Source organism: Dipodomys spectabilis, unplaced genomic scaffold (genome assembly GCF_019054845.1).
Source record: "Dipodomys spectabilis isolate Male_0828 unplaced genomic scaffold, ASM1905484v1 ptg000132l, whole genome shotgun sequence".
NCBI classification, from domain to species: Eukaryota; Metazoa; Chordata; class Mammalia; order Rodentia; family Heteromyidae; genus Dipodomys; species Dipodomys spectabilis.
Genome location: NW_024870809.1, coordinates 48,390 through 192,568, shown reverse-complemented (window position 1 = coordinate 192,568; position 144,179 = coordinate 48,390).

The following is a 144,179-nucleotide window of genomic DNA, read 5'->3' as shown; positions in this document are numbered from 1 at the left end:
AGTGGCTATAATCAAGAAATCTAGTAACAGATGCTGGAGAAGATATGGCCAAATGGAAACGCTACTGAACTATTGATGGGAGTGTAAACTTGTTCAATCACTCTGGAAACAGTATGGAGGTTTCTCAAAAGACTCCACATAGAGCTCCCCTATGACCCAGCAATCCGACTTTTCAGCATTTACCCAAATGGCCATAAGCCAGGCCATACTAAAGGTTTCAGCACAACTATGCTTTTCACAGATGATTTACCATAGCTAAGATATGGAACCAACCCAGATACCTCTCAGTAAATAAATGGATCATGAAAATTTCATATATATATATATATATATATATATATATATATATAATTCTTATATATACACATACACACATATACATATATATATATATATATATATATGAATTCTATACTTCCATCAGAAAGAATGACACCACCCCCATTTGTAAGGAAATGTAAAGTCTTCGAAAAAAAACATATTAAGTGAAGTAAGCCAGACCCGAAGAAACAGGTCCCACGGTTTCCCTCATTTTCAATAATGGTATACATATTTTTAGGATAGTCTTAGCAGATGAACAGAATAGGTCAATAGCTGTGTACATATGACCATATAAGGTGATGCAAAGCAGAATGACCTCCAAGACATGGAAACAGAGGTTTTTCTTTGTTGTTGTTGTTTCTAATGTACTTTAATTTATTATGTGATTTCTTATTTCTTTTGTATGTTCTTCTTCCTACAGTAAATCCCATATTATCACTATATTTAATTTTGATACCCTAGTATTGTATATATATATATATATATATATATATATATGTATATATAAAAATTTATCAGGGAAGGAAGGGGAACAACAGAATGGTGAGATAAAGGACAAGGTGGAACCAATGCAACAGTGACATAGACAAAACAATACGTTGGAAATAATCTGTACAACTCGGGGTGGGGATGGATTTGGGAATAGAGACAGTGAGAAAAATGAGGGAAGGTGTAATATGTTTGACAAGAAATGTACTTATTATCTTACTTATGCAACTGTAACCCCTCTGTACATCACCTTGACAATAAAACAAAGACAAAACATAGTTCTATATTGTAAGGTTGAGGCTTTCTAGAATGACATCCATTACTAATAGGTATTCTGCTTATTTGTCAAAAGATTTGTGAACTATTTTTAAATGATCTTCTCAATTTCACTTGTATTATTTGTGATAGCTCCATTTCCCCATTTTATCCCTAATTTTTATGTATTTGGGTGATTTCTCATTTGATTAGATTAGCTAAGTGCTTTTTATTATCTTTTCAAGCCGGGCGCCGGTGGGTCATGCTTGTTATCCTAGCTACTCAGGAGGCTGAGATCTGAGGATCACTATTCAAAGCCAGCCAGGGCAGGAAGTCTGTGAAACTCTTATCTCCAATAAAACTGGAAGTGGTGCTGTGGTTCAAGCAGTAGAGCGCTCGCCTTGAGCTGAAAAACGCAAGGACAGCGCCCAAGCCCAGAGTTCAAGCCCCATGTCTGACAAAAATAAATAAATAAGTAAATAATGATCTTTTCAGAAAATCACCTTTTGCTTTATGGTTCTTTTCTACATGTTTAGCCTGTACTTCACTGATTTCTGCTGAAATCTTTCTTTCTATCTAGTGCTATTGAATTTGGATGCTGTTGTTTTTCTTAGAGTTTAAGTTGCATTTCTAGGGTAATAATTTAAGATCTCTATATTATTGATTTAAGTACTCATAGAAACAAACATTCCTCTTTGAATACCTCTGTTGTGTTCTGAAGTTTATGGTAGGTTGTATCTTTATTTTCATTGGATTCTAGGAACTTTAGGATTTCCCCTCTTATATCTTCGATATCATTGTTATCATTCAGGAATGAGTCTTCATTTTCCATAATGTCGAACTTTTTTTCTTTGTGGTTAATCTCTGATTTTATTGTTATTTTTTAAAAAATTCTTATTTTGACTGAAATTTGTTTCATGTCCAAAATGCAATATATTTTAGAGAATGTTCCATGTGCTATTAAAACAATATTTGTAAATTTTCTTGACAAAATATTCTTTAAATATCTGTTAGCTATGGTTGATTAATGCTGTCTAAGTCTAAAGGTTCTTTGTTGAGTTTTTCCTGGATGGCCTAGGTTTTTGTCAGAGTTGGGAATTGAAATCTATCATTGTGTTGAGGTTGAGTATTAATTCCAGTAGTGTTTGTTTAGTAAAGTGGGATGCTCTGATATTTGGTGCATATGGGTTAAGAATTATATCTTCTAGGATGAAAATCCTTCAACAATACACAGCAAAATTTTTGTTCATTTGCAATTTTTTATTTGAAATCTACTTTGTCATTTATAAAAATATCTACTTTTGTATTATTTTCCAGTCAATTGATATTTCCTAATCTTTCACTCCACACCAGTGTTACTTTTGTCAAATAGATGAATTTCTTTTAAATAACAGGTCATTGATTCTTGCTTTTTGATCCAATTCATCATTTTATATCCTTTCATTGAAGAGTTAAGTACAATGCTATTGAATAATAAAATTGTTAGTAGCTCCTATCAATTTCCCTTATGAATTTTAATTTTATACTTCTTCTTTTTCCTCCTATGTGTACCTTCTCATCAGACAGGATATGTTTTCTCCAAGTATTATAACATTTATATTGATCTTTTGTGTGCAGGATGTGTTTGGGTATCATCTAGATTGTAGGTTTACTTGTTGCACATTTTTTGGGTTTGTTCTACAGTGTTTTTATTTACCCTTCAATTATACATGAGCTTTACATTTATGGTTTCTTTAAGGAAATGATGTTTTTCTGATGGGTTTTTCCATATAAGTAAACTTTTTTGGCTCTTAGAGTTTTTAGTCAAACATTTCCTTATTTTCTGTGGGTTTTAACTACATGTGATGGAAAGTTTCTTTTCTATTCTGGTCTGTTGGGAGTTCTAAAAATCTTTTCCACCTGGATAGGCTTTTCTTTTTCAAGATTTGGAAGGTTTCTGCTATTACTTTATAAATGTAGGTCCTGAGCCTTTAGCTATTTTTTCTTCTTCTTCCTCATACTGATCAGACATAAATTTGGTTTTTAATTGAATTCTCAAAATCTTGCAAATTTCTATCACTTTTTTTTTATCTGTTTAGTGTTCATTTTCTCCCATTTCTACTATACTTATTCTGTTTTCAAATTCAGAAATTCTCCAACAAATCATCTACTCAGCCAGAAAGGCTATACACTTTAGTTTAATCTCTAAGCCTCTAGTTTGAATATTCTCCTGGACCTCTATCTGTTTATTGAGATACTTTGTTTTGTTTTGATAGCCTTACTTCATTAATTTGTCTGTCTTAATTGATCTCTTTTAGCTGTTTAATTCTTAAGCTTATTTAGATATTAATTTTTATTCACTTTGGATTCATTTAGTCTTGAATCTGTGTTCTTGTTGAATTTCTTTATCTCTCTCCTTGTTTATTTGTTTACATCTGTATAAGCAACTACTTGCAGAGGTCCTCTTTCATTGAACAATGTTATAAATAGTCGTTTGACCTCAATATGTGGAGTTAATTCTACTTTGCTGTCATTGTGGTCCTTTGTTGTTCCATTATTGTTTGGAGGTTTGTATTTCCTTCCTTTCTTCTATTTCTTTTTATTTCTGTGTTGTTGCTTTTTCACTTGACTTTTTGAGCTTTAGGCCTTTAACTGCCTGAAGTGTTTCTGTTGTATTACATTCTCTCATTAGATTTGGTGTATTGGATAAGTTTATAAGCCATTTTTTGTTTCTGTTGCAAATATGTATCTCAGCTGTAGCAATTTGGATGCACATTTCCAATCTTGAACCCCACTCTGAGATCTTGTTTGAATGGGAGTAACCTTCTGGTAAGATTCAGAGGGATTTCTCTTATGGCAGAGAGCACAGTATATATTGAGGTTGTATTGTCTGTTATTGGAGAACCCTAGTAACCCAGGTTATGAGAGACCTAATAAGCTACCACCTATCAGAGAAATGTACATGTGTGTTACCACTGAAATTCTATTCTGGTCTCACTCAATCAGATTCACAGGGCTAATGCAGCCAAGCATCCTTGTTGTGAGGTAGATGGTAAAAAATTTCAATACAGTTTAGTACTTTGATCTCCTGGGTCATTTTGAGTGACCTGGTGTCCTTCAGATTGGGTGGATTGTGGGAAACTTTAGAAGCTCTTGCTTTATGTTGTTTGTCACTAACTGCTATGAAATCAATCACCTACTTCAGAGATTGGCCCTAGCAACTTATCTGGTTTCCTCTCCCTCAGTTGTGAGTTTCCATGATCTTCCTTTTCCATTGCCCCCAGCAATGACTATTTCACTGTTTCACAATCAGCTAAAAGGTATACTTGCAGGTGGGAATAGTCACAGGCCTGTACTATCTCTTCCCCAAGTTGAATTTTCAATTTTCTATGTAGTTAAGCTGTTTCACTTTTATTTCAGGTGCATATGTTATGCCAGGAGAAAAAAGAGCAAAGAAAAAAGGAAAAAAACAGAAAGGGTCTGAGTTGCCTCTGATTGCGATGGCTGCATCTGCTATTTTGGAGAGAGTTGCCCACTCTGGATTCTATTTGAGTAAGGTGTTTCTTTTCTTTGTTTATTTCCCCTTTACCGGTTTAAGATTCAATAAGAACTGTCACTATATTTTCAAATTATGTACAGGAAATGAAGTTTCTTAGTTTATCTGTTTATTCTAGAATTTGGTTGACTTGTCATCTGCAGCAACATGACAAAAACCCTACCTTGCTGGTAGAAAAACAGATTTTGAAATTATTTTCTGTATCTCTTGCTAATTTAGTATTTCATTAAGCATCTCCAATAGAACTTTGTTCATTAAAGAGAACCAAGAATGAGAATAATGTTTAGTACAGATATTCCACCTCAAATTACAGTAAGATTACTCTAAACACTATATTTGAATGTAAAATTCACAGTGTCAAAGATACACTGTAGGATGCACAGTATCAAAGATACAGTCCAGGATTTCATGGAAGTTACTTAACACCCTATTGACTCTCTTGGCTACATAAAAGTTGTGATTAGAAAATCTCAAGTTACAAGTTATTTAGGAAGGCCTTACTTGAGGGGGGAGGGATCAGCAAATTAAGACTACATTGCTGCAAACTATATTTTCCTAAGAGTTTTAGTTAATATCAATAAAACGTATAATATTTAAATGTTTGGTGACTTTAATTGTACTTTTCAAAGAATATAGTTGTGTGCTTAAATGGGTAACATTTTTAATATATTATGACAAGATTATAGTGCTAGCAGTTAGCAGTTATTGGTGATGGATATAAAAAATTCCTACCTAAGAACATTTCTCACCTTAAACTCCAATATTGTCTCCTTTTAAACAATAGTGAGAAATGGAATTGTACTGTAGTATAATATGCAATATCCTACAGTGATGATGCACTTCCTTCATAGTTAGATATTCCCAAATGAAATCCACTGCATCATGGCACAATCCTTTCAAATGTTACATTATAGATTGCTTCATGTCAAAGAACATTATAACATTAAAGTTAAACCTTACTTCCCATTTCATTTTTTTTCTAATTTCTATTTCTATTCTATTCTATCTTTGATGCTAGGAATTGAACCAAGGGCACTGAGAATAAATAATATGTGTGCTTCCACTGTGCTATATTTTAGCCTTGAAAGTTTAAACTGTTGAACTCTTTTATCATATAGGTACCTGGTTTATAGTTCCACCTTATGTTATTGATGGCTTTTGCTACAAATTTATTACATGCCTATAGAAAATATTTCACTATTGAATCAAGAGTTAGGCTTGAGATTGGGCAATGGTAACCTTTAATATGGACAATCAGTACATTTTTATAATGTATGTAATCAAATTGAATAGCGTTCCTATTTCCTTCAATAAATACTGGCAAGTTTCTGTGCCTCTTTCCAGTGAATATTCACTAAAATTGGCAGTTATTAATAATATATGGGGCTGAGAAGGTGGCTCAGTGGTAGAGTGCTTACCTCACATGCTTGAGGCCCTGGGTTCAATTCCTCAGCATCACATAAACAGAAAAAGCTGGAAGTGGCTCTGTGGCTCAAGTGGTAGAGTGCTAGCTTTGAGCAAAGCAGCTCAGGGACAGTGCCCAGGCCCTGAGTTCAAGCCTCAAGACCAGTAAAAATTAAAAATAAATAAATAAAGCAAACAATATATGGATTATTTACAGTGATCAAAATGGTAGATTGAATATTCTGGATTATGATTGGTAAGAGACAACCAAAATTAGGTATATTCACAGAGGACTGTCATCCAGTGCCCAAAATAGTGATAATAATTTTCCCCATATTATACAACTCCTGAAATAGCTGTTACTTGAAGCCTACTTCTTTACAAATGCAAATTCATATGATAACTTAATTTTCTCAAGCCACTATAAGAAAATATCATAATCTCATACAGATACATATTTCTCAGAGTTCTGGAAACTGGGAAGTACAGTATCAAAATATGTCTAGACTAAGTATATGGAGTGGACCCCTTACCTTTACATGGTGAAATGGACTAGTAATCTTTCTGAGGGTTCTTTTTTAAAATGGCACTAATTTTAATTGTAAAGGTTTTGCCCCCATATACTAATCACTTTTAAAAAGTATTCATTCATAAACACTATCATATTAGGGGTGAGGAACGCAGCATATGAATTTAAGGATGGCCTAAGTATTAAGTTCTATGCATGTGAATACCATGTGAAGGGACAAATTCATCAATTAAATGCTACTTCACTTCATCTCCCTTTCCTTTAACACAGACATACACACATACATAGAGAGTCTAACAAAGAGTCCCTTAACATTGTGCAAATTATCTCTTGTGAAGCTTTCTCATCAATTCATTACAAGGTATTCTTAAATGTATCTGGATCCTAGGTTTTTGACACATAGATGCCTAATCATAGGGGTGGGTTTTTAAAATTTGTTTTGTGGGGCTTGAAATCTGGGCTCAACTGCTGTCCCAGAGCTCTTCAGCTCAAGGCAAGAGCTCTCCCAATTAAGCCACAACTCCACTTCCAGTTTTCTTGTGGTTAATTGGAGAGACGTGTCTCAAGTACTTCCTTGCCTGGGTTAGCTTTGAACTGTGATCCTGAGATCTCAGCCTCTTGAGTAGCTATAATTACAATTGTGAGCCACCAGTACCCAGCTATTTGGGTGATTTTTTTTGTTGTTGTTGGTCTTGGGCTTGAACTCTGGGCCTAGGTGCTGTCCCTCAGCTCTTCAGCTCAACGAGAGGTCTCTACCGCTTGAGCCACAGCACCACTTCCGGTTTTCTAGTAGTTTATTGGAGATAGGAGTCTCATGGTCTTTCCTGCCGGGGCTGGCTTTGAACTGCAGTCCTCAGATCTCAGCCTCCTGATTAGCTAGGATTACAGGCGTGAGCCACTGGTGCCCAGCTCTGGTGATTTTTTTAATGCCTCACAATTTTAAATTATATGCTGTCTATGTGACTGTTCCAACCTCATCTCACTAATGTGCCAGATGTATTAACTTTTAGCCAGACTAATTGTTTCAGGTTTGATTCTCATTTATCTTCAAAATATGTGCTGATACAAACTAGATGTTACCTAACCTTGAGGTTAATTTCATTTCTATCTTTTATTTTTCTATGATTTTAAAGGCAGAAACAAAGAAAATACATCGTTAGCCTGAATGAAAATTCTTTTATTTTCCTTGATAAAAATTCACATATGGTATTGATCAGTCATGTTTGAATAATCAAAATTTTATGGAGCATTTACTATTTAATTACTAAGCACTAAATTTAAGAGAAACTACAAAATCAAAGAAAATAATTTGTTTTATGTGATATATATGTGTATTCTATGCATATGCATAATTTCCCTGTGGCTTTGTTCTTTATGAAGGAAGGGTTTTAAATTCAATTTTTATTTTAAATTCAATTTTTATTTAATGACTCATTTTAACTTGCTGTTTGCACTAGTAGCATTTCAAATAAAGAGCATCTAATATCATGAAGGAAAATATTTTAAAATGTAAACAAATTATTTAACAAAACTAACATCAAACCAAAAATTTTAATGAAAAACTAATGCTCTTTTTTTTTAACCAAGCTCTTGCTATGTCACCCAGATTGGAGTGGAGTATGCAGTCTTCCTATTTAAACCCACTAAGAACTGTCATTATGGATGTGCACCACAATGCCTAGCACAAAAATACTTTGAAATTTTTTTTTCATATTTTCAAACTTTAAAAAATTGAGAACAATAATAATACTGTAAAATAAATGGCTTGATACATACAATGCTTACAGAACAATATATACTTTTTTTATTGTGAAAATACTGTACAGAGGGGTTACAATTACATGGGCAAGATAGTGAGTACATTTCTTATCAAGCATTGTAGCCTCCTCCTTTGTTTACCCTTCCTATCCCTTCCCATCCTCCTTCCCCCTCTACCCAGTCCTCCCCCCACAAGTTGTAAAGTTCGTTTTCGACATGACAACTTGTACTTCTCATTGTTGCAACAGGTCCACCTGTATTCTTATTTAAACGACTTGTTTTACCCCTTCTCCTTCACAAATTATACCGACATCAAATACAGTGAAAGCAGGGGTTATACTGTGGGGGAGGGACATACAAAGCAACAAAGAAATAATCTTATAATTGCATTAGAAACAAATGCATGAAAGAAAAAAAACATTTAAAATACATATCTTAGGGTTCATTTTCCTAACATCACCTTATCTGACCTTTCTGCTTGACTCATACATATACTAGATATTGCAAATAAGGGAAATCATGGGACCTATGTTTCTTTGGGCTTGGCTTACTTCACTTAATAGAATTTTTTCCAAGTCTCTCCATTTCCTAACAAATGGGGCAATGTCATTCTTTCTGATGGAGGCATAGAATTCCATTGTGTATATATACCACATTTTCTTGATCCATTCATCTACTGAGGGGCATCTGGGTTGGTTCCATATCTTAGCTATGGTAAATAATGCTGCAATAAACATAGTTGTGCTGGTAGCTTTAGTGTGGTCTTGTTTGTAACCATTTGGGTAAGTGCCCAAAAGTGGGACTGCTGGGTCATAGGGGAGCTCTATGTGGAGTCTTTTGAGGAACCTCCATACTACTTTCCAAAGTGGTTGAACAAGTTTACGCTCCCACCAACAATGAAGTAAGGTTCCCTTCTGTCCACATCCCCTCCAGCATCTGTTGTTATTAGAGTTCTTGATTTTTGCCATTCTAACTGGGGTGAGGTGGTATCTTAATGTTGTTTTGATTTGCATTTCTTTTATGGCTAGGGAGGTTGAGCATTTCTTCTATTTTGTGTCTATTTTGAATGTGTGGTCTTCTTAGCTAAACCAGAAACTCCTAGGTTGTTTCACAAAAATGCTCCACTCTTGACATACTGAAAGAAAATCTTGGGGAATGAGCACTAAAACAATGCATTTTTTTAATAAAAAGTATTTTTTGCATATAAATTTGAAAACTCTTAGATTCAAGCAAAGGTAACCAGAGATTTAAAAATGGTGTAAGAGTCAGCTCCTAAATTGACCTCTACTAAACTACATTATCTGGTATATACATCTTGTTAGCCCTCTTTTATTTCATCTGTATCACTAATAAACTAGAGAAATGGTGTACATGAAATGTCATTAGTTCTCTTATGTTATTAAAAGGCTATAGCTTCCATCTTGAGATTCTCTCTGATCACTGGCTTCACAATGTCTGCTGAAGATGCTAAAACATGGTGTCTAACCAAAGCTTCTGTCCAACAACCTGAGAAGAACTGAGGTCTACAAACAAACACATGAGTATTAGAGAGAGCTTAGTAGAATGTTAACTGAAAAAACCTGATGATTGGAACTTTAGCTGCTATCTGCAATACATCATAAGTCACCATGAATCATTACTTTCAGGTAAGTCAATTAACATATTTTAGTAAATATGTACAATTTTCTTCCTCTCTAATAAAATACTAATTCAACAGACACTTATTAAATATCTTCCTCATATGTATATATGATAAAATTTGTCACATAAAATAACAGATAAAATTTTGAGGAGATAATTGTAACACAAAGAATGGAATGTGTTGATTAAATCAGTGGATGTTTTATTTATGAGAAGTAGAGTGTTGGAAACTTAATCTAGGACTAGTTTACTTCATGTTATCCAGACAGTGATGTGTCGTAGAGAAAAGTTTTGCTTCTTTTTCTCTTGTTCATGTACTAGACAGTATATTTAAATGAACAACTACATGGAGTTGCAGATTAAAAAGAAATAAGGAAATCTACACTCTCTTCCTTTGTTCTAGTGATAATAAAATGCTCAGAAAACTTATTGGTGCTCTTCAGTAGAACTCCAGGGTAAGCTCTATGTATGAGGCAGTTAGTATAAACATTCAAGAGTCTTTGTGGAATAACATAAGAACAGAGGAGGGATTCCGTAATCAGCAGTCCCAAAGAAAGGACTGAACTTGAGATCTCAAATTAGCTAACAGTGATTCATGATACTTGTAAGAATATATTTATTGCTTGTAATTCCAGATAAGATTGTCAGCAAAATTATCTATGAGCTTGCTAACTGCCTATCATTTATCACTTGATAATGAAGATTTGAACTCTAATAGTATATTTAGAAAATTCCACAGGAGAATTATTCTTTTTAGTATAGCAAGGTCAAGACACTTTAAAGGGAATAGTAATTTTAAAACTGGCAGTTATTTTACTTTACTAAATTACTTGCCCATGTGAGAAAATTGATGTGGGATCAAACCCTTTACTATCTAATACACTGATTCATATCCAAGGTCAGAGCAATTTCTATCCAAATTGCAAATATGATCATTTTACTGCTCAATTTCAGTAAATATCCAAAACATTTATTTCTTCAAATGTATTTTTCTTTTTTAGCTGGACATGATGCTTCAAGCATCTTAGCTACTTGTGAAACAGGGACTGGAGTATTGCAGTTCAAGGCCAGCCTAGGCAAAATGATGTCCATGATTCTGCATCTCAACTGACTGCTGGACATGGTGCCAGCTACAGAGCAAGCACAATGTCTAAGTATCATGGCATGCACTTGTCATCTCTGGTGATGTAAGTAAGTACAAATAGGGAGATCACAATCCAGGTCAGACCAGGCGTAATGCAAGACCATATCTTAAAAATAATCAAAATTAAAAGGGATTGGAATTGAAGCTCAACTGGTAGAGCTTCTACATAGCAAGCACAAGACACTGAGTTCAATTCTCTGTTGAATCAACTCAGTAAATTTCGTCTGATGGTACTGAAAAATAACTTATTCCAGGTCATTCTTGATTTTTTTCTGTGTGTAAAATATCTCCCTTTTCAACTTAAGGCTTAGCATACATTTGCCTTTTTTCTCCATTTAGTTGAGATCATATTTTTCCTATTGAAGTTTCTTTCTTGACTAACTTAATACATGGATAAAATCTAGTTTTAATACCCACCACAGGGATGGAAATATTATTCCTGAATAGAGAAAACATTTCAACCAACTAACAACAAATAAATTTCAATCTGGATATATAAGTGGTAAGAATTAGTGTTCAGCGACTCTGAAAAACAGTATGGAGGTTTCTCAACAAACCAAAAATACAACTACCAGGCTGGGAAGGTGGCTCAGTGGTAGAGGGCTTGCCTTGCATGCATGAGGCTCTGGGTTCGATTCCTCAGCACCACATAAGCAGAAAAAAAAGCTGGAAGTGGCACTGTGGCTCAAGCGGTAGAGCACTAGCCTTGAGCTGAAGAGCTGAGGGACAGCGCCCAGGCCCAGAGTTCAGGCCCCACGACCAGACCAAAAGAAAAATACAACTACCCTATTATCTAGCAATTCCACTCCTGCACATTTATCCAAAGGATTACAAGCTAGGATACAGTGAAGCTGCTAGCACAACTATGTTGATAGCAGCACTGTTCACTATAGCCAAGGTATAGAATCAGCCCAGATATCCCTCAATGGATGAATGAAACAAGTGAATGTGGCATATATACACAATGGAATTTTACTCATTCGTTAGAAAGGATGATATTGCATCATATGCAAAGAAATGGAAAGACTTAGAAAAAATTATATTAAATGAAGTAAGTCAGGCCCAAAGAAACAATAGTTTAATGTTTTCTCTCATTTGTGGAAGTTCAAATTAATTACAAATATATAAGTAAATCCTTGGGTGATATGCAAGTGTATACAAATGAGTTAACTGAGAAATGGTAGATTTAAGGGGCAGTTCAAACAATATAATTTGTTAGAAAGGCAAAATCATAGTCCAAGAAAATAAACACCAAAAAACAGATACTTGAGCGAAGTCAGATGGATCCATAGGGAGGAGATAGAGTATTCAATGCATATTCTACAAAACTAGAAAGCGAGAGAAGAGGAGGGCTGAAAGGGATTGGTGAGAATATTGAAAGTGGTGGCATTGATCAAGAGCCATTATACACATAAATTGCTTTGATGAGTGGCAACTCCTGTGTACAACTTATTAAAGACAATAAGAAAGAATCAGTGAATTCTTATAAGGTATAGGTTTTAAGTTTTCAGTCCTTGGCAACAAGATGAAGTTGATATCTGCTTCTATCTTTGCTCTCTTGGACCCTGATCTGCTTTGTTTCTTCTGTTTTTCTATCTAATTAGATTTTGTGTCATATTGTCTACTATCTGGGATTTACAAACTCCATTTATTATATCTGAAGGTAGCATCAAGATTAACACTCTTTATGGTATAAATGAAGGCGCTGTCAACGTGTTAACTATCTGCATAACTAAAATTTCTTAGAAACCTTATCATTAACATAGAATATTGAATTGTAATACTATCAAACAGTGTGCAAAGAAACTGAATATGGGTTATATCTTCTGTCATAGCTGTCAAGTCTATTTTTTGTAGACTGTGTCCCTAACAAAATCTTAGAAAAAATGAGTTATCTAAAAACAACTTTGTTAACTAGAGTGTAAACCAGAAACATGCAAAGAACATAACAAAACATCGTAGATAGTACAGATTTTTATACATTATATATATTTACATATTTTTATATATTCAGTAGCACATGTCTACTGTTCATGCATTGCCATCATTCATAAGGACACATATTGTAAAGCTGACACAAATTCATAAGGAAAAGAATGAAGTTCATTGGCTATTGTAAAGGCTATATTAATCTAATGAAAACATCCAGTTTTAGTGCATTTTATAATAATGGCTATGATAACAGATATATGATTGCTTCCCTTTGAACTCCACAGTGAATGGACAGATAAAAGACATATCCTTCCATGTTATTACAGTGTTCCAACCTCTTCCAAGGTGTTGATACTGTCCACAAAATTAAATATGAGCTTCAGAAAGAACTTAAAAAAATTAAAATCTGTCCTGCACAGTGGCTTGTGCCTGTAATCCTGCTACTCCAGAGGCAGAGATCAGAAGGATAATAATTTGAGACCAACATGGACAAGCTTTCATAAAAAATAAGGCAACAAGAGCTAGAATGTGTCTGATTTGGTAGAGTTCCTGCCTACCATGTGTAAGGCACTAAGACCTTGGGCTCAAACTGTAGTATTGCCCATGGCAACCTTCCAAAATACAAATTTACAACCACAAATTTGTCTTCCATGTGGAAAAGCTCCAGTTCATGTACATGTAGCTACACTTATATTTCCTTGGTCTAAAATTAGTTATCTGGTTATAGTAAGACACAAAACATACTGGGAAATAGAATCTTTAGTTGATTATGTGTAGCCATTTTATTAATTTATTAATAGGGGAAAACAGATTTTTTTAATAAAAGCACTTTTTCTGTAACATTTTAAGGTATTTTGACTATCACAAAAAGACTAAGAGTTACTAAATCATTTTTCACAGACTAATGATACTAAAGGGAATAATATGCCAGGAAACCACTAAAGTCACAATCAAAAAGATGGTCACATCCTTAAAGTAGTCACTTACTTTATATTTTATGTGACTTTACACTCAAATGCTTGGCACAAAGGAAATATCTACTAATTGGAAAGAGAGGGTACTTATTAAATACATTTTGATACTTTCATTCTCTATACTAAAGAAGAACACTGTAATCATTCAATTCAGAATACATGTCACTTGGAGCTCCAGTGGCACAATCGGTTAGCGCATGGTACTTATACAGAATATATGTCACTGATGACAGATGTATATTAATGACTCTAGGTGAAAAATAGCATAATAAATTTGTCTTCATATTCTTTAACTAAAGGAATTTGGTGACAGTAATATAGACCCAACTTCAGCAGCTATGGTATTCTGATTGGAAACTTAAAAAACATACATAAAATGAAGAACACTAAAGAGACTATATTAGTCTTAATTTTCTCAGTTTAATTGTCATAATTTCTTGTTATATCACTGTATTATAAATCATTTGTATTCTTCAGTTTATCAGAGAAAGACAGCTATTTACAACAAATATCTCTATAGGCCAAAGATTTGCATTATGATTTCTCTTTAAAGCTGATTCCTTAATTAGTGGGCTGAATGGTGGATTCGAAGATATCAAGTCATACATACTGAATATAAAACTCATGTGAGTAATAAGTATGCCAAATATGCTAAACTATACAACTATACAAAACTTTTAATGAAATATAAATTTATTTCTACCATAATAATTGATGTTAAAAATAAATAAAGGTATTCTTATGCTCTGTTTTGGTTCTACAAGAGGTGGAGAATAAAGTATGAGATTATTCATAGAAATGATTTAGTAGGAAAAATGTCCTTAAAGGAAAACTAAGAGAATAAGAGCATTGGAAAAATCTGGGAGAACTGCCAGATCTCAATGCAAAATTGACTTAGAGTGAAGCAAAATGGTAAAGAAGGAAAAATTAAAGGTTGAGTGAAACCATTCCAAACTTCACAGTAGTCTATGATACTTCCACAAAGTCAATGGGGAGTTCTTGAGCCAAAATCTTCCATCTGGGCAGTCCTATATGTCTCAGGAATGAACCTGTTTTAGAAATTCAGTTGCAGTCAATTGTTTACTGGCTAGAAGCAGCACTTGGGAAGAGTGACCTGTATACAACAAAGGTATAAGGATGAAGTTCAAGGTTTACTAGGCCAAAGGACAATTATACTATCTGCCATCAGACTCATGAGAAGCATATCTTCATGTCTTTGTACATGGAAACAAATTAATTTATAGATTAATTTAACAATAGATTTCAAATCTGTAATATCAATTCCGTCCCCATACTTCCAGTAACTTGTGTGTGTGTGTGTGTGTGTGTGTGTGTGTGTGTGTGTGTGTGTGTGTGTGTGTGTGTGTGTGTACAGATACTAAGGACTCAAGTCAAGGCCTGCACACTGGCCCTTAGCTTTTTCTCTCAAGGCTAGAGCATTACCACTTGAGGCACACCTCTACTTCTGGATTATTTTGTGTGTGGTTAAATTGAACATGCATCTCATGGATTTTTCTCTCCAGACTGCTTTCAAACCACAGGCTACAGGCATGAACCAAAGTGTCTGGCCACAAATTATTTAATTTTTAATCCAAATGTCTTTACTATTATTACTACTACTACTATTATTATTATTAAATTTAGTAGTTGTACAAAGGAATTCCCATTTAATAAAGCAGTTTATAAATACAATTTATATTGATTAGTGTCACCTTTTTCAATATTCTCACTCATCCCTCCCTTACCCATCCATTTCCTCACTATTCTCAATTCTATAGAATATACATTGGATTCTTGACTACATTCTCCATTTCTTCTCTCCTTCATTAATCTACCCCTTTGCCCTTGACCCCACCTCACCTTTAATTTTGCCTTTTTAAGAAATTACACTATTTGACATCCCCATTGAATCTATCATATTTCAATTAATACATTTGTATATATATTTGTAAATACCACATGAATTATTTACTTGTAAGTTTATAAGCTAAACCAAGCTTCCAAATATAAGGGAAAACATCCAAACTGTGCTTCTCTGGGCCTGACTTATTCACTTAACAGGCTTTTTCTAGGTATTTTCATTTCTTTATAAATTGTATAATATATTCTTTCTAATGAATGACTAAAATTGCATTGTGCATACATGCCACATTTTTTATCCTTTATTGAGGGTCATCTGATCTGATTTCATAGCTTGGTTATAGTGAATACTGCTGCAATAAACATGGTTGTGCTGGTAGTTTTACTGAATCATGGTTTGTAATTCAATACCCTTTTATGATAAAAGCTGTGGAGAAGCTGGGAACACATGGAACAGTCTTCAATATGATAAAGGTTGTGTATGAAAAACCTACAACCAACACTACACTTAATGATGAAAAATTAAAATCATTCCCTCTAAGATCAGGAACAAGACAAGGATGTCCACTTTCTCCATTCCTCTTCAATATGGCAATGCAATTCCTAGCAAGAGTAATAAGGTAAATACACACACACACACACACACACACACACGGAATCCAAATAGGAAAGTAAGAAGCAAATGATTCTTTTTTTTGTAAATATCATGATACTGTACTACTGTACTTAAAGGACTCTGAAGAATCCTCCTCCAAGCTACAAGAGCTCATAAAAACCTTTGGTAATGTAAAATATAGCAGGATATAAAATCAACCCACAAAAATAAATAGCTTTTCTATACACCAACAATGAAAAGGATGAGATTGAAATCAGAAAAGTAACTCAATTTACAACAGCCTCAAAAAAAAATACAAGCAAATACAATGTTATAGCGTGATATAGCAATAACTCCTGTGAATAGAAGAAAAGAAATTTTAGTATGTCCACCATAAAGAATTAATAAAATTTAGTATACAGATAGGTTATAAACTTGATTAATCATTACCATATACATATATATATATATATATATATATGAATAGAATCATCACAGTATGCCTCATAAGTAGATAGAAGGATTATTATAACTATTCGATGAAAAACTTAAAGTACACATAGTGTGTATTAAGAAAATTGCCTGGGTATCTTAGCACACACATAAAATTCTAGTGTTTGGCAAGCAGATAGATTGTAAGTTCAAGGCCAGCCTAGGCTACATAGCAATACATTGTTGCCAAAATAAATAAATGTAATTTAAAAATTACTGGAAAATAACATGCAAAAATTAATAGGATACTTTTGAATTATGTGTGTCAACGTAGAAAGAAATCAACAATGTTGGGCAAAATTAGTCACAACAAAATTTATGTTCACTAAAAGGAAGAAAATCAAGAAAGATAAATGAAATTATCATTCTGAACAAAAGATGTACTTTTAACTCCAAAATTTCTCTAATAGAACAGATCCTCTCATTATTAGAGGACCTCTCTCACTTGATAAAAATGTATTAGTCTGAAATTATTGCAATCAACACTAATTTTTATGTTAACATAAACTTCCAGCCCATCCTGAACTGTTAAGAAAAAAGAGAGAAAACTACTAACTTAAAAATTATTGTCCATGACAGAATTATAGATTTTGAATACCACTGTAAATAAGTCCTTTAAGCCTACTTTTAAGGAAAATGTATAATAAATGGTTTTATCAAAGAATGGTGAATTACAAATTCTTGAACATATGGATATATTTTCTAGTGATAGTATCATTGCAAATTATGAAAGTGTTTTCTCTAAAGTATCTTGGAAGTGAATATGGACTTCTCTAGAATATTGTGTCAGATCATTCAAGAAAATTAAGGGAAGGATACAATTGATAGATAATTTGTCAGTAGAATGTAAATAAAATTGTCTCATTAACCATAAAATGGGCAAAACGGATGTGTCCTCCCATGTTAAAGAAATTATTTTATTGTGATTCACCAAATATTGATTAGATAATTAATTTTAAAAAGCACCATTTAAAAAATATTAGCAATGTTCATGTTATCAAAATATAATATACTGATAAAAGTTTACATGATAGTAACGATAGCATTAGTAGCGGCATACTATAAAATAGACTTGGAGGAAGGACATAAATTACTAAGGATTGTATAATAAAAAAAATTTTTTTGGGTCCGGTCGTGGGGCCTGAACTCTGGGCCTGGGCGCTGTCCCTCAGCTCTTCAGCTCAAGGCTAGCCTCTACCACTTGAGCCACAGCACCACTTCCGGCTTTTTTCTTTTATCTTTTGTGGTGCTGAGGAATCAAACCCAGGGCCATGAGCATGCAAGGCAAGCGCTCTACCACTGAGCCACCTTCCCAGCCCTGTGTAATAAATTTATGACACTAGTGTACACACATGAGGCATTACACCTCAAGTCAACGTCATTTTCAATGATAAATGGGATCAAGAGATATGCAGGACATAATGAGGTAAGTAAAAATGGACCTCTGGTGAATGTTTTTGAGAAAATAAGAGAAGAATCAGAAATAACTCAGATTTTGAATTTGAACAACTGGTAAAATGAATTTGCTGATTATCATAGAACACAATTACCTAAAATGATGGGACAATACTTGTAAATGATTATATAAAAGTGAAGAAGGAAAAAATTATTACCTGTTCCTGTAATTTTTCTAAAGCTTTCAGCAATCCAGGGAGGATGATTATAACTTGTCATTCTACTCAAGAAAATGATGTGCTATAACCCCTAGCATTTAGGAGTCATTGTGCAAAAAATAACTTTCAATATTATAGAAAATGGAAATCAATCATTTACAACAACGATTAGGAATTTTTTGGCTGAGAAGCATTAAAATATAATAATACCTTTTTGACTGTCAGTATCACTGGCATTTTGAAGAAAATGTATACTTCTTATGTGCTTCTCACTTTATAGAATATATATTTATATATAACCAAATATTAAGTATTAATTACAATTTTTATTGAATTATGTCATTCACTTCTTTAGCAGTCTTCATAGAACAAAACCCTTTTTTAAACTTTTTTAAGGCTGAAGAATTTTATAAAAAGCTTTGAAAGATATGAAGTATATGCTTAAACTTAAGGAAAAATAACTGTTGCTTATAAAAAGTGCATGTATTCCATGCATTCTAAACTAAGTCACCTAGGAATGTGAAGAATGTATACTTTAACACTCTTCTTTTCTCTCTCCACAGAGAGATGTACATATACACATATAATTAAAATTTTGTTCCCCTCATTACTGCTTTTGTAATTCTATGCATATCAAAATATATTGAGCAATATAATGTTACTTTAAGAAACTATTGTACCTTTTGCTCTATAAAAATCCATACATACTTGATTTTCTTTGGTTTACTTTGAAGACAAATAATGCAATCTTTTCCAAATAGTTTTCTGCATGGTGACAAAATAACAACTATAAGAGTCAAAGGACTTTATTTTCTTGTCAAGTCAAAGACACAGACAAAAGTGAACTTGTGAATACATAAAATGGATCAACATCAGAAGTATCCAATTGCCTCTTATCAGAGCAATTCTTGTGCTGATAATACTGTAACGTCTTATTTTATAAATGCATATACATTAAGGCATTATATTGTGACTAAAAGCAAGCAGAAACTGAAATAGATTTGACAATTGAAAGAAAGATACAATGCTAGATGAGATTTCTCTCATTTTAATAAAGCTATAAGTTTTAGGACAGTCTCTCTAGTCTTTCTGAGTTTGTAAATAACACACAAATAGGAAATCTGTAACCTAACAAGCCTCAAAAACTAAAGAAAATAGTTAAGGAAAGGCATAGTCATGGATGAGAGGAAATTTTAAAAAAATCACAGAAATAAAGACAGCTGGGGGGAAGATACAAAATGCATATGAATAGTATCTCTGACCACTTAGAAAAAATAATTTTTAAAAAATCCAAATCTCCACAAGATTCAATTAACAACTTTAGGGCACAAATCAAAAACACTCAGAAATCTAAAATCGGGGAAAAAATCTAAGTCTATGACAAAAGAAGATTAATGAAGACCAAATTTAGTATTTTGTACATATGCAATAACTGTAAAATTCTAAAAAGTACCAGATATTTAACATACATATTTTTGAGTTCCAGAAAATGAGATATGTGTGGTGAGATATGTGTGAGTGAAAATTCACAAATTAGGTAAGACATGCAAATTTACAAATTTAGAGAACTTAAAGCATGAAAGGTAAATATCACAATTGCAAATAGACATATCTAAGTTTGTCTGCTTAAAATGAAATACTAAGGGTAAGTTGAAAACAAAATGTAAAATGATGTGGTATGTCAGAAGAAAATGACTTAATGAATAATAACTCCTCATTAGAACCACTGGAGGTTATTAGACACTAGAAAAATGTGTCATGGGACTGGGAAAGTATATATTAACCTTTCTTAAATGAATAAAAAGCAAAAGTATTATAAGATAAAGGAAAACATAACAATGTGTCAATAACAGAGGCACCTCATAAGAAATTATAGGAAATATTTTTCAGACAACAATGCTACAAGAAAATGTGGAAAATGTTCGTAAAATCAAAATTTGATATCATAAATTTGTCCACAATGGAGCAAATGGTAAAAGTACTCTATCATTGACATTTAAGCTGCTAAATTGGTTCTCTATGTCTGTCTAGACAGAGATTTTAAATTCTCAAATAGATCATTGATGCACATCTTTTAAAAATATGTGCATCAGGAGCTGGGGTGGTGGCTCATTGCCTCGTATGCTTGAGGCCCTGGGTTCAATTCCTCAGCACCACATATACAGATAAAGCCAGAAATGGTACTGTGACTCAAGTGGTAGAACACTAGACTTGAGTTGAAGAGCTGAGGGACAGTGCCCAGGCCCAGAGTTCAAGCTCCATGATCGAACCCCCCCCCCAAAAAAAAATATGCATCAAGCATTAATTTCTAAAGACATTATGGAAGATTTTTGTTCATGAAAGAATAGCTTGAATTTTGGATGCTTACTTAAATCTATTAAAATTGGTCTTGAGATTTAACTTTGAAATAGTTTTTGTATTGGTTGAGTAAAAATGGATTTTTTTTCTCCTAATTTAAACTCTCTGAATAACATCTCAAAGTAACAGAATGAAGGATAAAGTACAAATTTTTTTTCTTTGATAAAATAAAAGGATGTGTAAGATCCTGAATCACAATATTTGTGAAAGGATATAAAGATAAACAATGTGTTGGAAGACACCAAAAGAGAATACACATGCCCCCAGTGTTTAGTGGAAATTCACAATTCATAGTTTTTTCAAACACACAGCAGCATATTCTAAATGATAAAATCATTTCTTTCCACAACAAAAGTATTCTCTAATTTGAATAGTTTGATATTATGTTCTAGGTACATTTTAAGTTTCTTACATTTGAAGAAAATTACAATTGTGCTTCTTCAGAGCTCCCTTGTAGTGAGATAATTAGTAAAAATATAGTGAATTTTGACACTCCAAGTTTATTGATATAGATTTATACTATCTACAAATTGTGAGTCAATGAATTATCTCAGTTATAGCATACAAAAGTTATTTTTTAGAATATAATACAGAAGTTCCCTTACCAGACTACAAGTTTTGAGGCCAAGAGTAGGAGAAATTCTCATTACATTCATGGTTTTGAGTGTCAGAAATTGAGATATATGAGATGATATATGTGTGTGTGGGTAGACTGATAGATAAATCTTATTGTAATTCTTTTTTACAGTTTTTGAAATTGATATTTATAAGGGTGATATGAAGAGGGGTTACAGTTACATAAGTCAGGTAAAGACTATATATATTTTTTTCTTTTTACTGGTCCTCGGGCTTGAATTCTGGGCCTGGGCACTGTCCCTGAGCTTTTGCTCAAGATGAGAGTGCTCTACCACTTGAGTCACAGAGCCACTTCTGGCTGTTTTGAGTAATTTATTGGAAGTAAGAGTCTCACAGGCTTTCTTGACCAGGCTGCCTTCGAACCATGAACCTCAGATCTCAGCTTCTGAGTAGCTAGAATTACAAGCATGAGCCACTAGTTCCCAGCACATTGATTTTTTTAATTAATAAGATAAATATTTTTAAATACTATGAAAATATAGAAAGGGACATAAAACCAATCATGGAAGAAGCTTGTCTCTCTATAGGAGAGATTAGAATTATTCACTGAGAGAATAAAACCAGCAAGCATGGAAGTACAGAGGAAAATGGTCATGAAGGAAACACAACTGGAATATTCAATGTATTCATGTTAATGAGTGGGGGAAATGCAGATTAACAAAGGAAAAGTTGATGTGAGTTACAGTTTGAAGGATTTTATGCCATGTGAAATAAATTTAACTTAGTAAGCTTCAATATTCTTCAAATGACTTTACATGCTCCTGCTTTCATCATTCTAATTAGGCTCTTACACAGAAGCTACTGAGCATATTCCAAAACACATTTATACCGGTTGTATGTATTAATGTGATAGTAGTGTAAGGAAATGAAAGTGATAAAGTAGAAAAACAGTTTTCCTATCTGTGAAAACTAACTTGAATGTTTTCAACAATATTATGAAATATAATTTTTAATCATAACTTTTGAATGTGATGTGGATGAGAGCAACAAACCATAGTGAAAATCTCATTAATATTTAGATTTAGATTTCTGAACTCAGATTATTTCCTAAGTTCTCTAAAGAAACTCAAATTGTGAAAAATGAGTTATCAGATAAAATTCAAGTAAAAAAGATAATGTGGAACTCAAACTTGATACAAAGGAAAAGCTTCTTTTGAAAACAGGTGAGTATAGTTATATATGTTGTTTATAAAGATTTATGGAATATTCCATCCGTTTTACATTTTTCCAATTTTGCCGACATATAAAACACCAAGAACCTACAACCATGGCATAGAAATAAAGAAGTCCTTTTCATGTGGAATTCGCCATAAAGCATTTACAGACAGCTGTTGGAGAGCAATTATTTTTAAATATCATGAAATATATGCTTCTCAAATGAATTCATGTGAATATGTAAGAGGTACTTCAACCAGTTTTGCTGAAAATCCTTGTTTCCTTGCTTGGGCTAGAAATTAACTAAAAATCTGAAAAAATATCCTGCATTTTTGTTCCCCTTTCTATATTTCTCTGCTCTAAGGCATTCTTTCTACATCACTTTGTAATCACCTTAGAATTCAAAAAATACAAGATTTAATCATAACATGTTTACAAGAAACAGTTGAGAAAAGTCTCCCCACAGGAAACATTAAAACTTCTGCAAAACAACACATGAATGTCTACATCTATTACCCTCCCTGAGATCCACCTGGCACCTGAGATCCACAGGACTGAGGTTCAAGCCCATATTGGGCAGAAAAGCCTTTAAGACTCTTTAAAAATAACCAACAAAAAAGCTACTTGGCAGGAGCGGACAGGCTAAGCAAGATGGGTTAAAATGGGGCTTGTGTTCAAACCTCAGTATCAATTAAAAAAAAAAAAAAAGAAAGACAAAACAAAACAAAAATCCTCCTGGGGACAGACTACCTGCCAGGCAAGGTGATTTGCTTATCCTGACCAAAATTGGGATGACAGAGACAACTACTCCACAAGTCTTCATTAGTGATCAAACAGGCCATACTTGTCCAGGACTGATTAATCATTATGCATCTCTCCCCCTCACTTGTTCTCCAGCTCTTTGATTTTTCTCTTCCTCCTTCTGTTCCATTCCTTTCTTTATCCTCAATTCTTATTCCTTCTCCTCTTATTTTTCATTATATTTATATTTCTTTTAATTTCACGTTAACTTGTTTTCCTTTATTTCTGGTTCTATTCTCCTCCCTACTTTTCTTTAGTACATTGAACCCTAATTGTCAGTTACCATTTTGACTCTGTCTAATTTGCCCAACCTTTTATCTTTTATCCTTTTGGTTCAAATTTTGTTGCTGCTGTTTTTGTTCGGCTGTGGGTCTTGATCTCTGGGCCTGGGCGCTGTCCCTGAGGTCTTCGGCTCAAGGCTAGCGCTCTACCACTTGAGCCATAGCACCACTTCCGGTTTTCTGGTGGTTAATTGGAGAAAAGAGTTTCACGGACTTTCCTGCTGGGCTGCCTTTGAACTGCAATCCTCAGATCTCAGCCTCCCTGAATAGCTAGGATTATAGACTGCAGCCACCGGCACCCAGAAATTCAGATTATTTTATCGCTCACAACATATTTGCTCACTGGCTACAATTATATATAATCTCCTTTCCTGAACCACAATACCCCTTCCAAACACAATAAAAGGAGTACTTAGGAGAATAACTATCTATGAATTTGAACCTATAGGGCTGGGAAGGTGGCTCAGTGGTAGAGCGCTTGCCTTGCATACCTGAGGCCCTGGGTTCGATTCCTCAGAACCACATAAGCAAAAAGAAAAAAGCCAGAAGTGGTGCTGTGGCTCAAGTGGTAGAGCGCTAGCCTTGAGCTGAAGAGCTGAGGGACAGCGCCCAGGCCCAGAGCTCAGGCCCCACGACCGGACCCAAAAAAAAAAAAACTGAACCTATAAAGTCTGTGCAATATAGGAAGAAAAGAAACCCAATTACCTTGGGTTGGTTTCTTTAAATTGAATTTCATTTTGGTTTTGGATTTGCTTTTGTTTCCAGATGGGTGGAAAGAACTATAGAAACACAAGAAAAAGGCAAGTCAAGGAGCGTCAACTCCCACACAAAATAAGCAGGCAATAGAGCAATCAATGAAAGATAAAGAAAAGAGCTTTAAAAACACTGCTGGTAAATACGTTGAATGAAAAGATAGCATACACAAGGCTACACATGAATGTGATGAAACAAATATTTTTAGAGGAATACATGAAATCTACAAACAGGTAAACAAATTCTAAGCGAAGGTAAGGGCCTCAACTAAAACAATAGTTACTCAGCTAAAGGATATGAGACTAGGCTCAGAAAATCAAATAAAGGAAAGAAAGTACTTCTTAAAAGACCTAAAGCAAAGTCTTAATAAAGAGATTGGAGATATCAAAACTGATCAACCTTCATAACCTTCATAACCAAGGGACAAAAAAATATTCTTCCACAACCAGGAAAAATTGAAACAATTTATGTCCACAAAACCAGCGCTATAAAAGATACTTAAAGAAATAGCATATAGCAAACCATGGAGAACACAATATTGTCAGAGAAACGGCCCCTTAGCAGAGAACCAGATAAATATAGCAAGAAATGATGAAGCACAGTTCCTGAGAAGGATGATAACATGATAAGAACTGCCAAAAACTTCTTAGTCCTAACTCTCAATATTAATGGATTTAACTCTCCAATTAAACAACATATATTAACTAGTTGGATCAATAAGCAAGACCCATCCATCTGCTGTCTTCAAGGGACAATCTTGCCTACAAAAACAAACATATTCTGAAAGTGAAAGGCTGGAATAAAATATATCAAGTAAACAGTTCCCATAAGCAAGCCAGAGTAGCAGTATTAATATCACATAAAATCAACTTCAAATTAAAATTAATGAGAAGAGACAGAGGACATTATGGATAATAAAGAGATCCCTCCTACAGCAGGATAGAACAATTCCAAGTATCTATACACCAAATACCAGAACACTCAACTTCATCAAACAAATACTACTTAACCTTAAAAAAATGCAGATTGAAACACATTTATTGTTGGTTATTTTGACACATCATTGTTGCATCTCATAGATCATCCCAGCAAAACTTCATCAGAGAAACCTGAGACCTAAATAATTGCATCTACGAGCTAAATGTAACAAACACCCACAGAATATTTCACCCGGCACCATCAGAATATACATGCTTCTCAGCATCTCATGGAACATTCTCCAAAGTAGATCACATTTTAGGTTACAAAATATATCTGTACAATTTCAGAGAAACTGAAAATATTGCCTGCATTCTATCAGACCATATGGAATAAAATCAGAGTTTAACACAAAAAACAATCACAGAAAATTTTCTAACTCATGGAAACTGAACAACGCATTGTTGAATCACCAGTGGGTGTTCAAGGGATCAGAAAAGAAATTCTAATGCTTAAGGAATTAAAAATGACCACACAAAATACTAGGTCCTCTGGTGCCTACATCAAGAAATTGAAGAAATCTCAAATCAACACATGATACCCCTTATTAAGGTCATAGAAAAAGAGGAACAAGCCAAACCTCAAACCAGTGGAGGGAAACAAATAATCAAAATTAAATCAGTGCTAAATGGATTGGAGACTAAAGAAAAACAACCACCGAAAGAACAAAACAAACAGCTGGTTCTTTGAAACAATTAATAAAATTGAAAGATCCTTAGCAAACCTGACCAAAAAAGAAGGGAACATACCCAAATAAATAAAATCACAGATGAGAATGGGAACCTGACGACAGATACAAGCAAGATCCAGAACATTATAAGGGAATTCTTTGCAAACTTTTATGCTAACAAATTTGAGAATCTAAAAGAACTGGGAGAATTCCTAACAAATGTTGGTATACCCAAACTATATAAAGAAGGTTTAAACCAAATAAATAGATACATAAAATAATAATATAGAAATGATAATAAAAGATCTCCCATCCAAGAACTGCCCAGGATCTTATGGATTCCCATTCCAATTTGGTAAGGCCTTAAAAGGAGAAATCATTCCAATCTCCTCAAACTCTTCCATGAAATTGAAAGGGAAAGATTACTACCAAACTCATTCTAAGAAGCCAGCTTAGTCCCCATCCCAAATTCATCAAAACAGAGAACTATAGATCCATCTCTTTGATGAACGTTGATGCAAAATTTCTCAATAAAATTCTGGCCATCCGAATTCAACAGCTAACCAATAAACTTATATAATATGATCCAACAAGATTCATTCTAGGGAATGTAATGCTGTTTTAATATGCAAGTCAATTAATGTAATTCAACACAACAATAGGAGCAAGAACAACAAACGAATAATAATCTCAACCGATGCTGAAAACGCATTTGACAAGATCCAACAAGATCTTTTTTTTTTGTCAGTCATGGGACTTGAACTCTGGGCTTGGGCGCTGTCCTTGCACTCTTCAGCTCAAGGTGAGCGCTCTACAATTTGAGCTACAGTGCCACTTCCAGTTTTCTAGTGTTGTATTGGAGATTAGCGTCTCACGGACTTTCCTGCGCAGGCTGGCTTTGAACAGCAATCCTCAGATATCAGCCTCCTGAGACAAGGCCCTAGCTGCAGCCCGTCTAAATAAAACCTTAAAACAGCTGAAAGTCTGACTCTCAGTGGTCTTGGTGGGGGTCCTGTGACCTGGGCACAACATATTATTGGGGGCTTGCCCAGGATCCCCACAAGATCCCCAAGACCTCAGACTCCAAAGGTAAAACAGTGCTGTCTGTTAATTTGTCTTGTCCTGTCCTTTGCTGTTTTACTTTCATTTTCCTTTGTGAGGACGGCCGTTCCAATTCATATTGTGTAAAGGGTTGTCGAAGTGGACGTGCTTGCACGACAACACTGGAGGAACTGGGAGACGTCCCAGATCCTCTTGTGAGGGGGGGTTCCTTGGAACCCCGCCGTGTGAATTGTGGGGCAGGGGTCCTTGGAACCCGGCTGTGTGGAGTGCGGGTCCTTGAAACCCCGCCATGTGGGGTTGGAGGGTCCTTGGAACCCCGCCATGTGAATTGTGGGGCCAGGGTTTTTTCAGTGTTGGGCCGGAACTGACCAAGACGGCCTCCTAACTGAGGCCCAACTCGCCCACTGTGGGTCCACTCCTTCTGTGGGGTGTGGGTCAGCAGACCAATTCAGAAGATCTCCACTTTGTAACTGTTAGGCCTGAGTGTGTTTTGTTTGTATTGTTTATTGTTTTTTGGACTGTACGACTGACAGGACTGGAAACCATGGGCACCACTCCATCTAGCCCCCTAGACTTACAAAAAGAAACTAAGATTTAATTTGTTTGCTTGAAACTATTCTCTTTACTCATCAGCCCACTTGGGATGATTGCAGTCAGCTTTTACAGGTCCTTTTTACCACCGAAGAGAGAGACCGTATCTGAGAGACGGCCGGAAACATATCCCTGGCCCCACAGGAGTGCCCATCACGGATCCTGCCCTGATCACTGCCTATTTTCCTGAGATCCGACCGACATGGTACTACAATATGGTTGAAGGTAGGGAACTACTCCTCGTCTACCGCCAGGCTCTGTTGGCTGGTCTCAAGACAGCAGTTTGCTGACCTACTAATATGGCCAAGGTTTCTGATGTTAGACAGGAAGGAAGTGAAAGTCTCGCAGCATATCTTGAGTGGCTCATGGAAGCTTTTAGTCAATATACCCTGTATGATCTTGAGACCCAGGAGTCAGCTCAGATGATTATGTTTGCCTATATAAATCAAGCTGCACCAGACATAAAGCAAAAGTTGCAGACTCTAGACAAACTTGGTGAAAAGTCTATTAGGGATCTAGTAGCCACGGCAGAAAAGGTTTTCAATAAGAGAAAGACAGAGGAGCAAAGACAGGAAAGGAAGGACAGAGAACATGAAATTGAGCATGAAAAGAGAGACCGGGCCAAGGAATAGAGGTCAGACTTGTTGGACTCACCACTATTGCATGCCAAGCATAACTGGTTCACAGATGGCAGCAGTTTCATTCGAGATGGAAAAAGATATGCAGGCGCAGCAGTCACGACGGACACTGAGATAGTGTGGGCAGAAGCACTCCCCCAGGGAACGTCTGCACAAAGAACAGAACTAGTGGCAATAACAAAAGCCCTACAAATGGGAAAAGGGAAGAGACCAAACATTTACATGGACAGTCAGTATACATTTGCTACTGTACATGTCCTTGGAGCCATTTACCAAGAGAGGGGGCTGCTGACAGCTGAGGGAAAGACTGAATTTTAAGCCTCATCTGGGCCTTATGGGAACCAGCAAATACTGCCATTATGCACTGCCCTGGCCATCAAAAGGTAACTGATTCTATAACCAAAAGAAATAACTTGGCCGATCAGGTAGCTAAGGAGGTGGCCCCCCAGCCCAGAGCAGAAGTACTGACTGTAGTAGACCTAGGACTAAGAGCTTTGCCTCCTAAGCCTCAGTACTCCCAAGAAGACTTGGAGTGGATAAAGAAAATTCCCATGGCCTATAAATCCCCGGACAGAGAAGGAAACAAAGACTGGTGGAAAACTGGTGAGGGAAAACTTACCTTGCCACAAAGATTGGGCAAGGGGATTCTTAAGAGAATCCATCGGGCCTCTCACATGGGAACCTGAAGAATGCAGGACTTGCTCCGACACTCAGAAGTAAAAATTAGGCAAGGAAATCAACTCATTGAGGACATTGTTAAAAATTGTAAAGCCTGTCAGCTCACCAATGCCCCAAATCAACCGGTTACAAAAGGAGCTCACCTCTGTGGAGATAGGCCAGGTGTGTATTGGGAAGTAGACTTCACAGAAATTAAAACTGAAAAATTTGGATACAAATATTTGCTAGTTTTTGTAGACACCTTTTCAGGATGGGTTGAAGATTACCCAACAAAGCATGAGACCGCGAACATCGTGGCTAAGAAGATCCTGGAAGAAATCCTACCCAGGTATGGCTTCCCATCCACCATCGGGTCGGACAATGGACCAGCCTTCATCTCAAAAGTAAGTCAGGGAATAGCTATGGCACTGGGGACAGAGAGATTGCACTGTGCTTATAGACCCCAGAGTTCAGGGAAGGTAGAAAGAATGAATCAGACTCTAAAAGAGACCTTAACTAAATTGGCTTTGGAGACTGGTGCAGACTGGGTATCACTCTTTCCTTTTGCCCTGTTTAGAGTAAGAAATTCACCCTATTAGGTTGGCAATACTCCTTTTGAAAAAATGTACGGCCATCCTCCACCCATTATCCCTAGCCTTCAGACTGAATTGATTGCTGATTTGAGTGATACTGAATTTCTATGTAAATTTGACTATCTACAGCTTGTTCACAAAAGTGTGTGGCCCCAGCTTAGAGCATTATATGATTCTGCTTCTATTCCTACCCCTCATTCCTTTAAACCAGGGGACTGGGTGTTTGTTCGAAGGCACAACTTGAGATATCTGGAACCATGGCGGAAGGGACCTTACATGGTGCTATTGGCTACACCCACTGCCCTTAAGGTGGACGGCATTGCTGCTTGGATCCACTGCTCCCATGCCTGACCAGCTGACCCCTTTGCCCTGGATGACCATGGGGAAACATGGGAAGTCTCCAAGCATCCTACCCAACCACCCCGCATACACCTCAAGAAAAGAAAAATGGACTGATTGTTATTGATATGGTTGTTTAATAGTATGGCTAAGGTCAGAGAGAGACTATATCCGTTCAAGATCAAGAGCTGTTGGAGTTTAGTTTGGGGCCTGAGCCACAAGATTGTGTCTCAGGACCATAAGTCAAGGGAAGGGGGGAATGAAGGGTTAAAGTTTTGAGGTAGTTAACACTTGTTGCTTGTTTAAACTAAACCTAAGATCAGCAAATTCTGTCTAGCAGACCAACACATGGTAGTAATCCGAACACCTGGTTGGTTGTGTGCCTTTATAAGCCCTGCAAATCTTTAGCTTGGGGCTGTCTTCCTAGGCTCCGCTGTGTCAGAGTGTAGGATGAGGCCCGAGCTGCAGCCCATCTAAATAAAACCTTAAAACAGCTGTAAAGTCTGACTCTCGGTGGTCTTCTTGGTGGGGGTCTTGTGACCTGGGCACAACACTTCAAAGGTTAAACATAGATCTTCCGTATGACCCAGAAATCCTGCTTCTGTGCATTTACTGAAATAGCCAGAAACACTCCTATTAAAGCCACCAGCATAACTGTGTTCACTGAAGCATTATTTATCATAGCCAAGATATAGAATCAACCCAAATGTCCCCTAATGGATTAATGGATCAAAAACATGTGGTCTATGTTTTCATCACTAAGAATGACATTGCCCCATTCATAAGGAAATGGAAGGACTTGGAAAAGTTACATTAAGCAAAGGAACCTAGACACAAATCAAATTAGGCTGCATGATCTCTTTCATTTATAATAACTAGAATGTGTTTATTTATCTACATGTTAATCCAATGGATAATAAAAAATAAATACATTTGGACATGATTAATTAAAAAGCACTCCAAGCATTCACACATTGAGAACAAAGTAAGGTTTTCTCAGGAAAGGATCACAATGGCTCAATAGCTATGTATATATGACCATATAAAATAATGATTATCAAAATGAACTGCAAGAAATGGAAATAAAAGGTATTTTAGTGCACTATTTGCACTATTTCTTTTTTCTTTCTTTTTTTCCCTTTGATTTATTCCCTTTTGTCGCTGTGTTTGATTTCTGTACTCTTTGTATGTACATAAGTTTATCTGATTTGGAGAAAGGAAAGGGAATCACAGAAATGATGGGTCAAAGGGGGAATCAATTCAGCACTAATACTATACACTATGTTAGAAATTAATTTTACTACTTGCCAAGAGAGGGAGAACCAGAGGGACAAAAAGTGAGAGAAAATCAGGAAGGATATCGTACTCTTTCTATGCGAGAGCTTGTTCAGATTCCAGCTTCTCCTCCGCCATCTTCCCGGAACCCCCAATATCGTACTCTTCAAAAAGAAATGTAGATGTTTCCTGACTTACATAACTATAACTCCTCTGCACATTACCTTTACAATAAAATTTAAATTAAAAAAGTATTGAAAACTTATATGTGTAATTCAAAGGTAGCTGAAGGTGGGTTGAAATACTTAATTTGTGTCAAGTACTCAATCTCTTTCCTCCACCTTTCAAGATTAGCAGCTGTTTATTTGGCATAGACTAGCAGTAGTCCAACCTGACATGTGTAATCCCAAGAATTTGTACCTAGGCTTTAAAAATCGTGTTTTAATTACAGTTTTCAATTATCATCATCCAAATCATGTATTTTTCTTACTAACATTTTATTATGGAGTAATGATATGGAGTAATCACCTTTAAAATAACAATAAATAAACTTTATTGTATGGCAGACACTACACTAAATGCTTTGTAGGAATTTTAGTTCCTTTAATTTTCATACCTGTCAAACTAGCTATGACATAAACTACCATGAAATAGCCTATCATGGCTACTTTTGTTCCAAATGTATATCATAATGAATAAACTATGCACCTACTTTCACACTAAATGATCCAGGTCCAGTATAAATTGCTTGTAGTTTGAGGAAGAAAATAAGCAAAGTATTACAAATATTTTTTTGTTTACAAAATAAATAAATTCTAAAGAAAAAAGCTCCCCATTGTAATCAAATGAATGATATAATCAAATTAAACACTGAAGGTAAAATTAGGAATATATTTTACCAAAGAATAGTTGAAGTTACATGATTGATTAATTCATAGATTTGTGTTATTTCAACTGATGCAGAGTGAAATTTATATTCTGGGATCTATTTCCAAAAAGCTATGAAACATCCAACTCACTTTGCTAATTTTTGTTGAAATCAGGTCTTTGAAATTTTTTAAACACTTAATGTGTATGAACCCTTTACGTCTATCCTTCTGTAGTTTTAAGGAGGGAAAAAACAGAAAGCTAGCTTTCCAATTTAATGATAAGAACACTGAGGCTAGGCGAACTTAGGAGACCTGCTTAAGAACCTCAAAATTTAAAAAATTATGGAAGTGTGAAGTACAGTGTTATAAAATTCTGAATAGTGTATTTCTTTTCATTCTCAGTTTTTCTGCTAAATTCTACAGATCAAAAGTAAATAAAACAAAACAATGACATTAAGACACTAAGTGGTATATTCTAAAAGGAACTTCCAATAAGCTGCTTGATCCTAAATCAAAAAGTCCTATTACAGGTCTTCCTGAGTGATGTTCAGACTCAACCCATGGGCGAGCCAACCAGTGAAGTACATAATGGAGAAATTCAAAGGTAGAGAAAGTTCAAAGAAGTGATGCCTCTGCCTCCTTGTGGTAATGTGGAAGGAATGTTTCTTTCTAGAACTAAATTATGTTGTGTTCCAAGTAAAACTATTGATAAGTTTTGGTGTAAGTGTGAGAAGAGTAGTGAAGCATTTTGGTCTAGATATTTGCTTAGGCAACAGGTTTACTGTTGTTAGACCTACCTGGAATTGGGAGAAGATGGAAGGATTTACACAAGATATGCCAGTATGCTTCTATAGTTGTGCTTCTACAGTTGCATAACTACAGTTTCAATCCTCAAGGAAAAGTGCTATTGTTTTTAAGAATGTTAGTAGAAGAATCTGATAAAGAACAAAACAAGTTGGTAATTGTGCAGTAGGGAAGTCCTAGGAGTTCTCAAGAATATCTCCATGGACGTATTATGAAAGAAAAATTTGCGTGCCTGTCACACAGAGAGGACACATACAGAAAGTACCTGATAATCAAGAAATTATCAGTAACTTGCAGACTGAATATTCACCTTCCCCAAATTTTTTGTTGAAATCCTAATCCTAGTGATGGTATTAGGAAATGATAGATCATGGAAGTGGTATCTTAGTAAATGGGATTAATCAATGTAAGACCAGATATCCTGAAAATATTACAGGAAGGGCCAAGGGAAACACTAGGGCTCTTAGGCACAGGTGGAAACTTGCTAAGTGAAGATAAAGAGTTACAACAAATCAAAGAAAACCTGGATAAATGGGGCTGCATCAAAGTGAAGAATTTCTGCATGAAAAGGACACAGGTAACTAGATGTACACAAAGCCATCACAATGGGAGAAGGTTTTTATTAACTATGCATCACACAAAGACCTCATATCTAACATTTAGAGCTCAAAAAATTAAACCCCACAAAAATAATCCCTCAAAGAAACAACTCAATAAATGGGCTAAAGACTTAATGAAAGAGAGACTTCTCAGAAGAAGTAGGAATGACCAATAGACACATGAAGAAATGTTCAACATCTCTAAGTATAAAAGAAACGCAAATCAAAACATTGAGATTCCACCTCAGCCCAGTTAGAATGGCCATTATCTCCCTGATAAGTGGATGTTAAATCCAAAATGTAAGGAGATACAACAAAGTAAACAAGTCTCGAGAAACAAAGGACCTCCACTCATCTGGTCGAATCATTACTAAATGACTCCACGGTGATGACCACATATATGTGCACATCGGAGGGAAACTAGGAGGAGGACACAGAAACAGAGGGAAGCAAGGGAAATCATACAATAGCGGGACCCCTAAGATGCACTGGTCATTGATCAAAACAAACTAAGCAACTCAATGGCAGTGATAGGAGGGAGGGAATGAACAGGAAAGAGGGAACAACTGACACTAGGAAAAAGGAAAGAATAACTATATTGTCAAAGTTCATAGAACTCATAAACTTTATAGACCATGATAAAGACAATTTGCCCCATGAAGGTTAGAATGTGTTTGTGACTTTAACTAAGTATCACTATTCACAATTAAAAAAATGCTAAAAAAGAAAAGAAAACAGACAAGAACAGATGCTGCCAGGAAAACTACTACACTGTAAACTTGTTCACCCACTCTAGAAAGCAGTATGGAGGTTCCTCAAAAGACTAAACTTAGATCTTCCCTAGGACTCAGTACTCCCAATCCTGGGCATTTAACCAATAGACCACTAACCAGGTCACACTAAAGCAACCAGCACAACCATATTCATTGCAGTGTTGTTTACCATAGCCAAGATATAGAATCAACCTTAATGTCCCTCAGTGGTAGAATGGATCAAGAAAATGTGTTATATATACACAATGGACTTCTATACTTTCATCAGAAGAATGATATTTTATTACTCATAAGGAAATGGAAAGACTTGGAAAAAATATATAAAGCAAAGCCAGACCCAAAGAAAAAGAAGTTGCATGACTTACTTCACTTGTTGTAACTAAAAAGTGACTATAAATGTACAAGTAAACATGCTGGATGATAAAACACAAAAACAATACACTTGAATTTGATAAATCATACAGGACTCTAGACATTTACCCACTGAGACCAAAGGAGGATACTCTTAGGAGAGGATCACAAAGGTTCAATAGCTATGGGGATATGAACATATAAAGTGATGTTCATTGAAATGAACTCCAAGAAATGGAAACAAGAGCTTTAATGTTATTTTGCCTCTGGTTTTATTCTTTTATTGCTGATTTTGATTTCCATAACTTCTCTCTTTTATATAAGTTTATCTGTTTGGGGGATGGTAAGGGAAAGCAGAGAAATGGTGGAACAAAGTGTGATCAACTATAGCAGTGATGCTCACTAGAACTATACAACTTATGGACAGGAGGGGAAAATATGAGAAAATGAGGGAAGAGATAACACTGTTCAGAAAGAAATGTACTCATCACCTGACTTATGTAACTGTAATCCCTCTGTACCTCATCCTCACAATAAAATGAAATAAAATAAAATAAGAGTCATCCAGAGAACTCTCTTGCCCTTCTCCTGTCATGTAAAAGCACAAGAAGTTGACAATAGTGTACACCCTGGTAGAGAACCTTCACCATATACTAGCATGCTGATTTCAGACATCCAGTTTGCAAAGCTATGAAAAATATATTTCTGTTCTTCTTAAACAATCCAGTATATGGACCTTTGTTGAACTCTCAAACTTCAACCTAGTCAAAGAAAAGAGGGAATCTCTCCAAACCATTTTTTTAAGATAGGGTATTGCTACTATATTGCTTAGCATGTCCTTGAACTCAAAATCCTCCTGCCTCAGACTCGTGAGTACTGAGACTGTAGGGATGTACTATGTGCCAGACTACCACATTTTCTAGAATCCTACCTCATACATACACTGTAGGGAAGAGCTTAACAACTACTTTAACCATCAACTCATTAAAGTCTTAAAACAACACCATAACCTGTGCTGGTTAACAAATGTAGCAACTAAAGATCAGAATTTATTTCCCATGAATCACCAATATTATTTTTTTCATTAAGATATCTGAACTAATGCATTGTACAAAGTAGAAAACATATTTACAGCAGAGTTTGTTGAGAATATCAATGAGGTAAAGATTTCATAAATATCAGAAACAATGTCCATTGTACAGCTATCCTTGGTACCACAAAAAGTGTCTTCTAAATTTTATGTGGTACCATTCCATAGACATTCCAAAACAGAAAAGAAAATTTAAAAGCCTGAAGCAATTATGCATATTAACATTCATAACATTTAATTACTGCAATAATTTCAATTAGTTAGCTTAATAAATTGTCTATAAATAAGTATATAAACAGTAGATAGCCACACAATATTCAATGAAATGAGAGTTATGCAAGAGTTTATTTAAAAGAATTCATGCTAATTGAGTAATATGTAAGAATAGAAACAATCAGGAAAGTATTTCAATTCTGCTAAGTTATTTTGAAAATATAAAATATGGTATCAAGTAACTGTGAACTGCAATGATTTTCTCAATTCTAAGGAAAAAAATATATCAATGTATTTTTAATATATTTACAAAATTTCAAGATTTGGTATTCAAGCTGAATACAGTGGAATATAATATACACTTAATTCCAGTACTCAGGAGGCTAAGGCAGGATGACTGCAAGCATGAGACTAGCTTTGGCTATACAGTAAGATTCTGCATCAAAAAGTTTGACATTCAGTTTGTTTTTATTCTGATTCAATTACTTCCTAAGTAGCCAGTTTCTTGTACATTTGTAGAAGAATTTAGGATGTAGGAGAAGTTGGAAGTTTATTTGAGGGAGTGTGAAGATGTTGTACTTCAAATTTCTTGTATCGTCAAAGAAAATGTTTGGAATTATTTAACTAATGTTGTATACTAATGTAATGAGTTACATTGTTTTTAGACTTTGCTCCACCAAAAAGGAGTTTCTTTAAAGTTAACATGAAGGAAATAGAAGTTCAATTTAATAGAAGACTTTGACAAGCAAGAAATGAATTTGTCCCCAAAAGAACCATTATGTTTTCTATTTATTTGTAATGTTATTCTCTCTAGACTTGGTGTGACAAAAACATAGCGATTTAAAACTACCTAATATACTCTTGTATATGCTGAGGAGGAAATGTGGTTTATAAGAAATTTGCATTATGTCAATAGACAATTACATATAGGAGAAGGATATAGTGGGACTTGACACTTGAGTTTTGGTGTGTTGATAGCATCAATGCTATTAATGCAAATATAAAGTCAAAAGGGCCTAGAGTCTGGGATTTTGGCTCTTTATGAGTAAAGCTTACATTCCAGAGTCATTTTATCTAGTTCTATGAATACTGTACAGTTCCTGTTGCAATAATAATTTGAGAAATCTAAAAGAAGATAATGTATGTGTTTGATCTGTCTTATATTAACAAGGAAGCAAGTAATGTCAGCTAAGCATATTATAGTTATTTGTTCCTTGTATGTCTACTACAACTCTCTTTAAAATTCCACATTACACTTAGTGAACACATACACTGGAAATGGATATTTCAGAGGCACCAAAATTTCTATCCAAAATAGTACAATACTAAGCCATTTATGAATAGCAAGTGATAGGGTAGGGAAAAAGAATTTCAGATTGCTGGAGGTCATCATTCAGTGTCTTCACAGACCAACAGGAGGTACAAGGCTTACCACAGAGAAAAGCCAGCTTAAATGAAGACACCAGGAAAAGTATAGACAAAGTCTACTGGAAATAAAAAAGATATTGAATCTCAAATGTCTAAAAGGGGAAGTAAACAAAAAGCCCCTTTTCCAAAATAATTCTTGTGACAAGATGGAAGACCTGAATATTCTGTGTTTGTTCTTTATTCCTTTTCTTTAGTTATTTTCTTCTTTTTAAAAGATCTTCTGGCAGGATCTGCACATCTGACACACTAGTAGAACTGTTTAAATATAAAGAAAACTGGAAGTCTATCTTTGGAAAAAGATATTGCAGACCAGAAGCTCAGTGTGAAACACTTCAGCCGTCATTTCCTGAGGGTGTGAAGAGTCTAACAAAGCCCTCCATGACAGATGACTGAGTCACATATTAGGAAAGATGAGCTCCCATGTTCCACCTGGCCACAACAAATGGCTGCTGGATTTTATTTAACAAATCCAATCCCACATGCAAAATTCTGGTTCATACACCTTGTGAATGAGTGGAAACACTGCTGAACACTATTATAAACCAACTCACTGCCAGAATGCTTTCCACATTGTTCAAGTAGGTCCTAATGGGAGAGATCAGAAGTGAACTTCAGTGGTGGGAGAGATCCACATGCATATCCATGAGAGGTTGTAGCTAATTGGGTAGGCCCCTTAAGACTAGAAGCTGATTTGAAACAAAACAGGAGGGGTAGTTCCTCCTCTTATCAAAATCCAAATTTTGAGGAAGTGAGAAATCATGTTATATATCTTTTTATGTAATAATATATAATATACCCTTGTATTATTATTATTACTATTATCATTATTATATCTGTTATTTTGCCTAATTCATAAATTAAACTTTATCACAGGTATAAGGAAAAAGCACATAACTAGTGAATTTGGAGCTACCCATAGTCACAAACATCTGCTGAGGATCTTGGAAAACATCAATCATAATCAACAGAAATTACTGTAAAAAATTTCATAGAACACAAACTTTGAAATACCAGTAGTTATTTCTTTTCTATCAATATTGCTTCAGTGAAAATGAATTAAATTCCTCAATCAAAAGACATCTAATAAAAATATTATTTAAAAATCATCAGTTATATGTGTCTTGTAAGACTCATTTTAACTAAAAGGATACACATAGATGAATATGATGGTTGAAAAAAAGTCATAATACTTATATCAATTCTCAAGTGGTGAAATACCTGCCTACCAAGTATGAGACCTACATTTAAGCACCACTATTACAAAAAAGTAATTATAAACATACACACATTTTTATGTATATATGTAAAGTGTATATGCACATATATATATACATATATGTGTATATATATATATATATATATATATATATATCGACATTAACAGATCTTAGGTAAAACTACACAAGAGCACAATTATAGTAAGGGACTTCAAAGCTCCACTTTCAGTACTGAGTAGAAACAAAAAGCATCAATAAAAAGTAGATTCAACCAAACCCACAGGTAAATTAAACCTAAGAAAATTATACAGAGCAAGAGAGTTCACATCATTATTCCAGACACATGGAACATTCTCCAAGACTGACACACTAGGTCACATATCAGATCTTAACAAATTAAGAAAAATGGCAATTGTATTGAATGTCTTTTGCAACTAAAATAAATAAAAATAGACATCAATGATGGAAAAGTGGAAAATTCAAAAATACATGCAAATTAAGCACATTCTTAGATAATCAATGAGACAAATAAATACATTTAAAAAAAGAAACTACAAAATACCATGACAAAAATGAAAACAAGGTGGGCACCAATGGTCCATGACTGTAATCCTAGCTACTCCAAAGATTTAAGGATTGTGGTTTGAAGCAGGCCCATGCAGGAAAGCCCGTGAGACTCTTATCTCCAATTAACAAGCAAAATGCCCAAAGTGGAGGTGTGTCTCAAAGTATAGAGCACCAGCTTTAAATGAAAAAGTTTAGGAAGTAGACCAAGAGTTTGAACCCCACTACTGGTACACATACACACTAAAGAAACAAATATGCAACACACCCAAATTTATACTATGTCATAAATGCAGTACTAAGTTCATAGTGATGAAGACCTACACTTAAAAAAAATCTCAACTATTTTTTCTGAAGCAACTAGAAAATGAACAGGAAAGTTTAAAGTTAGCAGAAGTAAAGGAGTAATAATAGAACAGCAATTAACTCATCTAATTAAATTATTTGGAATAGTAAAGCAAACAAAACACAGATTGGAACAGATTCAAATTGTCTCTCTGATAAGGGACTAATTTCCAATGTCAATAATGGAATTATAAAACTAAAAATTAATAAAAATAACCAGAGAAAAATAGGCTTGGGCCTTGAACAGATATTTACCATCATAGATGACAAACTAACCATCAACAGTTGAATGAAAAGGTGATTGATACTTTTAATAATTAGGGAACCACAAATAAACCTATATAGAGGTAACGTTTCACACCCATTAGTATGGCCATTGTTTTGGGAGAAAAAATTAAAAGTATTGACAAGGATACTGAAACTGTAACCTTGTATTTTATTTGTGGCCCAGCAACTATAGAAAACTATATAATTTTTTTTCAAAATTTTAAAACAGAACCTACTTGTGATCCAGCAATCCCATTTGATATTTATTCAAAAGAATTGAAATCATTATCTCAGGAATGTTAGTACTTTCATGTCTGTGAAAGCACTATGCACACAAGACAACACATGTATACACACACACACACACACACACATACAACACGCACACATCGAATGTGTCTTCCTATAGTGCCCTGACTAGTGTCAAACTTTGAGACTCATGTTATCCTCCTGTAACAAATACTTAAAATAATTTTGCTGGAAAGTACTGACTCATTACTTCTACTTACAAATGAACTAAAAGCAGGAAAAATGCTTGCCATTACTGCCTATGTTTTGTTATCTGTCTTTGCCTCTAGGTCATTTTCTTTGTAGTCACTTTGTAAGCTTTGTTTCAAGGACAGGACTGATCAAGAGCATCATTACAAAGAAGGATGGAAGAAACTGCATCCAAGGACAGACCACCAGTCAGTCAACAATGACTTGTTCACTCTAAAAATGCCACTATCTGGTGAAAGTGATAAATGCTTCTCCAGAACCCCGCTATAAAATGATCAATCAGGTAATACTTGGACCAGGACTATTTAATAATTATGCATTCTTATATTCTGCTTCCCCATCTTTGCCTGCTTAAATCTATAGTTCACATCTGCACACAAAAAGTGGTTGAATGTGGGTAGATATGTCTACTTCACCACCCCCTGTGGCTGCATATGCCACAGAATAATTATCCTTTTTCTTTTATTCATCTATTTTTCAGTCTGTCGTGGAGCTTGAACTCTGTGCCTGGGCACTGTCCCTGAACTCTTCGGCTCAAGGCGAGTGCTCTCCAAATTTAGCCACCATTCCACATCCAGTTTTCTGGTGGTTAATTGGAGATAAGAGTCTCATTGGCTTTCCTGCCCGGTCTAGCTTTGAACTGCGATCCTCAGATCTCAGCCTCCTGAGTAGCTAGGATTACAAGCCTAAGCCACAGGCACCCGGTTATTATCCTTTTTCTACCCTTTACTATTATGGTCACTGTATTTGATAAATAGGGGCAAATAGCTGGATGTGAGATGTAAAAGCCCTGGAGTTTTAGTAAGGGATCTAAAATTCCAGTTCCCTTCTGACCTCAACATCTACAGCATCTGGGACTGCAGACTCATACTACCATAGGTAACCTATTTCTATTTTCAGGTACAAATTAATATATTTGTACTTATTTATGAGAAACAATATGATGTTTGGATACATGTATACAAAGAATAATGATCAAATAGAAGTAATTAGTATATGACCTTAAACTTAGTCATTTATTTATGGCATGTACCCTCAAATTCCTCTCTCCTATTTTGAGATATATAATACATTATCAGTTATCATCCTGAATCGTCACAAAACACCACAACTTATTTTATGACACAATAGCAGAGTACTCATTAATGAAACTTCCTCTTACCCTCCTTGTATTCTCTATAGTCTCTAGAATTACTATTTTACTCTCAACTTCACAGTTACTTTTAGTTCTGTTGTGAATACTGGATGGAAAGGACAGGGCTCCCTATGTAGCCCAGCTAACTCCCAGTTCACAATTCTTCTGTCTCAGTCACTCAAATGGATTTCAGGTAACTAACACCACATGTGACTGACTCAAGAAGTTAATTTAAACTGCCTGAATAAGTACTAAGAATTATTTGTGACTTTTTTTGAAAAATAGGAGAGATATATGTATAATTATTAAGTAGTCCTCATCAAAAGATTACGAGATTGGCTAGGGGTTGATTCTGGAGAAGCTTTCGTCACTATTATCAACTAATCCGAGCAATTGTGGGATAAGTGTATTTTTCTAACATCTTGGAATACTATACTGTAAATTCTGATAAAAATCAAATGTCAGAACATTTAGTATTATTTTTCTCTCTAATACCAGTAATCTTGTCTTCATTAGTTTTTGTCCAAAAACAGATTTTATTTTCTTCATTTAATTGAGAGGAAATAATCTACTGTTAATTCAATTTAACATTCCATTTAGTTTGGAGATTTTTAGGTACTAAGGGAGAGAATTTAGTATAAATTCCCTTGACAATGATAAGTAACTCTGTAAAAATATCAGATAAGATTTGCTGTTAAAATGCAGGGATTTGCTCCTTGTTTGAGAATTAATTTTTCCTCATTTAAGCTATCAATTTATTTGGAAAAAGTAGTAAATTTCAAGAATGATAGTGCTAATGTATCTATTATAATTGCTGTTTATTTCATTAGATATTAATGATTGTTTTGACTTTTTTACTTTTACTTATATCTATACTAAATGAAAGTCATTGTTAGTATTTAGGTTTAAAAAGGTATAAGTAGTTTGTTCTAAAATTCCTACAGTTATAAATTATTACTATATAGATCAAAATACATCATTAGAGATTTTATCAGGAAAACATATCAGTTTTCAAATAAAATCAGCTTCAAAACATTCCAAAGTCTAAACTATAGAAATTAATAAAACTCAGAAAAAATTTAAAATGCTATGATATTATGATTTCATGTTAGAAATCATAATATCATAACATTTTAAATTTTTTCTAACATGAAATCATAATATGGAAGAATGTAGTCTTCTCCCTATTTCCTGGTCAACAGCTCAGAAAACCCTTGGGAATTCTGAAGTGATAATAATCTTTTGAATGCAAATAACTGTTAGAGGAAGGTTCCTAGATAGCTTCAGGATTGGGTCTGGTTGCCAGTGTAACCAACCCTTACAATTGAACTGTTGAGACTTTTGTCCCACTTGTCAAATTTTGGCAGAGAGATTTTAAGACTGTGTCTGTAACAAGCCACTAATAATATAATGAATTATCACCATGTAATAAAGATTACATAAAACTCTAAAAGGACAGTGTTGGAGAATTTCCAGATTTTCTGAACATGTAGCAATAGTAAGAAGGTGTGCCTCTGGTGGTGGGTGAGGATTCTGAAGAGATTCTCTAGAGAAACAAAAGGTTTCCAGCTCAGTTATTTTACATTCATGCCTTAGATTACAGAATAAGAATTTTCTGGAAGAGACACAAGGTAAGAAACAAATAGATATTTAATTATTCAGCAAGTAAAATAGAACAAATGTGCCTTGTAGGCATGGCAGGGCTTATGAGAAAGGTCAGTACACACTCAGGAATGTATGGTAAAAGCACGTAAAGAAGAAGCATGCCAAGTGTTCTAACAGTAGGGGTACTTATACTAGGTAAAATGGGAGGGTTTATGGGTGACAGTAATGCATAATTAAGCAGTCTCATGTAAATTGTGCAGTTGTCTCTACAAGGGGTTCTAGATAAATTATCACTATCACCACATGGTAGAAGCAATCTGATCTCCATGAGAAATTATTCCTTTTCTGGGATACAGTCACATCATCATAAATAATTTGCCTAATTTAAATGGTGATCTGTGATTGAGATTCTACTGTTCCTTGGGGCTAGTTTGATTCCCTTGTCATAAAGATGATAGTGAATAGTCCTGTCATTTTCTCTATTCAGTGTAATTGCAGGAGTAAGTGAACAAAGGAAACATGCAAAATGGAAACAGCAACGTTGGGTTTTTATCCTGCTTTTAAGTTAACATTTTAGCACAAGTAAGGAGCTAGTGCCTTTTTTAGCAAAAGTGCTTTCAAAATATGAAGCAGAAGTGGTACAACTAAAAAGAGTATAAAAGCTTAATACAATTTCCCCACTAAGCATGTTTTCCATCTGGATATAACTGAGTTGTATTTTTATTATAGTAGATGACTAAGTAAAGGGTTTTCTTGAATTCTGTGAGCAAGTCTAATAAATGGCCAAACTTGAGGAAGGTGTGTTGGAAGCCCCCAGTTGATCACAAGTCCAATACCAGAAGTCTGAACTTGTAACAGACTTCTGAAGTAAGAGGTAATCTTCTGAGTCCTTACCTGTGGGATTTGACTCTGACTCCAGGTAGATAGTGTTAGAAATTAATTAAATTTAAACACTTTAAGAGAATTGATGTTTCAGATGGTAGAAGTGGAGAAACTACCATATCTGGTGTCAAAATTTAGTATTGAAAGTAAAGGTAGAAGAAAACACAGACTTTTCCCCATAGTATAGATAACTAAACTATTACATCAGGAAGGATCAAAAGCACTTCTTAAATTATGGTAAGGTCAAAATACAAAAGTGAAAATATTAAATTAAAATTGTCTAAACTATTAAGAAAGGGGAAAACCTAAGTATTTTGTAAATTATATATTGGCATATAGTTCAGCAGTAAAGTATTTACCTAGTACATATAAAATAAAATCTGGGTTAAATCTCAATACCTTATATTCATTGTTTGTGTGTGTGTGTTTATGTGTATGTGTGTGTGTGTGTGTGTGTGTGAGCAATATGATAACACAAATAATGATAGTAAAGCTCTAAAATTAGTTTCTTTTGCAACAGTGGTTCTTAAGAATGTCATTGTATACTCAAAGCACCTTGTCTGAAGAATACCAATTATTTATATACATTTTGTGATGCTCTGAATGAAATTTCATCCATTTTTTACTTGTTCAAGGTCTATGAGAATAAAATTCAATGTTATTATAGCAATAGTGTCAATTTGCATCTATTAAACCATCACAAAATAGGCAAAACTCTTTGGTACGTTAGTTTTTAATAGGAAATTTTACTGAATGACTGAAATAGCTTTTCTTAACATTCTTTATTTTGCTAAGTCATTGGCATCACTCAGGTCTCAGCAGAGCCACTTCCTCAAAGAGGCCCTAGCCTATTGTTCCCCATTGGCAATCAATGTAAGTTAAGTCCTTTCTATTAGTCTCTCTCATAGCACTAGATACCTCTCCTTCCTAAGACTCAGCAAGATTTGTAATCATATCATTTGTTATTATTTTCTCTGCCCCTAGAATATAAACTTCTAGGGATTTTGGCTTGTACACTACCACTGTATATACCAGTTACTTTAACAATATCTATCTGGGATATAACCGATTCCTAATAAGTAGATTTTATAAATTAATGAATGATATTTTCACTAATAATTTTATTTTACAATATCAAATTAATTTCAAAGGGAAAAACAATCACTTCAAAACAATGCAGTTGGCATCTAATATGAATGAACTGAAGAGTTTCAAGAATCAAATCATAACCTAGATATAGATAGATTACAATATAGAAACCTGATTTTGTTCTAAGACTGAATCATAGAATAATTATCATGTTATGAGTATGACATTCATTATTTTGCTCATTCAGTCAACAAACACAAGCATATACTTATATACATGTATGTCTATATATAGAGTTGTGTGTATGTATGAGAGAGAGAGAGAAAGAGAGAGATACTGGGATTATTCAGAGCAAAGACAAACTTATTTAAAGGGGATATGCACACAAAAGGAAAAATAAAAGTGACAGATTTGTCCCAAGCAGCATAGGTGACCACAGGTTACACTTCAGCTCCACAAGCAGTTAGACAACATTTTTCTTGTAAGCGAATATGCTCCCCTTCCCTCCCTGAGGAAAATGAACAGAAAGCTGTCCCTTCAGGGAAGTGATCTGGAAGCCTAGGGTCTCTGTGTAATTGCCTATATCATAGCTTGGTATATTTTCAACATAAAAAGATAAACACATCTGCTCACATATTCAATATCTTTATATGACAGAAGAAGGAAAATTTCAATTATCATTCCCATTACAAAGGGGAAAATGGGATACAAACCCACTAAAATAAGTAATCATTTCATAGAGATTGACAATCTTTTCTGTATGTTTTTTATTGTAAAAATGTTGTACAGAGGGTTTACAGTTACATGAGGAAGGAAGTGAGCACATTTCCTATTAAGCATTGTTGTCTCCTCCTTTGTTTTCCCCTACCATCCCTTCCCTCCCACTTCCACAACTACAACCCCTGCCCACTGCCGAAGTTGTAAAGTTTGTTTTCAACATAGTGTTTTGTACTTCTCATTGTTACAATGGGTCAATCTGTATTCTTATTTAAGCATTTTGTTTTTTCCCTTCCCCTCCCCAAATTAGAGAAGTGTATATACAAGATGCAAGGCACTGACATGAAATACAGTGAAAACGGGTTATACCATGGGGGAGGAACACACAAAGAAACAAAAAAAAAAATCACATGGTACATTATAAATACGTTAGAAACAATAGTAATAAAGAAAAAAGGTATTTGTGTCCCTATCTTGGGGTTCATTTCGCTTAACATCATCTTATATGGTCATACATACATGGCTTTTGACCTATTCTGCTTGTCCTACACATGTACTAGTTATTGCAAATAAGGGAAACCATGGGAGCTATGGATCTTTAAGTTATCATTTATAGCTGAAAAAAGCTATCTACCTTGGCTCTGACACTGGATATTTCTTTCTTTTCTCTCATTGGCTCTGAACAAATATTTTTTGAAAACTATGACTTACTTGGGGTTAGAAAGGTTTTTTAAGCATAGTTCTTACTCGTAATAAAGAGGTACAAAGAGTTTTAAGACTTGAATATTTATATAGTTTTAGTCCAATCTATGGTTTCTTCAGTAGACAAATCCCTTAAAATCATAATAGCTCCTCAACTATTAGACTGCTTTCAACTCCATGTTCCAAGAATCTACAGTATTTTCAACATGTAATACATAGGCACAATATATTTCTTTGTTTTCTGTCCCCTTACCTCCCTTAGAGGGAGCTTAGAACTTTAAAGTACGTCCACATATGAAGAGACTTATTAAATACCAACACCTATAACTTGATTTGTCTTAAAGAAATTGAATTTGAAAAAATGTCTACTAGAAAGAAATATTCTGTTAACATATATTAATTATACAAAAGGAGTTTCATTGTCATATGTCCATACATGCATAAAATGTACATTGATCAAATTGGCCCCTCTTTATACTTTTTTATCTTCTTTTAAAAACACTTTAATGAGCTTCAATATTTTATTTCCATACAAACCTGTAAAGTACGCTTGTCATATTTACCCCGTAACCCTCTCTTTTTCTCATTAGCTTTTTAAAGCATTCTCAAAATTATCTTTGTTAATTGAAGAATTTCAAGTTTAGAAGCAATTATCTTATCTTCCATCTGCAAACAAGTTATTTTTCTCTTTACTTTCTTTTTTTCTTTCCTTATTCATTCCCTCCCTCCTCACTTTCTTTCCTCCTTCCTTCCTTCCTTCCTTCTCCTCTCATTCTTCTGTTTTTATTTGGGCCATGCTTGGGAACTAACCCATGGCCTCACTTAGCAGGCTAGTGCTCTACAAGTGAGTTGCATCTCCAGGTCCAAATATAACTTTCTGTACTATTATTAGTGGATATGGTGTTTCAGATGTTTCTTGTTTATTTTGGGTACAGTGTGTAAGAAATTAGAATACTGTTCCAATGACAGAGTGAATGAGAATAAACAGGAAAAGCAAAACAATGGAGAGAAAGAACTTCATTGTTAAAAGAAAGAGGTTAGAAGTGAAGTACAAACTGGAGAGAGTGGGACAAGCAGTTACTAAAAGAACAGCAATGGCCTAAAGAGCAGAAGTATACCTTCAAAGATAAGGCAGGCAGCTTAGATAAACTGGTATATGTATTTAGGCCAAAAGATAAGGCTAAAAGGAGACAGACAGTATGAAGACAGAGCTGTCAAGCTTTCTTATGTTGTTCTAGTTATCTTTTGTACATCTACAGGCCTAAGTGAAAATTAAGTGGTTTTAACAAAAGTGTGTTTCAATTTCCTGAAATTAACACACATAATGGTTATCATCATAATCCATATATCAGAGCTTCTATCCACAGTGAAGTTAGTGAGAAATTAATCATATATTTTCCCAGCTGTATGACCTCCAAAGTAAATGATTTCTAAGTCAACTGAAAGTAAATGAAGCTAGAGGGACTGTTTATTTTTTTATTGGAAACACTAGTGGTGGGATTGTTGGATCATTTGGTAGTTCTGTTTTCTGTTTTTGAGAGCCTTCTTTTCTATAACAGTTATACTAATTATATCCTACAATTTACAAGGGCACAATGTTAATAGCTTCTGATAGTAGCTTCCTAGTTAAACACCTCTCAATCAATAACTCAGTTGTGAATAATTTAAAATTATGTTTTTGCAATGTGTCAAGTCTCTGTTGCTTCTTTCTTTGTTGATTAAGGTAAGCTACATTACACTAAAGTATACCAAATTTTTATCAGCTCTGTATGAGAGTAAATTATACCTACATAAATGATTCTTTTTGAGTATTTTAAGTTGGTTATTGATAGAAACTTTATACAACTGCAGACAAGATAGTTATGAATAGCTGTCCTTTTGTAAAAGGAAATGTACATCTACATTAGTAACCTAATATATATACAGGATATTTTTTTTTGTCAGTCATGAGGCTTGAACTCTGGTCCTGGGCACTGTCTCTCAGCTCTTCAGCTCAAGGCGAGTGCTCTACCACTTGAGCCACAGCGCCACTGGCGCCCGACTTATACATGATATTTTTATCTAATAGCCAACCTTCCCCCATTTTCTGCTTATGATAGATCTTTCCACAGGAAGATGATGATAACATGAATATCATCTAGGAGACTTTATTTTTGGTAGGTCGTAGGGCTTGAACTCTGGGGTTGGGAGCTGTCCCTGCACTCTTCAGCTCAAGGTGAGTGCTCTACCTCTTGAGCCACATCGCCACTTTCGGTTTTCTAGTGATTTATTGGAGATCAGAGTCTCACAGACTTTTCTGCCCAGGCTGGTTTTGGACCGTGATCCTCAGATCTCAGCCTCCTGAATAGCTAGGATTACAGGCCTGAGCAATTGGGGCTCAGCTTGGGAGACTTTTATCTGCATAACAAGACCACCTTGGATTGCTATGGGCCTTTGACTCCACAACCTTCTATACGTAGGACCAAGGCCATCTCTCTTCATCCGGAAGCCTTAGCTCTTGCCACATTAAGCTTTATATAGCTCTTGTCTTTCTTGGAATCCAGTATCCCTATGCTTTGGGAATATAATAAATCTTCTGTGATTCTTTGTCTTATTATCTTTGATCACTCTATTTCATCGACAGGAACTTAAGTGAGGGAAAATAAGTTCAAAACTTTCTTACTCCTATGAACCCTCAAATATATTGCTCAGTCATACAGTGTTGCACATAATCACTAGAGAAATTGTGTTGTGGGCTGGGAAGGTGGCTCAGTGGTAGAGCGCTTGCCTTGCATGCATGAGGCCCTGGGTTCGATTCCTCAGCACCACATAAGCAAAAATAAAAAAGCCAGAAGTGGCACTGTGACTCAAGTGGTAGAACATTAGCCTTGAGCTGAAGAGCTGAGGGACAGAACCCAGGCCCAGAGTTCAGGCCCCACGACCGGCCCCCCCCCAAAAAAAAGAGAAATTGTGTTGTATATAGTGGCAAGTGATGCTAGATAATATTAATCCTGAGACATCTGATCTTCACTTGCTTTCATGATTTTTAGAATTTGGGAGAGGTTAGCTTGGAGCATTATGTATAAACTCTTAAATACTTTATATCCAAACTACTACTCTAGGAAAAGTTCTTTTGCAAAAATAAATAACATACGTATACATAATTTAGAGAGAAATGTGATTGAAAGTAGATGAACACAAAAAAATTCTTTGTAATATTAGCATTATGAGTTGTATAACACAATGTAAAAATATTTTAATGATGTAATTACATAGGATTTCAAATCTGTGTATGAAAGCCATAGTTCTTTCACTTAAGCTGAATATTCTACTTCTTTTTGTTTGCTTATGTGTTTTTTTTGCCAGCAGTCTGGAATATAAAGTGGAGTCTAGTTTTGAGATACAAGGTTCTGTTTTTGATACTTGTATTTAAATAATTTTATGAGCCATTCATTTGAATAAAGATATAATGAAATCAATTCACAGACTGTATTGATAATATATAACTGAGACTCTAGCAAATTCTCATATTCTATAAAATATCACAAGTCTTAAAAAAAAAGATAATCATGATGAATGAGCAGAAAGACATTCTAGTATAAAAGTGAAGTCAGATCCACAAATGCCTTGTCTGTTAAAATAATGCACTCACTTTATCATGGTAATATAAAATTAGGATAAAAAGGGTGATTTTGACAATACAAATTCAAGATTATACAAAATGTATATGTTGTTACCAAGGTTTAATGACAGGTTATGCTACAGTAGATTCATAGTATTTATAACTGTATAGTCCTTAATCCTTGTGTCTTGTATCTGTTCTGGGAACCACATTCTAAAGGAAAATAAATAAATTACAGTGCAGTACATTGAAAAGAAAAGCAAATAGAATGGAAAAGCTGACTTCTAATATTAGTTGGTAAAATACCCAATTGGATATATGGTCACTGTCATATGATGTACTGTGTGAAGTCAGAGGCAGCTGTCATGACACTCATTCAAATATTTTAAAGAAAGCATAATGTAGTGTAAAGGTAAATTCTACAACTATACCATCTAAATTTACATTCCATTTCTGCCATTTTCTACTTTGTAATGTAGAGGAAAAGTTAGTATATTTTGCTCATATATCACAAAGTTCATGACCAATAGACATATAACTAAAGACAAATTAATAAGAGAAAAGAAAAATTTGTTTAATTGATGGCTTAGATGACATAAGATCTTTCACATATTAAGATATAAAGACAGAGGGAAAATGTTGAGCAGGAAGGTAGCTAGACACTGTAAGCATTATGCCCACCTTTGGTCCTCTGCTCCACCCAGACCTGACCCCCACTTCCCCCGGAGTTCTTGTCAAACAGCTGGCCACTCCCTCTCCCCACCCAGACCCACATGAACTCCCATCTACCTCACTTCCTAATCCCTAGACCCTCCTGCTACCTGGTTGGTGATGGAGGCCATGTGTTCCCTCTCCAGGGGAAATATGGCTCCTCTAATAAACCTTGTAATAATCTTTCTCCTGTTCCTGTCTGCCTCCACACGTTCCTCTGGCAGGATGTGATTGATCCTTTCAGACACAAGTAAGAGAATTGGTGTCCACTTTCGCCATCTCAGACATTACACATATAACAACCACCCTGAAGACTTTCCTACAGGGGTTTTACAAATGAGGAATGTGCATGCAATTAGCCCAACTAGGCATAGTTCTGAGTTGACCCAAAAGGTCTCCCAAGAGTTCCCACTTCATTGCCTAAAAAGAGCTACAGCAACAATAAACTGGGATAATGTTGCACCTTAAATTAGATATAAATCCAGTCACAAGAAAACAGAGAAGCCACATTTTGAGTGGTCGAATCTTGGAGGTTTTATTGCAGTGCTAGTGGTCTGCAGGTAGCCAATTGTCACAAAGACTGCAACCATGAACAGAGCTTGCACCAAGCATTTAAAGACAACAGCCACATGTTTGGGTGGAGACCAAGCCTCAGCAAAGCCTTATACATAAACACAGCACAAACAGCAGGGCTCCCCTAGGACTAAACAACACAATGTATCTACATATCCCCCAAAGCATGACCTTCCTGCTTCTACCCATTGAGCCAGGCATCTGCAACTCAAAGGACAACTAGTCTCACCTGGCCTTGGAATGTTATGGGGAAAAGAGTCCACCACTGAGAGACAGCCTCACATAAAAAGATGACACGTTATTGGGGAAGTGGATAGCTGACCGGCCAGGGATGCAGTGCAAAGCTGAAACTGCAACCCCGAAGAGCCCACAAGCTAGGGTTTTTAAAGGCAAAATACATGTGGTCAAGCCTGGCCACACACAGGTGGCCAATGGGATTGTAACATACACATAAAGATTTCATATTTATGTCAGTGGCCATGGGGTTACAGTCCATCTCATCGTATCTGTTTGAACTAACCTATCATTCTGGTTTGAATTGGCACTCGAACTTGGGGGTCCCCACACAAAGCAGGCAGATATTCTTGCTCCAGGGGGCAGAGATAAGGCTGCTCCTTCCTGGAAGGGCAAAGGTGGCTGGGCTGTTTACTATTGTTTACCAAACAGGGCTACAGATCTTGTTTGGGTTATTGATAACCAAACAGGGCTCAGATCTTGTCTGGGCTATTGATAACCAAAAAGGGCTCAACCTTATCACAGCAATCGTCTGGGCTTTCCAAACAGTTCCCACTTTTCTTCGGGTCTCAACAAACAGCATATTTCCTGACTCTAGGGGCTTGTGAGAGGCCAGTATTTTGATTCTCAGGGGTGGGGGGAAACTTCTGGTATATTAAAAATGTGGTTAGTTTGGTACCCCCCAACAATAGCTGGGTAGATAGCCCCCATCTTTTGGCTAGGCACCAGGATGGCTGTGACAATATTTAGACTCAGTTTCCCCACTTCAGCAATTGGGTTCTCCAAACTACCTATCTTCCAGATCTCTTGAGGCTTGCTGTAACCTTTAATAATTAAAACACCTCCTTATTTTCACAGCAAATTCTCTTTATCATGCTTTATTTCTTTCCTGCTCATTCTCCTTTTCCACCACAGGATGATATTCTAATAGTAGACGTGTATCCAAAACACAAAGGCAATTACAACACCATTCTACACATGGGCTATTATCAACTAGATAGAAAAAGTGTGCATATTATGCGATATCTAATGAAAGAAGTAGAGAGATGTGGAGAAACATGATTGGACAGAAAAAAGGGATATACTGTGATGCTAAAAATGAGTTTGACTGGAAGGTCCTTAAAGCTTGTTTGTTCAGATTCTTTCCTGTGTCTGTGTGTGTCACCTGTCACAGGAATTTCTTCAGAGAGAATAGTGGTCAAAGTGATTTTCTCAGTTTTATAGTTAGCTTTGGGGAACAGAAATTCTAATTTCTGATGTCTGTGGATAGTTAAAATATAGCAAAAATGAAATATTGGTTCATATTATAGATAGTACATCCATTAAGAGGATTAAAGTAAGTCTGGATGTCAGGGCAAGTTTTCCTAGACTATTGATTAATGAAAGTAAAAAAAAGCTCACAAAAGCTACATATATATGTTGATAAGCATAGAATAAAGCTAAGTCAAATAACAAAACAGAAATTGCTTCTGGCAAAGGAATGGAGATTAAGAAGAGGGTGGAATATACAGTAAAGAGTTTATACCTTTGCTGTGAGGTTTTGCTCATCTTTTAAAACTCTGCTTCTATGGAAGTTAATTCCCCATTAGTGAACATGATTATAAGTGAGCAGAGAATTACTTGGTAGGAATGTTGTTGAGAGGAATCAGCACTAAATTGTTTTAGAGTTCTTCCTAACCATGAAGATTTCTGCTTGGAAAAATCAAACTCAGACATAAAAATCCAGCCAATGGAAATAAATGTTCACATCTCAAATAGGGTGTTTGTACTCTATAGGAAAGGGAGGCAGTGAAGTTCTCTTTTCAGTATCCTTGGCTTCAAGGTCATCTAAGAAGCCTTACACAATAAAACAGTAAGGAACTAACACCTTTAAAAGTCTCAGGGAATTTGAATAGATTGAAATTGCCTGCGGGAATGTGTTTTCTGAATGGTTTTGATAAGCCATTCAAAGAAAAGAGAGTCCTTCAAATGTTCTCTGTGCAAAGTTTCCTCCTAGTGAAATATCTATTTGCAGCATTAGCTTTACCTTACTTCACTTGTGTAATTTAGGAATTAAGAAAAATACTTTTTTTAGAAAAATAAAATTTTAAGTTAGTGAAGAGAATAGAAAAAGAGACATAATTTAAAGGATCTGAAAGTTACCCTGGGAGTTCATAGGATAGGAAAATGTATTCATGACTCATCAGAATCAAGGAAATTTTTCTGTGTATGTTTTGTTTCATCCTGATAATGCACTGGAAAACAACACAATGTGATCAGTATTCTTCATAGTCAAATTTTACTGAATGTAATGACTTTCTAAGTATAAAATGAACAAGAGAAAAATTAGGGTTATTTTGTCTTCATGCCATAATTCTCTGTGGAATGAAAACCATCCTAAGTGCATTGAAGAACTGCTGATTTGGTTGCTGCAATGCATTGTAGTTTCGAAATCTCCTTGTGATCTTAGTGGAATGGGAATAAAAAGGAAAAAAATAACTTCTATAGGTTCAAGGAATTGCTTCCATCATTTTTCCAACCAAAGGACAAAAGTTATAGTAGGAAATCTTCCCTAGAGTTGTATTTATGTCATAGTTTGGCTTTTACTTCTCACACTGTAAAACTTCCTCAGCATTAAGCAGATTTCCAGGCTAAGAAACAAAAAGGAATAGAACAAAGGAAGCAAGCCAGATCACCACCATGGGGAACTGACATGATAATAACAGCAATAGTGCCCAATACCCTTAGGAAAGCAAATCTACCAAGAAATTTTCAATTAAGATGCTAGGTCAGAATTGCAGATTTTTCTAAACAGGTGATTTTTCTGGAATGATTTTATGCTGCACAGGATCAGACTTGAATTTCTAAGGAAAATATAATTTGCAGGGCAAACTTAAATTTGTTTTTATATAAAAACTCAGGACCTGGAACTGATTAGCTTTTTCTTTATAGAAAGCAGAAAATGAGAAAACCCAGCAACAACCATTAGTGACATGTGATGTGTATTGGTATTCTGTAACCAGCTAGATCACAGGTGATTAATCATTAAGACAAATACATAGTCTATTATTTTTAGGAATCTCAGATATTTCCTTTTATACATGTACAGTAATGAGAGTTCCTCTTTAAAAACAGTTATTTAATGGAATATGAACTAAATGAAATACAAATTCACTAGCTTTAAAAACTGTTATCCAAAAACAAAAATATATTGGGAATTAGTGTAGACAATGTATTAATTGAAAGGAAAATATGCCTATCTATAAATAACTGACTTAATACTATTAAAAATTTAAACTCATAAAATTTCCAAGAGGAATAATTTACTTAGAATAGATTATGTGGGAAACATCAATGCTCGAAAACTAAGAAAGAACAACCTTATTTCTGTCGGTGACATAAGTAGGTGAAACATTTCATCGTTTTCCAAAAGTTCAACATTTGAATTCTTAAAACATTTTCATAAGTATCATTGTAAATGCTCCTGATAAAATGTACATTTTACTAGTTCAACACTATGAAAGCATGATATATAAATGATGAATGTGAATGCATAATTTCTAAGTATGGTTATTCATGCAAGAGCTAAAGAGTCATATTTGATTAAATATTTCCTTTTCACTTGTTTCGTGGTTTGCTTGTTCTCATTATAATGGTGGAAAAATATATATGGGGGCCATCTAGTGGTAAATAAAATACAATTTTCTTTACCTTTTCCAGAATTGTATTCTTTTTGCTCTCAAAACAAAATGGGCAAGCATGATTTCCTTTCTAGTAGGAAATCCTTAGTAGATATTTCCTCCATTGAACCATCTAAATATATTTTATAATTTGTTAACAACCCGAGTCTGGGGTACAGGAAGGGGAGACACAGAAATAGTGACCAAAATTTTAAATGTAAAGAAAGGTTTTTGTTTAACAGTTCAGTATTTAAGCAATTTTATCAGAGAAAGTGCTGAGCTTTTACAATTTTGTAAGCAATCATTTCTGAGTGCAAGCTTAAAATTTCATTTACTACCAATCTGAATGACAAAGCAAGTCAATTGAGAAAAGTGTTGCAATATTGAGCAGGTACTCATCTGAACATCTATCTGGTTCATTACAGCTGGTATCTCTTTTGTGCTGTTGATTCTCTACTGTATCAGTTTACTCTCACTGTGAGAGATAGATGCTAATCATCTATGTGTATAGGCACATTCTCTTGTTGGGAATTTAAGAACCATAGTCATTACTGATTCCCCCACCTCTCTTTTTTGCAATACTGGTCATTAAACTAAGGTCTCAGGCATGCTGGACTGTACGGTCTCACTAAGCAATCTCTCAGCTCTCTGTCTTCCTTTTCTATTCTCCAGAAATAATGGTAATAGTCTCTTATATATACATGAAATATCTAGAGGTACTCAAGTGTAATTTTTGTTATACACAGAGTACCATACAGTCAATCTTGCTACATTTTTTTCTATTTAACATATATTTTCAGTAGTTTTTAAATTGGTGCAAAATATTCTATTGCAAGGATATCCATAACTCATTTAACCAGTACTGTACTGACTAACATTTAATTTGTTTCTAATCGTTACTTAATATTTTTAAAAAAATACACAGTGTCTTTGTGTATAATTCTTCGTTTACACATAGTAATTTCAGGAAGTAAAAATACTGTGCAATTCTTTAATTTCTTCAGATCTACTTTTCAAACTAATCATAAGAAAATTTGAATGTCATTCTGTCACTATGACAACATCAGAAGAGGTCTGTCATTCTGGATTCTGTATATGATAATGAAGTTGCAATACATGCAGATCTATGATGAGAGGCTTATTAGAAAACTGATGGAATACCAAAGTTTCTTTCTAATACTATAAACAAATGTTATATTTGTACTCTAGTAAAATGAAAATCTATGGATGAGGCGGAGAATGGAGCTAGTAAATCCTGTGATATTTGAACTAATATATTCATGCTTAGTATGGATTTTTTTTTTCACCACTCCTGGGGCTTCAACTCAGGGCCTGGGCACTGCCTCTGAGCTTCTCTTGCTCAGGCTAGCACTCTACCCCTTGAGCCACAGTGCCACTTCCAGCTCAGAGCTTCATGTATGAGAAGTAAGCACCCTACCACTAAGCCATATTCCCAGCCCTAATATGGATCTTAAGTTTCTCACACAGGATTAAGTGTTAAAGGTTTGTTCCCCAGTTTGGTACTATAGGCAAATTATTTAAAGAAAGAGAGAGAACATAATAGGAGGACTTTGGGTCATTAGAGATGTGCCCTTGAAGGAGATAGTGAGACTCCTTCCTTTCTCCCTTTCTCCATTTTGGGCCATGAAATAGGTCAAAATTGATCTTGGACTTTCAAAATTGTGAGCCCAAATAAATCCCTTTTATAAAGTAATTATCTCAGATATTTTGTTTTTAGTGACAGAAAACAACTAACAGTCTACACTGGTAATTTTTTCTATAAGCTATTAATATATTAGGAGATGTTCTATCTGAATATCTATATTTACAATTTTTCCTATGCAAAAATTTCCATTCAATATTTTAGTATTATTTTTTTGTAGTCAAAAGTTATTTAAGAATATGGAACTTTAGTAGAATTGTTTGTTTTAGATTATTTAAATTGATTTTTATGTTTTTAATCCAAAAGCATGTTTCAAAAATAATAGGATCTTAAAATTGCATCATACTCCCTTGATCTTGAAAAATGTTTTTAGCTATTACATAGTAGCTTTTACAATTTTAAAGCATCTGCAAAGGTTTAATATAAAAATAATAAATTTTAATAAATCAGTACTTTCCATTTTTCCCTGTAATCAATTAAAATGACATATGTCTGGTACAGGACTTAAAAATCAGTGTGAAAGTGAGCATATGTATGTTTTTGTTTTTGTTTTTATTTTTTGTCAGTCGTGTGGCCTAAACTTTGAGCCTGGGCACTGTCCCTCAGCTCTTCAGCTCAAGGGTAACACTATACCACTTGAGCTATAGCACCACTTCTGGCTTTTTCTGCTTATGTGGTGCTGAGGAATCCAACCCCAAGGCCTCTTGCACAGAAGGCAAGCACTCTAACACTGAGCCACCTTCCCAGCCCCAGCATATCTGTTTTAATGTTCACTGTATATCAAACAGAAGTTTAGCTTTGGAAATATGTATGTGTTCAATAAATACTGGTTGAGTCAATTGATAATTTAAATCACATTCTGATGAATTTAAAAGAGAATCTGTAATTTCTTGCATTTGAATTTCATTGAATGCTTATGTTCCAGTCACCTATTAATTGTACATATCAGCATTATTTAGATGTAATAAATTACTCTAATAAGCATAGAGCAAAGATTTTTTATTTATTATGTAACACAGAAGGAGAAATATCAAATTATTTTTCTATATCTATTTTCCATTAAAATCAAGCATCTCCTTTACTGTATAATGTATAATAAATCTTCACTCACTGAGATATTATCAAAAGATGATTACTTTGGTATGCTGAGAACTTCAAACTGGAGGAAATCAAAAGGGTTTCAAAACTAAGATTTTTTTCGTCTTCTTTCACATTCTGTTCTCCTGTTTCCATTGTTCCCTGGAGACAAAACATAGCAACTAGAACCTCTTTCTCCCAGAGACAGCCAATAAACCTAGAAAGATGACCCTCTCACTATCCCATTTTAAATTCTGATTCTCAAGTGGTATCTATGAAGAATCTAAATAGGGTTCAGATTTCTGAGTTCCCTTCTTGCTTTTCTGTTTGTATTCAGTCACAATTCTGTGTGGTTGTGTATTCATCAATAAATGTAACCATAGAAACAATTTTCCCTAGATCTTGAGACCTTCATTTCTGAATGTTCGTCTATCATGAAAAACTTTTAAGTTAACATGCTTTCTATTCTTAATCTGCCTTTGTCAATTTTATTTTCAGACTGGAAAAACAATTTTGTTTCATACAAATAATTTCCACAGACATGATTTTCAAAATAGGGGCTAAGTAATGGACATTACACAGCATCCCCAGAAAGGGCCTTGGGTCTTCTGGGGAGGAGAAGATAGGGACAAATTACTGAGGAATATATAATGAATACAACTTTCCTTGTTATAAAGATAAATCCCTCAGGCAATGAAATATGTTTTGTAGTATCCTTCCTACTGGAATACATGTTTTTACCAATAAAAATTTCCTTAATAAATATAGAGTTCTCTTATTAAAGGAGCAGCTTTTCAGAACTACTCTGGTATCTATAGTTTTCCAAAATAATCAATATGTCAAAAAGGCGTATTGTGGAATAAAACATTCTTGTCTCCTACAATTACATTATGAAATAATGTGTCCTAAGTCCCAACAATTCCAACATATTTCTCCCATTGGAACATTTGGAGAATCAAAACACCAGGTAAGCTATTGGTTTTCTAGTGATGAGAAAGAAAAATTGAAATAGCAGAAGGTTGTTTCAGAAAGGTAACCTGGGATTGCTAAAAATGATACAGGCTGCATATCACATACAGCCAGTATTGTGCTTAATGGTGAAAAGTTAAAGCCATTTCTTCTAAAATCAGAATGAGACAAGGATGTCCATTCTCTTTATTCCTCTTCAATATAGTACTGGAATTCATAGCAAGAACAATGGGCAAGAGAAAAAGGTAAAGTTAGCCCATATAGGGAAAAAAGAAGTAGTATTATTCCTCTTCGCAGATGACATGCTCCAGTATTTAAAGAACCCCACAGATTCCTCTCCCAAGTTACTTGAGCTGATCTGAAACTTTGACAAAGTAGCAGGGTATTCAATTAATGCACACAAATCAGTAGCTCTTCTGAATGCCAACAAGAAGACTAAGACTGAAATCTGGAAAGCAACTCCATTTGTAATAGCCTCAAAAATACTTAAAAATTAACAAAAGATGTGAAAGACCTCTATGATAAAAACTCTAAAAGTCTGAAAAAAGGAATTAGAACAGATATAAGGGAATGGACAAACTTCCCATGAACCTGGATTGGAAGGATTTTTTTTTTCAGGGAAGTAAGTTATATAGAGTATTTTTTAATTAATATATGTTTTTACTGTAAAGATACTATACAGAGGTGTTACAGCTACATGAGTAAGGTAATGAGTGTATCTCCTATCATTGTTACCCCCTCCTTTCTATTTCCCCTACCATCCCTTCCCTCCCCAACTCCCCAACTCCCCAACTACTCCCTTGCACCCCCCAAAGTTGTAAAGTCCGTTTTCAACATAGAGTCTTCAACATCTCATTCTACAATGGGTCAACATCATGAAAATGGCAATATTGCCCAAAGCTATCTACAAATCCAAGACAAAATCACAATGAAATCCTTCAATGATATAGAACAAGCAATCCAAAAATTCATATGGAATAATAGAAAAACACAAATAGTAAAAAAAATTATTTTTTTATTGTGAAAATACTAACAGAGGGGTTACAATTACATGGACAAGTAATGAGTACATTTCTTATCAAGCATAGTAGCCTCCTCCTTTGTTTCTCCTTCCCATCCCTTCCCACCCTCCCCCCAACTCCCCCTACCCAATCCTTCTCTCACCCTCCAACCTCAGCAAAGTTGAAAAGTTCGTTTTCGATATAAAGACTTGTACATCTCATTGTTGCAATGGGTCCACATGTATGTATCCCTATTTAAACGATTCCCTTCCACTCCACAAATTATACCGCCATTAAATACAGTGAATGCAGGGGTTATACCATGGGGGAGGGACGTACAAGGAAACAAAGAAATCATCTTATAAATGTGTTAAAAACAATCATATGAAAGAAAAAAAAAACATTTGAATACATATCTTAGGGTTCATTTCCCTAACATCAACTTATCTGACTTTTTCTGCTTGACTCAGACATATACTAGTTATTGCAAATAAGGGAAACCATGGGACCTATGTTTCTTTGGGCCTGGCTTACTTCACTTTAATATAATTTTTTTCCAAGTCTTTCCATTTCCTAACAAATGGGGCAATGTCATTCTTTCTGATGGAGGCATAGAATTCCATTGTGTATATATACCACATTTTCTTGATCCATTCATCTACTGAGGGGCATCTGGGTTGGTTCCATATCTTAGCTATGGTAAATAATGCTGCAATAAACATAGTCGTGCTGGTAGCTTTAGTGTGGGCTTGTTTGTGAACATTTGGGGAAATGCCCAAAAGTGGGATTGCTGGGTTATAGGGGAGCTCTATGTGGAGTCTTTTGAGGAACCTCCATACTGCTTTCCAAAGTGGTTGAACAAGTTTACACTCCCACCAACAATGTAGTAAGATTCCCTTCTGTCCATATCCCCTCCAGAATCTGTTGTTATTAGAGTTCTTGATTATAGCCATTCTAACTGGAGTGAGGTGGTATCTCAATGTTGTTTTGATTTGCATGTCTTTCATGGCTAGGAGGTTGAGCATTTCTTCATGTGTCTATTGGACATCCTTCTTTCCTCTTCAGAGAAGTTTCATTAGTGGGCAGTTGTTTCTTTGAAGATTTGTTGTGGGAGGTTTAATTTTTTGAGTTCCAGGTATATTTTAAATATATCTTTTAAAAATTTATGGTTGTTTTAGAGATGTTATGTGTATGTGTGAGTAAACTAAATATGATGTTTTCAAATCTACTAAATCACAGCACAGTCAATATGGGCATTCTTCTCTCTATATTTTAACACTGTTCTCCAGAAGGCAAAAATGTGATTCTAATTTTCTACAATGTACTTATTTAATAAGTTTTGCAGTCTCAAGACCTTCAAACTTGATAACACAATCTAGTGGGAAAACAAATTTACCAGGTAGACTATTCACTGCTTTTATTTCTAATTATCACTATTCTCAGGGCACATGATTGAAGTTCTATGTCAAAGGTGCCAGGAGTTAGCATTCCTAAAGAGTGATGCTATTACTTACCTGAAATAGAACCAAGTCGCTTGGTATTTTGTTTTATACTGTTTTCCCACATCTTATCTACTTTAAAGCTATTTTATGCATAATATGTTATATATTTAACTATTTAGATATTGGAGTTCAACCTCTAAAAATCTTTGAGAGTATTTGGTATTCTGCATAATTGTTGACATTTGTAACATGACCAGATATTGTGGTTGTGCCTGTCAAATGTTTAAATTGCAGTTATCATGCTGATGAGTTTTCTTGGATTATCATAGTCTGAGAGTTACCTATTCTGTTAAAAGTGAAAACATTTATCATACAACAACAACATAACTTTTTAATTTTTTTCTATATTTTTAATGTTGTGTAGTATAATGCTGATAAAGTATAATTTTCTTTTTAGAACTTTTTTTTTGGTCGGTCTTGGGGCTTGAACTCTGGGCTTGGGCACTGCCCCTGTGCTCTTCAACTCAAGGTGAGTGCTCTACCACTTGAACCACAGCACCACTTCTGGTTTTCTAGTGGTTTATTGGAGATAAGAGTCTCACAGACTTTCCTGACTGGGCTGGCTTTGAACGGCACTCCTCAGATCTCAGCCTCCTGAGTAGTTAGGATTACAGGCATGAGCCACCAGCGTCCAGATTGATTTTCTTTTTGATATCTAATGACCTATTACTAATAGTTACACGTTATACATTGCAATATTAAAATATGTATATAATTCTGCCTAACTTGAACATTATTTTTGCTGGGAAAATTTCCATAAAAATAAATATATTTTCTATAAGCATGAATCATTATGTAGAAAACTATATTTTATGACCACATATTTACTTTGTGGTTTATTAATAGCAAATGCATATTTAATGATTCATGTCATAATGGAATAATTTGTAGAGTTTAGCTGATAACTCATCAATACCACTTCAGAAGAGTAAAGATAAAAATTTTAAGACAACTCCAAAACCCAGCAGAGTATATAAGCTCCACATGAAATGTCTAATCAAGTCGTTTTCATTAGGGGATCTAATAGAATTCTTAACTATAAATCAAGTTGTTTAATGAGTAACTGCAAAAGTAAACACTGCAAAAGTAAACACTTGGTAAGTTGCCTATTATATCATAGAAGTTCATTGAGAAGCTTTATTTGTTCCTTCAATTTTAGCATGATACACACACACAAAAAGTCAATAATTAAAGCTTACCTGGTTCCACTAAATTTCATTGTCCTACACTGAGCCTATAATGAATATGGATTTGTTAAAATAACAAATCTAACTTGGAAACCATCATATTAAATGAAGTAAGCCAGACCCAAATGAACATAGATCCCATGGTTTTCCTTATTTGTAATAAATAGAATATGTCTAGGATAATCTTAGCTGATGAGCAGAATAGCTCAATAGCTATGAACATATGATCATGTAAGATGATGCTAAGTGAAATGAACTCCAAGACATGGACACAAGAGGTTTTCCTTTGTTGTTTTGTTTTTAATTTACTACATGGATTTTTTTCTTTACTGTTTTTTCCCTATAGTTTATCCCTGGTTGATACTGTATTTGATTTTGGTATGCTGGGTATTGTATATGTCTTTATCTGATTTAGGGAAGGGAAGGAGAATGAAAACAAAAACAAAAACAGTGGGAGAAATGGCAAAATGGGAACCAATGCAAAAGGGATACGCACAAGACAAAATGTTGGAAATGAACTTTATAAAACTTGAGGGGGTTTGGAGGGACGGAAAGTGGGAGAAAAATGAGGGAGAAAGTAACTAGTTAGACAAGAAATATACTCACTACCTTACTTACATAACTGTAACCCCAATGTATATCACCTTGACAATAAAATTAAAATAAAAAAAAAAATACAGACTCATCAAACTGGCCTAGTCCTGGAATATACGCCACAGGTTCTTTACAATTATCTCAGAGAGTATTCTAATTTTATAGTAAATCATTTAATTTAAAAACCATTTGTAGGCAATCTCCTGTCTTAGTTGCCTAAGTTGATTTTCCTATGAGAAAGAATAGAAAATTAATTCAAGGCCTGTGGTTCCTGTAGCAGGCAAGTATATAGTGAAGAATATAATGTAGTTCCAAGGTCTGGGCACCTTTAGGGAAATTAATAAATTGAAGTTTCTTACTCTTCAGTCAGTGCGAGCCTTTAGATTATTGCCATAACATTGTGATGCCTGATTTTAAAAGGCTGACTGGATATTACTACATTTTTGAATCAGAGTTCCATGTGTGTGGAATAAAATGTGAGAGTTTGCCTGTGTACCTATGTTTATGATCCCTTGTGCAGACTAAGTTGACACTTGTAACAATGTCAACAGTTCAGCACCATTAAAACCCACAACACCAGTAATCTTAGCTTTCATTCTGAATTAAGTCTATGATCTAGAAGTTTCATTCCTTACAGATGCAGGTATATGGAATGCATATTCAATCCAACGAAAGATAATGAGAGTTTACACTCTTTTAAACTATTAGAATTAACACCTTTGCTGGAAGCTAATACATGCTCCATAAATTCTTGCAAAATTCTGTTATGTTTGAAGAGGAGCAGTGGGTGGCAGGTGAAAGAGTGAAGGTAGGGAATGGTGTTCTTAAAGGATCATCAATTTGGGCCAGTCTGGATTACATAGAAAGACCCTTTCTCAAAGAAACAAAAATCAAACAAAGAGTAAGCTTCCTAAAAGAAGTTTTGTTTATACGATAAACTGTATGTGATCTTCTCAAGGCTCTGCACAAACACCTATATTTTGTTGCTCTTAAAAGAAGTATACAGAGCTAGGAAGTTGGCTAGCGGTAGAGTGCTTGGCTCACATGCATGAGACCCTGGGTTCGATTCCTCAGCACCACATAAGCAGAAAAACTGGAAGTGGCGCTGTGGCTCAAGAGGTAAGGCACTAGCCTTGAGCTGAAGAGCTAAGGGACAGCGCCCAGGCCCAGAGTGCAGGTCTCACAACGGACAAAAACAAAAAAAAGAAGAAGAATACAATGCCTTGAGAGCTCCCTTCTCTGAGATTCTGACTTTCTTGAGAATGAGAGCACTGTATCTCTTGGTCTGAAATGTAGACAGCATAGGGACAAAATGGACTGAATATAGGAGGACAATCTTTTATTTTGAACTTTTTAAGCTCACATGTATAGGTAACAAAAGAAACTTAAAAGTAAAAATGAATTGTACATGCTTTCTAAAAACAGTTTCCTCAAGAAAAACTCCCATTTCACTTATCTTTGTTACTAAATTAATTGCTGTTTTTAATCCCTTTTAATCTATGAATGAGGTTCTTGACTCTGTTTTACGGCATTTGCTTTATTAGCATATGAGTCATTGAAAATATAATAAATATGCCTGAAGTCCTTTCTCTTCTCTCTTGACAATTGCTAGTAACAGAAAAGAGTGTTTCTCCACAGGCAAACAACAAATTCATCTCTAATTCAATTTGTTGAAATAAGACTGGTGAAGCAGAAAAAGAAAAAAAATATTAAAGATGTAGCAGGACAGTTTCATTCTATCTCCTCCAAAGGAGGAAAGCTTAGATAAAAAAAGATTCATAAAAATATTCCTATAACAACAGAGCATATTTAAGACCCTGAATTTTGGTATGACAGCCAATCTCCAATCTAATCTCCTTACCTAGTCAACTGAGTGAAATGTAATAATTGCTCTGTCACACCTCAGCTAGAAAGCAACCTCCACATATTATATTCTCTGTTTTATCATGCTGATGCTGTTGGTTGTTACTGAGAATGGCCTGGGAATTTGGAGGAGCTATTTTACAAAAGAAAGTTGAGCAAATGTGAAAGGAAGCTGAGAGATGACAGGTTAGATGATAGCCCAAGAGAGAAAGTTGGGAGTGATAATTGGTATATAAAGGTTACAAGAGAAGGCAGAAACACCAAGTACATGCTGAATTAGTATACCAATTTTCTATCTTCCTTGGCAGCACCTGCAAGTTGCTGTGAGCATGGACAGATAATGTTAATTTCTGCACAAATTGAAATAAATTAAGATACTCTGGCTCATTGGGATTTTAAATTTTGAACTTTGCTCCACTTTTCTAATTTTATTTTACTTGAATATACTTTTACAAAAATATCTAGAATTGAGAAGATGGCATCTAGTTAAAAGTAATACCAACAAAGACCCCAAATGAATAGAAAATAATTTGGATCTTTTAATTAATCTATAAATAATATAGTAGATGGGAGCAGAATTTTCTTAGGAGAACATCAAAATTATGAATCAGGAGAATATATCAATAGCCAGGTTGTACCAACTTGCTTGGCAAACCCATTTTATAGAATGTTTCTGTGCTTTTATACCAACTTTTATGTCTAAAGGCCTTTCTCCAATCTTGAACACTTCAAAAATTCCCAAGACAAAAAAGCTAAAGGAAGAAAATGGAGTAACGACAGGGAACCACCCTAGTTTCCTCTAAGCTAACAGAGATATAGGGCCCTACCCTGTATTTCACCTCAAAGGAGTCACACCAAATAAGCTATGACTACACAAGATACACATGAATAAAGAAGAATTTACCCTGCATTCACACACCCATCAGAAACAGTATTGAACTATTCATAAGGAGAAAAGACTTGGCAAAATTACATTAAGTGAAGTAAGCCAGACGCAGAGAAACAGGTTGTATGTTTTCCCCTCAATTGTGGTAACTAGAATGTGTCTATAAATCTACAAGTAAACAAACCGTGTGGTATATAAGTGGTTACAAATGAATTGAAGTGCAATAGACTCTTCAGAGAGCTCAAATATTATAATTATTTAGAAAGATGATGTCAAAGACCAACAAAATAAGTACTAGGGAATTAATACTTTCAAGAGCAGATGATGGGTCCAACAGAGAGGGATAGATGGATGAACGGGGAAAGAAGGAAGAACACAGGCAAGAATTCTATATATACACAGCACAAAATTGAGAAAATGTAAGGAAAGGAATAGGTTAAAGGGGGGGGTGAAGATGTTGAAGAGATGACGACCATCAAGATGCATAGTATACATAAACTGCTTTGTTTGGGAAAAATATTCAGTATAAAAAGTAAAAATTTAGAAAAAATACGTAAAGGGTGGGTTGGGAGTGGTGACTGAGAATGTTGAAAGGGGTGACATTGATCAAAACGCATTGCATTCATTAACTGCTTTGTTGAATGGCAACTCCTTTGTACAACTACTTAAAGATAATAAAACATTCCAAAAAATTCTTGGTCATTTCCCCAAACCTCATACTTTAAATTTTGTTTATTTAAATCTCGATTCTTAGCTGTGCTAGTTCAGAGTTGTGAGATACTAGGCAAGTCATTTTAGATCTCTGTGCCTCAGACTCCCCATATTTAAAATAAACATGACATCAGTACATTTGTCTCTGCATTCATAAGATACTAATTCAGACCCATAAGGATACCAAAATCTAAGAATTTTCAAGTTATTTACAGAAAATGACATACAAATTTGCATATCACATACATACATCCTCCTGTACACTTCAAATCATCTCTAGATTACTTACAGTACCAAATATAATACTTATACATCACTTTATGTGAATTCAGCATAGTAAGCAACACATAGCAAACTCATATTTTGCTTTGGGGTACTTTTTGGAATTTTCTTTTATACTGAGGATCAAACCCAGGATGTCGCACTTGCTAAGCAATCACTTTGCAACTGAGCTACATCTCAGTCCAGCTTTTTGCAATATTTTCTCTTTAGTTTGTTCAATCTATGGATGCTACATCCATGGATACAGACTGTTGATTGTATATGCTTCATAATTTACTTGTGAAAATTTAATAATTGCGTAAATCATTTGTTTATTCAGTCATTTATTTATGTTGTGGTGTTATGGATCAAACTCAGAGCTCTGAGCACTCTAAGCACATAGAGTACCACAACTGTATCCCAGTGCTACATAAAGCATTTAACATTGTTAAGCACCTAGTCAAGTGCTCTGTGTTAGTACATTCTTTTAAGCCCTTGTTGTGAACATCTTCTATAGTCTTTATTGCAAGCAGTTGACAGAATAGCTATTTTCTTGGACTAAACCATGAATTTGAGGTCAGAGAATGTCTTTTAGCCATCTTTGTATTCCCTACATTTAGAAAAGTGTCACACACCAATTGTGTTCAAAATGTCAGTTGATTTTTTGTTTTCTCTTTTTTGTGGCTCCATTTACTACTCTAGAGTACTAAGTCCCAAAATTCCTTTAATATGTCTTTTGCCTGACTGAACTCCCTACCATTTGAGTTTCCATTCTCTCTTTTTTTCTTTTTTTTCTTTTATTTTGTCAGTCATGGGGCCTGAACTTGGCCTGAGCACTTTCCCTCAGGTCTTCAGCTCAAGACTAGCACTCTACCACTTGAGCCACAGCGCCACTTCTGGCTTTTTTTCTGCTTCTATGGTGCTGATGTGCATGCAAGGCAAGCACTGTACCACTGAACCACCTTTTCATCCCTTCATTCTCTTTTGATAGCCTTCCTATTTAATTATCAGCTACACATTGCCACCAGTACTTCAATTTCTGGCTTCTTGTTTCTGCAAGGATCTCTCTCTCTTCTGAAATGATTGCCTTACCTCAAACTGCCTCCAAACTCAACATTGCATTTTCCCTCTCAAGCTACCTCCTTCTCAATAACATTATCTTAAATGTTTAGGCAAAACTGCTTCCATCATAGCACATTATCTTACATTGATTTTTATAGTATTAGAGTTCAAAATGGTAAAGATCAGAGCTTCGCCTTCCTGAATATCAAAAGAAATTCAATTACAGGTGCTTTTTCCATATAATCCAAATAATAAAGCAAGTAGTATTGAATGAAAATATAACCACTTTCCATATTTACTTCCTCTTGGGTTGCAACCCTTTTTTCCATTCTTTTTTTCTTATCCTTTTGTGTTATTCAACTCTAATATTCTACCACAGCTTTTACTTCATTTTTCTAAACGTGGCTTAACAAACCTTGTTTTATTTATTTTTTAATATACATTTTTTTACAAACCCTGTTTTAAGAGATGGTACTTCTAGCTGTCTGGCTCCTAAACCCACACTTCAAAATAAAAGAAATTTCAAGCAATTTGAAATCAATCTTACATTTCAACTTTGTTAGACAGAGATGATGTCATTCAGAACAGATGATAGGGATTCAAGTATAGAAGTGACAGTTTCAAAGATTATGAAGCAGATATAACTCATTTCACAGGGGCTTAATTGCAATAATAAAATTTTTTATCAGAAAACATATGAAAGTTCCTATGTTGAACATGCTGTGATGTGCTTTTTCAGTAAAAATCACTTCCATGAAAAGTAGTCCTAAGGCTACACAGAAGGTTACATATACCTAGCTCACTCAGACTTGAGTTTGCCAGAGTTATTTTTTGCAGTATAAGCATGATTCAATGGGCTAACGTGAGTCTAGTTATGAGAAAAAATAGCATGGAGGGTGCTTATTGCAGCTGATTTTTAAAATCAACAGTGGAACAGCGTATTTAGAGTAAACAGAGTGCCAGGAAAGCTGATACATTTCCCATCTATCATGCATATTCAACTCTGTAGGAGGACACAAAGAGCTCTAAGGTTGCAATTTTAACCATCAAAATTAGCATAAAAGATAGCAAGAAATTTTCTGGTAATGGCATTGAGACTGATGGTATTCAAATTAATACATCAGAGTTATTCCTTTTCTTAAAACTCTAGGACACAAAGGGAAGATTAAATGTATAGCCCTTTCAGTAGAAAAATGGGCATAAGCAAGAGTAGCACAAGAACACTAAGACATCTGGGCACCAGTGGCTAATGCTTACAATCCTAACTACTCACAAAGTTAAAATCTGGATTATAATTGGAGGCTATCCAAAGGAGAAAAGACCACTAGACTCAATTGCTCAAATAGCCAGCAAAAATAGCAGATCTTGAAGAATGGCTCAGCTGGAATCAGTTGAGCAAGGAAGTCGAGCATGTTTGGGGCTTTGAGTTTAAATTCATTATAGCCAAAAATAATAAAGGTAGAATAAAGTATTGTAAGAACTTCAACTAAACTTAAATGGAAGAGAAACCCTTTAAGAAGTTGATTGTAAAGGCTTTACAAACGCAAAACATGTTAAGTTTATTAACATCACATCAAGAAAGAATTGGTGTATCTAGAGAAAGTATGGCAGATATTAATATGACTAAGAGAACCATTGAATCTGAATGGTAACAAATAATCTTTCTCCATTTTATTCTACTTCTTCCTTACTCCATTTCTTTTCCTTTTGCCTTTTATGTTTATTTGGTCCTACCAAGTATCTTACACAGGCTTCTGAGAGAATTTCTTCTGAACTGAAGCAGAACACCAGACTGCCTGCAGGAGGAATGTAAAAAACAATACCTACCTAAATGCTACTGCCATCACAATCCCATTGAGCCTTGCTAGCACATGTGTACATGTAAAGCCCATGACAGTTATGTCATACACCCTCATTCTCCAAATATCTGATAATTTTTCTCAAAAGAAATGAGAAAATGAAATTTGTAAAAGGAGAAAAACCTGTCACTCTGCATGATATTCAGCTGATATAGGCATACCACTCTTTCATTTAGTATTATGTATTTTGTATTTCTGAATTTTATATATCTGTCCTTATGCACTTTTGTACTCAAATACTTTCTTTTCCTGATTGCTATTATCAAGGATAGTTAAAAAAGATGCTCAACTATGGAGACTAATGTGGTCATACACACACACACACACACACACACACACACACACACACACACTGCAGCACACATAGTATACATTTTATATGCGTACATCTAAATATATATATATATACACATTTGTATGTCATGGGGCTCGAACTCTGGGCCTGGGCACTGTTTCTCAGCTTAAGCAAGCACTCTACGACTTGAGCCACAGTGCCACTTCTGGTTTTCTAGGGGTTTATTGGAGATAAGAGTCTCAGGGACTTTCTTGCCCAGGCTGGCTTTGAACCACAATCCTCATATCTCAGTCTCCTGAGTAGCTAGGATTACAGGCATGAGCCACAGACACCTGTCTCTAAATATATTTAAATATTGAAGTGAAAGTCAGTATAACGTTTAGAAAACAAGGTTATTTGACATTTACACATTTCTAAAGAATTAGAAAGAGCAATTTTTGCCAGTAGTGATGTTACCACCATGTAATCCCAGCACTTGGGAAACAGAGGCAGAATAACTGACTTCTGGGCCAAACTGAGATGGCTACATAATGAGACCTGTCTGAACAATCTGAAAAAAAAGAATGCTTGAAAGGTGGTTTTTTTGAAGCCTCATTGTAGTGTTACAGAAATAATAACCTTTGTTTAAATCATTTTTAAATTTAAGAGGATGAGAAATAAAAACAGAAATGACTTTTAGCAAATAGTTTTGACTACAATCAAAACCATTTGTGCTCCTTTTCCAATTGCCAGCAAGACTTAAATTACAACCATCTTATAGGACTTCATTTTTGACAGATCTTCTGATAAAAGGGATAGAGCTGATAATGTAGGTGGTAAGAAATTATTCCCCTGAATATTGGTAAGGTTATGAAAGGTACATTTCTCAAAGAATGAGTTTTGGTGAATAGATTTCAATTACACTTGGGATACAAAATTGCCCTATGTTGGAGATTAAAGATTCCTTTATCAGCAATGAAATATAAATCCAATTAATTTCATCTTCTGATGTTAGTGATCAGCTTTTCCCCTTTTATAAGGAAACTGGCTATTTAGATACTAGAAGAGGTTCCATGGTGACACATTTATCATGGTAAAAATAAAGACCTTGGCTGGATCTTTAGTTTCAGATGTGACCAAGGAATTGAGGCTTTGTTACATCTTGTGCCAAGCTAAAGATATTCTTTTTCTACTTGTGAAGCAATGCTGTTCCTAGATGAGTTATTTTTCCACCTTATCTAATTCTGTCCTCTCATACTGATTGTTTGGGTTCTATACACTGAGTTGAATCTAATAAACACTGGAACCTTTCAGAGAAAAATGTCTTTTGCTTTTTTTCTTACCCCACAAGGATGCTACCTGTTTTGTTTTAAAGTTCAGGATGATTTTTTGTGTGTGAAATAAGCAACTATTGACTTAATTTGTAGCTTTGTCATTAAGCAGTGAGACCTAAGTTAATTAGCTTATCAGATAAAATTCGTATCAATATTTTAGATTAATATTTTGCTATTGTTATTGAAAATGGTGATGGTAATGTTTTGATTTTGTAAGGGTGGAATAATAATGATAACTTCCCAAACATCCTTCCTCTGAGCACTTGAGCACCCCTTCTGGGAGAATCAGGATATAGGAAATAGGATATAAGTTTCTTGAGCCAGAAAATTAGATATTTTAGACTGAGTTAATCATTTCTGCTTTATTACCATACTAAGAACAAAAGGTATACCTTCATAAACTAAAATGTAATTGAGGGTTTAATCGGTGATATCTAGGGCAAGGAGGTGTCTATGGAGCTCTGATAGTCTCCAGTGATGAAGGATCAGGTATTTGGAACCTAGAACGTTATGATAAATTGTGCCTTGTGTTGACATTTTATTACTAATTTTTTAGAGTAATGTTTCCAAAAGATTTATATTTAGAGGTAAGATAAACAATATAGATATCCCAAAAGTAATATATTTATATATAAAGTAGCACTCCTAAACTATCCCTCTCAATTAGTTTACATTATTATATTTTTTTTCTAACATCACACACATCTTTTTATTATATATTGTGTCTTTCTGACACAAAACTCAGAAACATGAACTCTACTGCATGGCACAAAATTTGCATTCAAAATACGTTATGCTGTTGTGTAGGGGATCATAATATGCCACTCCTAAATATGCTCTTTTCATATGTCTTGTTTTGAATTGGAGGCAATTGAAAAAACACAAGGTTCTCTGCCTCCCCTCATCTGCCTAAAATTAGGGCATGAATTTCCCCTGTCAAGATATTCTCCTCTCTTGTACCAGGAACAGAATAATCATTACTATCAGAGACAAAGAAAGTGCTAAAATGAGTCTGTGCAGAAACAAAATTTATTAACTCTTATGTGCTGCTTAGTTTCCACTATATATCTGCTTTCCCACAACTTATTGCCCTTAGAAGTTCAAACCTTTCCATTAGTCAAATCAATTCTTCACAATTTGACACTCATTGTTAAAATGGAATATAAACCCTTCTCTGGAGTTTTTACTTTTCTTCTCCGAAGCTCTCTTAAAATTAAGATAAACTTTGTCTTTTTTTCTTGTGAATCATCTTTTTATCAGTTGAATTCACAAATGGCAGCTACAGAATTCAAAAGCTTAGAGAAAAAATTCTCTTTCCCTAAAATTCATTGTAGAATCCAAAGCTATTTTTCCTATTTCAAAGGAAGCCAGGAAAGAAAAGTAGAAAAATCTGTGACTCTTAGCTTCAATTAATCATCAAAATGTGGTAAGAGGTAGAGCACCAACTTTGAGCAAAAAAGATAAGGAACAATACACTCTTACCCCATGCCCTCCAAAGTCCCAGTACCAGTGTCTCTTTCTCTCTCTCTCTCTCTCTCTCTCTCTCTCTCTCTCTCTCTCTCTATATATATATATATATATATATATATATGTACATATATATGTATATTATATGTATAATATCCTCATATTACTTGCTCTCTAGTTCAATTTTCTCTAGCAATATAATTCTTTTAGTTGCTTGAAGACAAGCTCTCTCTCAGCTCAGAATGGCCATGAATGTTGTCGCCTTCTTATCTATTAAGAAACAAAATAATCCTTATTGCTCAAGATGATTCTTAGAAAAAAAAATTTTTAGGGAACCATCCCTAGACTAGTTTGATGCCCCCTTTAATATTTTCTCTTACTGTATGCTGCTTCCATCAAATATATCAACACATACGGTTACTTATTTATGCATGTGTCTTTTAGTGTTTATTTTCTTTAGTAAATAATTGGCATTTACTATTGACTCTAAGAGGCTTAAATTCTTCTCTTCGAAAATAATAAAGTAAGAGAAAGGACCATCTTCCTTTTTTCCCTATCATTTTCAAATGTATGTAAAATTTAAATGGCTAAATAAGCCTCTTGCCAGTCTCATAACACAGGATTATTTTCTTAAGAACTCCAGAGTCATTAATTTAAAATATAATCACCAAAGAAGATAATATCTTTTTTTTTAATTTAATTTTATTTGTGAACATACTGTACAGAGGAGTTACAGTTACATGGGCAGGATAATGCGTACATTTCTTACCAAGCATTGCAGCCTCCTCCTTTGTTTATCCTTCACATCCCTTCCCAGCCTCCCCCCTCCCACCCTAATCCCAATCCTTCTCCTTCAACCCCCCCCCCCCCCCCCCCCCGCACCAACGTTGTAAAGCTCGTTTTGGACATGACAACTTGTACTTCTCATTGTTGCAACAGGTCCACCTGTATCCTTAAACAACTGGTTTTTCCCCATCTCCTCCACAAGTTATACTGACATCAAATATAGTGAAAGCAGGGGTTATACTGTGGAGGAGGGACATACAAAGCAACAAAGAGATAATCTTATAAATGTGTTAGAAACACATGCATGAAAGAAAAAAAACATTAAAATACACATCTAAGGGTTCATTTTCCTGACATCACATTATCTGACCTTTTCCGCTTGACTCATACATATACTAGATATTACAAATAAGGGAAACCATGGGACCTATGTTTCTTTGGGCCTGGCTTACTTCACTTAATATAATTTTTTCCAAGTTTTTCCATTTCCTAACAAATGGGGCAATGTCATTCTTTCTGATGGAGGCATAGAATTCCATTGTGTATATATACCACATTTTCTTGATCCATTCATCTACTGAGGGGCATCTGGGTTGGTTCCATAACTTAGCTATGGTAAATAATGCTGCAATGAACATAGTTGTGCTGGTAGCTTTAGTGTGGTCTTGTTTGTAAACATTAGGGTAAATGCCCAAAAGTGGGATTGCTGGGTCATAGGGGAGTTCTATGTGAAGTCTTTTGAGGAACCTCCATACTACTTTCCAAAGTGGTTGAACAAGTTTACATTCCCACCAACAATGAAGTAAGGTTCCTTTCTGTCCACATCCCCTCCAGCATCTGTTGTTGTTAGAGTTCTTGATTTTTGCTGTTCTAACTGGAGTGAGGTGATATCTCAATGTTGTTTTGATTTGCATTTCTTTTATGGCTAGGGATGTTGAACATTTTTTCATTTGTCTATTGGCCATCCTTCTTTCTTCTTCAGAGACGCTTCTCTTTAAGTCTTTCGCCCACTTACTTATTGGGCAGTTGTTTCTTTGAGGATTTGTTGTTGGGTGGTTTAATTTTTTGAGTTCCAAGTATATTTTAGATATGAGACCCTTGTCCGTTGTATGGCTAGTAAAGATCTTCTCCCAGTCCGTGGGCTTTCTATTGATCTTGCTAGCTATGTCATTTGCCCTGCAGAAGCTCTGCAACCTTATACAATCCCATTTGTCCAACCTTTCTTTGATTTGTTGTGTTTCCGGGTCTCTATTCAGAAAATTTCGGCCTGAGCCAAGGAGACCCAGGGTTTCTCCTATTCCATCCTGTAATGTTTTCAGAGTGTCTGCTTTGAGTTCAAGGTCTTTGATCCATTTGGAGTTGATTCTGGTGCAGGGTGATATATAAGGATCTAGCTTTAGTTTTCTACATGTAGTTAACCAGTTTTGCCAGCACCATTTACTGAAGAGGCTGTCTGTCTTCCATTCTATTGTTTTAGCTCCCTTATCGAAGATTAGATGGCTATAGGTCTGTAGGTTCATTTCTGGGTTTTCAATTCTATTCCATTGGTCCTGAGGTCTGTTCTTATGCCAATACCAAGCTGTTTTGATTACTATGGCTTTATAGTAGAGTTTGAAATTTGGTATTGATATTCCTCCAGCAGTGTTCTTTCCGTTGAGGAGCGTTTTTGCTATTCGGGGTCTTTTATTGTTCCATATGAATTTTTGGATTGCCTCTTCTATTTCCTTGAAGAATGAGGGTGGAATTTTGATAGGTATTGCATTGAATTTGTAGAAAGCCTTGGGAAGTATTGCCATTTTCACGATGTTAATCTTTCCAATCCAGGAGCATGGGAGGTTTTGCCATTTTTTAAGTTCTGTGTTGATTTCCTTTTTCAAGATTTTAAAGTTTTCATCATAGAGGTCCTTCACTTCTTTAGTTAAGTTAATTCCGAGGTATTTCATTTTTTGTGGGGCTATTACAAATGGAGTTGCTTTCCTAATTTCAGCCACACTTTTCTCATTGTTGGCATACAGAAAAGCCATTGATTTTTGGGGGTTAATTTTATAACCTGCTACTTTGCCAAAGTTTTGAATCAGCTTGAGTAATTTGGGAGTGGAGTCTATGGGATTCTTTAAATACAAGATCATGTCATCTGCAAAGAGGGAGAGTTTTATTTCTTCTTTCCCTATTGGGATCCCCTTTATGTCTGCATCTTGTCTTATTGCTGTAGCTAGGCATTCTAATACTAGATTGAAGAGAAGTGGAGAGAGTGGGCATCCTTGTCTTGTTCCTGAGTTAAGAGGAAATGGCTTTAGTTTTTCACCATTGAGTATAATGCTGGCTGTAGGTTTGTCATATACAGCCTTTATTGTATTGAGGAATGTTCCATGGATTCCTAATTTTTCCAAAACCTTCATCATAAAGGGGTGTTGGATCTTGTCGAATGCTTTTTCTGCGTCTATTGAGATAACCATGTGGTTCTTATTCTTGCTCCTGTTGATGTGATGAATAATATTAATTGATTTGCGTATATTGAACCAGCTTTGCATCCCTGAAATGAATCCTGTTTGATCGTGGTGTATGATTTTTTGGATGAATTGTTGAAGTCGGTTGGCCAAAATTTTGTTGAGAAGTTTTGCATCAATGTTCATCATAGAAATGGGTCTATAGTTCTCTTTTTTGATGAGTCCCTGCCTGGTTTTGGGATGAGGGTTATGATGGCTTCATAGAATGTGTTTGGTAGTGAGCTTTCTCTTTCAATTTCATTGAAGAGTTGGAGGAGTATTGGTGTGAGCTCTGCTTTGAAGGCCTTGTAAAATTCCGCTGTAAAACCATCTGGTCCTGGACTTTTCTTAGCTGGGAGGTCTCTTATTGCTGTTTCTATTTCAATGCTTGATATGGTCCTGTTAAGCTGGTTTAACTCATCTTGGTTTAGTTTTGGCATGTGAATATTTGCTAGGAAAAGGTCCATTTCTGTCAAGTCCTCAAACTTATTAGCATAAATTTTTGAGAAGTATTCCCTTATAATGTTCTGAATCTTGGTTGTTTCCGTGGTGATGTTTCCATTCTCATCTCTGAGTTTATTAATTTGGGTGTGTTCTCTTCTTTTTCTGATAAGATTTGCTAAGGGTCTGTCAATTTTGTTAAGTTTTTCGAAGAACCAACTCTTTGTTTTGTTGATTCTTTCTATAGTTTTTTTGGATTCTAATTCATTTAATTCTGATTTAATTTTGATTATTTCTTTCCGTCTACTGGATTGGGGTTTATCTTGCTGCTCTTTTTCAAGGAGGTTTAGATGTGTCATTAAATTGCTAGTTTCAGATCTCTCCAATTTGTTGATGTAGGAGCTCAGAGCTATAAACTTGCCTCTGAGTACTGCCTTTGCTGTGTCCCAGAGGAGCTGGTAATTTGTGTGTTCATTTTTGTTGAATAGCATGAACATTTGAATTTCCTTTCTAATCTCTTCCATGACCCACTCTTGATTCAGCAGTGTGTTGTTCAGCCTCCATGTGATACTGCACTTTCTTTGGTGGCTTTTGGTGTTGAGTTCTAATTTTATTCCCTTGTGATCAGAGAGAATGCAAGGTATAACTTCAATGTTTCTGAATTTAGACAAGTTTGCTTTGTGGCCTAAAATGTGGTCTATTTTAGAAAACGTTCCATGTGCTGCTGAGAAAAACGTGTATTCTGATGCTGCTGGGTGAAATGTTCGGTAGATGTCTGTTAAGTCTAGTTGATCTATGCAGCTGTTTAGATCTGCGGTTTCTCTGTTGAGTTTTTGCAGAGTTGATCTATCTAGTGGGGAGAGTGGTGTGTTAAAATCCCCAACAATTAATGTCTTTGGATCTATATGGGATTTGAGGGAAAGTAGTGTTTCTTTGATAAATTTGGGTGCTCCATTGTTTGGCGAATAGATATTTAGAATTGTAATATCCTCCTGAAGGAGAGATACTTTAATTAGTATGTAGCGACCGTCTTTATCTCTTCTCACGAATTTTAATTTGAAGTCTATTTTATCTGATATTAAGATTGCAACTCCCGCCTGTTTATGGGGTCCGTTTGCTTGGTAGATTTTGTTCCAGCCTTTAACATTGAAAATGTGTTTGTTTTTACGGGCAAGATGTGACTCCTGAAGGCAGCAGATAGAAGGGTCTTGTTTTTTAATCCAACTAGACAGTCTATGTCGCTTAATTGGAGATTTCAGTCCGTTAACGTTAAGAGATAGGACTGAGAGGTATTTGGGAGTTCCTGCCATGTTATCCACCTTCTTGGGGGCTGCGAAAACTGGGTTCTTCCTATGGTTCTTGGATTCTCAGTTTGGGTGCAGTTTCTTGGCCTTTGTTGCGGTCTTGTTGGTTTTCTATGTGTAGGACATCTTTAAGAATCTTTTGTAGGGCTGGTTTGGTGGAGATATGTTGTTTCAATTTTTCTTTGCTCTGGAAGGTTTTTATTTGGCCTTCAGTTATGAAGGAGAGTTTAGCTGGGTACAGTATTCTTGGTTGATAGTTGTTTGTTTTTAGGGCATGGCATACATCATTCCAGGCTCTTCTTGCTTTGATTGTCTCTGCTGAGAAATCTGAGGTGATTCTAATTGGTTTCCCTTTATAGGTGATTACCCTTTTCTCCTTGACAGCTTTAAGGATCTTTTCCTTGGTCTGAGTTGATCCTGTATGGATTATAATGTGACGGTGGGATGTCCTATTCTGGTCTGGTCTATTTGGGGTTCTAAAAGCTTCTTGTATCTGAATAGGCCTATCTTTTTGTATGTTTGGGAAGTTCTCTGCTAGGATCCTGTTAAACAAATTTCCTAGACCATTAATTTCTGTTTCTAGGTGCTCCTCTACACCCATTATCCTTAGATTAGGCCTTCTGATGGTGTCTTCCAGGTGTTGGATAGATCTATCATACTTCTTGGACTTGTCTTGGATGGTTGTATGTTCTTTCTCTATGATATCTAGGCTGTCTTCAATCCCTGAGATTCGATCTTCTGCATGGTCTAACCTGCTGTCAAGACTCTCTACTTTGTTTTTTATCTCTTTTCCTTCTAATTGGTCAGCTTTGATGGCTTCAAGTTCTTTGTTGAAGCTCTGTTTTAGGTCTTGTATGAATTTCTTTACTTCCTTAATTTGGTGTTCAGTGTTTGTTCTCAAGTCACTTAGTTGATTGGTTATGGTTTCTTTGGACTCCCATTCCTTCTGTTGGGTTCCATTCAGCATTCCCTTTGTGGTCTCCCTGACTTCCTTCAGCTCTTTGTTAATGGATTCCATGAATGCCTTTAGTGATCTTTGTGTGTTCTCTACCCGGTCTCTCAATTCCTGAATTACTCTTTGATTAGCTTCCTCCCGTTTGTGGGATTCCTGCAGTTCTCTTTGAGTGTTCTCAGCCTGCTCACGCCATTCCTCCCTTTCTCTTTGAGTATTCTCAAGTTGTTCACGCAAATCCTGTATCAGTTTTTGAGTAGCTTCCTCACGCTTATGATATTCCTGTATAAACTTTTGGGATGCCTCCTCTCTCTCCCTATCACGCTCATACAGAGTCCTTTGTAAGTTGTCAAACTTCTCATTTATCATGTTTGCCACCAGTGTTTGTAGAGCTATTTGGGAACTCTCCTCTGGATTGTTCATTATCTGATCTGACCCCTGATTATCAAGATTGGGAATTGAGATACCCGGATTTGCCATTTTTCTTGTGTTTTTCCGGCTTACTCTGCCCATTTGAGATGAAAATAGCACCAGTTTTGTGCTAGAACACTACCTTAAGGCAACCATCAACCAACGTTTGCATTTATACAGTCAATAGTCTACAGATACAATCTAGTTCAACAAATACATCTATTCAACATCAAACAACTATATGTTAATGGGCTTCGAACCGCAGAGAAGAATTTGGAAAACCAGAAATTTTTAGGGTTAGGGAGAGATGTGGGTAAAAATTAGGAATAGATTGGTGTGGGGAGGCACAGGGAGAGTTAACTATGTCCTAATCTCAATGCAGGAAATCGGTTGGGTAGGATGCAAGTAGAGAGGGAGAGAAAAAGAAGAAAGGGAAAGGGAAATGAAAAGAGACCAGAAAAAAAATTAGAAACGTAAAAATTAATATAGTTATGGAGATTGAAAGACCATCTATTTAGGGAGGAATGTGAATATAATGAGAAAACAGGAGGGAGATAGAGGAGATGTGAAAAACTTAAAAAATGCTTAAAATATTATATAGGTATAAAGAGGTAGTACTGCTATTAAGGAATTTAAGTCTCAGAGGTTTTGGATTGAGTAATAAATTTGTGGATTAAGTGTGTACACAATGGGGGAAAGGGACTACTAGTTAACTATGGGTTTATCTGAGGATGTGCAGGACAAGAGTTAAGTCACATACAGAAGAACAAAAGAAAGGAAAAGGTGAAAAGGATAAGAAAGGGAGAATAAAAAAAGATCAGAAGTTCAGTAGAGCTAGACAAAAAACAAAAAGATAATTAAGAAAGAAAGAAAAAGAGAGAGAAGACAAGAAAAGAAAGGAAAACGTACATTCACGTATTCCTAAAATAAAAATTATAAGAGGGAAAAAAAAGTTACTGGAAAACAATTATTTTTTCAAAAAAGGCAAAAATTAAAGATTAATAAAAGTTTTAGAAAAGGAAAAAAAAATTTTATATATATGGTACCAAAGAAAAAAAAAAGAGAAAAGAAGAAAAAAAAGTTCTTTGATTTTTTTTTTTTTTATTTTTTTGGGAGGGGTGGGAAGAATCCTGTATCTCCCTTTTGTCTGTAACCAGCCTCTTGTTGGAGTCTCTGGTCAGCTTGAGGTCCTGTGGCTTGATTGGTTTCTTAAGTCAGTTTGTTCGAACAGGCAGAAAAATGCTCTGCTTTACCCAAGATTTTGAGATCCCCCTCCCAGGTTAGTTTAATGGGAGGGTGATCTGCTTTGAGAATCACAAAAGAGGGGTGATGAGGCTAGGTTCTGGTAGAGTTGAGGCCTTTCAACAAACAGTAGCTTTTCCCTGGGGCTATTTTGTGAAAAATTCACAGAGCCCACCCTGGATCCATTCTCAGGGTTTCTGTTTTTCAATTGATTGTGGAGGCTGCTAGAGGGAGGGGCAGCCTCTGGCTCTGGTTACCCAGTGAGGAAAGCCACTCCAATGGCTGGTGCCTGAGCTGGGTGACTTTTCCCTGGATGGAGCTGAGTCTGTGAGGTCACTTTGCCGTTAAGTTCTTGTGACCTGCTAAATGACTGGTTTTATTCCAAGGCCTGAGTTGGAGCTAGCAGCTCCTCCGAGCTTTGTCGGTATCCAAGATGGAGATCACCGGTGCTGGGGGGGAGGGGTGGCCTTCCCTCCTCTGCTCCCAGAGAAGGAGTGAGGATGTCGGGCTTCTACTCACGCCGAGTCTTGGATCCTGGGTCGTCTCTGGTCTGCAAACTGCAGGATGAAGATGTCTGCTCCTTGTCGGTTCTTGCTGGTGTTGAGTAGAATCCTCTCACCCGCTGCGTCTGGCTCCTTCGTCCCGGACTCTCTGTGTGAGCGCTCAGGTATGGCCACAGCTGCGGTCACCGCCGCGACCCTGCCGCCGCCGCCGCAGCTGCTGGCAGGCGCTCAGATGTGTCTCCTTGTCTTGGCTTCCCCTTTCTTGTCTAACTCTCTGTCTTGTGATGGCACACTTGGTGTGATTCTCTGGCTTAGGACTGTTCACTGGAACTCTAAACCTGCTTTCTATGCGAGAGCTTGTTCAGATTCCAGCTTCTCCTCCGCCATCTTCCCGGAACTCCAGAAGATAATATCTTATCTACTAGTTTCCAAGAGAGAACATAAGCCTAACTTGAGCTAGCACTTGACTCCAAGATGCCAAGCCTAACTTTCATAAGTATACATTAGCAATATACTCTGGAAATAACAATGTAATGTACATCCATGTAGTTATAAAATAGAGTGATATTTCAGTCTTTTTATTTTCTTTTAGTGCATTGTTTAGGATAATGTGTCACATTGTGATTTATTAATTATTCAATAATACAATTGCAAATAGATGCTTTTACCTCACTCACAATCCTAGACACTCAGGAAGCTAATATCTGAGGATTCAGATTTGATGACAGCCTGTCCAGAGAAATCGTCAAATTCTTCTTTAACCAGGAAAGTGCCAGAAGTAGGGATATGGTTCAAGTGGTAGAGTGCCAGTATTGAGCATGAATGCAAGGCCCTGAGTACAAGCTCCAGTACTAGTTTAAAAAAGAGTATATTCTTCTTATACATATGTTGAGGACTTTCTGGAATAGGAAATTATTCTCGTCATCACCATCATCATCATCATCATCATCATCATCATCATCATCATCATATGTTGATGTTAGCTGTTTTTCTATTTTTCATTGTGAAAATACTGTACATAAGGGTAACAATTACTATGTGAGCAAGATAATGAGTACATTTCTTATCAATCATTGTAGCCTCCTCCTTTGTTTCCCCTTCCCATCCCTTCCCATCTTCCCCGGCCCCCACCCCAATCCTCCCCCCCCCCCCCGCCACACCAAAGTGGTAAAGTTCATTTTTCCACATAACGACTTGTACATCTCATTATTGCAATGGATCCACCTGTATCCCTATTTAAATGATTTGTTTTTTTCCCTTCCCCTCCACAAATTATACCAACATCAAACACAGTGAAAGCAGAGGTTATAGCATGGTGGAGGGACATACAAAGCAACAAAGAAATCATCTTATAAATGTGTTAGAAACAATCATATGAAAGAAAAAAAAGATTTCAATACATATCTTAGGGTTCATTTCCCTAACATCAACTTATCTGACCTTTTCTGTTTGACTCAGACATATACTAGTTATTGCAAAGCAGGGAAACAATGGGACCTATGTTTCATTCAGCCAGGTTTACTTCACTTAATAGAATTTTTTCCAAGTCTTTCCATTTCCTAACAAATGGGGCAATGTCATTCTTTCTGATGGAGGCATAGAATTCCATTGTTTATATATACCACATTTTCTTGATCCATTCATCTACTGAGGGGCATCTGTGTTGGTTCCATATCTTAGCTATAGTGAATAATGCTGCAATAAACATAGTCGTGCTGGTAGCTTTAGTGTGGGCTTGTTTGTGCTCATTTGGGGAAATGCCCAAAAGTGGGATTGCTGGGTTATAGGGGAGCTCTATGTGGACTCTTTTGAGGAACCTCCATACTGCTTTCCAAAGTGGTTGAAGAAGTTTACACTCCCACCAACAACGCAGTAAGGTTCCCTTCTGACCACATCCCCTCCAGCATCTGTTGTTTTTAGAGTTCTTGATTATAGCTATTCTAACTGGAGTGAGGTGGTATCTCAATATTGTTTTGATTTGCATTTCTTTTATGGCTAAAGAGGTTGAGCATTTCTTCATGCGTCTATTAGCCATCCTTCTTTCCTCTTCAGAGAAGTTTCTCTTTAAGTTTTTAGCCCACTTATTTATTGGGCAGTTGTTTCTTTGAAGATTTGTTGTTGGGGATTTAATTTTTTGAGTTCCAGGTATATTCTAGATATGAGACCTTGTCTGTTGTAAGGCTAATGAAGATCTTCTCCCATTCCATGGGATACCTATTAATCTTGCTAGCTATATCCTTTGCCATGCAGAAGCTCTGAAATTTCATGCAATCCTATTTGTCCAACCTTTGTTTGATTTGTTGTGTTTCTGGGTCTCTATTAAGAAAATTTCAGCTTGTGCCAAGGAGACCTAGGGTTTCTCCTATTCCATCCTGTAATGATTTCAGAGTGTCTGCTTTGATTCCAAGGTCTTTGATCCATTTGGAGTTGATTCTGGTGCTGGGTGATATATAAGGATCTAGCTTTAGTTTTCTACAAGTAGTTAACCAATTTAGCCAGCACCATTTACTGAAGAGGCTGTCTTTCTTCCATTCTACTTTTTTAGCTCCCTTATCGAAGATTATATGGCTAGAGGTCTGTAGGTTCATTTCTGGGTTTTCAATTCTATTCCCTTGGTCCTGACGTCTGTTCTTGTGCCAGTACCAAGCTGTTTTGATTACTATGGCTTTATAGTAGAGTTTGAAATTTAGTATTGATATTCCTCCAGCACTATTCTTTCTGTTGAGGATCCTTTTTGCTATTCGGGGTCTTTTATTGTTCCATATGAATTTTTGGATTGCCTCTTCTATTTCCTTGAAGAATGATGTTGGAATATTGATAGTTATCCCATTGAATTTGTAGATAGCATTGGGAAGTATTGACATTTTCACAATGCTGATCTTTCCAATCAAGGAGCATGGGAGTTTTTGTCACTTTCTAATTTCTGTTTTGATTTACTTTTTCAAGTCTTTAAAGTTTTCATCATAGAGGTCCTTCACTTCTTTGGTTAAGTTAATTCCTAGGTATTTTAGTTTTTTATGGGCTATTAAAATGGAGTTGCTTTCCTAAGTTCAGCCACACTATTCTCACTGTTGAGAAGTTTTGCATCAATGTTCATCAAAGAAATGGGTCTGTAGTTCTCTTTCTTTGATGAGTCCCTGCCTGGTTTTGGGATGAGAGTTATGGCTTCATTGAATGAGTTTGGTAGTGAACTTTCTCTTTAATTTCATTGAAGAGTTGGAGGACTATTGGTGTGAGCTCTGCTTTGAAGGCCTTGTAGAATTCCGGTGTAAAACCATCTGGTCCTGGGCTTTTCTTAGATGGGAGGTCTCTTATTGCTGTTTCTATTTCAATACTTGATATGGGCCTGTTGAGATGGTTTAACTCATTTTGGTTTAGTTTCGGCATATCAATATTTGCTAGGAAAAGGGCCATTTCTGCCAAGTTCTCAAACTTACTAGCATAAAGTTTTGAGAAGTATTCCCTTACAATGTTGTGAATCTTGGTTATTTCTCTGGTGATGTTTCCATTCTCATCTCTGAGTTCATTTATTTGGGTGGGTTCTCTTCTTTTTCTGATAAGATTTGCTAAGGGTCTGTCAATTTTGTTAATTTTTCCGAAGAACCAACACTTTGTTTTATTGATTTTTTCTATTTTTTTATTCTAATTCATTTAATTCTGATTTAATTTAAATTTAATTATTTCTCTCTGTCTAATGGATTGGGGTTTCTCTTGCCGCTCTTTTTCAAGGATTCAGATGCCTCATTAAATTGTTGGTTTCAAATCTCTCCAATTTGTTGATGTAGGAACTCAGCGCTATAAACTTGCCCCTGAGTACTTCCTTTGTTGTGTCCCATAGGAGCTGGTAGTTTGTATGTTCATATTTGTTGAATATCATGAACATTTGAATTTCCTTTCTAATCTCTTCCATGACCCACTCATGATTCAGCAGTTTGTTGTTCAGCCTCCATGTGTTACAGGACTTTCTTTGGTGGGTTTTGGTGTTGAATTTTATTTTATTCCCTTGTGGTCTGAGAGAATGCAAGGTATAAGTCCAATGTTTCTGAATTTGGACGTTTGCTTTGTGGCTTAAAATGTGGTCTATTTTGGAAAAAGTTCCGTGTGCTGCTGAGAAAAACATATATTCTGATGCTGCTGGTTGAAATGTTTGGTAAAAGTGTCTTAAATCTAGTTAACCTATTCAGTTGTTTAGATCTGTGGTTTCTCTGTTGAGTTTTCGCCAAGTTGATCTATCTAGTGGGGAATGTGGTGAGTTAAAGTCCCCAACAATTAATGTCTTTGGACCTATGTGAGATTTGAGGGTAAGTAGTGTTTCTTGGATAAATTTGGGTGCTCCCTTGTTTGGTGAATAGATATTTAGAATTGTAATATCCTCCTGAAGGAGAGATCCTTTAATTAGTATGTAGCGACCTTCTTTATCTCTTCTTATTAATTTTAATTTGAAGTCTATTTTTATGATATTAGGATTGTAACTCCCGCCTGTTTATGGGGGCCGTTTGCTTGGTAGATTTTGTTCCAGCCTTTCACATTGAAAATGTATTTGTTTTTATGGGCAAGATGTGACTCCTGAAGGCAACAGATAGAAGGATCTTGCTTTTTAATCCAACTAGACAGTCTATAACGCTTAATTGGAGAGTTAAGTCCATTAATGTTGGGAGATAGGACTGAGAGGTATTTGGGAGTTCCTGCCATTTTATCGAACTTCATGGGGGCTGAGGCAACTGGGTTCTTCCTATGGGTCTTGGATTCTCAGTTTGGGTGCAGTTTCTTGGCCTTTATTGTGGTCTTGTTGGTTTTCTATGTGTAGGACATCTTTAAAAATCTTTTGTAGGGCTGGTTTGGTGGAGATATGTTGTTTCAATTTTTCTTTGCTATGGAAGGTTTTTATTTGGCCTTCAGTTATGAAGGAGAGTTTAGCTGGGTACAGTATTCTTGGTTGATAGTTGCTTGTTTTTAGGGCATGGCATACATCATTCCAGGCTCTTCTTGCTTTGATTGTCTCTGCTGAGAAATCTGAGGTGACTCTAATTGGTTTTCCTTTATAGGTGATTAATCTTTTCTCCTTGACAGCTTTTAGGATCTTTTCCTTGGTCTGTATTGATCCTGGGCGGATTGTAATGTGATGGTGGGATATCCTGTTCTGGTCTGGTCTATTTGAAGTTCTAACAGCTTCTTGTACCTGAATAGGCCTATCTTTTTGCATGTTTGGGAAGTTCTCTGCTAAGATTCTGTTAAACAAATTTACTAGACCATTAACTTCTGTTTCTAGGTGTTCCTCTACAACCATTATCCTCAGATTAGGCCTTCTGATGGTGTCTTCCAAGTGTTGAATATATCTATCATATTTCTTGGATTTGTCTTGGATGGTTGTATGTTCTTTCACTATAATAACTAGGCTGTATTCAGTCCCCGAGATTCGATCATCTGCATGGTCTAACCTACTATCAAGACTTTCTACTGTTTTTTATTTCTTTTCCTTCTAGTTGTTCGGCTTTGATGGTTTCAAATTCTTTGTTGGAGCTTTGTTTTAGATCTTGTATGAACTTCTTTACTTCCTTAATTTGGTGTTCAGTGCTTATTCTCAAATCACTTAATTGATTGGTAATGATTTCCTTGGACTCCCATTCCTTTTGTTGGGTTCCATTCAGCATTCCCTTTGTGGACTCCCTGAGTTCTTTCAGCTCTCTGTTTGTGGATTCCATGAATGCTTTTAGTGATCTTTGTGTATTCTCATTCTGCTCTCTCAATTCCTATATTACTCTTTGCTTAGCTTCCACACATTCACACCATTCCTTTAGTTCTCCTTGAGTGTTCTTAGCTTGCTCACGCCATTCCTGACTTCCTCTTTGTCTGATGTCAGCCTGCTCATGCTATTCCTTTATTTCTCTTTGATTGTTCTAAGGCTGCTCATGCAATTCCTGTATCAATCTTTGAGTAGCTTCTTCACGCTCATGATATTCCTGTATTGACCTTTGGTTTGTCTCTTCTCTCTCCCTATCACACTCATACAGAATCATTTGCAGGTTTTCAATCTTTTCTTTTACCATGTTTACCAGTAGTCTTTGTAGAGCTTTTTGGGAACTCTTCTCTGGATTATTCATTATCTGTTCTGACCCCCGATTATGATGAGTGAGAGTTGAGATACCCGGACTTGCCATTTTTCTTGTATTTTTCCGGCTTGCCCTACCCATTTGTGATTAAAGTAACGGTAATTTTGTGCTAGAACACTATCTTACGGTAAGCATCAACCAAAGTCTGTAGTTGCACAGTCAAAAGTCTGCTATTACACACTAGTTCAACAGATATATCTATTCAACATCAAACAACTATGTGTTAGTGGGGTATGAACCACAAAGAAGAATTTAGCAAACCAGACATCATTAGGTTTATCAAGAGATGTGGGTAAAAATAGGAATAGAGGGATGTGGAAAGGTAGAGGGACAGTTAACTAACTCCTAATCTCAAAGCGGGAAATAGGTTGGATAGATTGATAGTAGAGAGACAGAAAAAAAGAAGAGAAAGAAGAGACAAGAAAAAACAGAAAAGCAAATATTAACAATTAAAAAATAAGACACTTAAAAACTTAAAAATTATGCAAATATAGAAACACAATATTCACAGAAAAATGTTGATAGGATAAGATTAGGGTAAGGATAGAAAGGAGACTTGAAAAACAAAAATAAAAATGCTTAAAATATTATATAGGTATAAAGAGGTAGTACTGCTATTAAGGAATTTCATCTAAAAGGTTTTGAATTGAGTAATAAATTTCTGGGTTAAGTGTGTATACAATGGGGGATACGGTCTAATAATCAACTACAGGTATATCGGTGGATGAGCAGAACAACGATTAAGTCATACAAAGAAGAACAAAAGAGAAGAAAAAGTGAAAAGAATGAGAAGGAAAACAAAAAAAGGATCAAAAGGTCAGTAGAGCTAACCAAAAAAAATTTTTTTAATTAAAAAAAAAGAAAAGAAAGCCAAGAAAAGAAAAGAAGGGGGAAAAAGCACACACACTTATACCCCTAAAATAAAAATTATAAGAGGAAGAAAAAAAGTTAATAGAAAACAATTTTTTTTTAAAAATTAAAAATTAAAAAAAAGTTTTAGAAAAAAAGTTTTCATAAAAAGTACAAAAAAGGAGTTCTTTGATTTTTAGGGGGGGATGGGAAGATCCTGTATCTCCCTTGTGTCTGTAACCAGTCTCTAGTTGGAGTCTCTGGTCTGCTTGTAGTGTTTGATTTTCCTGTGGCTTGGTTGTTTTCTTGTCGGTTAGTTTCAGCAGGCAGAAAAACGCTCTGCTTTACCCAGGATTTTGTGATCCTCCTCCCAGGCTAGTTCAATGTGGGGGAGATCTGCTTTGAGTATCACAAAAGAGAGAGATGGCTTTTTCCTCTAGTTTGGAGATGATGAGATGAGGCTAGGTTCTGGGTAGAGTTGAGGCCTTTCAGCAAACAGTAGCTTTTCCGTGAGGGGCTAGCTTCTGAGACACTCACAGAGCCCAGCCTGGAGCCATTCTCAGGGTTTATGTTTACTGAATTTCAGTTGATTGTCAAGGCTGCTGTAAGGAGGGGCAGCCTCTGGCTCTGTTTACCCAGTGAAGAAATCCACTCCTGGGGCTGGCAGTCTGGGTTGGGTGACTTTTTCCTGGGTGGAGCTGAGCCTGGCAGGTCAGGTTTTGTTCCTGTGACCTGCTAAATGACTCTTGTTTTCTTCCAAGGCCTGGGTTGGAGCTAGCTGCTCAGCCAGGCCTTTGTCAGTATCAAAGATGGAGATCTCCAATAGTGGGATAGAGGAGGGGTGGCCTTCCCTCCTCTGCTCTCTGAGAAGGAGTGAGGATGTCAGGCTTCTACTCATGCCGAGTCTTGGTTCCTGGGTCGTCTGTGGTCTGTGAACTGCAGGATGAAGATGTCTGCTGTTTGTCAGTTCTTGCTGGTTTTGAGTAGAATCGCTCGCCCTCTGAGTCTGAAGCCTTCGTCCTGGACTCTCTGTGTTGCGGGTATGGTGGGCTGTAGCCGCCGCCGCTGCCGCAGCCACCACCACCACTGCCACCACAGCCGCGGTTGCTGGCAAGTGCTCAGATCTGTCTCCTTTCTTGGATTTTTCCCTCTCTGTCCTGTGATGGCACACTTGGTGTGATTCTCTGGCTTAGAACTGTTCACTGGAACACTAAAACTGCTTTCTATGCGAGAGCTTGTTTAATCTCCATCTTCTCCTTTGCCATCTTCCCAGAACTCCCCTTAGTTGTTTTTCTAGGGATCAAACCCAGAGCTTTGCACCTGCTAAGCACATATGTTACCAATAAAGTATACATTTTGTCTTAATTGTATTTCCTCAGTAATTATGAGCTCTATGAAAAAAGTAACCATGTTTCCTTTCATATTATATTCTTTTTTTATTTTTAAAATTTATTTATTGCTATTGTAAAAGTGATATACAAAGGTGTTACAGTTACATAAATCAGATAATTAGTACATTTCCTTTTGGACAATGTCACCCCTTCCCTCACTCTCTCCCAGTTTTTTCTTCCCATCTCCACCCACAATTTGTACAGTTCATTTTCAACTTAGTGTCTAGTCAGTACTACTGCTAGTACTACTGCTACATTTGTTCACCCTTTGTCCCACCATTTCAATGCCCCACCTTACCCTCACAAAGACAAACATACAAAAAAGCCAAAAGGAAATGAAAATAAAAATGGCATCAAAGACAAAAAACTCTTGCTTCATTTTATTGGAGTTCATTTTGATAAATATTATTTTGTATGGTCAGATGCCCATAGCTATTGCACCTATGTGATCCTCTAGTAAGAATATCCTCCAATGGTCTCAATCTGTAAGAATACCTAGAGACCTGTTTAATGTATCATGCCCCAGTTTATTTTTTTCTTTCACTATCCAGTGTGCTTACACATAGATTGACAGGCACATTCTGTTTACAACAAATGAGGTAAACATGCAAGCTATCTTTCTTTGGGCCTAACTTACTTCACTTAATATAATTTTTCCAAGTTTTTTCCATTTCCTTACAAATGTTACAATAGCATTATTTCTGATGGATGAGTAGAATCTTCAACTAATGATACTGGCTAAATTTGCTTTCTACATGCAGAAAACTGAAACTAGACTCCTATATATATATATATCATTCTGCACCAGAATCAATCTTAAATTAATAAAACACCTCAATGTAAGGCCAGATACCATGAAAATATTACAGGAAGTGAGAAGGACACTGTAGAGCTCCTAGAAACAGGTTGAAACTTCCAAAGTAACGATCCAGAATAACTACAAACCAAAGAAAGCCAGGATAAATGTGATTGCATCAAACTAAAGAGCTTCTGAATGGCAAAGGGCATAGCTAACAAGATAAATAGAAATCTCACAGAATGAGAGAAGATTTTTACTAATTATGCATCAGAGAAGGGCCTCATATCTAAAATATACTGAAAGCTAAAAAATTAACCCCTCCAAAATATAAACCCTGAAAAACTCAACAACCCAGTCAATAAATGGGCTAAAGACTTAAATTGAGTCTTCTCAGAGAAGAAGAATAGCCAGTACACAGACGGAAAAATGTTGAACATCTTAAAAGAAATAAAAAGCAGCTGGGCACTGGTGGCTCACGTCTGTCATCCTAGCTACACAGGAGGCTGAGATCTGAGGATTGCGGTTCAAAGCCAGTTCAGGTAGGAAAATTCGTGAGACACTTATCTCCAATTAACCACCAGAAAACCAAAAGTGGTGCTGTGGCTCAAGTGGTAGAGCACTAGCCTTGAGCTAAAGAGCTCAGGGACAGCACCCAGGCCCAGAGTTCAAGTCCCATGACTGACAAAAAAGAAAGATAAAGAAAGAGAGAAAGAAAGAAACAAGGAAAGAGAGAGAAAGAGAAAGAAAGAAAGAAGGAAAGAAAGAATGAAATGAAAGAAAGGAAAGAAAAGGGAAAGAGAGAAAGAAGGAAAGAAAAAAAACAAAACAATATTGAGATTCTACCTCCTTCTAGTTAGAATGGTCATTATCATGAAAATTAACAATATCAAATGCTGGCAGTGATGTGTCCAAAAGGGAACTCTACTAAACTGTTGGTGAGAAGGTAAACTTGTTTAATCCCTATGGAAAGCAGTATAGAGGTTTCTAAAAAGTCAAAACATGGAGTTTCCGTATGACCTAGCATTACCACTTCTAGGCAATTATCCAATAGACCACAATCAAGGGCGCACTAAAGCTACCAGCACAACCATGTTCATTACAGTATCATTTATCATAACCAAGATATTGAATCAACCCAGATGCCCCTCAGTGGATGAATCGATCATTAAACTTCGTATATATACCATTGTGTTCTTAATGCAAACATTGTGATTAGTTCAGTGTATAAGTCATATAATTGACTACCTAAACAACAAGTGAAGGATCTAGCAAGAATGTCAATTTCTTATTCACTGTTTTAACAGGGATATTATAAGCTTCAAATTAGGCAAATTTATTTGAAAACTTACATTCTACTACTATTTTGTAGTATGACAAAGATGTCACTAACTTTCTTACCTTCAGTTTTCCTCATTTATATTGCAGAGTTATGATAGCACCTAAGAAGATTACCATGATGATAAATTGATAGAACACATTCAAATTAAGCAATATGGGGGCTTGGAAGGTGGCTCAGTGGTAGAGTGCCTGCCTTGCATGCATGAGGCCCTGGGTTCAATTCCTCAATACCACATAAGCAGAAAAAACTAGAAGTGGCACTGTGGCTCAAGTGGTAGAGCACTAGCCTTGAGCTGAAGAGCTGAGGGGCAGTGCCCAGGCGCAGAGTTCAGGCTTCATGACCTGCAAAAAACAAAAATCTAACCTCCACTTAACTGATATGGTAGAGGACGTGAAGATGGAATATGCTATTTGATTTGGATTGTGTAAAATGGATAACAAATTATTTTAAGATATAAATGTAAGTGTGTTGTGGATAAGACTTCCCTGGTAACTCATTACTTTAGCTAGTAACTGTAATTTAACTCTGTAGCTCTGTAACCCTGTAGCTCTGTAATTCTGCTTCTGCTGGTTTCTGAGCAATGCAAGCCCTAACCCAGCAGAACCATCACCACCCTTTGTTCTATTCCCTTCTTTCCCACAAGCAAAACCTTGGCGGAAAATTTAAACTTAAGGTGCACATTTCTTGTAACAATCATTGACTAAAACCAACAGCCAGTCTCTCCTTTTCCATGCCCTAGCCCAAAATGCTTAAAAGCTGATGTGGACTGGCACTCGGGGTCATCTCCTGGGATCCTGACTCCAGGTGTGGTCCTGACACATCAGCGCTTTTTGCTCAATAAACTCTTTTACATTTTCATTGCGGACTGAATGGTCTCACTGTCCTTCCACATTGCAATAACTAAAAAATTTAGGTGGTAATTGTGGTTTTTTAAAATAATTTTTATCCCAAATGTATGGATATTTTAGTTGGTTTGATAGCCACTAAGATAAAGGTAACTGTATATTAAAAGAGATTAGATTCCTTTAGCATCTTGGTAGGAAATATTGTGATTCTGCCCCCACTAAATGAACAGGTTTATTTGAGATTTTTACCAGATCTGATATCATGGAATATAAGCTCTTAGTTTAATGATTCTCCCTTCCTTTCATTAGCCATAGGCCATACTCCACAAAGCCAAGAATTCAAAATATGATTACTAGGCATGCTAATGTACCTATCAGTACCATACTGCCATAGAACTGTCTTCAAACTGCAAACTTATAATGCATAGATTGTGACTTTCATGTTTTCTACTGACCAGAAGGTAGCTCTTCTGTGTATAAAATTTTCTATCCTCTTGCCTCAGGTTTGATAGGGGAGACTGTTTATTCTTTCAAGAGGGCAAGCACATTGAAATTATTTATAACTTTTAAGTAAGTAATTTTACAAGTCCTTTAAGTGATCTTGTGTAAACCATGTTATAATTCTACCCTTCTTTCTGTAGGGGAGGGAAAATATTTTTCCCTCTGAAGTCCTAGGCTCCATGGATAGGGCCTATGTGATAAAAGACAAGTTAACAAGAAGATTAAAGTGTGGAGGTTCACAAAGAAAAACAATGTGGTTCATGAAGATGGCAAATGATTATATACTTGTAATAGAAAAACCCTATACTGTCATAAGTTCAAGGGAAGAAAAGTGGTTTTAGACTGGAGAAGGGTAGACACACTATGTGTAGATGAGGAAAGGAAATATATAGTACACATGAGATGTGGCTAAGACTTCCTTAACTAACCAAAGGTCTTTCCTGAAGACTTTGTCCTGGGAAAAGACTTCTTTACAAATGCAAATTTACTTTGTAAATGGAAATTTTCTTTATGGAAAGAGACAGGGGATTGTGTGTGTGTGTTTGTGTGTGTGTGTGTGTGCAGTTAACAGGTGATAAAATAAAGCTTCCATTATCTCTGCTGATTCTGTTACCATTAGCTCAAAATTATACTTACATGAAAGTAGCATATTTTGAGGTGGCAAATTTGAATACTTCACTTTCCACATCTCACATCTCTTAAGTAAATCAATATGCTCAGAACAAAAACAATTGTCATAATTTCATGTGATTTAGAAAAGATAGAGCAGTATATGTGTAGGATGAGAGAATAAAAGAGCATTATTAATGACCACCACTAATCCAGGATTAAGAAACCTGACTTTCTTAACTATATCTGTGTGTGTTATTACAAGAACACAGGCTGATGGCTTAATTTCTTAAGTTCAAATGAGAACTGACAGTGATTTTTTTAGCAAACTAGTTAAATTCCTTGACAACAACAGTAGGCACAGATGAATCATGAATGGGTTATAGTTTCATGGCTTGGTCCATAGGGTAGTTACACGTGAAAATGATAGTGACATTTTTATGTCTCTGGGATAAAAAAATGTCCCTTGTATTTCATGTAATGTACTACCCTTCACCATAGTACTGTCTTCAGAATTGCACATTTTTACCATTTTAGTAATGAAACCTCAAAGAATGGGAGCCATATCCTTTTCAACATTTTAATATTTCAGTCTAATATAGAAGCACTATGCTCAAGAGTCATCTTAGGAACCTTGTGCAAAGAAAATGGGATGCTGAGACACTTTTCTGCTCAGCTGTAAGAACATATCTCACAGTGAGTTGAAATAATAACAGTGATTTCCTTGTGTGACTCAAGCAGATTCTGGAAGCACTTGAGAGAAAAGTTCTGCACACTGTTAGAATAACTATGTAGCTTCTATAACTGTCTTTACTGAATTTCAATTCATAATATCTATTTCAAACAAGGTTTTTTTCTGATTTATAAATATGAGTGAAAAAGCTTTATAACATTATTCAGATTAAATAACTTTCCATTCTTCCTTTAAAGAATAACCTATTGAAAATAATACAATTATAGGGCACTGGACTGTCTAACCTGAATAATTTAGAACTGATAATTATATTTACAGTCAAGATGGTTGTTTTGAAAAAGGCAAAATTCATTGAAAGTAATTATGCTCATATATTTATCTAAACAATAACCTTACACTTTCATATTCATACCTTATATTAATGTTTATAAGATGCCCTAAAAAAGGAATGAAACTAAAAAGCTATTCTTTTCTTCCACAGAATTAATAAATTGCCACAGTAGGTAATAGTTGCATGCTCTTCTGTGTTATAAAAACGTACCTAGTAATAGACCATGATAAATTTCTTATTCAACCTACACAGTCAGACAAAATGGCTCGTTACATATCTATCATTTGGCAAAATGCTTATATTTGTAATTGAAGTTTCACAAAGAATCTATTCATTTATTTCAGGAAGTAGATATACTCATTTCCCATCTGTATTTAGATAGTTCATATAAGAGAAAATAATCAACAGTGGCAATACTTTTTAAAAACTATCATTATCTTAAAAATAAATGAAAGCAGCTCCAGTCTTGTTAGTTTTCCTATTTTACAGGATGAAGACAACATTCTTCCTGTTATCATAAATTTTGTAGTGTTTTTATCTTCTAAGAAGTTTGAGCATCTTTACATATTTGCCTGGTGCTTGGATATACCTGTAGAGTTCTTATTGAAGTTGAAAGTCACTGGGACTGAATAGACTGAATGTGGCTTGAAAAAAAAATTGGCCAGGTATAGCTGACCAGAAGAAAGCATCTGGGTCCACTTGGATCATTTTTATGTTTGCTAAATACATCATCCTCACCATAGAGGAGTACAGATAGCTACAGAATTAGCCAGTATTTGAAGTTTTTCCAGTATCAGTTTGAATTAAGGACCACTTATCACAAATATACATTATTAATAGATATTATCCCCTTAAGTCTTTTCAAGATTGATGACTTTCAAATTATATCCACATAGATGAGTGTGAATAGAGGAATAGGAAAAAATCAAATTATTTAGTTCATCATTATTTTCAGCTAAAATAAAGTTTAAGAAACCCTTAAGAATTACAATAGGGCTGGGATGTAGCTCAATGGCAAAGTGCTTGCCTAGCAAGTGCAATGTCCTTGTTTCGATCCACAGTACCAAAAGAGAAAAGACAAAATATACACTTTTTCCACCAAAAATAGAATGGAAGAAAGACAGCCTCTTCAGTAAATGGTACTGGAAAAAATGGTTAACTACTTGTAGAAAACTAAGGCTAGATGCTTATATATCACCTTGCAACAGAATCAACTCCAAACGGATCAAAGACCTAAGAGTCAAAGCAGACACTCTGAAATCATTACAGGATGGAATAGGAGAAACCCTAGGTGTCCTTGGCACAGGCCGAAATTTTCTTAATAGAGACCTAGAAACACAAAAAATCAAAGAAAGGTTGGACAAATGGGATTACATGAAATTTCAGAGCTTCTGCATGCCAAAGGACCTAGCAAGCAAGATCAATAGAAAGTCCATGGATAGGGAGAAGATCTTCACTAGCCTTAAATGGACAAGGGTCTCATGTCTAAAATATACCTGAAACTAAAAATTTAAATCCCCCAATAACAAATCCTCAAAGAAACAACTGCCCAATAAATAAGTGGGCTAAAGACTTAAAGAGAAACTTCCTGAACAGGAAAGAAGGATGGCCAATAGACACATGAAGAAATGCTCAACCTCCCTAGCCATAAAAGAAATGCAAATCAAAACAACATTGAGATACCATCTCACCCCAGTTAGAATGGCTATAATCAAGAACTCTAATAACAGTAGATGCTGGAGGGGATGTGGAAAGAAGGGAACCTTACTGCATTGTTGGTGAGAGTGTAAACTTGTTCAACCACTTTGGAAAGCAGTATGGAGGTTCCTCAAAAGACTCCACATAGAGCTCCCCTATAACCCAGCAATCCCACTTTTGGGCATTTCCCCAAATGATCACAAACAAGACCATACTAAAGCTACCAGCACAACTATGGTTATTGCAGCATTTTTTATTTACCATAGCTAAGATATGGAACCAACCCAAATGCCCCTCAGTAGATGAATGGATCAAGAAAATGTGGTATATATACACAATGGAATTCTATGCCTCCATCAGAAAGAATGACATTGCCCCATTTGTTAGGAAATGGAAAGACTTGGAAAAAATTATATTAAGTGAAGTAAGCCAAGCCCAAAGAAACATAGGTCCCATGGTTTCCCTTATTTGCAGTAACTAGTATATGTCTGAGACAAGCAGAAAAGGTCAGATAAGTTGATGTTAGGTGAAATTAACCCCAAGATAAGTATTCAAATGTTGTTTTTCTTTCATGTGATTGTTTCTAACATATTTATAAGATGGTTTCTTTGCTGCTTTGTATGTCCTTCCCCCACGGTATAACCCGTGCTTTCACTGTATTTGATGTCAGTATAATTCGTGGAGGGGAAGGGAAAAAACAAATCGTTTAAATAGGGATACATACAGGTGGACCCATTGTAACAATGAGATGTACAAGTCTTTATGTCGAAAAACGAACTTTACAACTTTGGCCCCCGGGGGGGGGGGCGGGGCTGGGAGGGGAGGATGGAAGATGGGAAGGAATGGGAAGGGGAAACAAATGAGGAGGCTACAATGCTTGATAAGAAATGTAGTCATTACTTGCCCATGTAATTGTAGCCCCTCTATATGGTATTTCCACCAAAAAAAAGAAGAAGAAAAAGAATTAGTATATAAATAGAACTTGCAACATGTTATTATTGTAAAATTTTAATTTTATGCTGTTACAATACTGCCAGTCAAATTGAATACTGAAATCTCAATTAATGAATATAAATAAAGATGTTTTTCTTACAAATCACTCTTTTTGAATGCTGGGAGAAATTCAAGGGAAATACAGTTCTGTTCTTTCTGCTACATAACTATACTCTTTCAGAAGTCCCCCTGGGAGAGAATTGTAAAGGCTCTCGTGAAAGAAGAAAGTTTCCAGATTTATGAGAAGCTACTACAGGTTGAAGGGATCAGAATGAATAGAAAAACACTATTTGGAAATAAAATCAACTCTTACATAAATGCTAAATTTCTACTATAAGCAGTATTAACTATTACTACTTTTTACAAAGCATTCTCTAATTAGTGTTTCTAACCCAGAGGCAATGTATATGACCACCCACTCCCCCAGGTGTTTTTTTGTAATCCTCCCTAGATATATCTAAAGAGCTCTAAATTGAGAGTTTCATGGTACATTTGTAGTAGTTGAAGATGGTAAAAGCAGTAGTAGTGTTTTGTTATCAAAAGAGCATGGTTTTTTACTCAGACTGATGGCTTTTGGCAAGTTATTTAACTTGTGTGTCAGCTTCTTCAGTTGAAAAATACTTTTCTATGCCGCTTCAACAGTTTACTGAGATAAAACATTCTTCATCCCTGCCCCCTCCCACAAGACACTCCCATGAGTTGAGAACTGTAAACACAACGGAGGAATAACAAATAAACGATATAGTAAGAAAACCAATTAAGAGATATAAAATGCAAAATGAACAGTTGCAGAGCATATTCTAAGGAATAAGATGGAGTAAATATGTAAATATTTCCTATTTGTAACAATAGAAATAGGGCTGATGTCAATGGAAACGTGGAACAGAAAGTTCCTCCATCTGTCCTGTGACTCACTAGAATACATGAAGAGAGATGAGAAGAATGGTGGATCACTTTGGAACTCTTAGGGACATCAAAGGCAATATTCTCTTTCTCCAACTAGAAATTCATAGGCTCTCTTCCCTACTCTTCTCAACCAACACCACCATCCCCCACAAGGGTCAGGATAGTGCTTTATGACCAGTAAGCCCCTTCCTGGCCAATGATTGGATGAAGCAGTGGCTTGCTGATGTAACAATGACGAAGGGCGTGGCAACCCCCTGGGTGGGTATATATTTGAGAGCCCCAAGGCCTGGAGGTCAGACAACTTCAGGTAGCGAAGGCGACAAGATGAGCAGAATTGTGTTTAAGGGAAGGAGGACTGTCCCTGCCGCCCGCAAGAGGACCTTACCCAGGAAGGGACGATCAAACAAACGTGGGAAAAACAAGAAAAGGGTCTTTTGTAGACCTGGATATAAAGGAAAGGTAAGGTGACTCACCACAGGTCCTCCCAGTGTTACCCCATTTCTTAATATCCTCCCTTTCCTCCCTTGCTGCAAAATGTTCCCATCCCTCACCCCACCTGCGTATTCCCTGTTACTATCTCCCCTCCACTCTCTTCTCTCCATCCAATGCCATTCTTTTTTTTTAATTTTTATTTTGTTATAAAGATACTGTACAGGGAGGTTACAGTTACATCATTAAGATAATGAGTACATTTCTTGTCGAGCATTGTTACCCCCTCCTTTGTTTTTCTCCTAAAATGCCTTCTTTCCTCCACAGCGCCCACTCCTCCCCTGCCAAAGTTGTAAAGTTAATTTCCAACACAGTTTTTTCTGAGTATGATTGTTGCAATGGGTCATCCTGTGTCCTTGTTTCAACATTTTGTTATTCCCTTTCTCCTCCCCAAATTAGATAAATGTATATACAAGATGCAAGGTACCCAAATCAAATACAGTGACAACAGGGATATAGCACGGGAGGAAGAACATACAAAAGAAACAAAAATAACTCACGTAGTACAGTAAAAACAACATCCTTTCTAACAACTTCCTATTTTCCTTCCAGTTCAGAAGATCATCAAGGAAGGGTCTCAAGCGCCGTGGCCGGCGTGGGATAAGGAACAAATAAGCAGCTACAAGACCCAAGAATGGAAGAGGGCCAATGAAGATCAAGTTCAAGAGAGAACGACGACAGAGATGTGCCTCATCATCATCTTCGGCATCTCTAGATCCCTGGCCATGAAAAATTGTTCTGCCCTCTTTTTTTCTAAAGGGGACATGGGGTGATGAAAATAAACCCATGTGTCAATAATGTGATATGTGATTGTTTGTGCTCTGTACTCATAGGGAGGGAGAGGGAAAGAAAGGGGAGAAGAGGGTGAGTGGGAGGGGAGGGAGGGGAGTCCTCTAAGGGTGGTTATCCAATCGACAGGTGCACAGTGAACCAGACATTGAGGAATAGGACCCGTGGGAGGTGAGAGGGAATATGACTTTCTCCCTTAGCACTTTGCCCCATAGGAGAAGGAAAGGATGCTTGGTGTGTGTGTGTGTGTGTGTGTGTGTGTGCAGTGTGCAGAAAGTAAGATCCAGGTAAGTACAGCTCCTAGAGGTGTTGTGGTAGGATATTTAGCTGATTAAAATGTAATGGGGAAACATCTTTAAACAATATACATAGGCAGATGAAGCTGATCTTGTCTGGGGTGTATTAATGAGAATGGGAAGGGTGAAAAGAAAAGGTGAAGAATAGTGAATTTGTTCTGAACACTATGTACATGTGTGGAAATGCAACAAACGGCAAAAATTGGTTTGGAGGAAAGGAGGGAGCATAAGGTAATTCACAAAAAGGGTAATCCTGATCAACGTATATTTTGTGCATATATGGGCATGCAATAATGAATACAATTAAAATCAAATAATGTCTGGTATATTGCTTGGAACATATTAAGCATTTAAGAATACTACTTGTATGAAAACCTAGATTCTAAGTGGCACTATACCTCAAGTGGAAAAGCTCAGGGACAGCACCCAGGCTGAGTTCAAGCCACATGACTGAGAAAAAAATGTATTCTATATGTATTTATATGTGTATATATACATATACAGAGATACTTAAATTTAAATGTATTATAACATACATAAGTATAACGAATATAAATTTTACATGTGCTTGGGTGAATATGTATATTCCAAGTAATTTATACTACAAACCATATTTGAAATTTAATATCATATGTGAAATGCACTTTATTACAGTCTCAAATGCACATGATCAGTCTCTAACAGACATTTTATTAACACTAATCTGTTTGGCTTGAGACAGACTGGACTACAAGTTTGTTCTATTTGTTCTCAGTGAATTGCTACTCCAATGGTATCAAATACTCCTAAGTCAGGAATAATTAAAATCAAAATGTGATATGAGACAGAATTGGTAAGTTGTAGTGTTAATCACTACAGCTTTCTAGGGAGTGTTGGTAATTGGATAGCCTCTTTGCACAGTTATAGTTTTGAGTATTAAAGGGTAAGAATGATAAAGAAAAAGAGGAAACTTATGAGTAGGATATACATGATTTAGGAAGCCAAAACCAAAAAGGTAGACCTCCTGCTGGCCAACAGATATGTGTGGTGAAAAAACTTGCAGCTGCAACAGACATTACAACATTGCTTTTAGAATATAACCTTAACCTCTACTCTCCTAAGCAACTCTTAGCATAATATCTGTCTATCTTATCTATCTATCTATCTATCTATCTATCTATCTATCTATCTATCTATCTATCTATCTATCTATCATCTATCTACGTAATAACTATACCTATTAACTATATATAGCTATTTTCAAAAGGTTGTAGGAGGGATTTGCAATTTAAAATGTCCTTTTATGTATACAATGCATCTTGATTACAGTTAGCCTTTCCAGTATTTCCCATTTCTACTCCCTTTCCTTGCCAGTCTCATCCTTTCCTTTGTTTCATTTTCACATTTGTTGAATCTCATGACTGTGTTCACTCACCATTATTCTTCCCATTTATCTATCCCCTCCCATTTCAGCATCTATCCTTCCAAATAAAGACATACTTCTTATTTCTGATAATCATTTTGTTAAATTGTCTTTCAGTTTTCAATGGAGTTATAGCATGGAATCTGATTGGTGGATATACTATGCTATATTCCGTCAGTTTGTTTATATATGCATAGGGCCCCATATGTATTTATAATTTTTTGTTTTAGTTCTAAGAGCCACCTGGTAATAGAAGGGTTTTCTCTGTCAGGATGAAAAAATGCCAAGACTCTGTTAGAGTTAGCTGCTGTAATATATCAGTCATGTCTGGTTTACTATAGAGTAGACTTTTATCTCTTGATTTTAAATGCAAATAAAGTAGTTTCTAAGGTTCTTGTATGGCCCACAACAAAAGCCATAAATTCCAGTAAAATGGTCAAACATGTAATAGACATCCCGATCTTTCTCTTGAGAAGAGGGTAAACATCTTTTCTAAAGGGAACTGCCTTAACTTAGACCTGACAGTTAACTGAGTACAGAAATAAATTAATTTCTCTAACTTTCAAAAACAAGTTCATTTCAAGAAAACTGTGACATAATGAAGATTTGAATTTTTATATGAAAAGTTCTGATTTTACAATATCTACAATATTTGAAGTAAAAAAAAAAATGAAATAAATTAGCAAATAGAAAACACTGTGCTACCAAACCCAACAACCTACATCCTGGCATTGCCTCTAGACCACCTGCTTGTGACTGATGCCCAAATGATCAATTCTTCCACATGCTACAAATTAAAGTTGAGAAAATATGTATCTATATATTTTTAAATATAGTTTTATTTGTTTTTGGCAGGAAGGGATTTTATTGTTTTTTTAATTTAATTTTATTGTATAAGATAATGAGCACATTTCTTCTTGAACATTGTTATCCCCTCCCTCTTTTATTATTGTGAAAATACTGTACAGAGGGGTTATAATTACATGGACAAAATAATGAGCACATTTCTTATCAAGCATTGTAGCCACCTCTTTTGTTTCCCATTCCCATCTCTTCCCATCCTCCCACCCCCCCACCGAATCCTCCTCCCCCCGTCCCCCCTCCTCACCAAAGTTGTGAAGTTCATTTTCAACATAACAAATTGTACATCTCATTGTTGCAATGGATCTACCTGTATCCCTATTTAAACGATTTGTTTTTTCCCTTCCACTCCACGAATTATACCGACATCAAATACAGTGAAAGCAGGGGTTATACAGTGGGAGGGACATACAAAGCAACAAAGAAATAAACTTATGAATGTGTTAGAAACAATCATATGAAAGAAAAAAACATTTGAATATATATCTTAGGGTTCATTTCCCTAACATCAACTTATATGACCTTTTCTGCTTGACTCAGACATACACTGTTTATTGCAAATAAGGGAAACCATGGGACCTATGTTTCTTTGGGCCTGGCTTACTTCACTTAATATAATTTTGTCCAAGTCTTTCCATTTCCTAACAAATGGGGCAATGTCATTCTTTCTGATGGAGGCATAGAATTCCATTGTGTATATATGCCACATTTTCTTGATCCATTCATCTACTGAGGGGCATCTGGGTTGGTTCCATAACTTAGCTATGGTAAATAAAAAATGCTGCAATAAACATAGTCGTGCTGGTAGTGTGGTCTTCTTTGTGAATATTTGGGTAAATGCCCAAAAGTGGGATTGCTGGGTTATAGGGGAGCTCTATGTGGAGTCTTTTGAGGAACCTCCATACTGCTTTCCAAAGTGGTTGAACAAGTTTACACTCTCACCAATAATGCAGTAAGGTTCCCTTCTGACCACATCCCCTCCAGCATCTGTTGTTATTAGAGTTCTTGATTATAGCCATTCTAACTGGAGTGAGCTGGTATCTCAATGTTGTTTTGATTTGCATTTCTTTTATGGCTAGGGATTTTGAGCATTTCTTCATGTGTCTATTGGCCATCCTTCTTTCCTCTTCATAGAGATTTCTCTTTAAGTCTTCAGCCCACTTCTTTATTGGGCAGTTATTTCTTTGAGGATTTGTTGTTGGGGGATTTATTTTTTTGAGTTCCAGGTATATTTTAGACATGAGACCCTTGACTGTTGTAAGGCTAGTGAAGATCTACTCCCAATCCTTGGGCTTTCTATTGATCTTGCTAGCTATGTCCTTTGCCATACAGAAGCTCTGCAATTTCATGCAATCCCATTTGTCCAACCTTTCTTTGATTTGTTGTGTTTCTGAGTCCCTATTAAGAAAATTTCAGCCTGTGCCAAGGAGACCTAGGGTTTCTCCTATTCCATCCTGTAATGATTTCAGAGTGTCTGCTTTGACTCTTAGGTCTTTGATCCGTTTGGAGTTGATTCTGGTGCAGGGTAATATATAAGGAGCTAGCTTTACTTTTTTTAAAATTATTTTTGGGGGTCCTGTCTTGGGGCCTGAACTCTGAGCTCGGGAGCTGTCCCTTAGCTCTTCAGCTCAAGGCTAGTCCTCTACCACTTGAGCCACAGTGTCACTTCTGGCTTTTTTCTTTTTGCTTATGTGGTGCTGAGGAATCGAACGCAGGGCCTCAGGCATGCAAGGCAAGCACTCTACCACTGAGCTACCTTCCCAGCCCTAGCTTTAGTTTTCTACAAGTAGTTAACCAATTTTTCCAGCACCATTTACTGAAGAGGCTGTCTTTCTTCCATTCTATGTTTTTAGCTTCCTTATCGAAGATTATATGGCTAGAGGTCTGTAGGTTCATTTCTGGGTTTTCAATTCTATTCCATTGGTCCTGAGGTCTGTTCTTGTGCCAGTACCAAACTGTTTTGATTACTATGGCTTTGTAGTAGAGTTTGAAATTTGGTATTGATATTCCTCCAGTACTGTTCTTTCTGTTGAGGATCGTTTTTGTTTTTCAGGGTCTTTTATTGTTCCATGTGAATTTTTGGATTGCCTCTTCTATTTCCTTGAAGAATGATGTTGGAATATTGATAAGTATCCCATTTAATTTGTAGATAGCCTTGAGAAGTATTGACATTTTCACAACGTTGATCTTTCCTGTGGGAGTTTTTGCCACTTTCTAAGTTTTGATTTCCTTTTTCAGGGTTTTAAAGTTTTCATCATAGAGATCCTGTACTTCTTTGGTTAAGTTAATTCCTAGGTATTTTTTTTTTTTGTGGGACTATTACAAATGGAGTTGCTTTCCTAATTTCAGCCACACTTTTCTCATTGTTGGCATACAGAAAAGCCATTGATTTTTGAGGGTTAATTTTATACCTTCTACTTTGCCAAAGTTTTGAATCAGCTTGAGTAATTTGGGAGTGGAGTCTATGGGATTCATTAAATACAAGATCACATCATCTGCAAAGAGGGAGAGTTTTACTTCATCTTTCCCTATTTGGACCCCTTTATGTTTGCGTCTTGTCTTATTGGTGTAGCTTGGCATTCTAATACTAGATTGAAGAGCAGTGGAGAGAGTGGACATCCTTGTCTAGTTCCTGAGTTAAGAGGAAATGGCTTTAGTTTTTCAACATTAAGTACAATGCTGGCTGTAGGTTTGTCATATACAGCCTTTACTGTATTGAGGAATGTTCCCTGGATTTGTAGTTTTTCCAGAACCGTCATCATAAAGGGGTGTTGGATTTTGTCAAATTATTTTTCTGCATCTATTGAGATAACCATGTGGTTCTTATCCTTGCTCTTGTTGATTTGATGAATGATATTAATTGATTTGCAAATACTGAACCAGTTTTGCATCCCTGAAATGAATCCTGTTTGATCATGGTGTATGATTTTTTTGAATGAATTATTGAAGTCGATTGGCCAAAATTGTGTTGAGCAGTTTTGCATCAATGTTCATCAAAGAAATGGGTCTATAATTCTCTTTCTTTGATGAGTCCCTGCCTGGTTTTGGGATGAGGGTTATGATGGTTTCATAGAATGTGCTTGGTATTGAACTATCTCTTTCTTTCAATTTCATTGAAGAATTGGAGGAGTATTGTTGTGAGCTCTGATTTGAATGCCTTGTTGAATTCTGCTGTAAAATGATCTGGCCCTGGGCTTTTCTTAGATGGGAGGTTGCCTATTGCTGTTTCTATTTCAATGCTTGATATGGGCCTGTTAAGATGGTTTAAATCATCTTGGTTTAGTTTTGGCATGTCAATATTTGCTGGGAAAAGGTCCATTTCTGCCAGGTTCTCAAACTTATTAGCATAAAGTTTTGAGAAGTATTCCCTTATTATATTCTGAATCTTGGTTGTTTCTGTAGTGATGCTTCCATTCTAATCTCTAAGTTTATTTATTTGGATGTGTTCTCTTCTTTTTCTGATAAGATTTGCTAAGGGTCTATACATTTTGTTACCTTTTTTGAAGAACCAATGCTGTGTTTTGTTCATTCTTTCTATGGTTTTTTTTTTTATTTAGATTCTAATTCATTTAATTCTGATTTAATTTTAATTATTTCTTTCTGTCTACTGGATTGGGATTTTTCTTATTGCTCTTTTCCAAGTAGGCTCAGATGTCTCATTTAATTGTTGGTTTCAGATCGCTCCAATTTGTTGATGTAAGAACCCAGAGCTATAAACTTGAATCTGAATACTGCCTTTGCTGTGTCACAGAGGTGCTGGTAATTTGTGTGTACATTTTTGTTGAATATTATGAACATTTGAATTTCCTTTCCATTCTCTTCCATGATCCACTCATGGTTCAGCAGTGTCTTGTTTAGCCTCAACATGTTATAGGACTTTCTTTGGTGGCTTTTGGTGTTGAGTTTTGATTTTATTCTCTTGTGGTCTGGGACATTGCAAGGTATGACTTCAATGTTTCTGAATTTGGATAAGTTTGCTTTGTGGCCTAAAATTTGGTCTATCATGGAAAATGTTCCATGTGCTGCTGAAAAAAACGTGTATTCTGATGCTGTTGGGTGAAATATTTGGTAGACGTCTGTGAAATCTAGTTGATCTATGCAGTTGTTTAGATCTGGGGTTTCTCTGTTTTGTTTTTGCTGAGTTGACCTATCTAATGAGGAGAATGGCAGGTTAAAGTCCCCAACATTTAATGTCTTTGGATCTATGGGATTTGAGGGAAAGTAGTGTTCCTTGGATATATTTGGGTGCTCTGTTGTTTGATGAATAGATATTTAGAATTGTAATATCCTCCTGAAGGAGAGATCCTTTAATTAGTAATTAGCAACCTTCTTTATGTCTTCTCACTAATTTTAATTTGAAATCTATTTTATCTGATATTAGGATTGCAACTCCTGCCTGTTTATGGGGGCCGTTTGCTTGGTAGATTTTTTTCCAGCTTTTCACATTGAGAATGTGTTTGTTTTTATGGGCAAGATGTGACTCCTGAAGGCAACAGATAGAAGGATCTTGCTTTTTAATCCATCTAGACAGTCTATGTCCCTTAATTGGAGATTTAAGTCCATTAATGTTGAGAGATAGGACTGAGAGGTATTTGGGAATTTCTGCCATTTTAGCCACCTTCTTGGGGACTGTGGCAACTGGGTTCTTCCCATGGGTCTTGGATTCTCAGTTTGAGTGCAGTTTCTTGGCCTTTATTGTGGTCTTGTAGGGTTTCTATGTGCAGGACATCTTTTAGAATCTTTTTTTTTTAATTTTATTTTATTTTGTTTGTGAACATACTCTACAGAGGGGTTACAATTACATGGGCAGGATAATGCATACATTTCTTACCAAGCATTGCAGCCTCCTACTTTATTTACCCTTCACATCCCTTCCCAGCCTGCCCCCTCCCAATCCCAATTCTTTTAGAATCTTTTGTAGGGCTGGTTTGGTGGAGATATATTGTTTCAATTTTTCTCTGCTATGGAAGGTTTTTATTTGACCTTCGGTTATGAAGGAGAAATTAGCTGGGTACAGTATTCTTGGTTGATAGTTGTTTGTCTTTAGGGCATGGCATATCTCATTCCAGGCTCTTCTTGCTTTGATTGTCTCTGCTGAGGAATCTGAGGTGATTCTAATTGGTTTCCCTTTATAGGTGATTGGTCTTTTCTCCTTGACAGCTTGGTCTGAATTGATCCTAGGTGGATTATAATGTGATGGTGGGATATCCTGTTCTGGTGTGGTGTATTTGGAGTTCTAAAAGCTTCTTTTATGTGAATAGGACTATCCTTTTGCATGTTTGAGAAGTTCTGTGCTAGGATCCTGTTAAACAAATTTCCTAGACCATTAACTTCTATTTCTAGGTGTTCCTCTACACCCATTATCCTCAGATTAGGCCTTCTGATGGTGTCTTCCAAGTGTTAAATATATCTATCATATTTCTTGGAATTGTCTTGGATGGTTGTATGTTCTTTCTCTATAATATCTAGGCTATATTCAATTCCAGAGATTCAATCTTCTGCATGGTCTTACCTACTATCAAGACTTTCTACTATCTTTTATTTCTTTTCCTTCTAGTTGGTAGGCTTTGGTGGCTTCAAATTCTTTGTTGGAGCTTTGTTTTAGATCTTGTATGAATTTCTTTACTTCCTTAATTTGGTGTTCAGTGTTTATTCTCAAATCACTTAATTGATTGGTTATGGTTTCCTTGGACTCCCATTCCTTCTGTTGGGTTCCATTCAGCATTCCATTTGTGGACTCCCTGAGTTCTTTCAGCTCTCTGTTGGTGGATTCCATGAATGCCTTTAGTGATCTTTGTGTATTCTCATTCTGCTCTCTCAATTCCTGTATTACTCTTTGCTTAGCTTCCTCACTTTCACGCAATTCCTGTAGTTCTGTTTGAGTATTCTCAGCCTGCTCATGCCATTCCTGACTTACATTTTTCTGTTCTCATCCAGCTCACACAATTCTTGTCTATCTCTTTGACTGATCTCATCCTGCTCACACCATTCCTTTATTTCTCTTTCAGTGTTCACAAGCTGCTCATGCAATTCCTGTATCAATCTTTGAGTAGCTTCCTCATGCTCGTGATGTTCCTGTATTGACCTTTGGTTTGCCTCCTCCCTCTCCCTATCATACTCACACTAAGTCCTTTATAGTTTTTCGATCTTTTCATTTACTATGATTATCAGTAGTGTTTGTAGAGCTCTTTGGAGCTCTCCTCTGGATTATTCATTATCTGTTCTGTCCCCTTATTATCATGAGTGGGATTGAGATACCCAGACTTGCCATTTTTCTTTTGTTTTTCTGGCTTGTTCTGCCCAGTTGAGATGAAAGTAACACCAGTTTTGTGCTAGAACACTATCTTAAAGCAAGCATCAACCAAAGTCTGTAGTTGCATAGTCAATAGTCTGCAGATGCAGTCTAATTCAACAGATATATCTATTCAACATCAAACAACTATGTATTAATGGGCTATGAACAGAAAAGAAGAATTTGACAAACCAGAAATTATTAGGTTTAGGGATAGATGTGGGTAAAAATAGGAATAGAGGGATGTGGAAAGGTAAAGGGAGAGTTAATTTTTAAAAATCTTAATCTCAAGGGGAGACTGAGATGGCAACGGGGCAGTAGGGAAGCACCACAGCTCTCCCCAAACAAAAAGAGAGTTCGAGTTCCACCACTTAATCTCCCCAAGAGACCGACAACAACAAAAAGACGAACACTCAGAGAAAAACAGAAGGTAGAAAATAACAAAAAAGAAAGAGAGGAAAAGAAGAATTTCAGAACAGAGAAGAGCGAAGACCCCCCCCCCCACCACCAATTTTTTACTGGCCACGCGGCAGCGTGCCAAGCCACCGACCAGCCAGCCCGGCAGAGGCTGCCGGAGTCCCAGAGACACAGGGGGCTGCCTGCAGATCACCCACGTAGAAGCTGCCTGAGGTACTGGTTTGCAGACCCACTGATTGCCACAAACAGAGAAACCTACCAGCAGGGAGTCTCGACGAAGATCCCACCCCCACCTCTCACTCTCCATCTGAGTAGAGAGGTTCCATCCCGCCAAAGCTGCCAGGCACCAGCAGTGGTCAAGCCACTGCCAGCAGGCCTGGCGGGGGCTGCCGACGTCCCAGAGACACAGGGAGCTCTCTGCAGATAACCCACGCAGAAGCCGCCTGAGGCACTGGTGTCAGACCCGCCGATTGTGATGACCCGGTGGGGGCTGCCAGGGCCCCAGAGATACAGGGGACAGTTTGCAGATAACCCGTGCAGAAGCTGCCTGAAGTACCGGTGTCAGACCAGCCAATTGTGATAAACCCCCGGGCCTGGAACTCGGCCACATGATGGGAGCCCCAGAGCTACACGGGATGCCCACAGAACACCAAAGCAAAAGACCTGCAAGGAACTGGTGCTGATCCAGAGAGTGCAAACCCCAGCACTCAGAACCTGTACGGAGGCCCAGTCCCCACCCCTCACCTGCAACGTGGACACTGTGGACCCGACAACGTGGACAGAGGCAGAAACAGAAGAAAATCACACAGAGCCACCACCGCACAGCCCAACCCACAACCACCCCAAATGAACTCTGATTGTAACAGCAACTGACGACCTACATCACACAGAAACAACTAGCTCCAGGATGAGTACCCCACAGGGGACAGTGTATCCCTCAAGGGAGACCAGAACTGGTGGGAATCCCCACACCCTGACCCAGACTCCCTACTCAATACCTGGACCACAGGACCCACTAAAACTGGGAACTGTTCGAGAGCTCCATCAGCCCGTGGAGGACACTCCGCTGGCCAGGCTAGAGCAAGAGAACCCCTGGAAGAGGGCTTAAACGCCCAAGCCAGGAACAGCGCCCCTGGGTCAAGACAACCAACAGTAGAAGAAATTTGAACTGTGTACCCCAGGCTGCATAACCTAGGTGGTGTACACAGCAGCACAGGCCCAACCAGTGTGCCCCAGGAGGGGGGCCAGGACCAGGCCTGGGGATCCGGCGCCTGAACAACACAACCAACTCCTCCCAACTGAAGTCAAAAGCCTCAGCAGAGGGGAGAAAAAACAGGGAACTGCACCCCCTGGGAAGCATGCATGTGACAACAAAAGACCTGGAGGCTCAGGACAAGAGAAGCCCAAACCCCACCAAAACCCAACCCATATACTCTAGGCTGGGAATTGGGCAACACAGGCCACCAGCACCTGATAGTAGGCAGGAGCTCATGCTAGTAAGGTGGCTCAGCATTAGAGTGCTAGTCTTGGGTGCATGAGGCCCTGGATCTGATTCCTCAGCATCATATAAGCAGAAAGGGTCAGAAGTGGTGCTGTGGCTCAAATGGTAGGGTGCCAGCCTTGAGCTGAAGAGCTGAGGACAGCACCCAAACCCAGAGTTCAAACCCACAACCGGCCAAAAAAAAATCAGGAGCCCATAGCTGACTCCAGCATCTGGGAAAGTGCATCCAGAGCATCTGATCTTGCCAAGAGCACCCGTAGGAGCAGTCTAGGCTGCTAAACCCTTCCAAAGGCGGGAATTGCCAGCGATCTACAACAGAGAGCTGAGAATCCTATGTAGGTTAGATCAGCAGCTGGAGGTAGGCCCCCAACAGAACCCAGATCATGCACAGACTCTCTCTATCAATACAGAAACAGCAACCAAGCAAAGACAGACACACCAAAACAAAATTGCAGCTTAGTCTCCAATAATCCCTGAACACCCATGTGGAAATCACAGAGACAAATTACAAAGTTTATCAACACCCAGGATAGCAAGCTATCCCCAATAGCCAGCAGCCATGCAGGGGAGAGCCCCAGTGGGAGCAAAGCAGGAATGGAAGACAAAAGCTACATCCAAGGGATGCTGGAGGCAATGACTCAAGAAATAAAGTGAGAAATAGATCAGAAATTGAAAGAGCACTAGGATGAACTATCAAAAGATATACAGGATATCAAACAGGAGAAGCATGCAAAAATAGAGGCAGCACACACCTCAGTAAGAAGTGAGATAAATGTCAAAATAGAGGCAGTACATACCTAATTAAGAGGTGAGATCAGTACTTTGAGAACCAACATCGAATCAATAAAGGAGTCCATTTCCTCCACGCAAACCACAATAGAAGCTACAATTAACAGAGTGAACAAAATGGAATGCAGAGTGTCAGGTACAGAAGACAGAATACACCAACTGGACAAAAAAGTGACAGATATGGAAAAATCACTCAAATTAAGCCAAAGGGAAATTCAAGAGCAAGCAGATAGTGCCAAGAAATTTAACCTTCATATAATTGGAGTGGACAAAGGTGAGGAATATCAAAGCAAGGGAATGCAACACCTATTCAACAAGATAATCAGTGAAAATTCTGTTACCTACATAACAGAAGCATATAGAACACCCAACAAGCAAGATCCCAGGAGAAACACTTCTAGACACATTATAGTAAAAATGATAGATCTGAATAATAAGGAAACAATCTTGCGTGCAGCAAAAATGAAGAAGGAGCTATACTACAATGGGAAAAATTTAGAATCACTGCAGATCTCTCCACACAAACATTGAATGCAAGAAAGGCCTGGGAAAGTACCATACGAGAGCTGAGAGCCAATAACTGCCAACCCAGACTGATATACCTGGCAAAGCTAGCATTCACATTCAATGGAGAACTGAAAATTTTTAATGGCAAAGAAAAACTAAATGAATACATAAACATTAAGCCAGCATTACAAAGAATACTAAGAGGGGGAACACAACCTGAAGAAAGCAACCAGGAACTGGGACCTGCACTCAGACAGGCATTAATCAAAGTCTAACTGAGCAAGCAGAGGAGGAAAGGAAAGAAGAAAAACTGAGGAAAACAGGGAATGACAGGGACCACAATGCATCTCTCTATACTGTCTCTTAATATTAATGGGCTTAATTCGCCAATCAAAAGAAAAAGAACTGCAGATTGGATCAGAAAACATGACCCATCTAACATCTGTTGCCTTCAGGAGACCCACCTCTCAGCCAAACATACAAACTCAGAGTAAAGAGTTGAAAAAGGATCTACCAATCAAATGCCCCCAGTAAGAAAGCAGGTGTAGCTATCCTGATATCTGACAAAATAAACTTTTCATTAAAATCAGTACAGAAAGACAAGGATGGACACTACATATTAATACAGGGAACAATCCAAGAGGAGGATATTACCATCATCAACTTATATTCCCCAAATATTGGTGCACCCAGATATGTTAAACAAATACTCTCAAATTTACAGAATAAAATAGATCCGAATACAATAATACTAGGAGACTTTAACACACCACTCTCCCCAAAGGACAGGTCTACCAATCAGAGGATTGGCAAAGAAGCTACCGAATTAAGTGAAGCCATACTTCAAGTGGAATTAACTGACATCTACCGAGTATTTCACCCTAAAACAACACAGTACACATTCTTCTCAGCAGCTCATGGAATTTTCTCCAAAATAGACCATATCATAGTTCATGCAAGGAACTTAAGCAAATACAAAGGGATCAACATAATCCCCTGTATCCTATCTGATCACAGTGGAATCAAGCTAGTTCTCAATAACAAAGTATACTGCAGAAATTTCTCTGCAGAAATTGAACAGCACACTTCTTAGCAATGCCTGGGTAATGGAAGAGATCAAAGAACAAATAAAATATTTCCTACAACTCAGTGAAAATGACAACACCTCTCAAAGAAACTTGTTGGACACAGCAAAAGCAGACCTGAGGGGCAAATTTATTGCCCTCAGTGCCCACATCAAGAGAATGGAGACAGATCAAGTAAATAATCTCATGTTGCAATTGAAACAGCTAGAAAAACAAGAAAAAATGGAACCTAAATTACTAGACAGAGCCAGATAACCAAATTAAGAGCAGAGATTAACCAATTAGAAAATCAGAAAATTATAGCCAAAATTAACCAAACAAAATGCTGGTTCTTTGAAAAAATAAAATTGATGGATCGTTGGCAAGATTAATTAAAAAAAGAAGAGAAGAAACCCATATTAACAGGATTAGGGATGCCATGGGAAAAATCGCAGCACGTACCCAAGATATCCAAACAATCCTAACGGACTACTTTCAAAAGTTATACTCTCTAAAGGAAGAAAACCTGGCAGAAATGGATGCATTTTTAGAAAAATACAAGTTGCCCAAACAGAGGTAAGAAGAAGTAAACCAATTAAATAAGCCAATATCCTACAACGAGATACAAGAAGCTATCAAAAGTCTTCCAACAAAAAAAGCCCACAACCAGATGGTTTCACAGCAGAATTCTGTCAGACCTTTAAAGAAGAACTAATACCCATATGCTTCAAGCTCTTCAGAGAAACAGAGAAGGAGAGAGCTATCCCAAACTCATTCTACGAAGCCAATATCACACTCATCCCCAAAGCAGGCAAATACCCAATCAAAAAAGAGAATTACAGGCCAATTTCCTTGATGAACACAGATGCAAAGATCCTTAACAAGATTCTCTAGCTAATAGAACCCAGAAACACATAAAAAAATCATACACTATGACCAGGTAGGCTTCATCCCAGAGATGGAGGGATGGTTTAACATACGTAAGTCAATAAATGTAATCCAACACATCAACAGAGCCAAGGTCAAGAATCACATGATTATCGCCACAGATGCAGAAAAGGCCTTTGATAAAATTCAACATTCATTCATGCTAAGAGCTCTGGAGAAAATAGGAATAGAAGGAACATTTCTTAAAACAATAAAAGCCATTTATGACAGACCAATAGCCAATATTATACGTAATGGGGAAAAGCTACAACCAATTCTCCTAAAATCATGAACAAGGCAAGGATGCCCACTGTCTCCACTCCTCTTCAATATAGTCCTGGAACCCTTAGCCAGGGCAATAAGGCAAGAAAAAGATATTAAAGGGATCCGCATAGGGAAAGAAGAAGTTAAACTATCCCTTTTTGCAGACAACATGATACTATACCTTCACAATCCCAAAAACTCCATCCCCAAACTCTTTGAAATCATAAATCACTTCGGCAAAGTAGCAGGATACAAAATCAACCCACAAAAATCAGTTGCCTTCCTGTACACTGACAATGTACAAGAAGAGAGGGAAATAGAGCAACCTCATTCACAATAAACTCCCCAAAAATAAAATACTTAGGAATTAACTTAACCAAAGATGTAAAAAAACTATTTAATGAAAACTATAAAAAGTTAAAGAAAGAAATTGCAGAAGACACTAGGAAATGGAAAGACCTCCCATGCTCTTGGATAGGCAGACTTAATATAGTGAAAATGGTAATACTGCCAAAATTAATATACAAATTCAATGCAATTCCTATAAAAATCCCAATGACATACATATCTGAAATACATACATATCTGAAATCTAGGGAATAAAGACAACATGGGAGGGATCTCCATGCCAAACTTCAAACTCTACTACAGAGACATAATAACAAAGACAACATGGTACTGGCACAAAAACAGACCCGAAGACCAATGGAATAGAATAGAAGATCCAGAAATAAATCCACAGGCCTACAGTCAGCTGATATTCGACAAAGGAGCCAAAGACATACAATGGAAGAAATACAGCCTCTTCAACCACTGGTGCTGGTAAAAATGGGTGGCCACATGCAGAAAACTAAAAGTGGACCCCAGCCTATCACCATGCACCAACATCAACTCAAAATGGATTAAAGACCTTTACATTGAACCTGAATCTCTGAAACTATTGCAGGACAGAGTAAGAGAGACATTTGAACTAATAGGCACAGGAAGGAACTTCCTGAACAGAGTCCCAGGGTCACAACAAATTGGAGAGAGACTTGACAAATGGGACTACCTTAAAATAAAAAGCTTCTGCACAGCTAAATCTATCACAATCAAGCTAGAAAGAAGACCAACTAATTGGGAAAAAATATTTACCAGCAATATATCAGACAAGGAGTTAACATCAAGTATATACAGGGAACTCAAGAAACTAATCCCTCCCAAACCAGTCACTAAATGGGCAAGAGAACTAAAGAGGGACTTCTCAGATGAAGAAATAAAAATGGCAAAGAGACACATGAGGAAATATTCATCATCCCTGATGGTGAAGGAAATGCAAATAAAGACAACCCTGAGATACCACCTTACCCCAGTCAGAATGTCTCACATCCACATATCAGCCAACGACAAATGCTGGAGGGGATGTGGAGAAAGAGGAATCCTATTACACTTCTGGTGGGAATGTACACTTATACAACCACTTTGGAAAGCAGTCTGGAGGGTCCTCAGAAAGCTAAAGATTAACCTCCCTTAAGACCCAGTCATACCACTTCTAGGTATCTACCCTGAACAACAGGAACCAATATACAAGGACACATGCACTTCCATGTTTATTGCAGCATTGTTCACAATAGCCAGGATATGGAAACAACCCAGATGCCCCACCATAGATGAATGGATCCAAAAATTGTGGTATCTATACACAATGGAATATTATGCAGCCATTAGAAATGACAAAAAAAATGCATTTGCAGGGAAATGGATGGAGCTAGAAGAAATCATGTTGAGCGAGGTAAGCCAAGAGCAAAGAGACAAACGGCACATGGTCTCCCTGATAAGTGGACGTTAAATCCAAAATGTTAGGTGATTCGACAAAATTAACAGGACTTAAGAAACAAAGAACTTCCACTCATCTGGTCAAACCACTACTAAATATTCCCATGCTGCTGATCACATGTATGTATGTACACCATTATATGTTATAGATCGTGATAGACAATTTGCTCCAGGAAAGTTAGAATGAGCTTGTGACTTTAAATGAACATCATTATTCCACAATACTGTGAAATTTGGGAAATTATGTAATCACTTAATCAGAATTAAAAAAAAAAAAAACACCAGAAAACTAGAAGTGATGTGATGGCTCAAGTGGTAGAGCATGAGCCTTGAGTTGAATTTTTCAAGGACAGCTCCCAGGCCTAGAGCTCAAGCCCACGACTGACAAAAAAAAGAGAGAGAGATCTCTCATGCTATTGTTTCTAACATATTTATAAGATTATGTCTTTGTTGCCTTGTATGTCCCTCCCCCATGGTACAACCCCTGCTTTCACTATATATGATGTTGGTATATGTGGAGGGGAAGGGAAAAACAAGTTGTAAAAACAGGGATACAGGAGGACCCATTGCAACAATGAGATGTACAAGTCGTTATGTCGAAAAATGAACTTTACAACTTTGGTGGGGGAGGACGGGGGGGGGGAGGGGGAGAGGTTAGGAAGGGACGGGAAGGGGAAACAAAGCAGGAGGCTACAATGCTTGATAAGAAATGTGCTCATTATCTTACCCATGTAATTATAACCCCTCTGTACAGTATTTTCACAATAAAAATATATTAAAAATAAAAAAGTTCTGATCTCAAAGAGGGAAGTAGATGGGATAGAATGATAGTAGAGAGAAAGAACAAAAGAAGAAAAAGAAAGAAAAAAAGAGACAAGAAAAAACAGAAAAAGAAAAATTAAAAATTAAAAAGTGAAACACTTAAAAATTATGCAAATAAAAACGTAATTTTCAGAGAAGAACGAGGATAGGATGAGAGAAGAGGAGGGATAGAAAGGAGACATCAAAAATTAAAAACTAAAAATGTTTAAAATATAAGTATAAAGAGGTAGTACTGCTATTAAGGAATTTAAGTCTAAGAGGTCTTGAAGAGTAATAAATTTCTGGATTAAGTGTGTACACAATGTGGAATAAGGTCTAATAATTGACTATGGGTATATCTGAGGATGAGCACAACAGCAATTAAGTCATGCAAAAAGAAACGAAAGAGAAGAGAAAGTGAAAAGAATGAGAAAAAAAAGAAAAAAAAAGGATCAAAAGGTCAGTAGAGAAAAAAGAAGCAAACACACATATACTCCCAAAATAAAAATTATAAGAGGAAGAAAAAAAAAGTTAATAGAAAACAAATTTTAAGTTAAAAATTAAAAATTAAAAAAAGTTAAAAAAAAATTTAAAGGTACAAAAAAAGAGTTCTTTGATTTTTTTTTTTTTTTTGAGGGGATGGGAAGATCCTGTATCTCCCTTGTATTTGTAACCAGTCTCTTGGTGGCGTCTCTGGGCTTGTTGTGGTGTTTGATTTTCCTGTGGCTTGATTGGTTTCTTAAGTCAGTTTGTTTGAGCTGGAAGAAAAATGCTCTGCTTTACCCAGGATTTTGTGACCTTCCTCCCAGGCTAGTTCAATGGGAGGGAGGTCTGCTTTAAGTATCACAAAAGAGTGAGATGGCCATTTCCTCTGGTTTGGAGATGCTGTGATGAGGCTAAGTTCTTGGTAAGTTGAGGTCTTTCAGCAAACAGTAGCTTTTCCCTAAAGGGCTAGCTTCTGAGACACTCACAGAGCCCAGCCTGGAGCCATTCTTAGGGTTTATGTTTACTGAATTTCAATTGATTGTCAAGGCTGCTGTAGGGAGGGGCAGCCTCTGGCTCTGTTTACCCAGTGAAGAAAGCCACTCCTGGAAGGGGTGGAGTTTGCTCTGCCTGGGCTGGGTGACTTTTTCCTGGGTGGAGCTGAGCCTGGCAGGTCAGGTTAGGTTCCTGTGACCTGCTAAATGACTCTTGTTTTCTTCCAAGGCCTCAGTTGGAGCTAGCTGCTCAGCCAGGCCTTTGTCAGTATCAAAGATGGGAGATCTCCGATAGTGGGATGGAGGAGGGATGGCTTTCCCTCCTCTGCTCCCTGAGAAGGAATGAGTATGTCAGACTTCTACTCATGCTAGAGTCTTTGTTCCTTGGTTGTCTCTGGTCTTCGATCTGCAGGATGAAGATATCTGCTCCTTGTCAGTTCTTGCTGGTGTTGAGTAGAATCTGCTCTCCTGCTGCCTCTGGCGCCTTCTTCCCAGACTCTCTGGGTGGCAGGTATGGTGGCTACGGCTGCCACCACTGCCGCAGCTGCAGCCACAGCTGCTGGCAAGTGCTCAGATCTTTCTTCTTGCCTGGATTTTCCCTCTCTGGCCAAACTCTCTGTACTATGATGGCACACTTGGTGTGAATCTCTGGCTTAGGACTGTTCACTGGAGCACTAAAATTGCTTTCTATGTGAGAGCTTGTTTAGCCTCCTTCTTCTCCTCAGCCATCTTCTCAGAGCTCCACCTCGCCTCCCTCTTTTTATCCCAGTTGCCCTTCCCCCAACTCCCCTTCCCCAAAGTTTTAAAGTTAATTTTCAACATAGTGTCTTGTAAGTTTCACTGTTGCATTGGTTCACCCTTTGTCTCACCATTTTGTTATTCCCCTTCCATTCCCCAAATCATATAAACATATATACAAAATGCAGGGTAACAAATTCAAGAACAATGGCAACAGGGGATAAACTAAAGGCAAAAAAGAAAAAAAGGAAGGAAAAAAATAACTTCACATAGTACATTAAAAACAAAAAGAAAAAAACAACCCTCTTGTTTCCATCTTGAAGTTCATTTTGATGAGCATCATTTTGTATGGTCACAAGTACATTGCTATTGTGCTATTGTGGTCCTCTGCTAGGACTATCTTAGACATATACTATTTATTACAAATGTGGGAAACCATGGAGCGTATGATTCTTTGGGTCTGTCTTACTTCACTTAATATGAATTTTACAAGTCTTTCGATTTTCATACAAATGGGATGATGTCATTCTTTCTGATGGAATTCTGATAGAATTCTATTTTGTATATATACAACATTTTCTTGATCCATTCATCAACTGAGGGGAATCAGGATTGGTTCCATATCTTAGCTATAGTAAAATAATGTTGCAATGAGCATAGTTGTTCTGGTAGCTTTAGTGTGGCCTTGTTTGTGTTTGTTTGAGTAAATGCCCAGACATCGCAGGTAGTTCAATGTTTACTCTTTTGGGGAACCTCCATACTGCATTCCAGAGTGGTTGAACCAGTTTATATTCCCAACCAACAGTGTAGTAGAGTTCCTTTTTGACCTGTGAGCATCTACTAATACTTGCTTTCTTGATAATAGCCACTTGAACTGGGGTGAGGTGGAATTTCAATGTGGTTTTGATTTGCATTTCTTTTATTGCCAGAGCTGTTGAACATTTCTTCATATGGGTATGAATTATTCTTATTTCCTCTTCAGAGAATTCTCTAATTCTTTAGCTTAATTTTTTTTTGTAAGTCATGGGGCCTGATCTCTGGGCCTGGGAGCTGTCCCTCAGCTCTTCAGCTCAAAGCTAGTGCTCTACCACTTGAGCCACAGTGCCACTTACAGCATTTTCTGCTTATGTGGTGCTGAGGAAACGAACCCAGGGCCACCTGCATGCAAGGCAAGCAATCCTGGGCGGGTTATGTACCAGTACTAAGCTGTTTTTATAACTACAGCTTTATAATACAGTTTGAAGTTTGGTGTTAATATTCCTCCAGCTCTGTTTTTCCTAAGGATTGTTTTTGTTATTCAGGGTCTTCTATGATTCCATATGGATTTTTGGATTGCTCCTTCTATTTTATTAAAGAATGTTGTTTGGGTATTGATGGGTATTGCATTGAATTGTGTATCCACAAATTTTTATTACTGTATATTATCTTACAAGCTGAGGAGTTTCACTGTGATATACCCATAAATGCATATAATATACTTTGACCAATGAACACTTCTATTACTTTTCCTTATCCCTACTCTCTTGTTCTTTTGTTTTCTTTTTCTTTTTCCTTTTTGGTAGGTTGTGGGACTTGAACTCTGGGCTTGGGTGCTGTTCCTAAGCTCTTCAGCTCAAGGCTAGTGCTCTAACACTTGAGTCATAGTGCCACTTCCCATTTTCTGGTGGTTTATTGGAGGTAAGGGTCTCATGGACTTTCTTGCAAGGGCTGTCTTTGAACTGCGATCCTCTGATCTCATCCTCCTGAGTAGCTAAGGTTACAAGAGTGAGCCACTGGCGCCTGGCTCTCTTGTTCTTTTAAAACTACTTAGCTGGAAGTTTTATTATTTTCATACATGTGTTTTGTGAAAAGACATACTATATCTCTCTGTTCCCCCTTTCTCTCTACTTTTACTCTTCCTACCTGCTAATTACTGATGAGATGATCTCTATTTTACACTCCCATCATTCTTTAGTGTTTTTTTTCTTTTAGATAGCCTGTCTTGAACTCTGGTCCTTGTTTAACTGCCCAGAAATATTGCTAACTGGTGCTGTAGCATTTGAGCCAGGCCCCTAGACCTACTTTTGCTAATCAATTAGAGATGGAGTCCTTTGGACTTTTCTGCTTGGGGTGTATTTGAAGCAAAATCTTCCAGATCTCAATCTTCTGAGTAGCTAAGAATGCAAATATGAACCACCTGTGTCTGGCTCCATGTTGTTTTCATTTATATTACCTTTTTGGCTAAGGAGGTCAGACAATTATTTGTGTATTTATTAGCCATGTGTTCTTTATTTCAGCGTTGTCTGTTCAATAAATTTACCAAGTACTAATTACTGAAGGGAATCAGCATTGTTCTCTTAACCCAATGTTGCTTTCATGACCCACTGACCCCGACTCCCCCTGAGCCAGTTCTCCGTAAAACCTCACCACCCTCTGATCTTTCTAAAGTGTACATTTCTCAGGGAGAAACTCACTGGCAGCTGCCTGCTTTTGCAACTAAGAGCTTTCTCATTTTTCTATACATAGACCCCAGATCTTTCTCTTTTGCGCTCCTTGTGTCTACAAATCTCAGTGATACTTGGTGATACTTTACAACAAGGAGGTCATATATTCATATCTTTTTAAATAAGTTTTTTATTGTGAAAATACTGTACAAAGGGTTTACAGTTACATGAGCAAGGTAATGAGTGCTTTTCTTATCAAGCAATGTTGCTTCCTCCTTTGTTTTTCTCCTACAATCCCTTCCTCCCACTTCCTCAAAGACACTCTTCTCAACATAGTTTCTTGTACATCTCATTGTTGCAATGGGTTAACCTGAATCCCTATTTAAACATTGTGTTTTTCCCTTCCCATCCCCAAATTACACCAACATCAAATACAGTGAAAACAGGGGTTATACCATGGGGGAAGAACATACAAAGCAACAAAAAACATCACACGGTACCTTATAAATACATTAGAAACAATTAGCAAGAAAGAAAAATCCACTTGTGTCCCTATCTTGGGGTTAATTTTGCTTAACATCATCTTTGTTTTCTTTTTGTTTTTGTTTTTTTTTTAAACCAGGGCTGAGAACCGAACCCACGCCCTTGCGTGCACCAGGTGGGCGCCCTTCCGCTGGGCTAAACCCCCAGCCCTTAACATCATTTTAGCTGAGCTTTTCTGCTTGTCCCACACATATATATGTTATTGCAAATAAGGGAAACCATAGGACTTATGTTTCATTGGGCCTGGCTTACATGAAGCTGCAGAGCTTCTGCATGACAAAGGACATAGCTAGCAAGATCAATAGAAAGGCCACGGATTTGGAGAAGATCTTCACTAGGCATACAACAGACAAAGGTCTCATATCTAAAATATACTTAGAACTCAAAAAATTAAATCCCCCAACAACAAATCCTCAAAGAAACAACCGACAGATTAATAAGTGAGCTAAAGACTTAAAGTGAGACTTCTCTGAAGAGGAAATAAGAATGGCCAATAGACACATGAAGAAATGCTCCACTTCTCTAGCCATAAAAGAAATACAAATCAAGACAACTAGAGATCCCAGAGCACCACAGTTAGAGTGGCTATAATCAAGAAATCTAGTAATAACAGATGGAGGGGATGTGGCCACATGGGAATGATACTGAACTGTTGATGGGAGTGTAAACTTGTTCAACCACTCTGGAAAGTAGTATGGAGGTTCTTCAAAAGACTCCACATAGAGCTCCTCTATGACGCAGCAATCCCACTTTTGGGCATTTCCCCAAATGATCACAAACAAGACCATACTAAAGCTACCAGCACAACTATGTTTATTGCAACATTATATACCATAGCTAAGATATGGAGCCAACCCAGATGCCCCTCAGTAGATGAAGAATGGATCAAGAAAAAGTGATATATATATCTGATATATATATATATCATATATATATATGATATATATATCATATATATATATATGAATTCTATGCCTCCATCAGAAAGAATGACATCGCCCCTTCCTAAATCTGATAATTATGATACTCTTCTTCCATTTCAAAAATTAAATAATGAGAAATGTCTAGTTCTTTGCTACTGTGAACTTTTCTTGTCTTAGAAAAAATGAAGTCTTTAAAAGCCAGGTATCAACGGCTAACGCCAGTAATCCTAGCGACTCAGGATTCTGAGTTCTGAGGACTGTGGTTCAAAGTCACCCCAAGCAGGAAAGTCTGTGAAATCACAGGAAACCAGAAGTGGCAGTGTGGTTCAAAGTAGTAGAGTCATAACTTTAAGCAAAAAAGAGCTCAGTGACAGAGTCAGAGTCAGGCATGAGTTCAAGCCCTGACACCGAAAGAAAGAAAGAACGAAAGAACGAAAGAACGAAAGGAAGAAAGAAAGAAAAGAAAGAAAGAAAGAAAGAAAGAAAGAAAGAAAGAAAGAAAGAAAGAAAGAAAGAAAGAAAGAAAGAAAGAAAGAAAGGAAGGAAGGAAGAAAGGAAGAAAGGAAGGAAGGAAGAAAGGAAGGAAGAAAGAAAGGAAGAAAGAACGAAAGGAAGAAAGAAATGAAGAAAGAAAGGAAGAAAGGAAGGAAGAAAGGAAGAAAGAAAGAAAGAAAGGAAGAAAGGAAGGAAGGAAGGAAGGAAGAAAGGAAGGAAGGAAGGAAGGAAGAAAGGAAGCAAGGAAGCAAGGAAGGAAGGAAGGAAGGAAGGAAGGAAGGAAGGAAGGAAGGAAGGAAGAAAGTACAGAAACATTGTGATTTCTTGGCTATATATATCAGCATAAATTCATCTTTCTATATATTGCCACACAGAAGCCTAGAGCCTGAGATAATATTAAGAGCTTATAGACCTATTAAAAATAGACTGGCCTGGCACCTGTAGCTCATTCCTGTAATCCTAGTTACTCAGGAAGCTGAATGACAGGGAGAAAACCGAAATAAAACCTGCATGAAATTTTGTGAAACTGTCTCCAACTAACCCCTACAAAAAAAAAGCTAGAGCTGGGCGCCAGTGGCTCACGCCTGTAATCTTCGCTACTCAGGACGCTGAGATCTGAGGATTACGGTTCAAAGCCAGCCCGGGCAGGAAAGTCTGTGAGACTCTTATTTCCAATAAACCACTAGAAAACCGAAAGTCGCACTCTACAATAAAATAATGTAAAAAATTAAAATATACTTGGAGATCCAAGACAGGAACCCAAAATACTTGCACTGAATTAGATTTAACCTTCCTCCCTCCCTCCCGTTCTCTCTTCTTTCCTTTTATTCTTTACTTCACTTTCTTCAATTTGTCTTTCTTTTGTTACCACTTCTTTCTTCTTACATTTTTGCTCATTAATTTATTCATTTATGCATAAATACTAGTAGAGTTGTTCCAGATTTTTCTAAGAATGAAATGGGCAAGAGAACTAAAAAGAGACTTCTCAGAAGAAGAGATAAAAATGGCAAAGAAATGCATAAGGAAATGTTCATCATTCCTGTCTGTAAAGGAAACACAAATAAAAACAACACTGAGATACCACCTTACCCCAGTCAAAACGGCCCACATCCTAAAGTTAGCCAATGACAAATGCTGGAGGGGATGCAGAGAAAGAGGAACCCTACTGCATTGCTGGTGGGAATGTATACTAATACAACCACTTTGGAAAAAAGTATAGAGGTAGCTCAGAAAGCTAAATAAAGACCTCTCCTATGACCCAGCCATACCACTCCTAGTCATGTACCCTGAGGAACAGGAACCAGTATACAAAGACACATTCACCTCCATGTTTATTGCAGCACTGTTCACAATAGCCAGGATTTGGAAAGAACCCAGATACCCCACTACTGATGAGTGGATCCAAAAATTGTGGTACCTATATACAATGGAATATTATGCAGCCATTAGAAAGGACAAAATAATAACATTTGCAGGGAAATGGATGGAACTGGAGCAGATTATTTTGAGCGAAGTAAGCCAAGAACAAAGAGACAAATGGCACATGGTCTCCCTGATACGTAGATGCTAAAGCCAAAATACAAGAAGATATAGCAAACAGAACTCAATAAACAAAGGACAGCCACCCATTTTGTCATGTCATTGCTAAATGACTCCATGTTCTAGACCATATACATGATAGATATATGCACGCAACAGAGGGAAGCTAGGTGGAGGAACAGAGTAAGTGGGAACAGCCCACACTAAACAAAAGGAAAGAAATGTAAACATCACCTGATGTGAAAAAAATAACTTGCATTGTCAAAGCTTATAGAATTCACAAATTGTATAGACCATGATAATGACATTTTGCTTTGTGAAACTTAAAATATGTTTGTGACTTTAAGTATCACTATTCCACAATACTGTGAAATATGTGTAATCACCTAATCTCAATTAAAGAAAAAAGTGAGAGAAAGGATGGGTTAAGAGAGCTGGGTGACAATGTGGTCAGACGCTTTGTAGTTATATACTGTTTTGTAGAATGGGAACTTCTTTGTACTTAAAGATAATAAAATAAAAAAGAATGTTTCTGTTCTTTAATTTGTCTGTTTTATAAATTCATATATTTTATAGAATCCAGTAATTATTAGGTGGCAGAGGAATTTAAAAATATCTAGGTTTACTCAGAACATTGCATGTTAATATTAAAAATATTTTCTATGTGCTGCTTCTTCAAAGGCTCACTAGATGACCAATTTGCTCTGGGTCTTTCTCACTCTTCTCTGCAATATTTTCCATATCCCTAAATGCTTAGGAGCCTCTCATGATAATTCCCAAGTTAAAAAATAAAATTAAATCAAATGTTTTCTACAAGTAAATTGATTACTCAACTTTGTCTTCACTCTTATCAGTCAAAATATTTGAGTATGAGCAAATTGATCATCTTGTTTCCAGATTCTCTATTCCTTCTGTTGGACTTTTCATGTTGTTCTTTGCTGGTCCTGCTCTTCTACCCTCGAGCTCTTAGATGAAGGCAGATAATCATTTTTAGGAATTTGACTATATTTTCTACTCATTCTGTTGTCATTAATGTTTCAGAACTGTTGCTCTCTTGATAGTGATAGTAAATTATAAAGAAAATGTTCTCTATTTCTATAGTTACTCATATCTCTTTTATAGTTCAAGAAAATACTCAGTCCAGTCAAAACTTTCTTAACAAAACTGATAAACGTTGATGCAAAATGTCTCAGACATTTTAAGAAGATGGAATTAATACTGGAAGTAAAGAAATCTTTGGAATTTAAAATAAAAGTAGCTGTCAGTAGCTACCTATTCGAAAGGACTGAATCTGACAGGTGTACTTGAATAGAAATCTAACAAATCAAGAAAATGTACCTGCTACACTAAATGTTGGATTTAAATATAAGAAATTGGAGATGAAAAACAGTGAATATGTTATAGTTCTATAAATAATAGCATAAGCTTCCCAACAGAAGAAATGAACTTTCTTCCTCCTTGGCATTTATGAAAAATGAATGACTTCTATATATGTTGATATGTTTTTGTAGTTTACCTTCTGCTCTCCTCCACTAAAGTTTAATTGGATTATTTCACTCATGCTATTATCACAGGCTAATGTGTTATTATATTCTCTTATTGATAAACAGACCCAAGGGAAAATAATTAGTGTAAAGCTTTTGAATTTTTCAGTACTTGCCATTATCTGTAACTTCATTCTCCTTAAAACTTCCCTGCTAGTTAGAGAAAGTGTGTATGACCTACACTTTATTGATGAGAATATTGAATGAAGCTTAGAAGCTATGACTGGTGCATGAACACACAGGTAATTAGTGGCAGACCTAGGATGAATATTTTTTGCATGGCTATTGTACACCATGCTGTTTCTGCCAAAAGCAAAACAAGAATGAAAATAATAAGAGATTACTGATTTTTTACTTTATGTTCCTATTTAAAATCATAGCTGACATAATTATACAATAAGCACATGCTAGCTATTATCATATACCAAGAAATTACAATGTATACCACCTGGTTTACAGATTCTGGTTGACTAGTGACCAGAGAGTTCAACAGTTCTTCCTGAGAAACTGATTTAATTTCACAGAGTAGCTATGGTTGAGAAGAACATGAAATCAATTGAACCTTTTTTTAAGGTACCTCCAAATGTCACACTAGTTTCTACTTTAACATTTGGCATCCTTCAAGTTGGAATCAATGCAAGAGAAAAAGCTAGCATTCCATATATTACTCTCAAAATCCAGATCAGAGAGTTTCCCATTATAATAGGAAATGTTAGAAATATATTTTATTAGTGGTATTTAAGAGCTGTAAATGATTAGAGAATGAATGAAAGTCTCACTAATGTTTTTAATTTAATTTAAATTAATTGTAAAGGTGATGTACAGAAGGTTTACAGTTACATAAGTAGGTAATGAGTATATTTCTTGTGGAAAAGTGTTACCTCCTCCCTCGTTTTTTCCCTCTTTCCCTCTCTCCTGAGGCCCCCTGCCAAGTTTTAAAGTTCATTTTCAACACAGTGTCTTGTGAGTATTGCTGTTACGTTGGTTCACCTTTTGTCCTTTGTCTTATGATTTTATTATTCTATTTACCTTCCCCAAATCAGATAAATATATATACAAGCACATAGTACCGATATGAAAAACAGTGACATCAGGGAAACAAAAACAAAAACAAAAGGAAAAGAAATAACTTCACCCAGTACATTAAAAAAAAAAAACAGGGCTGGGAAGGTGGCTCAGTGGTAGAGTGCTTGCCTTGCATGCATGAGGCCCTGGGTTCGATTCCTCAGCACCACATAAGAAAAAAGAAAAAAGCCTGAAGTGGCACTGTGGCTCAAGTGGTAGAGTGCTAGCCTTGAGCTGAAGAGCTGAGGGACAGCACCCAGGCCCAGAGTTCAGGCCCCATGACCGGACCCCCCCCCCCAAAAAAAAAACACCACAAAACCTCTTGCTTCCATATATTGTAGTTCATTTTGATTTGCATAATTTTATATGGTCATATATGTATTGTGGTAATGTGATGCTTTGCTATGGAACCAACCCAGATGCCCTTCAGCAGATTAAAGGATCAAGAAAATATGTTATATATTCACAATGGAATCCTATGCTCCCACCAGAAGGAATTACATCACTCCATTCATAAGGAAATGGAAAGACTTGAAAAAAATCATGTTAAAGGAAGTAAGCTAGACCCAAAGAAACAGGTTTCATGGTTTCCTTCATTTTTAATAATTAGTATAGGTCTAGATTAGTTTCACTAATACGTGAAGAACCAGGTACTATCAGAGAATCTGGAAAATTTAGCAATCTATGGGTCTCTTTGTAAAACTCAGTCCCTAGAATTACATTGATTCTTTATTCTTTCTATATCTCACTTCATAGTCTTATGACTATAGAATATTCATAGAAAACTCTACCACTTGGTGATAAGTACTACAATGGTCTTTTCTGCTTTAGAGTATCACTGTGCCTATCCAAGAGAAAATCTTTTGTGTATGATACTGAATGGGAATATATATCCCACTAAATGCTACATCCAAATAATTCCTTTTAATATAAGAAAATTATGATAATTGTTAAATACTAAAATTACTGAAGACCTTTTGAACAAAGTTCATGATGTTCTAGGCACTCTGTTAAGTATAATGTCAATTTTCCTTTAACTTGATAGCCATTCTATTTTTAATTCAATTTTATCATTTTTCTAATACAGAAACTGATGCTTAGAGGGATTGGGTAAACGGGCCAACATTTCCCAACTAACAAGTAGTAGAGCACAGGTTTATATTCAGCTCTCTCTATTCCAAAATGCACATATAGCTCATTTCTGCCAAATTGTATGACCATTACTTTGCTAATAACATGTATTATTTCAGGTGATATATCGACACAGATTTTAAAAAATAACCCAATGAAAAAACATCTTTAGTAATATTTTCTTGTGTTTCAAATAAAAATTACTCATATCCAGCTCACTTTCATTCATAGTACTAAATTTCTTTTGTTTAATGAATCTGTTTAAGCTCAAATTAACTTCTGTGATGACTTATATTGATTGCTTGTTATCCATCTTCTCTCAGTGAGATGTTAATATGACAAGATTTCTTGACTATTTGTGTACACAGTAGGAGTCCAATAAATATCAATTATGTCAATGAATGATTTATGGGTTATATTTCAAAGATAAAGTCTCAATTTGGTGCTAATAAGTATATGACATCTTTCTATCAGTTGTGAGGCTTTCTTTTTAGTATTAAAGAAGACAGGATGAGAACATTTGGCAGAAGAAAAATTTGTACTTAGAAATTATATATACTCTTTATGACTTTGGAACCTTGAATCTCTAAGCTGATTTTCATTAAATTAGGCAATTAAAATCTATAAATGTGTTAAGAGAAAACATTAAATAAATAGATGCACAGCTATTAGGTAAGCTATGCCAATCACGGTGAGTGTAATTACCAGTGAATATAGGTATTTTTTAAATGGAGAAATAAACAAAATTCAATTAAAGAGCAAGGCTCTAGGAAAGCATCTTATCAACTCTGTATCATTGTTCTTAATCTTATTTCAAATGAGAGGATAAAATGCAATCAGGTCTTTACAAATGATATAGATACAGATAACACAAAATGAAATTTTAACACAGTAAGAAATCAATTTGAGTTTGAGCAGAGAGGATAAAATCATTTATAAATAGGAAATTCAGTTGTCTAAAAATAGACTTTGCTAGTCACCCACCTACTGATTCAACCACCATCAATTGAAAACCCACAGTGAAGAAAATAATGTACAAGGTATCCTGTCAGACATTGACTTAATGAAGCTTTCTTCTGCTTTGAGAGCAATCACACTCTAGTGAGAAACTGATTTAAATTTCTTAATTTCTATTTAAGTTAATATGAAATAAAAGCTGAATCAGAGAAAAGAATCAGAAATTTCATCTAAGAGGGATGAGAAAACAAAGAATATTTTTCTGTTGGTGATAGATAAGTGTTCAAGGATGAAGAATAATATTTGTGCAGTTGTATAAACTAAGAATAGATGGTGAACTAAATTGATAAAACTGAAAGAAGTCAGCATGCTGAAACTGGTTTCATCAGTATAATATGGAGGGTTAGGTAGTACTGTGAGATAATTTTAAATACATATGTAATTAGATTAAACTCGCATCTAGAACTGGAGAGGCCCTCTTGAAGGAATAAATAAATTATCTATGCAAATTGAGTATTGGAAAATTTATTTAGAAGGGAAACAAAATCACACATTTGAAATTTGAGAAGTTTGACAAGCATTATAAGACACAGAAAAAAAAACATATTTACTAAATCATGGCTTGTACACTTTTCTGAAATCTTCAATTCATACAGGTTTTACTTGAAAAATATTGTTTTCCTATTCATAAGAAAGGAATAACTCAATAGCTATGTACATATGACCATATAAGATGATGCTAAGTGAAATGAACTCCAAGATATGGAAACAAGAGGGTTTTCTTTGTTGCTGTTTTTAATGTACTATGTGATGTTATTTCTTCTTTTTTTCTTTCATTTCTCCCTCTTGTGTTTTATCCACAGTTGTCACTGTATTTTATTTTGGTACCTTATATATTGTTTATATCTTTATCTTAATTAAGGAAGGAAAGGGGAAGAACAAAATGGTGAGACAAAGGACAAAAGGTGAACCAATGCAACAGGGATACTCACAAGACAGTATGCTGGAAATGAACTTTACAACTTGGTGGGGGAATTGGAGGGGATGGAAAGTGGGAGAAAATGAGAAAGCAGGTAACAACTTGGACAAAAAAATGTATGTAACTGCAACCCCTCTTTATATCACCTTTACTACAAAATTAAATTTTAAAAAATAGAAAAGAAATGAATTGGAATACAAGTGTATACAAAGACAACAGATAAACTTCTATTCATTTTACAATTGCTAGTTTCAAACAGTTCTGTTAGGTTCCTAACCCATCAATTATGTCAGGTAAGATTTTGAAATTTTTATCTCAAATTTGGAAAAACTCTAATCAAACGTTTATAAGGGAGCTTAAAGATTTCTTGTCATGTCAAATTTACTTGTGAAATGACTAATTTTAGATACCCTTTGAATTGATGACACTCATTAGCAGATTGTCATGAATGTCCTCATTGCAATAGCAAATTTTAAGTTTTATCTGTTGGCAACAGATAATTTGTCAACTTCCCAGTTAGTAAAACTGTAAGAAATTCTATGATTAATACCATTTGAAATGAACAAAAATCAGAGTCATTGAGAGAGTGAAAGTGTGACATTTTGCATATTTTTCATAAATATACTACCACATAAACACTCCTACAGGACCTGGTAAATACCTCCTGAAACAAAAGATCTAAAGATTAAGCTGTTATTAGGGTCTCAGAAATTCTACTTCCAGGTTAGACTTTTGAGTTCATTGGATGCCAGGATGAGGAAACTGGACCTAAAAGATATATTGGAAGAAGGAGAAAGATATATTGGATAAAGGATTTCAACTAAGGAACATAGAATTTTTTAAACATAAATTTTAGGATAAATCTATTCAAGATGATAGGAATAAAGGAAATATAATAATACATATATAATAATACAAGGGATACATTTAATTTCCTTGTTAAGAATATATTTCTGCAAATAAAAAGAGAAACCTTAAATATTTTCAAAAATCTTTATGAAGGAATATTTACATTTATTGGATTATTTGTGGAAATTTTTGCACTTTTTATTATATCCAGATATTGTATCACAATATTTAGGAGCCTGAAATTCAGTGACTACTACCTCAATTTGTGACTTCACAGATAAATATTATGCACGATTTTAACTAACAATGTTGCTGAAGCTGAAGAACAACCAGAAATAGCTAAGGGAAATGTTTCCAATGGATTAAATCATGTAAGGTTTTATCACCTAACTTAACCTTGAGCCTAAATTTTCATGGAAAAGCAAGCTCTGGATAATATTGTAGAAGAAATGCTTGGAGCCAAGTTTCACTAGAGTATAGTTCAGGGGAAAAGAATAAATTGAAAACACTAAATGTGTTAACCACATCAGTGTTACCCATTATATAACTCTAGAGAATCTATCTCCCTTCTGAAAATCAGTGACTTTTTAGTCGTTTTTACCTTGTTTTTCTGTTATTTTGTTTTATTTTAGATTCACTAATATTGAAGCTCAGCAGGCACACTCTAATTATGTTATAGTGTTTATTAGTATTCACTGAACACAGGTAACTAACAATCTAAGCATCTGCAATGAACTATTGTAATTGGTTAATTTATTTTCTATCTTTCTGTTTCCAGGCAAAGACTCTGAATTTAAGTTGCAAATGTATTCACATAATAGCATATAGCTAAAGATAAATGAAATAATTCATTCAGAATCAAAATGCCATTAGAGAAATAAACAAGTGTATTGTAAGAATTGTTTTGGAATGCTGATTGGGACAAAATCAGTTGTACACATGTTTTGGGATAATCAGATTAATTCAAATATGATAATATGGATCTGGAGGAAGATGCCAGAGGAGAAGCTGAGGGCTAAACAATCTTTCATATAGAAACCAGTTTTCGTGTTCCAGTGAAAAGTCCAAGTCTAGAGAATCACAACAAGCGTGCCATCATAGTACAATGAGTTTGCACAGAGAGGAGAAATTCAGGAAGCTTGGTTAAGGAGATAGATTTGAACACACTGGTGTGTGCTGCATTAGCAGTGGCAGCTACTACTGCAGCCACCATGTCAAAAGAGAGAGCCCAGGACAAAGGTGCCAGAGGGGGTATACGAGGGGATTCTACTCACCAGCAGCAAGAGCTGACAAGGACCAGAAATCTTCATCCTGTTGAACACAGATAGTTCCAGACCTTAGACAGCATGGAAACCAAGGGAAAGGTGTGAGTACTACATAAGACATCCTCACTCTTTTTCACAGACCAGTGGTGAGACCCATGTCTGGAGAACTCCATCTTGGATAGTGACAAAGACTAGGCCAGATTAGCTAGCCCATAGCTCAGGACTTGGAAGAAAACAATAGGAGCCATTCAACAGGTCAAAGGAACTTGACTTGCAGGGCTCAGCTCACCACAAGGAAAATGGCTCTTCCTAGGCAGAGGAAGCTCTTCTGCCCATGGAATACTGACTTTCTTCACTGGGTAAACAGAGCCAGAGGCTGCCCCACCTCACTGCAGCACAGGCAGCAGATCCAGCTGAAGAAGGGTAAAAGAAAAAAATTGGAAACTCAGTAAACATAAATCTTGAGAATGGTTCCAGACTTGGCTGTGTGTGTCTCAGGAGCTAGTCCCTCAGGTAAAAGCTGTTTGCTTAGAAACTTCAACTCTACCCACAACCTAGCCTCATCACAGCAGCTCCAAGCTAGAGGAAACAGCCATCTGCCTCTTTTCTGATATTCAAAGCAGATCACCCTCCCATTGAACCAGCCTGGGAGAAGGGTTATAAAGTCCATAGTAAGGCAGAGATTCATTCTGCCTGCTCACACAAACTGATTTAAGAAACAAATCAAGCCACAGAAAACCAAACACCACAAGCAAACCAGAGACTCAAACACGTTACTAGTTACAGACACAGGGAAGACACAAGATACCTCCCCCACTAAAAAATGGAAAAACTCTTTTTACTACTTAATTTTTATTTACATTTTTAAAATTGTTTTCTATTTTATTCATCATTTTTATTTTTAGGTTTGTTTTAATTTTAATCCTATTTTTACCCTTGTGTTTTGGTCCTTTTGTTTTTTGTTGTTGTTTTTGTTTTGGTTTATGTAATTTCTATTCTGTTCATCCTAATAGATACCTGTCTTCAATTATTTGACATTATCCTTCATTGTGTGCAGACTTAATTCAGATATCAATAACTCAGTTCACAAACTCTCAGCCTTAACTACTTTAATTGTAGTATTATTTCTTTATACTTACATATAATTTTTAACTGTTTCATTATTAAATTTTTCCTTTTTCCTTTTTCCTTTTTCTGTACCACTCTTCTCCTTTCCTTCTATCTTTTTCTTCTCTCTGAATGTAGGTCTTGTTTATATTCCCTCTCTCCCATTCCCTCCCCAATTCCTCTAATCTTATTTTCTCTTCACAATTCTCCCTAAACATTAATTTCTGGTGTACTGACTCCTTTGATTTTCTTAGTCCATTGATCCTTAGTAGTTTGTTGTTGAACTAGATTATATCTGTTGAACTAGATTGTATCTGTCCTAATTTTGACTCTGTCAAACAATCTGTGCAACTACTGGGCTCTGGTTGATGCTTGCCTTAACATACTGATCTAGCATGGAATTGGTTTTGCTTTCATGCACAAATAGGCAGAACAGGCTGGAGAAGCACAAGAAAAATGGCATGTCCAGGTATCTCAACACCCACTCATGATAATCAGGCTACAGAGCAGTTAATGAATAACCCAGAGGAGAGTTCCCAAAATGCTCTACAAACACTACTGGTAACCATGATGAATGAAAACATTGAAAGCCTGCAAAGGACTCTGTGAGGGTGATAGGGAAATTTGTGATCATGATGAGGATAAACAAAGATTAATATATGAATTTCATGAGCAGGGGAGGCTAATCAAACACTAACTCAGTAATTGCCCGAGCAGAATGAGAATAAAGATTAATAGAGGCATTCATGGAATCCCCAAACAGAAAGTTGGAGGAATCCATGGAGTCCACAAAGGGAATGTTGAGTGAAGTCTGACAGAAGGAAAGGGAGTCCAATGAAACTATAACCAATAAACTAAGAGATTTGAAAATGAACACTGAAAACCAAATTAAGGAGGTAAAGAAGACCATACAAGATCTAAAACAAAGCTCCAACAAACAATTTGAAGCCATTAAATCTGACCAATTGGAGGGAAAGGAAATAAAAGACAAAGTTGGAGGGAAAGGAAATAAAAGACAAAGTAGAAAGTCTTGAAAGTATGTTAGACCATGCAGAAGATCGATTCTCTGCAGTTGAAGACAGCCTAGACATTATAGAGAAAGAACACACAAGTATTCAAGACAAATTCAAGAAATATGATAGATCTAATCAACATTTAGAAGACATCATCAGAAGGAGTGATTTAAAACTAATGAGTGTAGAGGATGGCCTAGAGACAGAAGTTAAAGGTCTAGGAAATTTATTTAACAGAATCCTAGCAGAGAACTTCCCAAACATGCAAAAAGATAGGCTGATTTAGATACAAGAACCCTTTAGAACCCCAAATAGACCAGATCAGAACAGGACATCCCACTGTCACATTGTAATCCACACAGGATCACTAGAGACCAAGGAATGGATCCTTAGAGCTGTCATGGAGAAAAAGTCAATCACCTATAAAGGGAAAAAAATCAGAAAAATTTCAGATTTCTCAGCAGAGACAAAGCCAGGAGAGCCTGGAATGTTATATGCCACACCATAAAGACAGACAAATATTAACCAAGAATACTCTACCCAGCTAAACTCTCCTTCATAATGGAAATAATGGAAGGAAAAAAAACTTCCACAGCAAAGAAAAATTGATATATCAGCACCAAACCAGCCCTACAAAAGATACTTAATGATGTCCTATACATAGAAGACCAAGAAGATCTCAATAAAGGCCAAGAAACAGCACCTAAACAGAGAATCAAAGAATCATAAGAAGAACCCAGTTGGCACAGCCCCCAAGAATGTGGATAACATAGCAGGAACTACCAAACACCTCTCAGTCCTAACTCTCTATATTAATGGAATTAACTCTCTAATTGAGCGACAAAGATTGTCTAGTTGGATTAAAAATCAAGATCTTTCTATCTGCTGCCTTCAAGAGACACACCTTGCCCACAGAAACATATTCTGAAAGTGAAAAGCTGGAACAAATAGCCCCCATATACAGGTGGAAGTCGCAAACAATATCAGATAAAATAGACTTAAAATTAAAATTAGCGAGAAGAGAAAAAGAAGGTTATTGCAAACAAATTAAAGTTTATCTCCTTCAGAAGCATATTACAATTCTAAATATGTATTTACAGAATAAGGAGCACCCAAATTTATCCAAGAAGCAGTACTTTCCCTAAAAGCTCACATAGATCCAAAGACATTAATTGTTGGGGATTTTAACCTACCACTATCCCCACTGGATAGATCAACCCTGAAAAAACTCAATGGAGAAACCTCAGGTCTAAACAACTGCATAGATCAACTAGACTTAACAGACATCTACTAAATATGTCAAATGGCAGCATCAGAATGGCACATTCGTCTCAGTAGCAGGGTATAAAATTAAACTGCAAAAATCAATGGCTTTTCTATATGACAATAACTAGAAGAGCTCAGCTGAAATCAGCTAAACACCTCCTTTTTTAATAGCCTCACATAAAATAAAATACCTAGGAGTTAACTAAAGGAGTGAAAGACCTAAATGGTGAAAACTTTGAAAACCTGAATAAAGGAAATTATAGCAGAATTAAGGAAGTGGGATAACCTCCCATGTTCCTGGATAGAAAGAACTAATTTCATGAAAATGACAATACTGCCAAAAGCTATCTACAAATTCAATGTGCTAGCCATCAATATCTCAACCTCATTCTTCAAGGAAATAGAACAAGTAAACCAAATACCCATATGGAACAATAAAATAACCAGAATAGCAAAAACAATCCTTAGCAGAAAGAACGGTGCTGGAAGAATATTAATACCAAACTTCAAACTCTACTACAAAGCCATAGTCATCCAAACATATTGGTACTGACACAAGAACAGACCTGGGGACCAATGGAATAGAACTGAAGACACAGAAACGAATCTACAGACCTATAGCCACCTAATCTTCGACAAGGAAGCTAAAATGTAGAATGGAAGAAAGACAACCTCTTCAGTAAACGGTGCTGGCAAAATTGGCTAAACACCTTAGAAAACTAAAGCTATATCCGTATTTGTCATCCTGCACCAGAATCAACTCTGAATGGATCAAAGATCTCCTAGTAAAAGCAGACACTGAAAAAATTAAAGGAAGGAATAGGAGAAACTCCAGGGCTCTTTGGCACAGGCCAAAGTTTTCTGAATAAAGACCCAGAAACACAACAAATCAAAGAAAGATTGGACAAATGGGATTGCATGAAACTGCAGTTTCTGCATGGCTTCTGCATGGCAAAGGACATAGCTAGCAAGATCAACAGAAAGCCCATATACTGGGAGATGATCTTCACTAGCTCTACAACAGACAAGGGCCTCATATATAAAATACACTTAGAACTCAAAATATTTAATCCCCTAACAACAAATCCTTAAAAGAAACAACTGCCCAATTAATAAATGGGCTAAAGACTTAAAGAGAGGCTTCTCTGAAGAGAAAATAAGAATGGCCAATAGACACATGAAGAAATGCTCGACTTCTCTAGCCATAAAAGAAATGCAAATCAAAACAACATTGAGATTCCACTTCATTCCAGCTAGAAGGGCTTGTATCCAAAACACTAACAATAACAGATCCTAGCTGGGATGTGGCCAAACGGGAACTCTACTATATTGTTGATGGGAATGTAAACTTGTTCAACCACTTTGGAAAACAGTGCGGAGGTTCCTCAAAAGACTCCACATAAAGCTCCCCTTTGTCCCAGCAATCCCACTTTTGGGATTTATCCAAATGATCACAAACAAGGCCATACTAAAGCTACCAGCACAACTATGTTTAATAGCAGCGTTTTTTTCTCATAGCTAAGATATGGAACCAACCCAGATGCCTCTCAGTAGATGAATGGATCAAGAAAATGTGACACACACACACACATATACATCATATATCTTATATATATCTAACATGTATCTCACATATATATGTCATATATATGTATATATACATATATATATATATATATGTGTGTGTGTAAAATGGAATTCTATGCCTCCATCAGAAAGGATGACACTGCCCCATTTGTTAGGAAATAGAAAGACGGGAAAAGATACATTAAGTGAAGTAAGACAGGCCCAAAAACATAGGTTCCATGGTTTCCCTTATTTATTAACTAGTTTATGTCTAGGACAAGCAGAAAATTTCAAAAGCTATGTACATATGACCACATAAGACAATGTAAAGCGGAATGCTGTTGTTTTTAATTCACTTATAATGTACTATGTGATTTTTTTGTTTCTTTTGTATGTTTTCCCTTATGGTATAACCACTGTTGATTCCGGTGCCTTGCATCTTCTATATACATTTTTCTAATTTGGGGAGGGGAAGAGAAATAACAAAATGCTCAAATATGGATACAGCTTGGCCCATTTTAGCAATCAGATGTTTAAGGCACTATATTGGAAATAAACTTTACAACTTTGTGGGGGTGAGGGAGGAGTTCGGCGGGTGAAGAGGGAAGGGATGAATGGTAGCAGAAAAACAAAGAGTGTGTAACAATGCTCATTATGAAATGTACTCATTACCTTACTCATGTAACTGTAACCTCTTTGTACATTATCTTTACAATAAAATATATTTAAAAAAAAATAAATATGATGGGGGAGGATGGGAAGGGATGGGAAGGGGAAACAAAGGAGGAGGCTACAATGCTTGATAAGAAATGTACTCAATATCCTGCCCATGTAATTGTAACCCCTCTGTACAGTATTTTCACAATAAAAAAATAAATATCATAATATGGAAATAGTGTTATTTTGGAGGATATAATAATGGCATGATGTATATTTACTACAAAGAATAATATATGTGCGTGAAATGACATTATATCTGATGTTTTAAAGTAATATACAGCACACAGAATTGAGATTTGATAGAGAAAATGATTGAAAAAATTTAATAGACATTGCTACCAGGTATGTGAAGAGAGAGCTACAATATTCTCTTTGCATTTTGGTATTTTCTCTTTTATTAATATATTTTTTATTGTTATTGTAAAGCTGATGTACAGAATAGTTATAGTTATATGTCAGCTAATTAATTCGTTTTTGAGCAGTGTTACCTCTTCCCTTGCTCTCTCCCATTCTTCCCTCCTGTCTTCACCCACAAGTTGTATAGTTCATTTTTAACATAGTGTCTAGTGTGTATCACTGCTGCATTTATTCATCCTTTCTTCTATCCTTTCTGTGCTGTCCCTTACCCTCCTCCAAACAGATAAACTTTCAAACAAGACAAAATTAAAGAAACCAAATATATCAACAAAGTAAAAAATGCCTCATGTTTCCATTTCTTGGAGTTCATTTTGATAAATATTATTTTATATGATCATATGTATATAGATATTGAGATTTGTGCTATTCTTCTGAGAATAACCTCCTTTGGTTTCACTGTGTGAATGTCTACAGACCTGTAAAATGTATCATATCCCAGTGTAATTTTTATCTTTTACCATACACTGTGTTTACTTGTATATTTAAAGGCACACATAAGGCCAGATACCATGAAAATATTACAGATACGGGTAGGTGAAAAGTAGGGCTCCTAGGTATAGTTTGAAACTTCCTAAGTAAAGATCCAGAATCACAACAAATTAAAGAAAGATTAGATAAATTTAATTGCAGTGAACTAGAGTTTTTGCATGGCAAAGGACATAGCTAAGGAGATAAATAGCAAGTCCACAAAATGAGAGACGATTTTTTACTAGCTATGCATTGGACAATGGCCTCATATCTAAAATACACTTTGAGCTCAACAAAATTAACACCCTCCAAAAAATAAACCTTCAAAGAAACAACACTCTAATTAATAAATGGGCTAAACCTTAGACTGTTCAGAATAAGTAAGAATGACCAATAGACAAATGAAGAAATGTTCAACACCTCTGGCCATAAAAGAAATGCATATCAAAACAACATTGAGATTCCACTTCATCCCAGCTAGAAGGGCTTGTATCCAAAACACTAACAATAACAGATCCTAGCTGGGATGTGGCCAAAAGGGAACTCTACTATACTGTTGAGGGTAATGTAAACTTGTTCAACCACTTTGGAAAACAGTATGGAGGTTCCTCAAAAGCCTAAACATAGAGCTTCCCTTTGACCCAGAAATCCCACTCCTGGGCATTTATCCAATAGACCACAAACCTGGCCACACTAAAGCCAGCAGCACAGCCATGTTCATTGCAGCATTGTTCACCATAGCCAAGATATCAACCCAGGTGTCCCTCAGTGAAAAGAATGGATCAAGAAAATGTGGTATATTTACACAACAGAATTCTATGTTTCCATCAGAAAAAGTGATATTGGAACATTCATAAAGAAATGGAAATACTGAGCAAAACATTATATAAGTGAAGTAAGCCAGACCCAAAGAAACATAGGCTGTAGGGTTTCCTTCATTTATAATAACTAGAATGTGTATTTTATCTTTCTTGTGGACATAGCACCATACATCTCCTTGTAACTCATCAATGTATTTAGTTGTGGCCAGTGACCCTTGTCTATATTTAATAGTAGTATCAGCACACCCACTAACATAAGTAGGAATCAATCTGAAAGCTACCTGTGTGTACATTATGCACAGGAATCTGCATATACTGCCATGAATGTATCACAAATGTATTCAAGCAATAATGCTTCGTAATTAAAATCTTAGATGATGAATTTGTTAAAAGTTAGTTGTTCATTGTAATGAGGCATGTTTTGTTAAGAATAGTCCAACAATAAATTTTATGTTTGAGCATCTATTCAGAACTAAGCATCATAGATATTTATTGTTATTATTAGTTGTATTGGTGCTTCACAATTGGAAGACTGGTGTTCTATCACTTGAGCTGGGCTCCTAACCCTGAATTTTGCTGGTTATTTTTGAGATAGTCTTGCAAAATTTCATACCTATTTTGACCTTCAACTTCAGTCCTCCTGCTCTCGACCTCCTGAGTAACTTTATTTTCTTAGATTATTCTCATGTAATCCTTTTATTAGTTTTGTGAAGATAGTATTGCCATTCTCAACTGATAAATAAGGAATTAAAGTTATCTATTGAATATAATTCTGTGACCCAAATATCTTCTATGGATCGTTAACTGTCATCTATGCAATTCATTGATTCTATTTCAAAAGTGAGAATAGAGAAAAAAAAAAGAATGAACATGTGTTGCTTATCTCCATTGTCTTAATCAAGCCATATCTGGCCACTTTCAGATGTTACCTGATTTCACAGTAGGTTTGTGATTTCATTATAATCATTCCTATTTTTTCTGTGTTAGAAGTGAGAAATGCAATGTTAGTCTTGTCTAAAACTTTTTGCCAGGTAACACATCTGATGAATTTGTATAATCCTACCTAATATTAATTTTGATGATATATCTATATCTATCTATCTATCTATCTATCTATCTATCTATCTATCTATCTATCTATCTATCTATCTATCTATCTATCTATCTATCGGTCTTGGGGCCTGAACTCTGGGCCTGAGTGCTGTCCTTCAACTCTTCAACTCAAGGTCAGCATCTACCACTTGAGCCACAGCGCTACTTCCAGCTTTTTCTGCTTATGTGGTGCTGAGAAATCGAACCTAGGGCCCCATGCCTGCAAGGCAAGCACTCTACCACTGAGCCACCTTCCCAGCCCCGTTTTATATTCTTAAGAGAGTAAGCAACATAATCATTAATTGGTAGATAAGCAGTATGTATGAAGTTCTAGAAATACATATGGAGCACAAGTCCTGTGTTAGATGAAGGAATGAAAACAGGAAAGGTTTGAAAATGTTATTCCTACATTTATAGGTACTTGTCATTTAGCTGAGAAAAGGTGGAAAATACATGGCAACCAATAATATAACAATGGATGCATTACATTGATAATTTTAGGGAGGGAAGTGGGGTCTCACTGTGTTGTCCATGTTGGTCCAATCTCCTGGAACAAATGATCTTTCTGCCTGAGCCTCCTGATTTGCTGGGATTACAAGTTTATATCATTGTGCTCACCTGTGGACTAACAAATTTTAGGAAACTATGTGAATTCCTGTTACAATGTAAAAGCAATTAAAGATCTCTATTGTTTAAATCCTAATAGTAAACACTGAGAAATATTTTAGAAACAAATATTGACAAACCAAGTATTTTTCTAAGATAAAGTATTGACGAATTATGCATTTTATATTCTTCCACTTTTTAGCAATTAATGTTCTTAGGAGTTTATGATCAAAGTGTTTTAGAATAAAATTGAACTATACTATTAAGAAACCTTAAATCAATAGTTGAATAATGGCAAACAGCTTAATATTGAACATTGAAGTTTGCTCAATTCAATTTCTCTGGAGTATGAAGACATTAAGGTTAAAGTAAAATACTAGGGGAAAATGTGGTTTTTTTTGGTCCCAATATACACATTCTTAGATATTTTCATTTGAAACAGGGTTTTACTACAAAGCTCAAGCTGGCCTGAAACTCACAATCTTTCTGCCTTTTAAGGGATTACTGGCATGAACTGCCATGTCTGGATTCTGTTTTGCCTTCAAGAGAAGTTCCACTAGTATTAATTTGACTAACATGCTTTGTGATGACCATTTTTGCAGGTTTAGGGAGTATATTTTTGAGACAGAGCTCTCCTCATGAGTATTATCAGAATTCCCATATTTGTAGCCAGATGATGAATGCACCTAGTCAGTGTGGGAATACTTGGGAATACCAACATTATGGTTTAGCTTAAAAAATCATTCTTTGATTTTTAAAGAAAAGAGAGCTTTGGAAGAACATAACATCCCATTTCCAGTGTAAGGATAATGAAAAGTAGTGAGGGAAAAGAATAACAAAAGGCAATTTCTCCATCTCATTTTAAGGACGCTTTTATTCCACAGTTAAAATTAGTAGTAAAAAATATTTTTTCTTTCTATTGTACTAAATGTCTATGAGTTTATTTTTCAGTCTCTAAAATTATGCTTTCTTTGAAAACCAAGATAGCATCAATTTCTCTTTGAAAAGGAATGTAATGAGTAAGTCTGGAAATACATGATGTTATATTTTCCAGTACCAAAGAGAAAGACTCAACTTCAGTGGATTATAGGAGTACTGTCATTTCTCACTTACTTATGGGGACACATTATGTTTTGTTGTTATGCATGTCACAGAGCGTACCACCTGGATAATATACCTCACTGCAATTCTAGGACATAGGCATCATCTCTTGCTTCTCAGTTATATATTAGCTCAACATGTTAATTGTACTAAATACTGTAAAGTGACTATAACAAAATGGTGAGAACTTGTATATCTAAACATATGTGAACTTAAAAAAAGAAACAGTAAATATAATAGGTGATGAGATTTTTTTTTTAATTTAATTTAATTTTATTTGTGAACATACTGTACAGAGGAGTTACGGTTACATGGGCAGGATAATGCGTACATTTCTTACCAAGCATTGCAGCCTCCTCCTTTGTTTATCCTTCACATCCCTTCCCAGCCTCCGCCCTCCCCCGCTAATCCCAATCCTTCTCCTCCCCCCCCCCCCCCCCCCCGCACCAACGTTGTAAAGCTCGTTTTGGACATGACAACTTGTACTTCTCATTGTTGCAACAGGTCCACCTGTATCCTTAAACAACTGGTTTTTCCCCATCTCCTCCACAAGTTATACTGACATCAAATATAGTGAAAGCAGGGGTTATAGTGTGGAGGAGGGACATACAAAGCAACAAAGAGATAATCTTATAAATGTGTTAGAAACAAATGCATGAAAGAAAAAAAACATTAAAATACACATCTAAGGGTTCATTTTCCTGACATCACATTATCTGACCTTTTCCGCTTGACTCATACATATACTAGATATTACAAATAAGGGAAACCATGGGACCTACGCTTCTTTGGGCCTGGCTTACTTCACTTAATATAATTTTTTCCAAGTTTTTCCATTTCCTAACAAATGGGGCAATGTCATTCTTTCTGATGGAGGCATAGAATTCCATTGTGTATATATACCACATTTTCTTGATCCATTCATCTACTGAGGGGCATCTGGATTGGTTCCATATCTTAGCTATGGTAAATAATGCTGCAATAAACATAGTTGTGCTGGTAGCTTTAGTGTGGTCTTGTTTGTAAACATTTGGGTAAATGCCCAAAAGTGGGGTTGCTGGGTCATAGGGGAGCTCTATGTGAAGTCTTTTGAGGAACCTCCATACTGCTTTCCAAAGTGGTTGAACAAGTTTACATTCCCACCAACAATGAAGTAAGGTTCCTTTCTGTCCACATCCCCTCCAGCATCTGTTGTTGTTAGAGTTCTTGATTTTTGCCGTTCTAACTGGAGTGAGGTGATATCTCAATGTTGTTTTGATTTGCATTTCTTTTATGGCTAGGGATGTTGAACATTTCTTCATGTGGCTATTGGCCATCCTTCTTTCTTCTTCAGAGAAGCTTCTCTTTAAGTCTTTCGCCCACTTACTTATTGGGCAGTTGTTTCTTTGAGGATTTGTTGTTGGGTGGTTTAATTTTTTGAGTTCCAAGTATATTTTAGATATGAGACCCTTGTCCGTTGTATGGCTAGTAAAGATCTTCTCCCAGTCCGTGGGCTTTCTATTGATCTTGCTAGCTATGTCATTTGCCCTGCAGAAGCTCTGCAACCTTATACAATCCCATTTGTCCAGCCTTTCTTTGATTTGTTGTGTTTCCGGGTCTCTATTCAGAAAATTTCGGCCTGAGCCAAGGAGACCCAGGGTTTCTCCTATTCCATCCTGTAATGTTTTCAGAGTGTCTGCTTTGAGTTCAAGGTCTTTGATCCATTTGGAGTTGATTCTGGTGCAGGGTGATATATAAGGATCTAGCTTTAGTTTTCTACATGTAGTTAACCAGTTTTGCCAGCACCATTTACTGAAGAGGCTGTCTGTCTTCCATTCTATTGTTTTAGCTCCCTTATCAAAGATTAGATGGCTATAGGTCTGTAGGTTCATTTCTGGGTTTTCAATTCTATTCCATTGGTCCTGAGGTCTGTTCTTATGCCAATACCAAGCTGTTTTGATTACTATGGCTTTATAGTAGAGTTTGAAATTTGGTATTGATATTCCTCCAGCAGTGTTCTTTCCGTTGAGGAGCGTTTTTGCTATTCGGGGTCTTTTATTGTTCCATATGAATTTTTGGATTGCCTCTTCTATTTCCTTGAAGAATGAGGGTGGAATTTTGATAGGTATTGCGTTGAATTTGTAGATAGCCTTGGGAAGTATTGCCATTTTCACGATGTTAATCTTTCCAATCCAGGAGCATGGGAGGTTTTGCCATTTTTTAAGT